This window comes from Oreochromis aureus, linkage group 23, assembly GCF_013358895.1.
Source record: "Oreochromis aureus strain Israel breed Guangdong linkage group 23, ZZ_aureus, whole genome shotgun sequence".
NCBI classification, from domain to species: Eukaryota; Metazoa; Chordata; class Actinopteri; order Cichliformes; family Cichlidae; genus Oreochromis; species Oreochromis aureus.
This window is the reverse complement of record NC_052963.1, coordinates 34669720-34809269: the sequence shown is the minus strand read 5'-3', so window position 1 is coordinate 34809269 and position 139550 is coordinate 34669720. Positions and strand designations below refer to the sequence as shown.

The 139550-nt window shown below is 42.0% G+C and overlaps 5 protein-coding genes across 8 annotated transcripts; 2 read left to right on the top strand and 3 right to left on the bottom strand.

The window, feature by feature from the left end:
• The first annotated feature begins 13106 nt into the window (after nucleotides 1–13106).
• On the top strand, nucleotides 13107–45677 carry lingo3a (leucine rich repeat and Ig domain containing 3a). 2 transcript variants are annotated; one of them, XM_031726780.2, is made up of 2 exons: nucleotides 13107–13668; nucleotides 41512–45677. In XM_031726780.2, the coding sequence occupies exon 2, from the start codon at nucleotides 41567–41569 to the stop codon at nucleotides 43403–43405; it is 1839 nt and encodes a 612-aa protein (XP_031582640.1). In that variant the 5' UTR covers nucleotides 13107–13668; nucleotides 41512–41566; the 3' UTR covers nucleotides 43406–45677. The 2 variants fall into 2 exon arrangements, with proteins under 2 accessions (XP_031582640.1, XP_039462357.1); XM_039606423.1 differs by lacking the exon at nucleotides 13107–13668 and adding an exon at nucleotides 37533–37609.
• A 7031-nt stretch (nucleotides 45678–52708) lies between these two features.
• On the bottom strand, nucleotides 52709–60040 carry nfil3-4 (nuclear factor, interleukin 3 regulated, member 4). Its single transcript, XM_031726791.2, has 2 exons — nucleotides 59775–60040; nucleotides 52709–54827 (listed from the first exon to the last, which is right to left on the bottom strand). The coding sequence occupies exon 2, from the start codon at nucleotides 54795–54797 to the stop codon at nucleotides 54039–54041; it is 759 nt and encodes a 252-aa protein (XP_031582651.1). The 5' UTR covers nucleotides 54798–54827; nucleotides 59775–60040; the 3' UTR covers nucleotides 52709–54038.
• Nucleotides 54628–106151, top strand: atp8b3 (ATPase phospholipid transporting 8B3). Of its 2 annotated transcripts, XM_031726802.2 has the most exons (31): nucleotides 54628–54691; nucleotides 75191–75220; nucleotides 75465–75551; nucleotides 78356–78455; nucleotides 79396–79462; nucleotides 79825–79916; nucleotides 80043–80156; nucleotides 80423–80521; nucleotides 81089–81150; nucleotides 81693–81765; nucleotides 82004–82074; nucleotides 82511–82602; nucleotides 82695–82853; nucleotides 83683–83771; nucleotides 83858–84051; nucleotides 84162–84370; nucleotides 85426–85457; nucleotides 85580–85736; nucleotides 85959–86147; nucleotides 86293–86405; nucleotides 86808–86975; nucleotides 88256–88367; nucleotides 88496–88571; nucleotides 88666–88789; nucleotides 90240–90426; nucleotides 90540–90763; nucleotides 90854–90937; nucleotides 91010–91234; nucleotides 104290–104428; nucleotides 104637–104767; nucleotides 105779–106151. In XM_031726802.2, the coding sequence occupies exons 5-31, from the start codon at nucleotides 79438–79440 to the stop codon at nucleotides 105917–105919; spliced, it is 3381 nt and encodes a 1126-aa protein (XP_031582662.1). In that variant the 5' UTR covers nucleotides 54628–54691; nucleotides 75191–75220; nucleotides 75465–75551; nucleotides 78356–78455; nucleotides 79396–79437; the 3' UTR covers nucleotides 105920–106151. The 2 variants fall into 2 exon arrangements, with proteins under 2 accessions (XP_031582662.1, XP_031582663.1); XM_031726803.2 differs by lacking the exon at nucleotides 54628–54691 and having other exon boundaries at nucleotides 75090–75220; nucleotides 79399–79462.
• si:dkey-172o19.2 lies at nucleotides 63305–65652 on the bottom strand. 2 transcript variants are annotated; one of them, XM_031726795.2, is made up of 3 exons: nucleotides 65451–65652; nucleotides 65265–65329; nucleotides 63305–64788 (listed from the first exon to the last, which is right to left on the bottom strand). In XM_031726795.2, exons 1-3 carry the CDS (start codon nucleotides 65451–65453, stop codon nucleotides 63699–63701), a joined length of 1158 nt encoding a protein of 385 aa, XP_031582655.1. In that variant the 5' UTR covers nucleotides 65454–65652; the 3' UTR covers nucleotides 63305–63698. The 2 variants fall into 2 exon arrangements, with proteins under 2 accessions (XP_031582655.1, XP_039463025.1); XM_039607091.1 differs by lacking the exons at nucleotides 65265–65329; nucleotides 65451–65652 and adding an exon at nucleotides 65136–65208.
• A 6961-nt stretch (nucleotides 106152–113112) lies between the features above and the next one.
• Nucleotides 113113–127887, bottom strand: onecut3a (one cut homeobox 3a). Its single transcript, XM_031726733.1, has 2 exons — nucleotides 126849–127887; nucleotides 113113–113405 (listed from the first exon to the last, which is right to left on the bottom strand). The coding sequence occupies exons 1-2, from the start codon at nucleotides 127885–127887 to the stop codon at nucleotides 113113–113115; spliced, it is 1332 nt and encodes a 443-aa protein (XP_031582593.1).
• Between the last annotated feature and the right edge of the window lie 11663 nt (nucleotides 127888–139550).

Below are 139550 nucleotides of genomic sequence, written 5' to 3'. Positions count from 1 at the left end.
GTGTACTGTTTAATTTCATTTATGTTACTGTCGCCTGCAACTCCGAGGCCTTTCATCGCTGTTTTTCTAATCAGGATGAGAAAATATTTTATTCTCTGTGACTCCCTCCTTCCTAACACTGCAGTGTTGTACTTCTCTTGTTGTCTTACACACACACACACACACACACACACACACACACACACACACACACACACACACACACACACACACACACACACACACACACACACACACACACACACACACACACACACACACACACACACACACACACACACACACACACACACACACACACACACACACACACACACACACACACACACACACACCTCCCCACTTAAAATTACACTATAAATAATTACTGTGATTTAATTAGCTAACCTAGCAGGGGAATTTGCACTCATCTACAGGGTTTGGTTTAGCCCTGATTTAATTAATGAATTCATTCACAGGCTGAGTTGGAGTCATATAGTATGAGCAACATTCACGCGCACATACACAGACCTGCTACTTTCTTTTTTTTTTTTTTTTTGCCAGGGAACAATCAATTATTTAACACTTCATTGAAGCTGCTTGCATGGCTCTGGATCTGTCAAGCTCAGCTCCCTGTCTCACAGCCAGCTACACAGACTCATGCACTTATGCAGAAAAGCATAAATACAATATTTGCATGTCTGCATTTAATGAGAAATCTGCCACTAACACGCTCTTCTCTCCCTGCTGTTGCTGTGGGTGTTTCCATGCCCTGTTTGTCCCCGACGCTGGCGGGAAGCTGCCGGATTTTCTTTTTTTTCCCCATGTGAAGCAGTGATGTGTGCACAGTTTGGGGAGCTGTTCCACAGCCCTTTTTGGAGGCGCTGACCCTCAACACTAAAAGGCTAGGGTCTCTTTAGTTCAGAGGTAACTTCTCACTGCGATTGACACTGACCCAGAAACACGCAGCCTGCACTCAGTTCCATCTCACTATTTTTATCTGTTTATTGTAGTAATAAAACAAAACGTGAGGAGGTCAGACTTCATCCTTGAAGGTTTGTGACTAACTCGGTTAGGCAGATGTCTCATAAAGACGGATTTCTTGTAAATGCTGCATTTGTCCTTGAATCTGACTACAATATAAATACACTGCTTAAAAAACTTACAGGAGCACTTGTCAGTGTGAGTGGTCACTGATCTGATCAGTTAAGTAACAGAGAGCGTTGTTAATCAGTTTCACCTGCTTTGGTGTTTATTACATTAACAACAGCTGCACTAGAGGGGCATCAATGAGATAACCATAACAAAACTGGACAAATAAAGACGAGGAGGCCACTGACATTTACTTCTCCTCATCTTTTCAGACTGTTTTTCACTAGTTTTGGATTTAGCTATAGGGTCAGTGTCACTAGTGGTAGCATTAGGCCATACCTGGATCCTACAGAGATTGCACTGGTAGTTCAACTCCTCCAGGATGGCATGTCAATGCCATTGCCAGAAGGTTTGCTGTGTCTCCCAGCACAGTCTCAGGAGCATGGAGGATATTCCAGGGGACAGGCATTTATTCCAGGAGAGCTGGACAGGGCCGTAGAAGACTCTTAACGCATTAGCAGGACCGGTATCTGCTCCTCTTTGCAAGGAGGAACAGCATGAGCATTACCAGAGCTACAAAAGGACTTCCAGCAGATCATTGGTGTGTACATCTCTGACCAAACAGTCAGAAACAGACTTCACGAGGGTGGCCTGAGGGCCTGACGTGCTCTAGTGGGCTCTGTGCTCACTGCTCAGCACAGCAGAGCCGACTGGCCGTTGTCACAGAATATCAAATTGGCAGATCCACCACTCCAGGTCCTTTTACTGATGTGAAAGGATCTGGAGAAACTGTGACAGTGTTATGCTGCCTGTATCAGCCTGACTGATTTGGTGGTGGGTCTGTGATGGTTTGGGACACTTATCCATGGAGGGACACAGAGACCCCTGCACCCTGACTGCTAGGTATCAGGATGAAATCCTTGGACCCATTTTTAGACCCTACACTGCTGCAGTGGGTCCTCGGTTCCTCCTCATGTGCAGCAAGGCACAGCCTTATATGGTGAGAGTATGCAGGCAGTTCCTGGAGGACGAAAGAATTGATACTATTGACTGGCCCCCATGCTTTTCTGACCTAAATCCAATAGAAGACCTCTGGGACATTATGTTTCAGGCTATCCAATGCTGCCATGTTGCACCTCAGACTGTCCCATAGCTTATTGATCTGATCCAGATATGGACAGGACACCATCCGTCGTCTCATTAGGAGCACACTGAATTGTGGTCAGACAATTGTACAAGCACATGGTGGCCATACAAACTACTGAGTACCATTTTTTTTTTTTTTGAGTTGCTGCAGTAAAATTTCAGCAACATAGACTAGCTTGCCGCAACCTCTTTTCTTCCTTAAAAGTAAAATTTCTCTCTAGGGAATAAAAATTCTTCCTTCACCTTACTTTGCCTTGTTTTGCACTCTTTATAATGTCTCCGTGAAACCTGCAGTAGTGAAACGTTCCTTCGTTTGGTCGGGATCAATTTCAGCCTTGAATATAAATTTAAGATTATAAGCAGTTCTAAAGTTTTTTTTCCCATCAGCAGAAGCTGAAGTTTTATGTCTCACTGATCAGATTTCAAGCGCACAGACATAATAAGAGGTTTTTAATTAAAATGAAAAGAAATATGTGCCGCAAGAGAGGACTGTGATCAGCATCTCAGGCCCGGCCCTCATTAAAGATCTTGACTTATCTCCCTCAAACCTTTTAAATAGAACAGAATTAAACAAGAATCATTGTCTAGCTCAGGCATGAAAGTCGCCTTTGTTCTCACCCAGCACAATACAAACATCTTCAGACGAGATAAAAGCGCCAAGATTAAACAACAGTTTGTGTATTCACACCATATTAATGACATGTAGGATAAAAGAACCTTTGCAGAGCTTTTACTTTAAAAGGGTTGTTCTTTAGCATCACCCTAAAGGGCGAAACTCAAGCTCATGGTGGAGGGGATGTTTCGTGTGATTAATAATTAACAGGGCTTTCCTGTCTCGACCCAGAGCCGCACTGTAAAGGTCATTTGGTGGCCGACTATCTTCCCTGCTGTCAGCTTTTTTTCTTTTCACCAAAGTCAAGTACCCACACTGAGATATTAAAACCAAGGACGCTCTCCATCCATTTTCCCTCCAATACCTTCAGTTTCTGAATTCAGTGCAGTCCCTGGCTTGCTTTCCAACACTGTACATCCATATTGTTTCTAAAAACTCATTTTGTCATCGGTGTGTGCTGGTTTATAATCTCATTTAAGCACTGAGGTGAATAAGACCATTTTTTCAACTTAGAATTCTGATTAAAATAATCAGAGCCATCATTATTTTCATGGAAAAGCCCCACTAATGTCATGTAATCGTGATATTTGATTAAATATCTGGAAATTACTGGTGTGAAATGAAAAATATGGGGGGAATAAAAGCCCTGCAGGGGTTTCTGTATTTAAAGTAACCCAATCAGAGAGCACTTCTTTAATGTGGACTCTTTTGTGGGAGGTTAGTTTTAAGGAAAGTCCTTGACCCATTGTCCAAGACCTCCAGTTACGCCTACATCCAGAAGCTGCTGCAGGAGTGCATGAATTTGCATCTGATTAAAAGTCAGTTTTATGAGTATTAGCTGCAGTCGCTTTAGTATGAATGAGGTGAGATGGTTAAAAATCCAAATACTTTAGTCTGTTTTGAAATCTTAGAAAATGATGCCATCTAGGTATGAAAGCTATGAGATTTTCATGTAGTTTTACTTTTGTCAGTTGTAACACACAGATTCTGGTTCTGATCAACAGTTCCAGCTGTGCACAAACAAGCATTTTAAAATATAATTTATTAGACTAAAGCATTAAATGGATAAGTGTAAAAATACTCCAAAGTCAGGGGAAGCTGTGCTGCAGGTCTGCAGGTCAAACTGCTCATCTAAAGTCAAACGCTTGCAGTCATAGTGCTGCAGATGTTCCACAACGATCTGTCATAAGTTTGCAGCGAATTTCTTTCCTGTCTTAAGTAAAACCTTACGAAACTTTTTAATAAAGAAAAGTTCTTCAGTAAACTGCAGCAGGGACTGACTGACCTCAAACTTAACAACAGAACCAGTAAGCATAAAGTAACTCTCCAGAAGTCCGGCCACATAGGATTTTAGAGCCCACATAATATTAAATATACTCAAACGCCGCCCCCACCTTCCCCCCTCAAAAGTGGATGATGTATCTCATGGGGTTTGTCCTAGTATACACAAAAGACACTTTCTGAAGTAAACGAGGTTGGACTGATGATATTCTACCAGGTTTTCTAATTGCTGTAACCAGTGAAAGTGCTGTATTTTGTACTGATTATACAATTTTACACCACAGTAGAGGTAAAAATGTACGTAGCACAAAAAACTACTTCAGGTTTTGCAGTGATGTTGAATGTCTTTACAAAATCTTGCACATAACGAACCGCAGCTGCTGATATTTCCTTCCACCGGAGACTGACCCATCAAAACTCTGCTTTAAAAGCACCTCCAGAGGTCAAAAACTCCACAGGGTTCCTTTTAAGATGATCTTTTACTGCACCGAAAGTGAAGGAAGACGAAATCTCTCCTTAATCGCCGGTTATTCTCAGTGGAGGCAGTTAAGCTGCATACCTTTCTACTTCTGGCTGCAATAATTTGCAAAGCAATGTGACATAATGCAAGAAGTCAGAAGCTGCTTGAGGCCCACAGTCACTGCAGTTCTGCTCAGATAAACACTGCTGTGCAATCACACACACACGGGCACGCTCACACACTCTCTCACTTGTCTCTGTATTTACTCTAGTAAATATGGTCTCCTGCCCACATCCAAAGGGAAGGCTGTGTGTGTGTTGGTAGTCTCCAGAGTTCCTCCAAGCTGTCTCCTCTTCCTCCTTGTTGTTTCCCTCAGAGTCCCCATGGGTGCTGTTTATTTTCTCGTAGTCTGTCTCTACTTTATTTACTCCTCCGTCCTTCACTCACTCCCCAAAGGTCAGCCTTTAGGGAGAAGCAAATACCTCTGATGCGCCTCCTCCTCTCTTTGCTCACACATTTTTTCCCTTCGGGTTTCCAGGCTCCCTCTAGACCTTCATCCCTCCATCCTTTCCCATTCTCCTCTTCTCTCTCATGAGAGCCGCCGCTAATCCAGAGCTCTACCTTCTCTCCATTACTTTATTTTTCTTACTGCTTCAGCTGAGCTCTGCTGAGTCACCAACCTTTGTCTGAGCCTGCGGTTGTGGGACTGTCCAGCCTACGCACACGCAAACACTGAAGCACCAACATATTACTCATCCTGCCTCTGCCTGGCTACAGCACGGATATCCTTACTTCTATTCATCGCATCAGATTATAAAGAAGAGCTAATAAACTTGCTTGCATAGACCAGCTGCAGAAAGCCATGTTGGAAATAAGATGGATCAGGCTACAGGTCAAAGATGATGACATAACTTAATGTTAGCACTTAATAAATGTATTCTCACTGTTTTTCCATGCCATTATGCTTCAAGCTTCTACACAAAAAAATCTGCGTCTGCCTCTGACTTGTATTCTGTAGAACAATCTGTTGCACACGCAGCATTTCCCATCATTTTTTGTCCTCTGCGTCTATTCAGGCTGCAGGTGAAACAGATTAGAAAGCTGAAGTACCCCATAATGGACTGTTGACCTGTGCAGGGTGTACCTTCCCTCTTGCCCTATAACAGCTGGGATGGGCTCCAGGCCCCAGCAGTTAGGAAAATGGATGGATGGAACCTACAGCTCACATCACCCAGCCGGAGGCTTTTTCTGTCATTTTGTCCGTGTGTTTTTGTGGCTTCACGCTGATGGTGTGATGAATGTGCTGGCTGCCTGAATGTGTCTGCATTGTTAGTGAAGTACACGTGCCACCTCTGAGCTCACCTCACAAGGAGGAAGCCCATAGCAGAGAGACAAGCTGAGCAGCAACGATTACTCACGCAGCCTTTTTCACATCTAACACTGTGCCTTCATGGTTACTCATACTCACCTTCACACATGGAGTTACTGTATGCGGCGTGGTTTCTCTTCTCGTCAGTTTCACGCAGGAAGCGGGTACGATGGTCTCAGCTCGGAAAGCCTGCAGGACAAACTTCCAACACTCGCATGGAAAGCACTTAATGACACACATTAATTAACAAAGATCCACTTCTCGTCTCATGTAGCGTATTGCAGCACAAATGCAGTTTTCTGCCTGATCTTCTTACCCACTCAGAGATTACAGGACTCTGTAGAAAGACACAAAATCCTGCTCTCAGCTTTTGGGCTTTTTGCTAATGTGTTTACCAGCCTCTTTAAAGTGTTTCTCAGGTTATCATGAAAATTGTATTGACATTCATGGTTCCCAGAGGAAGAAGCCTTCCGACTGTTCTAATCTGACATTCATGAGGATGAATGGTAAAATCCTTTTGCTGATTGTTTAATCTGTCTATTTATAGAGAATAAATGGGCTGATCTTCAAAGACCCAACAACTCCCAGTTGGAAGGAAACAACAGAACAAGGACAGACCCACCCAGAGCTGAGACTAAGCAGCACAACAAAGAGGCATCACGTGACACTTTTTTGCCAATCGGCTGGTGGATCTCAGAGGAGAGCTCCCAATCATTTAGCACAAAGTCAGTCATCAAAAACAAGTCTAAAGCACGACGAGCACCAGGACCCGACATTATGTACCCCTACTGGCCAAAGAAGACATCAGTGGTTAACAACAGACCCTCACCCAAACTGTCAACTCTCATGCCTGCGCTTTGGCTCTCAGGCATTACTGTACGCATTCTTTACTACAGTTTCTATCAAACTATCATCATCCTGGCGGAGTTTAAAAGTTCCGGGACCTTACTAGCCAAAACTCTGCACACTGAAAACATATCACACGTCTGTATTTTGGAAAAACTTTGAGGAATTTTGTACATCTCAGCTGTGTTATTGAAGCTCACTGAAAACTAGAAAGACGCCAAGCATTAAATTAAATTTCACCATCATCAACCTGCCTGCACGCACACGGCGACAGAGAAGAGCTGTGTAGCTCATAACTCACAACTCTGTCTGTGTGACGATATATGTCGCTGAATGAAAATCACTTGCCGCTGTCGCAGGCTTTCCTCTCTTAGTAATTCTTTTTCTGAATAGGCCTTTTGCTCCTTTCATGTTTTATTTGGGGCATAAATGCATACATTCAACATTTTGGGGGTTGGGGCTGCCTCTCATGATCCCCTGTATCCACCTTAATATGAATAGATATTCATACCTATATATATTTATATGTATAAATACACAACTACTTACGTAGTTATGTGTTGTTTCTTACAGCCATATCAATGTTGATTTTACTATGATGGGAGGTAAATGAGGATTAGATACCTTCATCTTTATAAGCAGCAGTTGTTAAAGTGTGTATGTGTTGTTGTGGATCTTTTAAAAAATATTACAAATTGTCATTTTATGGATTGTTTGCCTCTACAAGATGAACTGATACGCGATAGCCTCGGCAAGAAAAGGCAAAGGGTGATGAGGAGGAAGAGGAAATATTGTGGAAGACTGGGGCTCTCCATGGTATTTATTACTGGAAAATAGATGTAGTAACTTATAAGAAGGCATCCTAGTGGCTAGAAAAACATAGGCTCTGATCATGGCAGCATTAGAGCCACAGAGACAGAAGCCTACCGCAGCAGACCGGGCCTGATGAGCAAAGATGCCCCTGAGACAGTCCAGCACATGGCAGCAGGGTGAGTCAGTATACTGTGAGAAACATAGTGAAATGACTGGGAAATGTGCAGAAGTTCCCACTGATGGGACTCACCATTCAAAAAAACATGAGAACAGCAAAGCTAGGATGATTTGGGGCTTCAGGGTTTAGACAGACAACTGACCAGATGTATACGGGGTTAACGAGGAGCAGGAGAGGGCAGCTGGGATAGAGTGACGGCTGAATATTGCAAAGTATCAGAGGCCGGTATGTACACCATTAGCTTGTTGTTTCCCTGTGCTAGTTTTAATTAGATCTAACAAAAGTGGATAGTGAGTCAGCTAATGGCCTTGACCCAAGGTGAGCTGTACTGCAGAGAGAAATAAAGCCTTAGTAAATACAGACTGTTTCTTTTTAGTTTGAATAGACAACAAGGTTGAAATAGCATGAAAGTAATTTTAAGGCTGATGTTATTAGCTACATATTCTGTCTTTGTCTCTTTCAGTTATGGTCAATAACTGTCTGAAGTTATCTCTAAAGTCCTGTGGGAAGTTAAATACGCCCTTACTTCAGGAATTAAGAAGGAAACTAGCAGCCAACTGCTGCTGATTAAATACACTTGAAGTGTGAGCACCTCTGCAAAAGCAGAAGTTTTAACAGTCTGTAGGTCTGAACTATTCAGGTGTGTTAACACAACGAGCAAAGATATCAACAATGACGCCGAATGAGCTATTTTTGGCGCCCATCAATCTGAAAAGGGTTATAAGGCCATTAATCACAAATAAAAAACATTCAAGGCTGTTATCCTTCTTCCCAGGAGTGGACGTCCCAGCAAATCCACTCCAACGTCAGACCGTGCAATGTTCAGAGAAACTGCAAAAAACCCAAGAGCTCCATCTCAGCCTCTACAGGCCTCAGTTAGCATATTCAATGTTAAACTTCGTGACAGCAAAATTAGAAAAAGATGTTGGTCCATAATGCACAAAATCTAACACAGCATACAAGCACAAGCACCCCATCAACTGGAATCACTCACAATAGTCTGAGAAAAATGAATAAATAAACAATGTAAACAATGGGAACAATATAAATAAATAAAATGAGTGTGTCTGATACAGGAATAAGCTGTAAATGTGGTTTCTTACATCCATGTTTTTTCAGAAAAGCGTGAAGTAAAACTAATGAGACATTTCTATTACATCGTAGCTCTCCTTGGGGACGTTATTACCGTATATAAATGTAATAAATTTCTGTGACTGAGTGGCATATTTTGGATCTCGGGAACATGACTGTGACTGTATGACTTTATTTTGGTTGCAACTGAGCCCTTCACACACGCATAGAGAAAATGAGGGTAAGCAGTCCTTTCAGTTTGACAAATGAGTATAAAGTCCTAGAGCTGATGTACAGCCGCTTCAGCCTGCACAGAAGGCAGGTGCATTGCATTCATGTTTTATGTATAACATATTTATCAACACTCGCCCCCTCAATACTTTTGTACTGCAAAAACTGTTAAAAATATTCAGCCAGATAAGCCCTTGATACCCATAGAGCAGACTTAATTTTACCACTGCCCCGCGGTATGAAGCATGTGGGAGTCAGGTATGGTGATCGTTACTCTGCTGCGATTATGGTGAAGCTTTCAGAGATCTCAGCCAAGCGATGTGGAATCCTTTACCGAGCCTCCATGTTTTTTTTTGTACCAAAGCCTTCCCAAGATGGAAATGGCAAAATGACATTCTTGAAGGTCACCGTACTACGGGCTACTGCAGTTCAGAAGTTTGGATTTAAAAATGCAACAAGCAGTGAGTGTATTTGTGTGGAGAGCGTTAGCATGCATAGTCCACACGTGCAGAGAGAAACCAGCACAGGAAAGCCCCATCGTGTGCGTCTAAGACAGCAAAGCAGACTGCAGATGGGATGAAACGTAGCACAGCCGCCATTTTCACCTGGATATGACACTCCATGACTGCCTCAGGCTCCGATTTATTCCCTGCTAAAACGCAGCAGTGAAATGTAAAAGATGTGTGAGGATGCCTGAAGGAAGACTGCAAGACTTCCAGCTCTTGTTGGCGGTGGAGCCCATTTGTAGAATAGGAATTCTAGCATTTGAGTTAGGGATGAGTATAATGGGATAGCTGCAGTTCAGCCTGAAAACTGTAGATGTACAGCCTCTCTTAGTTCAGATCCACAACATATGGTAATGTTATATTGTTAAGACTTCCCGTGATGCATTTTGTTTTGCACATCAGGAGACTGCACGGAGATCACGGTCCACTTAACATCGACGGATTCTCTGTGGAGGTCGTCAAGAGCACCACTTGGTGTTCACCTGGCGGAGAGCCTCTCCTGGTCCCTCAATACCAGTTTCATAACTAAGAAGGCCCAACAGTGTCTCTACTTCCTGCAGAAGCTGAGAAAAACCCAACACCCATTCTCAACACCTTCTACAGAGGGACTATCAAGAGCTTCCTGAGCAGCTGCATCGCTGTCTGGTATGGTAACTGCACCACATCGGATCGCAATATCCTACAACGGATAGTGAGAACAGCTCAGAAGGTCATTGGAGCCTCTCTTCCCTCCATCACGGACACTTATTGCTTAAAAAAAAGAACAAAAATAATATTGAATTAATATCAGTAGAATAAAGTAGAATAAAAGACAAAAACAACTATCTGGAGTGCTGGCCATCTTCATCTTACACTGGGGTGTCTTCTGGTCCAAGTAAAAAAAAAAAAAAAAAAAAAAAAGCAGATTTTCTTTGTCATTTCTTTTCAAAGATGAAAAACATCATCTTTTGGCTTCGTACCTCTAAGATTTAAAGAGCACGAGCTTCATTCTGCACTCAGCATGGACTGAAAAATCAATCTTTGTTGTAGTTTCAGCCACCTGGCACACCATCCCTCTCCCCTCAGTCTCACTGTAGAACAACAGTGTAGCAGCTGTTGCTCAGTTAGGCTGGGCTGGTGGTTGGCTAGAGTTTATGATTTAATGTGCTGCTCATTTGTTTTCTCCTGGAACAAGATACTAAACCCCAAATTGCTTCCTTTTGTTCCTACATGGAGACCTCTGCTCACTGATGGTTGTCATTTTGGGAATACAGGAAGCTGAACTGGAACAAGATAGTTGAGGACCAACATGGATTTAACACTTATTTACCAGGACTATTTATAAACTGTAAGAGAGAGTTAGTTCCCCATTTTCAGAAACTCAGGATCTAATTGGACAAACAAACATCATTTTAAATATAGGAATTATTTGTTAGTCTTGAATTCAGTTCGCGACTGAAGTCTAGATCCCATGGACACCAAATACTGTTTCCTCCCTTCATCTGCTCTGCCAGGCCTTTACAGCAGCTACCTTAGTTACTGCTTGATTGCTTGTCTTTCTGCTGTATTTTATATTTAACTGAAACGCTGCTCTCTCAGCTCCAAATTAGGTTGGGGATTGAAGAACATCACTTTTCTTTGCCTTGAGAACTCTTGGGTTGCATTTGCTTTATGCTTTGGGTTTTTATTTTTTGCACTGTGTCAGATAGTTTTGCAGCGTTTGGTTGAATCTTGCTACTATTATCACATCATCGCTCCATTAAATGGCTGCCTTCTGATGTATCTGTGGTTCTGTTAGATCGCAGAAAAACTGTTTTTATTACTAGACATCTTGGACATGGAATAATTTACAGAAAGACCGAAATTTAAACATGCCTCTATCCATCGGTGAATTTAGAAGTATAATGAGGAATGAAGTGAAAGACTTGTGGATGTTTCTTTTGACAAATCACTTAATGATGGAACATTTTATGTTATGGGTATATTTATATTGTGTTTTAAGCTGTGGTTTTATATTTTAGGTTGCATTTGTAGCATTTTTAGACGCTTTAGGTTGTATGGCTGCCACTTCAGTCAGGGCTATCTCGTAAAAGATATTGTAATCTCAGTGGGACTTCCTGGCAAAATAAAGGTAATAATAATAAACTGTAGTGGCTATACATCCTTATACTAGAATATTGGCTCCAGCAGATGATATGTTATTGCTTTTCATGTTTCTCTCCTTCTCCAGACTTTTCTATTTCCATCATTCAAGATTTTTATGTATTTTTTTTATTTTCAGAAACCTGCAGGCTCTTTTAGATGTCTCCTGGCAAAGTGTAATGGGACCTCCCTGGGTGTAGTTAGTGGTTTGCATTTCATTGTTCTCTGTATTTGAAAAAACACAACTTTTATAGAACTTTTGGTAAATTGTGGAGCTTGATAATGATACACTCGTCTCCTCAGCAGTGATCTTATCTTGGTCAGATAATTCTGTCAACTATGGAAATAATTCTGTCTTCATCCACTTTACCTCCTTTGGTTTTTGAGCCTTTTGGTGTTGCTCAGCTCGCCATTCCTTCTTTTTACAAATGGACTAAATTATTGATTTGGCCCTCCTAAAGCCTTTTCTATCTCTGACAGCTTCTTGCTCTCGTCAAATTCAGAAATTACAACGAAAAACTGTAAAATACAAACTCGAAACTTTAACTTCAGATTCGATTTCTGCTTCATTTGTCATGAAATAAAAAAGGGAATGGGCCTTATCTGGCCACGAAACTGCAATCAATGGTCCAATAAATAATGTGCCTCAAAAATGGGAGCCTGTGTATAAAAATTACTGTAATTTTCAAACATTTAATGCACAGTTGTTGTAAAAATTAAAGATGAAAGTCTGCACTTCAATCACATCGTGTCTATTTGATTTAAAATCGATTGCAGCGGTGTGCAGGGCCAAAACTACAAAACCCATGTCAAACAAATATAGAACTAGCTGTAGATGCAAGGACGGCCTCGTACAAAAACCACTTCTCTTTGCAGATCTCTACAACTCTGCAGTTCTTCTGTCCATCGGCTCATTGTTTTGGCTTTATGGACAGAAATATTTTCTGCTTTCATTCATTCTCACTGCTAGTTTCAAGTAGCAGCTCTAGCAACTGTTTGCAAGTAGGCTCTGGTAAATCCACTGCAAACCACCTGCTTACTATTTAATGAGAGACCCCTGGCGAGCTGGTGGAGGACAAAAACGGAGCTAAAAGTAGAATTTTTATAGATATTTCTATTAGCTGGGCGGAAATAGCCTACCTTAAATTGGATGTTGTTTACTACATCATAAGAAGTTTAGGGTATTTCCGAGGAAAGCGAGACTATAGTTTAAATACATGAAAATAAAATAAATAAATAAAAATGTTAACCAAACACAAACTGAATAAATCAAATAGTAAAATATTGTAGTAGAAACGAAAATTTTGAAATGTGCTGAAATGTATTTCATCATTCATACATTTAAATTCAGCTGAGGTGGGCTGAATTTTTAAGCAGGTGACTCTTTTCCGTTTTTATACACGGAACGTGAATGCAGCACAAAACTGCCCGAGTACGAGAGGGAGAGAGAGAGCAGATGAGCCCCAATGATCAGAAGCCGGGTCTTCTTTCAAACACACACACCTCGCTCTACATCCTCATACACAAATGCCAGCACACTCACACAAACGCGATCCAGTAACCACAGCTCCATCAGTCCGACCCGCTCGCCGCTGCTGGTGGCTGCCTTCGCCGACACGCAGAGCTGGATGCCCGCTGTGGCAGGAGCTCCTGCTGGCTCTGTAGCACAAAGCAGAGGTGAGGGGGAATCCGGGGACTCCATTTGGGAGGTGAGAGATAATTCCGCGGCATTGCTGGGAGGAGCAGAGAACGGTGAGGGAAGGTGAGTGAATGCACTTCGGTCCAGCTGCTGCTGCTGCTGCTGCGGGAAGAGGAGGAGGAAGAAGAAGCCCAGCGTCTGGAGAGGCTGGAGGACCAACACTGTAACATCAACCTGCACAGACTCGGAGGAGACGGCCAGCGGAGACCAGGGTACCTCCAGGCTCAGATGTGGAGGGAGAGCCGGTCAACTTGTATTCCTGGGTGAGTCAAGTGCCCATCTTTTCTTGCAATCAAACAAACACTTTTCCACACTCCTCTGTGATCCATTAATGTGCCACGAAACGAGACAGTGCACATGGCGTTTATCATTTGTGTCCCTCTTCTTTGCTGCATGTGTCTTTCACCCGTTCTCCCAGTTTGCTATATTCAACTCTGACCTTAACAGGCAACCTGATGAGCCCCAGGCTGCACCTGTAATCATCCACACAGCCCCTCCCCTCAGACACTTCTCACTCTCCTATGGTGCATTCCCGGCTGATTGATTTGCTCTCTAACTCAGTTGGACATCAGGTCTCATTATCTCGTGCTTTTCTATTGTCAACCTCGGGATGGTGTGCTAGTGCAACCATGCAAGCAGAGCCACTGTGTGTGTGTGTGTCATTGGTTACCATTTCTCAATTAGGTTTTGATGATCTAAACGAGGGAAGGGGGGAGACAGCCTTTGATCGATCCCTGCAGTTGTCTCAGTGTGAGAGGCTCAACGCCTGTCCTCCGCCTGGCATGTCTTATACCCTCTGTCGGTGTTTGCTCAGCCCTCTCCCAGCTCTGTTTTTACTGCGCCTCTGCTCCGTTCTTAGTGCAGTCTCTGGAAGCCGGATGATTATTTTAGGAAAACTGAATATAGTTTTGCTTTCATCTCTTTCCTCCTCAGGTCCAGCAGTGCTTGCATACATACTGTAACTGGCTGCTTTGTTGCTGAAACTGCACATTTGATGTGTTTGTGTTTTTAAGATAGTACAGGAGGGAATTGTAATTCCTGTGAGTTTGATGATCTGAGTATTTTGGGGGTCACTTCTTGACAAAGGAGGATAATGAGATGCAACAAAGGTCCCTGAAAGCCTGTCGGACTACCCTGTTTTTATACCGTGACATTCACATCTCTCAGCCACAGGCGCACATTTATTACATTGATTCAGTCAGTCTGAGACTGGCCCTTTCAACGATTTTTAACCGTGGTGTCACTGCGTGCTTGCCCCAGTTAATCGGTCACCGTTAAACCAATAAGAAGCGGGTAGAGAGCCGCAGAGTTGGTAATTTCACCAACATTCAAATGAAAATCATTTCAAACAACATGTTCCCACTTTTCGTGTGCTGTGACTGAAGAATTATGTTTGCTGTCCTGCAGTGGGGTGCATTAGCTTTTGTTCAGTCACTGGCTTATTCCGACCTGTTGAAGTGTCCTTGGACACTGGGTTCATGTTCGTCACTGGGTTCATACAGTAAGGGTCACATTGCAAATGCTTAATCTGCTTAAGGTACTGTAGGTGCAGTTCCTTTAACATCTTACATTCTTATAAATCCCAGGATTATTACTGGATTTATGCTGTGCATTTCGTGCCTCCATGTGTCATCTTATAGATCTCTGCTGAGAGCAGTTACTTTAAAAAAATCAAGAAAAAACAGCAACTAAAGTGAAGGCAATTATGAAACAGCTCTTAATGGTACCCGAGGTGCCACTTAGCCCCCTTATTTGACAGATTTATGTGTCAGTAATGAAATGTCTGCAAAGTTCCTCAGAGTGCGTTATTAAAGCAGGCCTGTTAGCGTTGTCCATTACTACGCCTACACTTACCTTCTCATTTTGAACCTTTCTGTTGCACATAAAGCTGTCATCCAAGCTCAACAGTCACACTGGCTCAGCTTAACAGTGTCTCATTGTTTTCAACTCCATGGTATTTATGAGGGCAATAAAACAGAGATGCATCCACTGTCAGCAAGATGAGGGCATCGCTGCTCTTACAGGGAGGAGAGTGCAGAGGGAGGAAAAGGGAGGAGGAGGCATGCGATGCGGGACTGAAAGGAGAGAGTGCTCCTGCGAGTGGCTGTCCGATACCTGCAGGCAGGCTGGCGTGTCATCTGTCTGCGTTAAGATGTCCAGCTGGAATGATCGTCAGCCTGCGTTCGCTGGCCGTCCTCCCACAGACTACTGTAATGCCATTACAGACATTCAGACGGGGCTGTAACCTTAATGCAGAGCTTAGAGAGCACGTGGGCGTTACAAGTCTTTTTAAAAATGCGATTTCTTCATTTCGCATTTGTTGTGACATTAGTGCCTGGTTGACCTGGTTACCTTAGAGCAGTAGTCCTTATTTTGCCAGATGGACCACAACAGCCCTGTCAGATCAGTCCAATTGCATCCTGGAACTGAGTGCAGTTGGGATAAAATTTGACCAAAAAGATGGACTATTGCTTTGCATTTTTGCAGCTTACTGGTTGAAGGGAATTTTATCAATTTATCTGTTACTATTAGCTAATTCTGTACTCTGTCAGATGGCTAATCCTTTATTTAACATGTTAAACCAAATATTCCAGCTGCCTATCACCACTTTTAGCTATTTAACTAATATTTATGGTAGGGATCTAATGATGTAGCTTGGAGATTAGACCTGCTAGTGCTCGCAGAGTACTGGCCAGAATTTAATGAAACTTACACGCAATGATCAAGGTCAAGGTCATTGTGCTTGTCACAAAAATCACTCCTCCTCTTAGGCTACGTCCACACTAGCCCGGATAGATTTGAAAATGGCATTTCCGTCTGAAAACACTTTGCGTCCACACTAGCATTTTCAGTCGTTTTCACAGAGTTGTGCGTCCACATTGAAACGGATGAAAACGCTTACGCTCCAGTCCTGCGCATGCGCAAAAGCGAGTGAGAATTAAAGAATTTGAAGAAAAGCTATTTGGAGCATGTACAGACAGATATTAATCTTTTTTAGGGCTGTCAAAATTGAGAGCAATCAAAACAACTGCTGTGTAATGCCCTCCGCTATCTTTGTTTAATTGGTCACATGACTGCATCACATGACTAAAATGCGTCATCGTTTTAGAAAGTTTGTGTTTTAGCGTGTCCACACTGCGACGGGACAGCTCCGTTTAGAAATGTATGCGTTTTCGAGAGCGTTTTCAAAACGCTTTGTTTTTCCTTGAGGAAAACGCCGTCTCAGTGTGGACGGGAGGCCAAAACGGAGAGAAAACAATGCGTTTTCAAGTGTGGACATAGCCTTAGAGTAATGCTGTAGCTCAGACGGTAGAGCAGGTCTTCTACTGATCGGAAGCATGGTGGTTCGATTCCTGGCTTCCTCTAGTCTGCATGCCAAATATCCTTGGGCACGATACTAACCCCAAATTGCTCTCCGATGCATCCATCGGAGTATGTGTGTGTGTGAATGTTAGTTAGAAAGCACTTAGGAAATGTGCTTGGGTGAATGCACAAGTTGTGAAAAGTGCTTTGAGTGTTCAGAAGAGTAGAAAAGCGCTATATAAGAACCAGTCCATTTACCATTTGCTTGTAGTTTCCTGTATGTGACTGTTTGCAATCCTCTTTGACTGTTTAGAGGATTTAAATTTTCATTAGTTCATAAAATACAGCCAACCAATGACTGCAAAGCCTACAACTTTCTTTCTGTACCTCACACATTATAATGACCTGTGAATTGTGATGGATCATGAGTCGGACGAGCTACTACATCAGTGACGTTCTGGTTTAATCATTTATTCATTACTTATAGAGGGTAAGATTTCCTTTATTCATCCCTGTAGGGAAGCTAGTTCTCCTCTTGTAACCCATCCTTATATTAGGAGTAGTTGCCAGCCGCCGAGCCTTGTTCGAGAGCACATGACAGAAGAAAAAGTCCAGCATGTTTTTTTGATGCTGGGGGAAACTGGAGCTCCTGGAGCTATGCATTATACTATTTCACTGTTTATATATTATATTCAGCTAACTATTTTAAGATTGCTCGAGCAGCTTGACAGTCTTTACGTAACCTTGGTTGCTGCAGAAACACCTGTGTCCCCTGGATGGCAATTACTGATCTCAATATATCACCTTATGAATGTGAACTGATCTTCAAATGGCATCTAGAATAATTTAGTGAAATTAGACTCTTGCGTGTGTGTGAGTGTGTGTGTGTGTACCTTTTTCCAGGGCTTAATCAAGGCCAAATGTGAGCGTTTTTATTCAAAATTATGCTCCCTGACCTGCGGAAAATAGGCTGAAGCTTTAGACGAATTAGTACAGCAGTGCAGTCATGAAGTGCCACACGCTGCAGTTTGTCATTGCAGGGCTGTTTATTTATGTGACTCTAATGGAGCCGCTAGTAACTACAGAGGCTTTCGTTCGATTCTTTTGAAAGCCACAGAATCAAAGCCAAAGAAATAAATCAACCCAGAACAATACAGATGCAATTTCTGTCACAGCCCACTCAGAAAATATATCTACCTTCAGTTTAAAACTACATTAGCTAATGTATTTTCTTTTTATTGCACAGCCTATTTATAATAGCTCAACTTCTTGTATTATCTGTGTACTTTTGAAATTTTGCTCATTTAAGCTGATGATGATTTTTCTAGAGTGACTTTGGAGGACACAGGCGAGATCCAGAGAGGAAGCGATGGCATGAGAGAAGTGGTTTTTGCTCTTTGGATGCTGCATATTTTATGTTTTCCGCGGCCTCTGGATGAAAGAATGTATGATGAGATGGTCTTAGTATTTACGTAAAAAATACGAGGAGTCAAATGAGTCTCATGAGTGTCTGAGTTTACACACTTAAGAGGAGTTCAGAGATCACGCTTTGTCTCTTGCTTCTTGCATGAAGTCAGTTTGTTTGCCCAGCGCTCCTTAGGATGAGAACGTTTGTGGCGATGAATGTTTGACACCAGGCCAGCTGGATCTAAAAATGAAATCATCTATAAAACAACACAGAACAGAGAGATCAACTATTTAAACCTCTAATGTGTCTGAGCTGATACTTGAACGTGTGTGTCAGAGAGCAAAGAGTCTCCATCACTGAGCTGTGCTAGGGCTTGAAGAGGGTTTCTGGGGAGCTTATATACTTGTCAGACTCTTCGCCTCATTTCATTTTATGTATTTCTGCTGCTGCTGGCAGCTTAAAGTACGGCCATAAAACAAAATTTCTCAATATGGATCGACAATCATGGCTGAGATTGCTGGAGAAAATGGAGTTTGGGGCTCCTGCTCGGTATCTCGTCAGAGATGTTATCCTTAATAGCGTAAGAAATTATTTAAACAGGACTCTGAGGACTACATATGGCAGTTTCTCGAAAATAATCTCCTTAAATCAAGAATAATCCATCTGTCCAATCAAAAATAATACATGATCTATCACTAGCAAGTCTTGAATAATAAAACTAATAAGTGACACAGATAACTATTTATTCAAGTTTTCAATTAGGTTTTAAATTGTATGCCAACTTCGATCTGCTATTAAAAACTTAAAACATGGGCTCACTGCTGTGCCAGCTTTGGGCAGTCTGGTATGAAAACTGTCCTTTTACATCTGAGATATAGATTCTGCATTTGACATCACTTGTTATGAATTATCAGATGAAATGCATGCAAAAGGAAACAACTAACCAGAGTAAATGGTATTTATACTGTAATATTGGTTACTTGTCCTCTCTCACTAATCAACCACCACCACAACACTTTATTCTCAGTCATAACATTGTAGTTACATTTAATGTGCAATGCTGTGAGCAAGTATTTACCTCCTTACAGTGCTGAACCTTCACAGGAGTGACCAGCCTACCAAAATTCACCCAGGAGGTCACAGAAGAACCAGAACAATATCTGATGACCTGCAGGCCTCGTCTGGCTCTGTTAAGGTCAGAGGTCATGACTCAACCATAATAAAGGGACTGGGCAAAAATGGCCTCCACGGGAGAGTCCAAGGAGAACACCGCATCTGCCAACAAACATCTGGATGACCTCAGAGACTCCTGGGAAAATCTTCTGACTGATGAGACAAAAGCTGAACTTTCTGGAAGGTTTGAGTCCTGTTACATCTGCATCAGACTAACAGCGTTTCATAAAGAGAACATCCCAGCAGCAGGTGGACACAGTGGTGGTAGTGTGATGATCTGGGCTGCTCTGCTGCACCAGGACGACTCGCTGTAACTGAGGGAGCCATGAATTCTGCTCCATACCAAAAAACCCCTGAAGGAGGATGTCCGCCCATTACTTCATGTCCTGAAGCTGAAGGGCACTCAACAGTGACAAGTCCACCTCTGATTGGCTCAAACAACGAATGAATGTTTTGGAGAATCCGAGTCAAAGTCTGGACTTAAATCAGACTGAGCTGCTTCCGCGTGACCTTAAAGACGTTCACGCTGGAAAACCCTCCAACGTGTCTGAATTAAAGCATTTCTGAAGGTATCACAAACATTGCAGTTCTTGCCGCCAAGGGTGGAATAGCCAGTTATCAGGTTCAGGGGGTAACTACTTTGTACACAGTGCAACGGTAGGCTTGGATAGATTATTCCATAATAAATACATCTTTTTGAAACTTCATTATGTATTTACCTGTGTTACCGTTATGTAATATTAAAATTTGATGATAACCTGAACAATGCCAGGGTGACAAGTAGGCAAAAAAAGTAAGAAATCAAGAAGGGGGAAAATACTTTTTGCGGCACTGTAATTCAGTAGCATGGAAACACTCATCTGTGAAGGGCACCCGGTTGTTTTCATCTCACTGCAGAATCCTAAAGCACTATTTGTCTCCTTTGTTCAGGACGTGTTGAGAAACGTTTTGATTCTTCAAATGGAAAAGTACCCAGACTATAAGAGATGTTAACTCTCTGAATACAGCTTGTTTTAAAAGCTGCCTTTTATCTATTTTACCCGTAACTCTCACATCATAAATTCACATTTAGCCCAAAGTAGAGTTCATGTTTTCAAAAGTATTTCAGAGTGTTTTTCTAAACACATCAATGGAAAATAACTTGCAGATAAAAATGTAAATTTACCTTTTCTACTTTGTATAAAGCGACTGATAGATTCCAGAAATATTATTACTTCATGCTTCGAGGGGCATCAGTCTTTCCAGCTCTGTTATTAAACTGCATTTGCAGCAGCTGAGCCAGGCGGTCGCGGCTTACTGTATCTGGGACCACTGCGTCAAGCCAGCTGTGTCCTATGGGCTGACTCAAGTTACACACATCTTTCATACCACAGACCCCGCGCATGAGATCGCTTCATAATCAGCTCTCTTAAATTATGTAACTACGAGCAAGATTAGATTAACGCGTGAGTGTTTGCAGTCGCGACGTTTTCCCATTTTTCTTGCCCTCACATGCTTTAAAACATATCACGATTAAACTGCAATACCTAATGAAACGTCCGCAGCTTTATCTTCAAGCACACCTGCACGCCCTCATCCAGTCAACATCATCCACTAATTAATATTTAAGTGCTTAATCAAATATACCTTTTTTCCCCCCTTTATAGTGTTCCCTCAGTCCAGATACGTTTGATGACTTTGGCTCTAATGAGACCTTCATGTGTAGTGGTCAGAGTAGAGTATCAAGAAGGGATTAATTAATCAGTCTTCAAATGGGTCCTGATGTTCACTATAGTTAAGAGTGTGTTCGATCCAGCTGATCTCTGAAAACACAACACAAGAAGTGGCAATGCACATTAATTAACACGAGTGCTTTGGTACATCACGAAAGATTTGGCTACAAATGCTTATTTTCATCTACAATCCCTGGCAGGTTGATGGGACATAAACATCCATGCATCCATGTTCAGTTCAGTTGTATGTATATAGCACCAAATCACAACAACAGTCATCTCGAGGTGCTTTATATTGTAAGGTAAAGACCCTGCAATAATAATGTTAATGTTAATAATAACGTTCATACCTGTTTATTCAACTCAGGGCTGCTAATTGGATATATTAATATATCCCAGCCGACTGCGAGGGAGCTATAAAGAAAGTACCAAAGAGCTAAATCGAGAAATATAAAAACAAATAAGATATAAAAGCTGAGAGGATCAGGAATGGTAAAACTGTGGTATAACCATGTGGCAGTTAACAATACATTGAATGAAGGACATAAGCACAATTACTAAAGCAAAGACAAATTATCATCGAGTCACATGGATGTTGGTTTTTGGATAGTATTTCAAGACTGAGTGTCCTTTCTGTAAGCAGTATTTACAATTCTCTGTAGAAAATGATAAACGGTTCTTTTCTTCTCGAGCACTCAAAGCTCTTTATACAACATGGCTCATTCACAGAAGCACTTTCTTTCTGCGTCCAAGTGATTCCTGTCTAACAGTCACACTCCGATAAGCAACTCTGGATTCCGCATCTTCCCCAAGGATACTTTGGCATGCAGACTGGAGCGTCCAGGGATCGAACCACCAACCTCATAATTAGTAGATGACCTACACTACCGCCTCTCCTGAGCCACAGCCACCTACTTAAATACTTAGATGTGTTTTATCTGCACGTTTGGCAGCATTTTTCCCCGTTTAATGTATTATATTTTGTTGAAATTTTAAAGTGATGATGATCGTTCTTATGTAACGAGCCTTTTTGCAGATTTTGATGGGGTCCGACGTTGTTGTTTCCAGCTGGTGAGCCCACAGTGCATATCGTAGCGTAAAATTGTTCCAGATGTGTATAAAGTTTTCCAAGCTGAACTGGATTCAGTTGACATCTTGTGTTTTTCACAGAAGCTATGAATCTGTTATCATGTCTAAGTGATTGCATCACTGCAATAGATGGTTTTCTCTCTGCTACTTCAACATCTTGGCCCGGATCAGCTAATTTTGCATTTATATCAAGATCAGTCGTGCAGAATATGAATACTCCGGCGCATCGCTTCCATGTCTACTTTTGTCTGTGGAGCTCTTTTAGGTATTGTCTGTTTCTCTTACTCATCCTCATTAAATAATTGTTCTTTGAACCTACTAAAGCTATTTTAAATATCCGACTGAACCGTCTGTATGTATGAAGATTAAACACTCACGTCTCTTTGCATCTTCAGCTCACTCCACGACCTCCAACTCTCCTCTCTGTCTGCGCCGCGGATCACGCTGACAGAACTAAAGCTGACTTTTATCTCCTTTTCAGCTGTTGAACATAAATCAGATAATCAGTTGATCAAATCATTTTCCTGAAGTGGAGATCAGTGGAACAGGGAGATGAGATTGAACTGCGCCGTCAGGCTGCTCTTTCCTTTTATCCTCGCTTCACTTGCCTTATGTGTTGCGTCTTTTGTAGTATATGTTTGAAACAAGAAATGGGAGCATTTGAACTGTAATTTAAACCTTGTTTATGCATGATTTCAAATCAGTGAACTTCACTTTCGGAATTGAATAACTGTTCATTCATGTGCTCATGGGATGATCCCGTTTCCCGAGCTGATGAATCCTTCCTTCCAATGTGGAAACATTTTATTGTCCAGTTTTTGTTTAAACAGTGACTCGGAAATATGTTTAATGTTTCATTTCAGGTTTTAGTTTTCAATTTTAACACCTCCCGAGGACCACATACGTTTTTCTATTATGGCTTTATACGTAAAACCTTAGAACTGAGAGAGGGTGTGCTTTCTTTTTACTTGATTCTACTTCTGGTCTGGGAACAATGAGTCTCCAGCAGTTTGCAGGCTTTGTGACAGCAAATTGGACACAGCAAAGCTGGCGGCCTCCCCCTGTTTTCAGTTAATGTAACCCGATGCTGCCTCCAGCTCAAACAAAATTTATTATTATTCTCAAAAGAACCTAAAAGAAGCTTTCAAGCATTTTTTTAAAATTGAAATTTGGATCATAATTAGGAAGTGTCTCTTCAAATAAAGGAATGGATTCGTGGATACGGCTCTAACTACTGGCTAACTTCTGCTCCCTAAATATATTCAAGAGACTCCTCATTTTTCAGATTTTGATCACCAGAGGTAAAAGAAAATTATTCCTCTTTAATAAATCAAAGGAGGTGACACTGAAGTCAAGTAAGACATATCAGACGTTACTGTGTTCATTAGAGCTTTTGAGCTTGTAGCTCGAAGGTGTTAAGGCCGTGTGTCAGTGTAATACATAATTATGGACATGTTTCTTTGAGCTGGTTTCCTTTCTCAAATAGTTTAACAAGAAATAGAAATACCTCCACTTTATGAAAATGCTGAAGCTTTTTATAATGCTGAGAATTAAAGGTGATTTTTATTTATGCATGCCTTGTTAATATTAGTCCACTTAAAACAGCAGCTATAGCAGAGTCCATAAAAGATGACACGCTAATAAAAGTAATCTAGACCCTGCTTGCCGTGCACTGAGAAGCGAGTGTGTTATTTTCATGCAGTGGCAGAGAGAGGGGCAGTATATTTATAGGAGGACGCTTTTTTCCAGGCTGTCATCTGAAAGGAAGAAAATCTCTCCCTGTTTTCTTCCTGCCTGATTTGAACTAATAAATGTGCAGCTGTAAATGTCCGTGTGTAACCGTGACAGATGGGTGTGATGAGATTGGGCTTAACAGACTGTGTTTCCTCTCATCTTCCCCCCCTTCCTTTGTGGGAGTGTACGGATTCGGTTTGCCTGTCAGACGTGTTTGATCAGAAGTAGTCTGCTGAGATTCTTTGCTTTGAACTAAATCACAGCTGTGGCAAGTTTCTTTTCTCTTGTTTAGGTCAATACCTTATGGAGGCTATACTCTACTCACAGAATAGCTGGAACATGGTGGGTACATTTTATATGTGGGGGTGGATTTCATGCTGCTTCTTAGAATTATGGGGTTATGTTTGTCAGTATAGATCACAATCTGTAGATCTGCGTAGCTATAAATATCCGTCCATGCGACTGTGCTGCTGCCGATGTACACAAGCGCGTCGTTGCTCATGCTCTGTCACATTTTCGAGCTCTGACAGGTGTACTCTCTGATGTGTGCTGTTTGCCACACTTTCAGGCGAAAAGGACAAGCCGGTTCTGGACATCAGGGGAATGTTATGAATTTATTATGCGAGCCAGACGAGTGCTGCTGCTTTACTCGTCTTCATGAGCCTGTCGCTAGTCTGTTTTGAATTATTCATCTTTTTTTAAATTTTATTTTCTTGGAAAACATTGATCACAGAATCAGGGATCAGCTCGCCTGCCTGACAGCACACTGTCACAACCTCTTTCACCTTTTTCAAAGACAGCCCTGCCTGCTTCCTTTTGCCTCCGTCAGCCTATTGTATGCATCCATACTGTAGGTTTCCTTCAAAGAACTTCTCTGCATCTCGCTTTTGTTCCACAATCAAATCCTTCACAACCAATCCCTCATCAGAACCACTTTCAGTTTATCTCTCGACTCTCTCAGTGTGAGGAAGGCAGCATCTGCATCCCAGAGTAAACAGTTTCAAAAGAGCCTGTGAATAATTTGTATGTCTGACTGTAGCTGTGGTTCAGTCTGTTTGCACGGATGAGGTTTTTATCTTTTTTTCTTCCTCTCCTCCTTCTTTTTTTGGTGTGGCACAGTGTGTGCCTCTTACTCCATCCAGCATGCTGTTTCATCCCGGTACATCCGATGCTGAGTTCCTGTGTGATGCCAGAACAGATCTATGTTTAATGCGCAGGCAGGACCCAATTACTGGGTGCCCAAAGCTATACCTAGAGACTTTAAAGAGGTCCCTTTGCATGGCAGATAAAAGGCCGCGATGCTGTAATCTGCCTCGGACTCGGTGAGATGGCGAGGCATGGTGATCTCCTTTAAGGACACTCATTGCTCATCCCTCGCGCTTGTACCGTGGACAGTTGTTTGTTCGCTTTGGGGGTAACCCCCCCCCCCAAAAGAGTTATTTGAGGTCTCTCTTTTTTGGTAATGCGTATTTTTCACAGACTTAAAATCGGAGATGACTGTCTCCAGCCTGAACACCCCTTCACTTTGGTGCCTTCATCCCTCTTTTCCTTGAGGCCTTTAGGGAGAGCAGCTGAGTCACTCTCTCCTCCCTCTCTTCATCCTCAATCTGCTCTTGCTCCTCCTTCCTTCTGTTTTCTCTCACTAAGCCTTCATCACAGGAGCTGACAACCTGTGTCATTGTCGACGCCATAGAAAGCCTCATCTGAGAGCCTGTACATGTTTTTTTCTTGCATTTTTTTTTGTAGCAGAACTTATGTGTACCTTACAATTTCATTGTCAGTATGTAAGTGTTCAATTAGGTGCTCAGAGCTGTTCTATGGGCAACGGCAGCAGCAACACAGTCAGTGACAGATTCTCTTTTGAGTTCAGATTTACAACAGAGAGATAAGAGAGTGTGGCTGTCAACCACACACACACACACACACACACACACACACACACACACACACACACACACACACACACACACACACACACACACACACACACACACACACACACACACACACACACACGTTTGCGGTCCACGTTCCTCTGAAGTGCCTCACTTTTGACAAATCCATTTCTAAGGCTCTCTTTCTTCTGTGGCTCTGTCAGGATGTATAATCCCTCATCACCTTCCCTAAACCATTTCACATCTCTGCTTTCTGTTTTTATCTGTCACCCTGTAAAAAAGAAAAAAAAAGAAAAAAGAAAACTAAAAAGAAGAAGCTCTTTTATTTCTATTTATAATTTCATCTTGCACACTCTGCTCCTTTCTTGTGCTCAATAACTGCTTTCCTTTCCTCTCGTTTCTCCTCGTTTTCTTGACGCCTTTGTTTCGTTTTCCTCATGGTCAGCGCCTTCTTCTCTTTCCTGCCACTTGACTTCTTGAGTCCTTTTATCAGGCAGCTTACTGCCACATTAGTTAATCTCTCAGAAGACGTGGCACAGATACAGAACATTCTGCTTCTTCTGCTTCGGCTCAAAGCTACAAACAAGAGTTTCTTTCCAGACTAAACATCCCCTCCTAGTGCGCACAAATCAAATAAAGGGATGAGCGAATAAATTTGGGATTTAACTTATGAATGATTATCTCCACAAGTTTTGTGCAGGGATTTGTGTGTTAGTAAAGCTTGAAGATTAATCAACAGTTAGCTGCTGTGAGACTCTGCGCCATGCAGATTCAGTGCCAGCGTCGATGCTCAAGATCCTCATAATTGCTTCCGAATTCTTACTGCAATTAACGCTCTCGGATAATTACACCAAAATCCCAGACCACGCTATTCTCAAATTATTAGGCTCGGCGCAGCAGGAAAGAAGACACTCGCTCACAGCTCCAAACGGCACACAGTCGTTTTATTCGCTGCTCTTTTCATTCATGCGAAGACTGTAAATTGTGGGCAAAATAACGAGATTTAGTTAAAGTATTTTTTGTTTATCAGAATCAAAAACACACTTTAACCGAGGCTGCTTTTGACTGTCAGCCATCCCCAGTTTGGCGCTCGCCATTGCCGTCTTAGCCGAAGTGAGATTAAAGCTGAGTGGAGGAGAGATGGGAAGGGGACCGGGCGGCGTGGCAGTTCCCATCGGCACGGGATTAGAGGGTGGGACTGCGAAGTAGGCCATACAAACAGGCTCAGCTGAAATATGGACAACAGGCCATAACATAGACAGAGCTGGATGGCCCAGTACATTTCATCAGCATGTCATTACGCTGTAATCCCGTTCAGGCCAGCGGCTATTCTTGCTGCATGTGTGTCAGACAGGGATAATTACTGGCCAGGAACACTTGTGGATATTTCTGCGTCATTTTCACCTTAATGTAGACTCACACTGATGTCAGATGTGCCCTATTTTATCAGGAAATGCGTTCTGGAGCAAAGTCGCTTTGCTCGTGTCAAATATCTGAAAGAAAAATGATCAATTCTAGCGTTTGTTTGCAGTTAAGGGAACAAAGCACTGACGGATAACAGCTGTGGAGATGCCACTGGTCTTGGTGTATTTCTCTTTTTTAAAACAAGGCTAGCTGTCAACGCTCTGTTTCTGCAGCACAGGTTTGTGTTGTATTCATTACTGAACGTAAGACGAGAGTGAGAGCTGGGTCTGCTCGCTGCTGTGGAATGAGCTGCGTAGAAATTCTTTACAGAAAAAGATATTAATATAGATGAGTGAACTCGTGGTTACTTCTGATAATCTCTCACATTTAATGGTCGACTCTGAGGAACGAGACGAGAAAGATATTCAGCTGTATTTTTGTTATTTAAATAGGCATATTTAGATGATCTTCCTCAATGTAGTGTGAAACGATAGCAACACTGAAAATATCCAAATTGGCAGAAACAGAAACTGAGATTGTGGATCCTTAATTTAAAGCAGATGTTAGTTATGAGCTGTTGATTTGGATGCAGATGACCTTTTATGACCTACCCTGCTGGAGCAGCAGCCTAATGAGACGCGTTACATGGAACAGCAACATCTTACAAAATATCAGTGACAACGATGAGCTGGTGCAGTTTAGAAACAGGGAGGTCAGGAATGCCAGACAGCGCTATCGTGGAGACACAGAAAAAACCTCCTGGTTGCAAATTATTGTTCACGTATGGTTTTAATGCCTTATTTCACATAAGCCATGTCAGCCTTATGACTAGTCCGTAAAAATGCAATTAGGATATCTGCAAAGAGCTGACAAAGCACACGGTGCAGTGAGCTTTACTCTGGAGGTAGCCTAATATATCACATCTTTAAGTTATATTTACTCTGGGTCTGTCTTTGCGTTTTCCAATATCTTGTTACACTCGGTAGTCCCAAATAAAATGTAAATATATAATAAAATATTTTATTCGATCGTGACACTTAAGATGATGAAAGTACAGTTATTGTCACTGATGACACACTACCTAATTTGAAGTGTGAATTTGGTGCCAGCAATAGCACAATAATAGTGAGACAGCTCATATTAAGGGAAGGGACAGCTCAGTAGGTAGAGTGGTCGCCCCCATGATCGGAAGGTCGAGGGTTCGAATCCACTGAATGGCTACCCTGAGGTACCCCTGAACAAGGTACCATCCCTGTACACTGCTCCCCAGTCGCTGGATTGGTGGCTGCCCACTGAGTGAGTGGGTTAAGAGTAATTTCCCCATGGGGATCAATAAAGTTTACATTACTATTATTATTACAACATAAGTCAAATGTAAAAATATCCTTGGTGCTTACATTTTTACTGTAGCAATAACTAAATTAACCACCTTGTTACTCTTTGGGGCCTGCTCATTACTGTCTTAACATTCACTTTTACTACCATGTTACAGCATCTGTAATTTGCATCCACCGTTTGCTCTTCCTGTCGTATGGAGTGCAACCAGTGAGCACTCAAGCAGTGCTTGACTGAGTCATTAGTTTAGTTTTGGGTTGCACATCACCAGCTGCCCTCCCTTCATAGCCTTGCTGTACTCCACAGTGTGTTTTTGTTGTTTGCACCTTTACACACATACATTTTGTTTGTATACTTTTTTTAAAACATATTTTTCATGGTACTTTATTGATTAGAGGTTGTTGAAGTAGTCCTGGGATGCTGACGCTGCTCTTGCTCTCAGACATGTCCGGGCTTGTTTTGTTGTTGCGTGCTCTATGGAACCTAAGCACAATGACATTCCAATACGACACTTTTTTAGCACACAAAAGTTTACGACAGTATTATCGTGACACAGGCACTATATGATAACTAGTAGTTCACCACATCGCATCTTTTAAAAGTCCTTACTTCTCTTTCTCACTTCCACCATGCCCTCCTCAGCATCAGGACCGTGTGATGCCAGAACTTTAGGGGGGCAGCCAACATCTCTGACAGCCAAAGTCACCTCCACAGTGTGCAGTAGGCTCAGTGTTGTCACTATGCAAACTGCGCATCTTTGAAGATGAGGACATGTCACTGAACTTCTGTATTCAAGGTGAAGCCTCAACACTCTCTGAGTGTACCTGTTTTCAGGGTTTCGGCTTTCTCTATTAGGTAAAGCAGTGCTGAGTGTCTGGGGTCCACAAGCTGTCTGAGTGTCTGTCATGTGTCTGTCATCATCATCAATCATGCTGACTTGCTGTTGCTGTCTTCCAAAAATGTCAGCATCAAGCTGCTATCAGGATTTATGCATCTGTCCCATGAGTGAATTAAATCCTCAGCTCCAGTTATGCTCATGCGTTAGATACCTAATTTGAAAAGTGATGAATGATTCAATTTATTTCAAAGAGTTTATCACAGAAGCAGCCCAGGGAAAAGTGACTTTTTTTTATATCATTGAAATAAACTCATTTTACCCTGCCGAGTTTACAAGGATAAAAGTGATGAAGCAGCTGTGACTTATGTTTTTACAATAACAAGGGATTAAATCATCTTTTTTTTTTTAATCAGAAAATACAAACCCGCAGAGAATTACAGTGTGATTTGGCAGTTCCTCTGAGTCCGATGTATCCTCATCGTGTGTTTTGGATGACTGCATAAAACCTGCAACCCGGAAAAAACTTGTGATTAAACATAATTTATCTAAATGATTTTACAGCAAAGGTTTTAGATATTTTTCATGAATGTTGGAGGAAACTTAAAGAGTCAAAGAAAAGTGAATATTGAACTTACCAACCACAAGTGTCTGCTTAAAATGTTTAAGCTTGTTCTGAAAATGTGCTACCAATTATTCCTTTCTCTCGCCCTCGGGGTTTAGTGTAGCAGTTTGACTCCTTTCTGGTCAGGAAAAGCTTGAACGCTCCAACTGGAGGGAAACTGGTGCCTCTGTGAGTGATGCTTGGGTGCTGCCTAATTAGGCTTTTGACAGTTCATATTAGACTGGCAGAAGCTCAGTCAGCTGCTCTCCTCTTGAAAGTTGCGGATGGATGGCTGTAGGAGCTAACGCGGTATGACTTGCAGCTATCGTCTCCGTCTGTCTCTCTGCTTGTAACAAGCGCGTCCCTCACCTGGGACGTTCAGCAACACAATGGCTGATCTGCGTGATTCTGTCAGTGCCTTTCAGAGACGTCTCTTCTTGCTTTATTACACATATAGAACAATCTTCACCCCACTGCTGTTGAGTGATGAATTATGAATAGACGTGAATCCAGCTGCACTGCTGCCCAGGTCTGAGGATTACTTTCAATACACACCGCTCCCCTCGCCGCCTCGCACTGGTAGTCAGACTTCGTTTTCAAGGGACCTCCAGGGTATTAGATTGCCATCTGAAACTCTAACCCAATCACATAAAAACTTTAAGAAATTAATCTCCATTACAGATGCAACTAATTCACTAGTGGGTGAAAAAAATCTGGCTAGTCTTGAAGTAAGAAAACACAACATTGATCTCTGTCTAAGTGTGCGGCACTTGATGCTTCTCATAACACTGCAGATGGAAAATGGCAAATTAGTCTGTTGAAGTGTATAAATATAGAAACCACCTCTGCTTTGCTGAGTAATGTCCAGGTGTGCTACTCAGCAGTTAATATCTTGCTCCAGGCAAGTCGTTACAAGCCAGTTTCAACTGACACAGTTCACAGATTTTTCATTTCCTAACTCAGACTCTCTTCACCAGTCCTGCAGCCCGGGCTAGTAGCAGCTGTCTGCTTAGCATCTACATTTATAAAATATGAACATTAGGCTGCCAACTAGCACAGGACATTACTGTTTAGACAGCTAGCTGACTAGCCGTGCACATGTTCTGTGTATGCTGTATATAGCTACACAATATGCTCCTTATTTTCTACACAAGTGGCATCACTGCTTACACGACATCATTTCAGCCTTTCCGTCTAGAAGTAAGAGGGAGCTGCAGTGCTTATGTGACCCCTTTCAGATAGTTCTTGACTCCTGATCGTGCTTGTAATTGGCCCACTTGATGAACAGGCAGCAGGCAGTGAAAGGGAAGTTGAGAGGACAGGGATCCTTTTAATGAATCCAATGAGAAGGACATGGAGAGCCTGCAGGCTTCAAGAAGGATTAAAGCAGGCGCCAGCAGTTTTTTCCCTTATGATGCTTCCACGAGTCTCTCAAACCAGAGGGGGAAGAAAAGTGTTGAAGTATGTACAATTTACATCTTTTATAGACACCCCACCTTTGCCACAACTTGATTTTTAGCTGCTTTCTATTCAGCGTTTATGTTGTAAACAGAGTTGTTGTAAAGGTCAGAGTCCCTTACACACTAGGATTTTAAGATACACCTCACACACACTCCCCTGCAGATTGAGGACAGTGGGAGCGTGAGTGAATATGCATGCATGTCTGTTTTCGTATCTCTGTGCATTCGACCATTTTCGTGCGTAAATTGGAACACGCAAATCTCTGCGTGTGTGTATGTGAAGTGCAAAGAACTGCAAGCGTGTGATGTGTGATGCCAGCCTAAAATGCCCCATCTCTGCCTCTCGTCTCTGAATGTGGCAGGCAGTGTGAGAGCGACCGAGAGCCGAGCCAACTGGCATGGAAAGAGCCTAGATTGAAGTGATGGCTGGTGACACTGCAGACAGGCCAGCCAGTCAGGAAATAGATGCCAGCAGAGACACAGATCACACTCACCTCCACCTTCGAAGAACTTCTGGCTCTTGTCTCTTTGTCCTCTGTAAAAAAAAAAACCAACCCCCCCCCCCCAAAAAAAAAAACAGGCAATATAGATTAAACAGCTTTAGTTTTGCATTTATGGGAGAAATGACCTCAAATTAAGAGTCACAGTTAACGTCTGCTGCCAACAGAGTAGCTAGTAATAATTTGAGCTTGTGAATATTACTCTTATTAACCTTTGACCTCAAGTTTTATTCATGCACAGAAGGAAAAAAAACCCTCTTTCCTGAGGGACTGGAGTCTGCATCATGATTTATTACTGCTTACTTACGTTTTTTATGGGATGACGGTCCTGAAATTACCCAGGATTTGTTTATTTCGCTGTGAGAAAAGAGACCAGATGATGAATTGTCACTGTTTGTACAAGGCGGGATCTGCTTTATGTGATTTAATTGGTAAAGAGGGGGGAAAAAAACCCCAGCAGTAGTGCTCGGCGTTATATTGGCCCAGGTTCTCTATTTCACAGCATAATGGAAACAGAAGAGAGCGTTATACAGTAATGGGTTGCATGTGTCATGCATACTAAACAATCAAACTGGAGCAAATGACAACCAGCTATTTGCTCTGAAGCTACAGAGAGACAGTGGATGTTTCCAAGTCATTACGTCTAGCATTTGATCAGGGAGCTTTCAAGGACATGAATCTCATAGTTAAATGGCCCGTGACGCCTTCAAACTGGATTGTCTTATTGTATCAACTTACTAGTAATTGCCAGACACAATCAGGGCGGCGACCAAATTCTACTCATGTATTTTTTTTAAAGGTAAAAACAGTCGTGAAAGATCTGGACAAGGACAAATTAACGTTTTTGTTCTCCTCGCTGAGCACAAACTGTTAGTCCTCCCAGTTCCCCCAATTATGTCTTCTCTTTCCTGGTGGTCTGTCACTTCTCATCCCTGCTGAAGTTGTGTAACTAGCCCGAGAGGCTGCTCCAGGAGGGGTACTGCTGGTTGACTGACACAGTCTGATCACAAGGGCTTAAAGAGAGGTTGGCCATTTAATAGGCTAGCTGCCAGTGGCAGCCTGCCTATGCGGAAAGCAGGCCGAAAAGACAGACGGGTGACCGACTAGTGTCGCTCCACTGTGAAACCCATGTCTGTTGGTGGAGAACAGCAGAGCCAGAGGGGTTCCAGATGTCTCCATCATTTTTTTTTCAGTTGTGTTCATAATTACATGTTTGTCGATTAATAACACGATCACAGTTAGAAGAAGATTCAGACAATGGGAGGTTCATTTGTAGATTTTTAAGTAGACAGTTTAACTTGAGACATGATAACAAAGCCTGAATTTAATTAAATTTGAGTTACTAAGCAGAGTTTTATTTATATTTCAAATGATTATTATTTTTGTTTTTGTTTCCAGTTCATTAGTTTTCAGTATTAGTTTTAGTTTTTATTATGAGGAGCACATTTTTCAGAATTTGTACAGTAATTGAGTATTTGTGCACTTTTTGAAGGTATTCAGTGTTTTGTTGCTATAACAATGTTGATTGTTCAATAAACCTCAGCCAGCTTCATACAGTGTGTGTATGTGACCGCTGCAAAGCATGTCCCTCTGCATTACAGTGATGGCCTGTGGCCTCTCAGAGATTGGCATCGAATTTAATGTTCTTTGGAGCCACAGATCCCTTTGTGTTAAATCAAAGTGACTGCGCTCGGAGGGCTCAGATTGTGTGGGAGTGTTTGTGTAGGGACCCCAATATTTGTTTTAACCTTCAGCTGTGAACATGCCTCAGTACAAACTGATAAAATAGAAAACCGGGTCAGAGCCTGTCACGATAGTGTGTTTGTAAGGCATCGTAGCCCCCACCTGTTCTCTCATCTAAACTGAAAAACATCACAGAATGAAATACCTTCAGTGCAGTTTGACGTATAATAAAATTAGAAAAAGATGCAAGTCCAATCAACTGTGAAGAAGCATTATCCTCTGTAACGAATCTGAGCGAGGACCGGACAGTAACTCTGTGTTCTTCCAAGGACACAAAATAAAATATTGGGGATCCTTTTTTTGCCACCAAAATCCTCGTAACTGTCTACTTCATGGTCTAAACACCTTTAGCTCTCACTGAATGATATGAAATGCATGTTCCATATCTGAATGTCGACAGATGCATCTTTGTCATGCATACTTTTGAACATTCAGACACGATGTTTGACTAGTTATCATTATTAATTTCCTCATTAATCATGCTAATAATAACAGATTTGCAGCGCTGTCCATTTTGTTCTATGCTACACTTTGTCCTTTTTTATGTAAATAAAAAGCCAAAACTTTATTATTATGTGTCAGTAGACAGAGGAAACACAAAATGCTGTCATCTGTTTACTTAATACATGGACCGAGAGGCAGGTTGCTATAAGGTATTTCTTTGAAGCTAAGATGCATCATTAAAGTTTAAAACTCTTTTTTATATCAGCTCAAGTATAAAACCAGTAACTGACCAATAATAATATTTTTGTTTCTCTATGTCTTTGGTTATGTAGCTATTTTAGCTCCAGGTAAGGTCAAAGTTTCCATGTCAGTGGGTCATGACCACGCAGCATAACGTCATCAATTATTTACCTCCTGGTTGTAGAAGCCTTTACGTCCATAAGCCCTGAAACAGGTCTCTCTTATTAAAGATTCATGGCACACATTCTTAATCACCCCTTTGTGTCCTTCGGTTTCAACGTTCATGCTTTGCATAGAACAGAAATGAAATTTAAGAATCTCCCTGTAACCCATTATAATAATGAGAGTCTTATTTGGCACCTTTAAACTAGTGTTTCATATCAATCTGCATCCGATGCTGAGGTGTAATGGAAATATTCGACATGACCGATCAGTTTGTAATGCGGTGCCCGGCGATGAAATCGCTTTAAATAGCTGTTTGTTTACCATTTCTCTCATCCATTCCTCTTTTAGCCTCAGTGTCCACAGAAAGCCCGTGTGCTCGACCACGAAGAGGCGTTTACTCGCGCAAATAAACAGCAATTCTTCTTCCCAAGTTTGTAACTGCTTTTATATGAATGCCACAAATTCTCCACTCCAGCTTTTTTTCTTCGTCCTTGGCTGTGTCGGGTAGCGCGACCCTCCCGGTAACAATGATCCATCACTGTACTGCAAGGTGGAAGTTACAGGGACATTAGAGGGAACAAACAAGTCAGTCACATTTATCCCTGAGCTTTTTCTTGCTTTCCGAGTGTGTGTGTGAGTGCGTGTTTATTTGTGTGTTCCTTGGAACTTGCACTGCCGTGGTCTTCAGGGTTTCCCTGCACAGACTGATGGACACTGACGAAGGCTTCCCTCGGTGTAAATGACTAATGTGTTTTCTCTGGAGAACACTTTCAGCACATACCACACACACAGAGAGAGAGAGAGAGTTCTGCTTATATAAACCGTAATGAGTGGGCACGGTGAAAATCGGCGAGCGCAGCCATTTGAGGAGCTTTTGTGGATGTTATGCCTTGGCCTGTGTGTCTTTCTGGAGGGTGCCTGCTTACACCTACACACTCCAACACGCTTCCTGCTCATTTGTCAGCTGTGTCCTACACCTGCAGATAAGTCTGGCAGTCTCATCCTCTGCTCTGCTTCAGCTGGTTCTGATTCAGGGCCTTGCTGTAGGCAACACAAACACACACAGACTCTTCTTCTGCTGCAGCAAGAAGGACAGTGTTTACATTATGCCAATCAGCTTAAGTTGCTAGTTTTCAAGCTCTGATTGCTTTTGTATATAGAGAGACCAGGTAGGAGATGAGTCGGCAGTAAAGACAGTCAGTGAAATAAATCATGTTGTGGTTTCTGCAAGAAGAGGTGGTGGTGGGGTTGAGAAGTGGCAGAGCATCTCACCAAGCGTCCCCGCTGCTGTGGCCTCTGCCCACTCTAGTGTCTAATTATGGTGCTGTTGCTATCTAACCTGCATTTGGTTTTTTTCGAGCTAAAAGCCACACATCTCCTGCTACACCCCCGCTCTCTGGGTATGTGCGATGTCTCCGGTGGTAACTGGGCTGGAGTCAAAGACCACATGAATTCCGGGTCGCCTGCTCCGCCATCTGCACTTTAGAGACTCAGAGCTCAGGCCCATGCTTCTCTTCATCTCTAGACGGGGGACATCGGGCAAACGGGGGGGTTATTTACCACAGCTATGCGTACTAGAAGAAATCTGCATCACATTCTGAATTTTTAAAGTACAAAAATCATAAATCAAATCAACAAAATCTATCAACAAAAGCAAAACAGACATGATTAATAAGAGCTAATGGATTCGTGGACATAGACTAAAACAGTGTTTTCAGTGCTAACAACACGCTTATTATCATCCTAATATTTGGTAATTAGCACTAAACACATATTAGAGGTGAGCCTGCTGAGGGTCTTACATCCTGTGATCCACATATCTGGATCAAAATCAACAAGTTCTTAAACTCCATCCTGTGGTGATGTGTTAGTCAGTTTTAAATCATTAATATTTGTTCAAAATGTTGTAAAACATGCACCCGAAAAGACGACATACACCATCAGGATGTCAGACAGCTGGATACTGCACAATCAAATCTGAAACGTTTAATTATTTTAATACTGATTAAATTTGAGTTCAGTATAAAAATTCATTAAGTGTGGGAATGAGTCACCCTGAGAACTTAGGGGTCTTAGGAAGGTAGAAATGGAGACTCCAAAGCCAGTTAGCACATTTGTTTACATTAGCAGCAATAGCAGCAATAGCAGGGTCACTACCAAAGTCTCTTTAATGAAATTTTAATAACACCACATTCATTTTTGTCAGCTCCTGACTAAAGTCTGCTTAAAGCTGATTCCATGCCATTAAACAGACACGTCCTGAATATTGTAACGTGGCTCTTACTAGGCTGTGGTTAATTCATGTGTGTATTAGGGTGCTCCGGGTTCCCCCCTGAAAGTTTAATATTACATGTACCTTTGGTGCTCTTAAACATCAGAAATGATAGCTAGTTTCTAGAACTACCTTTTATTCAGAGCTTGGAGCCCTTCATTATTATTTCGATAGTTCGGGCTAAATTAAGTTGTTTTTTTTTTTCTTTTTGCATTTTCAAACAACACAGTGCAGAGCAGCACAGGATTAAGACATCGTCTGATTTTTACTTGCCTTCTGTATATTCAGCTTTCATGGCAGCACAGTTTGACTGTGTACTCATGCTTTTCATCTCCACAGGGACACTAACACGTGGTCTTGCATAAGCAAACTGCTGGCATTTTTCAGGTAATTTTTAATGACAAATAACAGATCATTCCTACAGTTTCCCACATTCCTTTAAAAATATTCAAGTATTAGTTAAATTCAGATCCAGCTGGAAGAACACTGTGTTTGCCTCTTAAATATCCATAGTTTGACATGTCAAAGTAGAAAAGGCATGCATGAATACAAAAGATTATGTCATCATGTGCAAAATCTAATACAAATTGCACGCTTTTGTAAGCTTAGATGTCCAGAAATATAAAGCTGGTGCAGCTAACAGTGCAGCGTTCTCAGGAAAAAAAATAAAATGAGTCCATCCCCCATGCATTTAAACACTGAGGCAACTCTGGAGTAGAACATGACTTCAGGCAGTGAAGTTTTTTTTTTTTTTCTAATAGCATGTGCTAAATGTTGCCTGGCAACAAAAATAGTAAAACAAAAGACAACTGACCACTTGTCAGTGCTATGAATGTGTGCACATGTTGCACGAACAATGTGTGAATGTGACAGGCAGCTGTGATGGTGGTAAGTAACAGGAAATGGGACCTAAATGCACCTACACCAAGCAGGAAAGGGAAGGGGGGTGGCAGAAAATTCTACAGGTATGAAGCAGAAAGGATGCCGTACACATCAGCAACAACGCAGATTAACTGAGCTTAAAATACGTGATAATCATTAGCAATATTTACCAAAGAGCTAATGAGCAGCGTCTCTGTAAACAGCAACAGCCATTAGGGGCGGGAAACTTACTGAAGCTATCTGGTGGACAGGTGCATTTGAGCTTGATATGAAAAACAGGAGACTGGGAAGGACAGCGTTTCAAGGATGGGTGGAGGGAGATGGTGCAGCCGTTGCCACGACAACATTAAACACCTACAGTATTGTCCTTTGGAAGCTTTGCGGTTCATATCAGAGCTGCATATTGATTCTGTCTGCGAGGCGTAGCTGATGTATCTCAGCTTGTTGAACATCCTCTGACTTCACAGATGAGTGTTTACATAACTGAACTTTACTGAGCATCTCACTGACAGCCCACGTATCCCATGGACCGGGTATTTTAAACCCTTCGGTTACTTTACTGACTCTAAAATAGTTCAAACTGGGACACGATCACATTAGCACCGCTGTTCACAAGTTTTTTTCTCTTCCTTTGGGGTCCGCTTTTGGAAGTCCTCCGTCCTCTTTAAAGTTTCTGTTTTACTAGTGTCGCTATTAATGACTCACGCCAGTACAATAGTGATCAGTTTTACAACTTGGCTTGGTGAGAAACCACAAAAATGTTACTCTTTTTAAAAATTCAGGGTGAAGTGAGTTATGAGTTACGAGGAAGAGTTGCTGTCAGTCACAGCTTTGTCAAGAGAAGCCACTCTTTAGCCTGAGCAGCAGCTTCACTGTAGCTCGTGTCATTGAAATAGCCGAAGGTCAGCGGGGAACATAATAGTGCATAATCAGAGAGATGTGACACTGACTGTGCTCGGTGACTTTATATTTAAAACTCGTGGCATTACACAATTACTGCTATTAAAATAGAATCTCTTACATTATAATATTACCTATAGGAAAAAAATAGCCTGTGAGAGTAAGTTTGTGTTAATAAAAGCAAACACTTGTGTGTTTCCTGCTGTTCATTTACATGTGAGTGTAGTAGCTTTACCTTATTGGTTAATAATTATCTCCACCACTGAACAACCATGACAAAATTTCACTTTAGCCACAAAGCTAACCATTGCACCATCCTCATTATACGGAAGGTTCTTAAAAATAGAAAGCAGAGCTCCTTAGCAGCTGACAGCCATTTTTTTTTATCACCCAGCAGAAAACCATGCTAATACAGCCACAGTGTAAAGGCCATGCTGTCTGCCCCTAAGCTAGCTGACCTGACTGACACTCCTATAGGTCTGGGTACCAGTGCTGTGCAATACTGCAAATTTTGATATCGATCCCATACTAAGTAAATACAGAGCCATTATTGCAAATATCAATACCGATACTTTTAACTTATGAAGGCAGCTTGTGTAAGAGCAGTGTGTTGTGACTTATGCAAATTTTAAAAACATTTTAATGAAATAAACATGGGTTCTTTGGAGACCTGGAATGTAAATGTGCATGTCTCTATAGGGGTTAGTGTAGATTCTGTTGTTTAAATGGGTTTTAGGCCATAACTAACATAGATGTCAATGTCAACACCTATATCTGGGTTCTTTGAAGACAGTAGAGTGCACACTTCTCTATCCACCTGCTGTTGACTTATGGTGCATTCTCTGGCCAGGGGCCTCTGGGCTTATTAGTGAATGACTGCTACCAGATATGGGTAAAGCGTGGCTATGTGACTGACAGAGAAATTGGAGACATTTTAAAAGTGGAGGACTGAGGACAGTAGGACTCTAGGGAGGAAGTTTGTGGCTAATACTCTGGTGGTGAATACTGAAAGAAATATTTTTTTACTTTTGCAGACGAGGTGAGTTTTTACTGTTTTGCCTGCATGACCCTGGGTCACACAGCCAAAACATGTCAGACCAACTAAAGACATGCTTGGGATGACATAAAGTCCTTGAAATCATGCAGACAAGTGAAGCAATTCAATTAAGAGGTCTATATGATGTATAATTTTTTTTTCAAAAAAAGCAGTTCCATTCTGGTCAGCATGGAAGTAGGAAATAGGAAATAGGAAATAGAAGCAGCCTTCAGTGAGTGCTTGCCAACTTAAAAAGTCATATTCTCCTAAGTTTTGTAAAGATCAGAGTCGAATGTTGGACCATCAAATGAAGTAAGATGATTCGCATTACGTTAGCGGTGCTCTATTTTAAAACGGCATTGTTTATGTCTGTGCCTTGGGAACATCTGCTTTGCCAGGCGATTAAATCTCTTAATTCTTTGCCATTTTCTTGCTACCAAACCATCTGCTGCGATTTGTTTTCCATGCACAAAGTCTGAGCCACAATCTAAACACTACCCATGGGTGCAGCGAGAGTTCTTGCTCTAGTGTCTACTGAGCCTTGTTAGATCGCAGTGAATGACACAAAATTTCTGGGTCGACTGCAAAAGGCTATGTGTCAGGCTGTTGCGTGTGGGTGAGAGTGTGTGGGATGTTTGGTATATCGCTTTCTGTCACAGCGTCTTTGATGGTGGCTCTCGAAAAATCAGTGTCATTAAGTGAATTTTAAAAACAATGTGCTCATTTAGACCCGTCTCTTATCAGACCTTTCTATACACGTTTTCAGACGTGTAACTGTATATACTGGCAGGTGGAGTATTGGGAATAATCATCTGTCAGCTAAGATGCATTGTAAATTTTCCAAGAGGAAATAGGTATAAATAATAGGTATTGTTAAATATGCAATTGATGGCTTGTAAGAGATGGTACTGTTTATGCGTGGCAAACTAAAGGTAGCTTTTGATCATCTCTTAACACACAGTTAGCGTCACAATTCAGGTACTAAAACAAGGTGAAATATGGAGTTGCTTTCCATCCTACTTGTTAGTCTTTCACAATGGGTTTATAAAGGATTACCAATCTGCTGTCAAAGCATCAGCAGATAGAAACGTTGGGTGGGAGAGAGGGATTGTGCACGTGCATGTGTGTGTGTCATATGAAACCACTAGCAGATCAGGCTAGACAAGCTCCTCTCATGATAAGCCTCATGCCTCAGAGACTCATGCAGATGATGTGATGGGAGTTATACTGAAGCACCCAGTCGTGGCCTACAGTGCGAGACAGTGTCGGGCTTTTACTCAAAGACTCTGGGGTGGATATACTGTGCTTTATGTCTATTGATTATTCAGTGTCGCTTTGATGTTTTAGTCACTCTGTTCACTTGCTTGTGTTTTCTACTACAGAGCGTTAGGTAGCTGTTAGTGTTCTGCTTCATAATATACACTTTATGTGTGCCATTTCAGGTATTTGCTGTTAAAGACTTTTGAGAGCCCACAATCACTTTAGCTTTTCATGCATTTTAAGATTTCTCACACGGGGTGCTTTTAATACAACAGGTTCTCCATTTCCCCGTTTTCATTTACAATGCATGAGTTTCATACAGACAGGCTGGGGAGCAATATACCCTAACCATCATATATCAAATTGAGTCATGGCTATTAGGGTTTTTGTGCCACGGCAAGTGATTATTAAACCAGTAAGCTTACAATGCACAGTCGGCCATTGTAAGCCAAACTGCTTCAACTCAATGCAGAATCAGTCCTTTGAGGATTATCTTGGCGCTCTGGCTTTAATTTCACTGCTGTGTCGGGTCAATTAGAGTTTGTAATTGTAATTCCGCTCATTTAGAGTGTTTGATCGCTGCTGTTTAAAGAGAGCTGACGCTAATGAATTTCTCTCACTATCTGTCTTTTTGTCTCCCCTCTCTTTCTGTTCTTGCCTTATTGGGTTTTTTTCCATCTAACTCTTTCTATCCCTCCTTCTCGTTTTGCAGGTGTCTGGCTCAGTGATTCGACCCCAGACAGGAGACGAAGGGAAAGGACGAAAGGATGGCCACGAGGGCCAGCCTGGGTCAGGATGTAGGCTGGCTGCTGCCTTTCCTTTTCTTCTTACTAATGATCACAGTGTCACCTGCCCAAAGCCAAGGATGTCCCCAGCGCTGTGAGTGCATTGCTAAGCTCAAGACTGTGTCTTGTTATGGTAAACGCTTGTCTGCACTGCCAGATGGAATCCCACTGGACACCAAGATCCTGGACTTGAGTGGGAATAAACTGCGTTGGGTAGAACACGGAGACCTGCTTCCGTATTCACGTCTCGAAAAGCTAGACCTGAGTGAGAACATGATCAGTGTCCTGGAACCAAATGCTTTTTCTAGCCTTCAGAACCTTAAGTCGCTTTCACTGAGGGGTAACCAACTGAAGCTGGTCCCAATGGGAGCTTTCTCCCGTCTCTCCAACCTAACTTCATTGGACCTTAGTGGGAATAAGATTGTAATTCTGTTGGACTTTACTTTCCAAGACTTGAGAAGTTTAAAGAACTTGGAGGTCGGTGACAATGATTTAGTTTATATCTCTAACAAGGCCTTTCTGGGTTTGGTGGGACTGAAGGAATTGACAATTGAGAGGTGTAACCTGACTTCGGTGTCCAGCCAGTCTTTGTCTTACCTGCATAACCTGGTGACTCTGCGGCTCCGCTACCTCAGTATCTCTGCCTTAGAGGACCAAAACTTCCGGAAGCTGGGAAACCTGAGGGGCCTGGAGATTGATCACTGGCCCTTTTTGGAGTACATCTCTCCCCACAGCCTGCAGGGTCTCAACTTGTCCTGGCTGTCTATCACGCACACCAACATCACCTCTGTGCCCACCTCTGCCCTGCGTAGTTTGGCTCACCTCACCAGCCTCAACCTATCTTACAACCCCATCACTGTGTTGGAGTCCTGGGCATTGCGGGATCTCGTAAGGCTGAAGGAGCTGCATCTAGTCAAAACCAACCTGGCAGTAGTGCAGCCCTATGCGCTCGGTGGTCTAAGGCAAATCCGCCTTCTTAACCTTTCCTCTAACAGCCTGGTGACCCTGGAGGAGGGAGCCTTTCAGTCTGTCAACACTCTGGAGACGCTGCGTTTGGATGGAAACCCTCTGGCCTGCGACTGCCGCTTGCTCTGGATCCTTCAGCGGAGGAAGACCCTGAACTTTGATGGTGCCTCCCCGGTGTGTATGACACCTGTTGAAGTGCAAGGACGTGCTCTCAATGCTTTCTCTGATTCCGCTCTCTTTGACCACTTTACTTGTCAGAAGCCCAAAATCCGCAACAGGAAACTGCAGCAGATATCTGCCCGCGAGGGACAGGTAGTGTCATTTATTTGCAGAGCAGAAGGTGAGCCCACACCAGTGATATTCTGGATTTCTCCTCAGCGCCGCCGCATCACCACAAAGAGCAGTGGCCGCCTTACCGTGTTACCAGAAGGCACGCTAGAAATCCGCTACGCCCAGGTCACAGATAGTGGGACGTACATTTGCATAGCCAGCAATGCCGGTGGAAATGACACATATTTTGCCACACTTACAGTGAGTGGGCTGCCGCTGGATGCAGCCCTCATGGCCAACCGCACCTACTATGCTGGGGATCTTAATGACACAAATCTGAATGATACCAGAGTCTTCTTGAAGTTCACTCTGGACCTCAAGACGATCCTCATATCTACAGCCATGGGCTGTATCATGTTTCTGGGGGTAGTCCTTTTCTGTTTCATTCTGCTGTTTGTGTGGAGTCGAGGGCGAGGACAGCACAAAAACAACTTCTCGGTAGAATATTCTTTTAGAAAAGTGGACGGGCCTGCAGCCAGTGGAGGACAAGGTGGAGCGCGGAAGTTCAACATGAAAATGATTTGATTTGTTTTAGTGTTCTCTCCTCAGCGCTGATTAAAAGCACACATTAAAGTTGACTGCTGTGCTTGAAGAGCATCAACGTCAAATCTATAGGACATTTTATTCTTTGCGAGACCTTGATATATTTCTATAGCTCTTTCTTGTGTATTCACATTATTGTGCAGAGAAAAGCTATATTATCATCGAATATGTTTTAAACTCTTGAACAGACTGTTAAAAGACCAATCGGCAAAGTCCCATCTACACTATCTTCATGCTCCGACCAGCTCAGTCCTGCTTCCCTACGAGGAATTCTCCCCCGTTCATCTCAGAAGGAATATACCCTTCTCCTCCGTCTGCTCTGTCTACAAACCGGTGAATACATAATATTAGGGTGGTGCTCAATAAATGCCAAGGACATGCCAATATGTATTTTAGTAGTTCCAGCTATATACTGCATATTTAGACTAATTCACAGTCATAAGTTGAGCGCAACAATATATTCGCTCTGCTTGAAGACATTTTGCTGATGGTGGGTTTGTACAGAATATATTACACTTAGAGTACTCTCTGCAACACTGCCAATTCGACCGGAAAGCACCAAGTAATGTCACTATCAGTCCAAAGGCACGGCAAAAAGAAGTTTCACATCAATAGTTACGGCTTGAAGTTGTTTAAAATGACATTCTACAGATTTTTAGCTACAGTGGGACCCGGTCCACAGTGATGTGGTGACAAATCAGCACATGCCAATACACGTTTGCTAGTCAGATTTCCCATTGTTGTTCAGTAAAGAACTCCAGCTTCCTCCTAATCTGCAAACATGTGTATAAAATTAAATGCATGTACAGAGTTGGCTTCTTACTTTGAATAACTTGTATCATTTGTAAAGGAAACACTCATAGGGGTGCATAAGATGTATTATATATTTTGTAATTACGGACCTTGAAGTTCTTGTGGTCGTTTATAGTACTGTTGAGTGATTAATAAGGTTTTAATGTTATGCTGTTATTAAAGTGTTGAAGTCCCATTCGGAATGACTCATAACAGTTCAGTTAGAAGCGTTTTAATTTTTATTTAGTTTCGACTGAAACATACAACCCACTCCCCGAGCTTACTCACTCAGCAAATCATGAAGGGCATTTGCATCAAGTTTCACTTCTTTTACCTATTTGTAGCTGTACAAACAACACGAAGGCTTGTCTGGCCTGTGGCTGAAGAAAGTCTAATTGCATTTGAATCATTCAGTGTAAATGCTTAAAAAAAATCTTTGCAAAACTCTAAATGACACCAGCCAAAGTCATTTGAGGAATGCTGAATGATACAATCAACATCAAATAGCTGCATGATAACTGTGACTAACATTGATGCCTAGATGCTGATAAAAGAGGTCACCCGCATGCCGTTCTGCCCTCAAGGTCTATCTCATGATCTGTGGGTTTAGGGCTGGGACCCAATGTCATCATCACAAACCATTTATTTCTGTTTAGCTTTGACTGCTGATTTCTAACAGTGTTGTTCTGCTGCCCTCTGTTGACTAAAACGAGTATTGTACTTTTCACTATTTCTATAGTGCGAGCAGGGTTTTACTTACTACTAAGTAATTTTTTTTCAGTTTCTCAAAAGGCAAATGTGGAATTCAGCAATGTTCGACCTAAATCAGCGTTGGAATTAAAAATGAATTTATTGTTGCTCAACAGTATACCCTGCCTCTTCAAACAAACTGAGTCCCGTGTGTCAACAACATAGACACTGCACAACTAATTTTACAAACAAACTTATTAATACTGAACTTTGAATACATTCGTGGACCGATCTCACATCAGTTAGCCTTCCTGTTTGTATTTTTCAATATGTAAACACTTTGGTTTCAGTTGTAATTTTCTTTTCCTCCCCCCGATCCGTCCTGTAAATATGGAAACCACTGTGTATGAAAATTGTGCTATACTGTTTTGTACTTTACTGTTTTATAAATAATGAAGTACACTGTTTATAAAGCATGTGATATTATCTGCTACAATCATGTCTTGTCCCCTGTTCCATTTTAATAGCAGCTGGCCAGCGAATCAGTCTGTACGGTGGCGATCTCAGGAGTGTATCGATAGACCTGTGACCCACCCCCTAACCCCCTTTGAAATTTGTTTAGAAAATTCTGTGCTTTTATTTGCTTCTCTTTCCCCAGGAAGTGCTCATATTTTAATTTAAAAAGAAAGTTGCATCAGAACGATTGATGTGCTATCAGCACCACAAGTAAAGATATAGAGCTCAGCAGAAAGCATTCTTGTCCAGACTTGATCGATGAGTAAGCGTGATATAGTGTCTGGGGAGGGTTATTACTGTTCATTTTCTATGCATTCATCAAAAGTTACAAAAAATGAATTCATTTTTGTGAGCAGATAAAGTCAACTCTGCATTCACACTTTCAGATGTGTCTGTTGTGGGCTTTCAAGATTGTAACTGCTTAATCGTGTGGGTAAGATGACTTAATCCATGGCAGTGAGTGTAATATAAAACAAAATCAAGCCCCGTTAGTGTTCACTGGGTAAATGAATTCATTTTGTACTGATATGACCAGGTATCTGACTGATAACTGGTCATATAAATGACACATAAAGTTCTCAGTGTTTTAACAGTCAGTATACAGCTTCATACTCAGTAGGAGCCCCATCCATTTTCTTCTCCTTATCCAGTTCAGGGGGGCTGAGAGGCATGGTACACCCTGAATAGGAAGCTAATCGGTTGGAGGGTTGAGAAAGAGACAGTCTCATATTCACATCTGCAGCCAATTTAGAATCACAGGTTAGCCTAGCCTGTGCATGTTTTTGGACTGTGGGAGGAAGCCGCAGTGTTTGGAGAGTACCCACGTAGGCACGGGTGAGAACACTGAAACTCCACACAGGACCTTGTGAGGCAACAGTGTGAACCACTGCCCCATTAAAATCCCCGTGCATTAAAAGTTTGTTTGAGTTATTTAGTTAAATTGCTTCCTCATCCAGGAATATTTTAACATTAAATTTCAATGTTACTTTATTTATTTCTATAGTACCAAATCAGAAGAACAGCTGTCTCAAGTTGCTTTATATTGTAAGGCGAAGACCCTACAGTAACACAGAGAAAACCCCAAAAACAGACAACCCCTATATATAAGCACTTGGTGACAGTGGGAATGAAAAACTCCTTTTTAACAGGAAAAAACTCCGGGCATAACCAGGCTCAGGGAGGGTCGGCCGTCTGCTGAGACCGGTTTGGGAGGGAAGGGAGGAAGACATGGGAGCCAGAGATTAATATTAAATAAAGATTAAATGCAGAGAGGTGTATAAACACATGGTGAGTGAAAAAGAAACACTCGGTGCATCATGGGAATTCCCCGGCAACCTCGACCTACGGCAGCATAACTAAGGTTCACCTGATCCAGCCCTAACTATATGCTTTACCAAAAGGAAAATTTTAAGCCTAATCTTGAAAGCAGAGATAGTGTCTGTCTCCTGAATCCAAACTGGAAGCTGGTTCCACAGAAGAGGGGCGTGAAAACTGAAGGCTCTGCTTCCCGTTCTACTTTTAAATACTGTAGGAACAACAAGTAAATTTATAAATTTGATTTTAACACGTTTATGTTCAAGATCTGTGACATCATTGCTAGTCTGGAAGCCATGAGGGTTTCAGTATTTAAATTATACTGATGTCACGTGGAAAGCTGAAGCCTGCAGTCCACATATACTGAAACTTTCAGTGATGCAAGAGGCATTTCGCTTTTACTCACAGGTCTGTATTATTTTCTATCGAATTTTCCTCCTTTTTAAAAAAATAGGGTCTCAAAATATATCTGGAGTTCATCTGTAAAAAAAAAAAAAAAAAATTATAGATTTTATTTTGTATTAAGGTGAACAAATAGATCATAAGATCCCACATTTGCAAATGTGTTGACAAAAACATGCCACAAGTTAACTGCCCCTTAGCCCAGATGACATCAAGGTGAGCATTATCTTTCAAAAGCTTTTCCCATAAACACGAGTCCAAAATCACCCACAAGTATTTATCATAATCGCACCATGTTTGTTAAACAGCTCGTGCCCCCAACTGTTGAAACCACTCAAACCACCACAAAATGTTTGAAAACGTGCAGAGAAGAGAAGCGTTCCTCAGAACTAGACGTATAAGCAATTTACCCCCAATGGATATCAGACATATCCGTCCCGTAGATGGGGGGTGGGGGGAGGGAGGTGGGGGTGGGGGGGTCATTCACACTTTAAGAATTTTTCTGTGTTTACCAGTCTAACACTTGGCTACTTATCAAGAATACAGACTACAATGACTCATCTCGCCTTATAAGGTTTTTTTCATACCTCTGAAAGCACATGTGAAAGTGAATGGTTTTTGCACCTACAATGACTCTACAATGAGTCACCTCTGATCGTTACGTTCTTGTTAAATTGTTGATTATCAGATCTCATCCGTTTTTATACAAGGAATGAGAATACCTTTACCGCTCATTTGTGTCACACGTGTGGAAGCCTGTGCATTTGTTATGACTGTCCCCTCTTTCTCTCAGGTCTTTCTAGTGATGTCTCACCTATATACACCTCTTAGCCTCACACAGGGGAAGATATCTGAAAAAAGTGACCATGAACATAAAATAAAATTTGCTTTTCTTGTTTAGAAATTGAGTAGCTGATTATATAGGTACTGTATGTATAAGAAAGGGCATATTGATAATTTGCTTTTTATTCTTCAAGACATCTGCAATTGAATTAATAGCGTCCCGCGAATAGATAAAAACAGGTTTCCATGTTAAATATTATTCTGCTATTTACAGTCAAGACAGGATTTGAGCAAAACCTTGTTGAAACTGAATTTTAAATTGTTAAATTTCCTTTTAAAATGAATTATTGTGACAGTTTTTTTTTTTCATTTGTAACTTCAAAGTAATATACCTGAAACTCCTTCCGCCTTTGCTGAGCGCTGACTGTGGCTACCTATGCAGATTTCGGGGGTCTCTGAAGAGACATAACGAACATGTCAGATGTGTCATCACCTGGTTTAGATGCCAGAATTAGTGTGAAATGACATCATTACTCAGTTGGGTCTGCCTTGCATTTATACCATTTATTAATTTATTTGGAGTAGACAAAAGTGGCAAAATACAGAGCGTGTTAAAACCCTGCCCTGAACTACCTTCTTCATTTGGCTGCCAGAGGAAATGATGTCAGAATGCACTTTAACACAGAGATACCAGCTTCTGCTTCAGCAAGGTTATTTCCATCTGTACCATGGGAACAAGTATAAAGTGGCTGAAATGATGTAACACAGTGGGTGTGTGCATGTGTGTGTGTGTGTGTGGGGGGTCGTAATCACACGTTTTTTTGCTACCATGTTGTTGAGGTGTGGTGGTCTAAATGGGAATGCAGTGGTTAGCAGTTGTTAAAAAAAACAATTCACCTGCTGCGACATGTGCGCCGCTTTTCATTTGCTTGCAGCACTTCTGATAAGCTCTTCAAAAAGCACACCTGCACTATGCACCTGTCAATTTGTGCTTAATAAATATGTATTTGCATTCATTATCTAAATCCCGTGCCCCCAGAAAGGCTTTAAAGGTTGCATTTCACACAAGTTTAAGGCAAGATCTTACATCTGAATCAGTTTGAACAAAGACTGCCGATGCACAGTGTCTCCTGCCACAGCTGCTCGTTGGTGACGGTGAGGGTGAAAAAGAGGAAGGTAACAATTTGCAAGCGCAGGTACTAGTTTAAGTAGAGAACAAATGCCAGGCAGCTAAACTGAGCCTAGTTTCTTGCTTCAAAACCCCCAAACCTTCACACATGTTCTGATAAAGAGTTTCTCAAAAGTTTAATGGATTACTGTTGATTACTGAGCTAGCATATGACTGAGAGTTGAACAAGAAAAGTGTGCAAATCAGTACTAGTTAGTGTTTGCAATGTGTCATCTCAGAGTGGTGATTTGTCTTGGTAATTGTCATTTTTGTACTGGTTTAGCCAGTAGTGAGATGACATTTATTGACACCTGTGTTTGTCAGTGTTATGATGATTTAGTTTGCTACTGTGACTGGAATTAAAAAGTCTATGATCAAGTTCAAACAGTTCAAATTGTTTTCAGTTATATCACAACATAAAGTGGTTAAAATAGATGTAGATTAGCACGCTCTTTCACACCAGCAGGTTGCACAAAGAATTACCAACAACCACCGATGGCTGCATGTCGAAAACTGTGGTTCTAATATGAATAATACAGAAATAAATCAATAAAGGAAACGCGGAAATACACCCTGAGATGTAAATAAAAGAACACACTTCATTCATATTGTAGTCATACTACAAAAACAACATACAGCTGAAACATTTCCAATATGTTTTGAAAAATATGTGTTCATTTCCAGAAATTTAGAACTGTGACGCCAAAAGACCGAGGGAAAGTTGTGTAATACTTCAAAAAAATCCACTGGAATATCTCACTACTAACTGAAGTTAACTGTCAGTGTCAGAGAGATGGAGTTTCTGAGAACTAAAAGGATTTCCCCATGCTGCAAAACACTGTGTGGGCATGAGTTCAGCAATGTATGACAAGGCCTTCTCAACATAAAATTGGTGAATTTATCATCTATGATGCTTAAACGACTCAAAGATTCTAGAAAAGCCTCTGAACACAACGGACAAGGTCACAAACCAATAAAGGAAAAGACGACTAACTGATTCTGTACCACACGGGCTCAGGAACGTGAATCATCTGACCACAGAACAGCTTTCCACTGAAGCCCAGCCTTAGTTCTGGTCCAGAGAAGACAGCAGCGTTTCTGGAAGTGTTCACGAGCCTGTGCACTCATTCAGAATGACGGAATCGTCCTTGTTTTTATGTAGTGCTGCACGAGGGCCCAAATATGACAGTCATCCAGTGCAGACTTTCAGGCGTGTGCCTCTTGCACAGAGATTTCTCTAGATTCTCAGAATCGTTTGAAGATGTTATGTACTATAGATAATCAGATATTCATTATCATAGCTATAAAATTTCACCTAGAATTTGTACATAGAGGAACATCCCTCTAAAATGATTCTGTGTTTTTTCCAGATTGCTAAACTTTTGCCAATCTTTATACTCAATCATGTTGTTGACCTGCTGCCACTTAAAATAAATAGCTGCAAAATGTTCATCCAGTATTCTTATCCACTTACTTTTCTATTTTTTGTAATATATATATTTTTAGTTAGATATGAAGTTGAAATGATGGTTGCTTATCCAGCACTGTGTTATTTTTGGGCTACAGTCTAATATGTTACTTTTAAAAAATAATAAAAATATTCAAATATGAAGACCAAAAGCCATTTTCTCTAAAGAAAATGGCTTTCAGGCTATAAATATGGTATCACTGACTGCGGGATCAGCACCTAAATGTGAGACTCAAAATTTAGGCTAAAGAACAAATAAAGATAAATAAGTTTGAATGCAGAGAATATAAAAATCCAAAATGGATTAACTAAGCAGGAACACACAATGGCACGTTGACAGACACCTGGTAGAAGGAAAAAGGAAAACTGAGGCTGCGCATACACACAGAGTCAAGGAAAGTACAAACAACAGGGTAACAACGGACAGTTGAAACAAATTAAGACAATAACAAGGAAAGACAAACCAACGGTGAGGCACAAGAGGCTAATAACTAACAAAAGAAAACAGGAAGTCACTAGAAGGGGAATCACATAAGATACGCGAGGGCACTAAACACAAGGAGTCGAGCATTAATAAAACTCCAGTCCAACGAAATTACTAAGCAAGACACAAAATGTCAAACAGAAGCTAAACCAAAGAGCATAAACTAAAACTCGATGTGAGAAAAATCTACAGACAAATGGAAACTAATCGGCAGCAAATATCAGCCAGCTACATAGTATGCTTATAAAATATAGCCTACAGCATTTCAGTATGTCTCTGCTAATTTTATATGCAGTGGTTCTGTACATGATAATTATAGAAGTTACTAAATAGAAAACAAACAGTGTCTGCTCTTTATGTTTGAGAGGCATGAAGTCTCACAGAAGCCTGTCTGACACTGAATTAAAAACAAACAAACAATAAGATCCAGATAGTATTTTGCACTGTTTTTCATGTAGTAGTATTTCAGTATGTCTGACTGTGATGACAGTGTGCAAATGGAAAATTCTGGGCCTTTGAAGAGTTATTGTGTTGGACCAGTCTAGTGATAATATACTGATTACTATTGATATGTAACCAAAGAGGAGAAATAATTATGATTCATTCATTGCTCATTATTCTTTTCAAAAGATCAAACTGTCATACAGCAACCAGATCTCTGTTTAGAGCACTTGCTAAGGCTTGGCTGACCCAGCGAGGCTGTGATTGAGGTCACAGCTCGGACTTTGTCTGCAGTTGTGGTGACGCGTATGATGCTATATGTTGCTTTACTGTAACTAGCTTGCTTTCATTTGATGTGACTGAAGTCACCAATATATCTCAATCAGGGTTTCACCAAATATAAACTTAGGCTACCCCCTCCTCCCTCCAGCCCTTGAAATTTAACTTGCTGTTCTGGTCCCTTGACCACTATAGCGATGCAGCTTTGCCTCAATAGTTTTGTAATCATACAAAACTATTTACAAAGCTAATTTTTATTTAGTTTTTTTCCTGATCACGTCAATGTCACCACTACAAAAAAGAAAACAATATATCATAAACAGTCTTAATAACAGAGATGCATAAATCATCATAGATCACAGCTACTGGTGGTCAGCTAAAACATAATCCTGGCTGTGTGTAACCCAGAGGTAAAAAGTTATTTAGGAAAAAAATCCCTCCAGTGCTTTATTTTTTATTTTTTAATCTAATGTCCACAAATGCTTACAGAGCATCACGAGTACTTCGGCAGCTTTAAAAAAGTGTAAGTGCATCTCACTCTGAAATTACCACATTTTCTCTGTTGTAACTACGTGGAAGTTTTGTTTAGCCACCAGGTTCGTAGCTTCCTGCGCTGCTTTAGCTCACTGGGATGAGTCGGCGACCACAATGCCGTATGGCTGAGAGCGCGTTCAAGTCATTTGCCGCATGCCTTCCCCTCCCTCTTTCTCTCCACTGTTCCTATCTGAAAAACGCCAAAAAAATAAATAAAAAATAGCTTATAGCTTGCTAGCTGTCCGTCAGACCCCTGTAGGCTGTGCTCTTGATGAAAAATAAAACCCAGCTAATAAGTTCAGAGGAATAACAGCTGCCTGTTGTTTCAGTTGGATGTCTGCTGATAACAAAGTTAGGCGTTAACCGTGAGAGACAATTATGACAAATAAGAAGCAACCAAACAGGTGGGATTTCTATTTGCTCACTCTTTATTGAATGCAAATTGTTTCTGAACATAGACCAAGTTCCAATTTACTTTTGCTTATCTGATGTTGCTTCGTATTGATGTTAAATAGCTGGTTAAGTTATTGTAAAGTAGTGTGATATTATGAAAAGAGTTCATCTGCAGTCAGCTGCTGTCTTTCTGTTGACACCGAATGTTTCTTTGAGTTTGTCTCTGAGCCACTGGGACTGGCTGCCTGCCTGGCCAGCAGCACTGTCAGGCAATGAGCCAGCAACCTGCTGCAGCCTGGGCGGCTGGCTGCTGACTCAAAAACACACTGAAACACAAGCCAAATCCAAGAAAGGGGTCACAGCCACTGTTTTTGTAAAGCTATGCAATAGTTCTGTTTTTATCTCTGTGAGGTTAGACTGTCACACTTTATTAGCAAAGCCCCCAAAACCTTAAGCATGGACACAGAGGCCCAGGGGTGTTTTTCATCTTTGTGAGCACTGTGTCAAAGAATAAAGCAAAGACTTTGTTCAAAATGCTGTTATTCATCTGTTTTAATCAATTTTACGTGTAAAAATATTAAAAACAATGTCAGGGTTCTGAAGGTTAATGGAACAATAAAAACAAATTGTGGCCACAGTATGGAAGAAAATGACTACATCTGCTCACACGGCAAAACAGATCAGCTTCATACTTCACTCTTTCCGTTTGGAGGCAGACTGTGGCCTACAGTTTGTAAAGGCAGTGTGTGATATGATGACAGAGAAGTTAAACTGTAAGTTCTGCATTAACATCGTCAGTCGCATTAACACCAGTGAGACATCGTGACACCGGACACACATCTGTAGCTCAGTCACAGTTTTGCATAAAATTAACAGATTTCTAAAGTGAGAGTGGTGGGCAAAGGTGAGCGAGTGTTGTTATCGTCACTGACCCACATGTGGCTACCCGCCCTGTTCTGCGTGCATTTTATTCTTTGTATACTTTCTCAGGAAAGTACAAACAGCGAACAGCACAAACACCACAGCATCGTGTTCTGTGAAGTTAAACAGCATGAATGGACTGTACGGAAAAAATTGTACTCCCTACTTTATAATGTTCTTTGTGTGGCTGCAATGGGAATGGTCAGCAACTTAAAGCTGTATGAACAAAAGGTGGAGAGGGGGGAGGTTTGCATGCTGCACACACTTGAAAAGTTCTCATTTTGAAAGGGCTGTGCATCTTGAGCCGTTAGTTCCCAGCAATAACGTTACATCGTCAGCAGGCATGTATGACAGTACTGAAAAAGAAATAACACATTTGTTTCTTGGTTGATGAAGCTGTACGCTAGATTCATCCTTCTGTGTTTCACAGTCAGTCAGACATGTATTGTCTTTGTGGAGAATGGGCTCTGCCTCCTCTGGCGATGATTTTATGAGGCGGAGGTGGGCAAGACATGGACAGCAGCCCTGGAACCTGCTGCTCCTCCTCTTCATCTGAGGGGCTTCTTGTTGCCATGGGCTTCAGTAGAGGACCTACGGGATGAGGGGAATGGGTTGGCAGGAGGTTTCGAGGAAGGACAAGGGGCGTGAGGATGCCAGAGCCGCTAGTAGCTGGTCTGTTGAAATATGAATAGCCTCTCATCGTATGAAGGGCGTATGCAGGGATCAGAAAGGGGTTAGAAGGCTGGTGACTGGGCAGGACAGAAGAGTCTCTACCACCCCAGTAGTAGTTTCTCTGCAGGGATTGTTGGTGGGTGCTGGTGGTGCTTACAGGCTGGCTGCTGCTGCTGAAGTGGCATTGCAGTTGGTTACTTTGTTGGCCTGTGTACGCTGCAGGGTGAACCAAGCCAAAGTGAAGCTTGATGGCCATTAACTCAGCACTGAGCCTGGCGTTTTCTTCTTTCAGAGCCATGAGATGAGTCTCCAGCACATAGTCATTCATCCTTCTCTTCTCCCGTGACCGCTTGGCAGCTTCGTTGTTCTTGCGACGTTTCTCCCAGTAGAGCGCATCCTTCTTTTCTTCAGGTATGAACTCCCTCTTGCGACGGGGTCCTTTACGTACCAGTTCGTTTTCCACGTGTAAAACATGGTTTTCTTGGCCCCCGTGAAAAGCTAGCGATAGGGACTCCATGCTAAATGAAGAGTGAGTCACAACAGAGACCTGAAATCGAGTAGAGGAGAGCAGTTAGTGGGGCTGAAGCGAGCAGCTGAGTAAGCAATGAGTTCTTTATCAGGAAACTAATCGGCAGTTTTTTAATGACTAATGAGACAAATTTAATGAATTGTCAATGTGACCCCGCTCTACACTCCTACAAAGGTTGGTCAGAATTCAATAAAAACATTTTGAGATATCACGTTTACAGAATGCCGCACATGCAAACGCTACCAAAAACGTCCTTGGTGGAGGTAATTATAGATATAGCTTTACATTAAACGAACAGGAACCACAAAATATTTATGCTTTGGGGTTCTTTTCAAATAACATGACGATTTCCAGTATCCTTACAGCTGTACTGTGTGCTGTCAACATATAGAAAATACCGTGTAAAGATTTAAAATATGTCACATTTGACCTCTGACCTCTCCTTCAAGGTCAACAGATAAGTCGACGTGATAATAATGCTGTGTAGAGCTATTTCTAATTACCATTGTTTATATTGACAGCATAAGGGAATATAAGAAATGATATAGGGGCATTCTAAATATTACTTTGGACTTCTGACCTCTTCTTCAAGGTCAAGCTTCAATAAAATGTCTTATATTTATAACTATGTTTAAATTCTGCTGCCTCTGTTTGTACTGACAACATTTAGGAGATGATTGTGGTATTTGAGGATTCTGAGTATCGCGTTATAGTTTGCATCCGAATATCACATCACATTTGATCTCTGATCTAATTTTTATATTCATATCTGCCTTTCGTTCAAGATGATCCTCAAATGTGTTAAATATTTAAAGAAATTATCGTCAAGACAGAGAATGAGCTAATCAGAGATATACTGCAGAATATAGTTAGTCATTTACAAATCAGTATCCATTACGTATTTTAAATGCATTTTAAAGGAACAAAGAAAACAAGGTGAACATACACCAAATGCATATTCCCTTAAAAGGAAGTCGTGCACACAGAGCGAGCTGCCTCGGTGAAGGTTTGAACGCTCTGAGTGATTCTTGTCATTAAACACATTTATAATCTGAATATGTCTTACATTTGGATTCTTACACTTACGGATGCCGTTTCAGGGTCTGGTTAAAGAAAACAGCGAGCACTTCTCCATATTTTTATCATATTGTTAGGGCGAGCTGTTTAATCGCACTACTGAGAAAACAGATTAGCCGATGATGACGACGGGATGCTGTTGCAGTGCTAGTCCCTAATCTTGTGTAATGTATTGAGTAATAGAAGCGCATATCCTTTGTGTATTTTCAACTTTATGTTTGTTCTTCCCGCTTTAAGCATATAAATGGCTAATGTTCAGATATAAAGGGCTTTTTTAAAAATAGGATATAATTGTATAAAATACTGCACGTGACTGTAGACCCGGTCCATCTATGGCGGACCATTTTAATGCCATTATGTTTTTTTTCCTCTCCAAAAATATTTAGAGGCTATTACAGTTCAGTACTTTATTACACTCTGTCTAGCACCTCGAGACCCACAACCCCCCTTCCTGAACTAGCCTCACCACCTACCTGTCTCAATATGAAACATATGAAAATAATAAGGCTGGAAACAATACATAGAATGGCAAGATTGTGGCTTCATGTGTTAGCTCCATATTCCATACTGAGTCATCAGCGTGCTTTGTCTGCATCATGGCTGATGAGGAGCCAAATTAGAAGAGTTTGCATTTGTGATTTTACAGATCTGTGTTGTCAAAACCAAATAAAAATACTCGTCAAGCCTTTCTCTTTTTACTTTTATATCTGTGAAACCAAATAAAACACTTCTTAACGGAAACTTTTCACGCGAGGTTTTATGCGACCGAAAAGATGCTGTAGCACCAGGCGGCTTTTAGTTCAGCTGAGGTGGCCTAAGCTCGGCGTATGCAAATTATGCATAGGTATCTTTAGTTAACGTGAAGTCAAACAATGCTTCATGTTTCTCACTTTGTCTCCCCCTCATCTTCCTCTTTGATCGCCTTGTCCTTCTAGTCACTGCTTCCCCTCTCCAGCACTTTCATCTTTGTGCATCACTTTGTTGTGTGAACAAACGTGCAGCCAGTAAGAGTTTGTCCATTTTGCTGTACGTGGTACTCGAATCCTTCATTAAATGAACAGAATAGGAGGAATACTAACTGCTGTTAATGAATTCTCTTTTATTCACGTGGGTTTGTGGGTGGTTTTTATGGGAAGCTGTGCAAGATGGGTGAACAATGTGTTAAAAACCACAGCCAGCCTCCTGTACGTGCAATCAGAAACACACATAGACTCATACATGCTAGGCTTACACTTATCTCTTTTAACTCATTGATGTTTCATTCACACCTTATTCTTGCTCACAATATAATACCTGATAAGTGTTTTTTTTAATCAGACACTGCACGGTACTTTATGATAGTAGTCAATTGTGACACCTCATAGAAGAGCTGCAAAAAAAGCTGTCACTCAGGATGTCACACATATAGCATGCTCTTAAATGCAAACAATAACTTTGCAGCTTATTACTTACCGTGCAATGCCCTGCAAGGCTGTAGAATGGCCTTTTTTATTTCATTGTACAAAATGAAAGTGCTTTCTTAGCATGTCGAGTGACCGTACAGTCAGACTTTGCCAGAGGCAACAAAACTGTAGTTTCAAAGAGGCCATGTACCTTGTGTGTAGTGGTGAGAGTACACATTGGTTAAAAATATTCAAACCTTTGCCCAGAGAAACCCCGTGTGTTTCTGTGTGAGAACGTGCACACCTGCAAACTGGTGTCTGACACAAAAACTAAGAGTTGTATTATAAAAAAAAAAAAAAAGCAACAGCAGGAAGAGAGAAAACAATAATCACAAAGGAAGACACAGACAAAGAGAAAATAAAAAAAGAGAGGGTTCCTGAGTGAAATCTCTCTTGAGGCCAACCCCGCTCACTACTCTGCTGCACATTTGCACCTGTTTCTTATCGACTAATTATAGCCCGCCTGCTTTTTAGTAAGGAACTCTCAGACTTCTTCTTTTGGTGTCTATCCGTTTTCTCACACTCTAACATCTGTTGTTGTGTTGCTCTGTACCCTGCCAAGCTTTGTTAAAATAAGTACTCATAGGAAAAGTTGGTCAGTCCATATTCTGTGGCTTTCCACCTCAATGTACTCTATTCACATCACCTTGAAACTGCCATTAGTGTGAAAGAATTCCCTGTTGGGTGAATAAAGAATTCGCCTCCGTTCTTGCTTTTAACCGTCTTGTAATGCAATGCATTTCTTGAAGAGCAGATAAAATACAAACTACCATCCTCACAATGCCTTGCATGCAGTAAATATGTTCCGAAACATCAGGCGTTCTGCCTTTTTTGTCATTTTCCTGACTTTACGTGAAAAATATTATTTCCCCATTGTTTTGTCAGCCATACCGACAAAAACATTTTTTATTCAAGTGTCACAAATTATGATTTGTATCACAAAATAGACATTTAGCTTCATAACTGGCTATAAAATTTGCATAAATGTGCTAGACTTGTGATCGCACTACTTTTTGAAACCTTTTGGATTTATACTTGAAGTCTTCCGGTCGCTCATAGCGAGCGTTATTAGCAACGCTGCTACCAAAGTCCTTGACCTTTATTTACTTGCGGGTGGACAGTGAACCTTCACTTACTTGTAAAATCATTTTATGCTTTCATAAAACACACTTTCACTTTCTGCAAACTTGTGATGTTTGCAGCTCCAATCAATCTCAGGCTTCATACAGGTGAAATGTCCCAACTACATCATGCGTAATATATTACTAAGTGACCAAGACGCGGGTATCGTCATTGCAGTAAATATAGCTTTATTAAAAATGTTCCGCTTTGGGTGAGACCACTTCTTAGTCTGAAAAGTCTGCATGATTGTGGATTGGTAACTTATGAATTAATAAATGTTTAAAAACTCCCACTTTCTCACATCTACAACACAGCGCAGCATCTAAGAGCAGGCCGAGACATTTTCCTCCACATCATGGTCGAATTGGTTGGATCAGAAGCGATTCATTTGTGACATTGTTTTTGAGAACATCATGATTAGTTGTCCCATTTTTTAAGACTTCGGTTTGATATGGATTTGCTAAAATTGCGCGAAGTATCCAGTTTCGCATTCCCTCGCAATGGTAAAGAATCCCTCCAAAAGTGGGGATCTGCATGCGGGGCTAGCTCAGCTTCAAAAGTCAACGATCTCTGAGTCGGGCCGAGTCCCACGTCTGGTCATTTTCATGCAAATCTATCCTGGACTTTTTGAATAATTCAACTAGCAAATAGAGAAACATACAGATACAAACCGAATCACTCACATAAACACCGCTGCGGAGATGACATACAACAATTCACATGAGCTATAGATCATCTGACATCATATCTTACTGTTGTTCTGTGCTCTACCCTACCTTTGTATATCTTTTCACCTTTGTTCAATTTTCCTGAGATAGCTAAATAACGTTCAGAGTGTTCGTATTGCAAAACATCAAAAAGTTTGTTTATTCCTAACCTTGGTAGTTTATTTAAAGAATACAGCTAACAGAAATATGTCGTTTACTGTAGAGAAGCTCCATGTACACAACTGTGCTCCTCTTGCACATAGTTACACAGTGCAAACACTTCCTCTTCCTCAAACAACTGTCACCATATAATAGAATATAGAATAAATACCTGATGTAATTTTGAATAAAGAAAATGACACTTTACAAGTCTGGCTGCTTAATTCTGCTTTTGGTCGCGAGTGAAATAAAGCGATTCAAAGGTTTGCTGAACTGACAATTTCACAGAATACACAGTTATGTTTTGCTGTGATCACAGCAAGACCAGTTGTGCACGCGTTGATAAATGTCCGTCCTTCGGTCACTAACACCTCAACCATTTCCTTCATTCTGTCTTTTTGCTTTTAACATACATGGTCAGAGCTAGTATATGTGAGAAAATGCGCTTCAGGCCTTACCTTCAGCGAGCGTATCCACAAGATCTGTTGCCGCCGAGCTGCCAGTGAACTGTTTCAGAGAGGTCTCGCTCTCGCCCTAATGTGCAACTTAGAGTGCCGAACTCTTCTGTTAGACACTGTCAAGCAATTAATGCACATATGAGCCGAGTGGGGATCATAATACTTTGTTGCTTTCAGTCCTACCCACTCACCTCTCTCTTTTTTTGCTTTGCTCTCAGCCTTTTTTAACGCGCTGTTTTCCTGTCTTTAACTCTGGCTGTCCACCTCTCTCGTCGCATGAAAAGTGTCTGACTGCTTTCCTTGATGTCGATCATATTGTGGTGGTAGTGGCTTGCCCACACAGGGGTCTCCCCTGTATGATGCTGCTTTCAATTTTAGGCATATTTGGTCTATAGCATGCCAAAACTAAATGAAAACATGCATCTAATGCCCTAGAGTTTAGTAAAGCTATATGATTTTTTTAATCTCTAGAGTAAATGCAGTGCTAGTGTCTTTACAGCATTTTGTTCGTACTGCAGCTGCACTATGATACTTTGTTCGGTGAAATGTTTTAACCACATGTTAAAATTCAGTCACATACCTGATGTCTCGTTCCAGAAAAGCTTGGGCGCAGCAGTAGTTGTGGCAGTCTTAGTAATATGAGACGTTTTAGAGATAAAAGCCACAACAGCCATGTAATGATATGACCATCAGTTCTGTGTTGTTCAGATATTTAGAGTAAAGCATAAGTGAGAGGAGTGAGAAGACGTGACTAAAACTTTATGTGTGACTTTTAAATAAATCTTTGGCACCTCAGATTCGCAGAAAATGCAGAAGTGTTTGTGACTTATGAGAGTGTATTTCAAGCCTCTGCTCAGTTAATCTTCTTCTTATCCAAATTTAGAATCTCTTGTTATAATAAGGGGTCAAAATGACTTTGACACAGGAATTAAATGCATGCTTTTGTCGTGACTGGAAATTTTACTTCAACGCCCATTTCTATGTATAGCCAGTGTCACATGTAGACAGATTTTTGGCTTCCTGTTGTGATGCGTGTAAGTCCTTAATGTTAGAGAAATAAGCACGAGAGGTCCACGTGGAGGCAAAAATGCTTTCTTTTTCAAAGGTCTGAAAGAGGGTTCCTTTTATGCCGAAATGTTGTTTTCTAAACTCGCATGTAAACTTATTTTCAGTCCGTCTCTCTGTGTCGGATGGACGAACACTGAGACGCACTGTTTGTCAAAGCTGGAACGTGTCTTACACAAAGACATGAATTTGACATCACGAGCCCTGACGGACATGTTCCAGTAAGTTAAACGTGACATTCAGTCATCGATTTTTCTGTTTTTAACCTTAACACCTGGGAAACCTTCATTTAGGCCGTCCCTTTTCATGAAAGGAGGTCAAGCATTTATTCAGAGGAGAGTAAAGTTCAAATCCATGATTGAATTGGGGTGACCACATCCAAACAAATTAAATCTGGGTCAAAGGATTTGATTTTGTCTGACAATATAGGTCATGTCACCAGTTTGTCATATATGACATATCCCATAAAAAGAATTTAACCCATAACACACAAACTATACAGGTCACAGTTTGGGCACTGGTCACAGGAAGGTTAAAAGTTTGTTTTATGGATGAGCTTGTCTTCTTACACTCACTGATTCCATTTAAAAAAAATGTGGCTAACAATAAAAAACCTTATTGCTATTTCAGCTGCTGCTGTGCCTGATAATAATCTTTGGGTTTTAGTATGGATGTATCAGCACGTCTCTTTTTTAACCACAAACTTCTTCAAAGACTTACGTGTACTGACTTTTGTTAAATAAAACCACTCAAAATGTGGAACAGTGTCTGAGTGTGTTGAGTTTCAGGAGAAGGCATACAAATGCTCTATGCTCTCACATAAAATAGAACATCTGGTCGCCTTAATTTAAAATAATATTTTTTCTTTGAAGTCTGAATAAAAAATATGCGATGTGAATATATTGGTAGCATTAATAGTAGTTTACTTTATTTAGTTATTACTCTATAACCGGTGTATGTTTGAAAAATGCATACATACTACTGGAAAGGCAGAAATTATTCCACAAAACGAAATCCATCTGCCACACCGTTTGTGTTGTAGCGCCCTCTGCTGGAGGCTTTGTGATCGTGCATGGGTATTTAAGACTCGATTGTGATAGCACTGCGGAGCAGGTCAGAGATGACATGATGCTCCATTCGCCTAACAAGTGAAAGATCCTCTTGCGACCCCGAGAGGAGACACGGATCTCCTTTTTTTTTTTGGGGGGGGGGGGGGGTTGCATCAAGAAGGGCATAAAAAGGGATTCAAAAAAATACAATTAAAAAAATGAAGCATGCAGAGCTCCCCTGCTGTGGTGACGCTTTATAAGAAAGGGAGCACCCGAAACTACTTCTGATAGCAAATCTGCTGTCACATAATCATATTTAAAACATTTGTAATAGCCAGTCATAACTCAAAGACTGGATTTGAGCTTAAATACTGAACAGAAACTTACGAGGCTTTCTAAGCGCTAATTGTTAGCATATTTAATAACAAAGTTATGAGGCTGGAAGGATTATAGGTGGATTTTCCAGTGAACTGTTTAGACCTAACATATAGACATAAACCAGAATGTTCCTGATTGTTTATTTGCCTTTACACGTTAACGGCCTGCCTTTATTTCCATATTTTAAAAATGAAATCTCCGATGTAATTTACTGACGCTTATGAATAAATCATTTTTCCCCAGAGTGCGTACTAAAGATAGATATTCGGTAGACAACTAAGTTTAAAAGTATTACTTTTATACTTTTATAAGGATAAAGTAATACTCTAACTATAAAATATACTTAGAGTATATTCTTAGAGTTTTATACTTACTTTTGTACTTAGTGTGTATATATATATATATATATATTTACACATATATACACACACCAAGTATTTTATACTTAAAGTATTACTCTTATACTTGGTGTATGTGTATGTATGTGTATGTATATACAAGTATTACTTTTATACTTAGACAAGTATAAAAGTAATACTTTTTATACTTAGAGTATATTCTTAGAGTTTTATACTTACTTTTAGACTTAAAGCATTACTTTTATACTTGGTTGTAAAATGACTAACAGGACTATTCGAATGCATGGATATACATTCATGTATTAAAGACCCTATTCTAACAAAAGCATAGCATTTAAAGATTTAAACATTACTCAGATGTGGTGTCTCACTGAAATGTGGTGGATTGTGTCTCACTGAGCTGCTGACCCACAAATAAACGGTTCAACGTTCAGTTTTCCATCGAGTCGAATTGTGCTGGGAAATCACGCAGTGGGGATACAGGGGAATACCGAGTCAGCACGCACAGTTTCACTGGTGCAATCGCTGTGTTTTTTTGTTTGTTTTTTTGTTTTTCATCACTGGCAAAGGGTAAAAATGTACAAGAAATACGCATACTGCAATGAAATTAAATAATTTGAATGAAAAAGAAAAGTCCGGCGTAACATTAAAAAACAAAAACGAATAAACAGCTTGTGTGTTTATTACATTATACATTAATATTTCATTGTATAAAACAAATGCAGACAAAGAGCGGGAGCGTAAAAGCTTCATTCAAACAGAATAAAACCACAGAAAATCGTGCCGTGTAGCTCGTGGTGAAATACATTGTTCATGGCCGATCTTTCGGGGAATATAGGCCACGTGAAGGTTGTTTATTTCGTTTTTTAATTGTTCATATTTTCATTATGACCCACTGCACACGTTTCATTCTTTTTGGACTGCATATTTACTGGCAAACAACAACAACAAAAAAACAGTAACTGCAAAAGCCTTCACCTCACATCATATTTGGACGCATATGGAATCACGTTAAGTTTGGGGATTTTTTTAAAACTTCTTGTAAGTTACACCTTAACGGTTAATCTGTCCAGTCAGCGTCCCCCAGAACTGAGATGCATCCCGAGCTGAGACAAACCAGGCGTTGCACTACTGAACCGACTCTTCAGCCCCCTCTGAATGTGCGCCTCCACCCCGACACCCTGGCTTTGCCTTTCATGTAAGTGGAGAGGCAGGCCGGAGTAGACGGCCGACGGAGCCAGGTAGGAGGACCGCCAGGGCAGAAGAAGATTATTACACACCGCCGGGTGGTTCAGCTGGGGCACCAGCCAGTTTTGGGGTGGGTACGAGAGCGCAGAGGCATGGTGGAGAGCGTCAGGAGAGGACATGATTGCTGAGAAGGAAGAGACGGGTGGGGAAGATACACTGGGGGAGATGGGGATGACATCGGCGGAGGAGACCTGGCGCTGGGCATCCACTCCCACCTCCCCTGATCTTCCGCTCCCTAAACTATCTCGAAGCGAAAGGACACCGGAGCCGGTGAGAGGAAGGATGCCTGGCTGTGTCCCACAATTGCGATGGCCTAGTGGATTAAAAATACCTCTAGTTGAGCCAAAACAAGGGAGCTTGGACTCATACTGGTTCAGTGCAGTTTCCTGTTGTCGCACAGCCCTGATTCCTGCCTGGAAGAGAGAAGGGGTGTGGGGAGGTATGGGCGACAAAGGCAGAGTGGGCGCTAGGACAGGCGCTGTTGATGTCGCAGAGGGAGAGGGTGCTTTGGTTTTTTCTATGCTCAGGGTACTGATGTACTGCAGGTTAAGCACTTGAGCCCGCAGCTGGGCGTTCTCCTCACTCAGAGCCAGTAACTGGCCCTCTATCATCAGGTCATTCAGCCTCCTCTTCTCCCTGGACCGCTTGGCCGCCTCGTTGTTCTTGCGTCGCTTGTCCCAGTAGCTGGCATCTTTCTTATCGTCTGGGATCATCTCCCTCTTCCGGCGCGTAACGGGGGTGAAGTGGCTACTGTAGGCCTGTAAGCGCATGAGACGTCGAGCCAGGAGGGAGGACCGAGTCCCAGTCAGGAGCCGAGGCTCCGTGTCCGTGTACCCACTGCTCTCAACTGAGGAGGAGGGCTGGCAAGGAGCATCTGTCCCGGCACCGTCAGGGCTTTTCGGGGAGCTCATGACACTAGTGGAGGGAAACAAGTGTCAGTCAAGCAGCATGCATACATCCATGCATCAAGCACAAATCTGACCCCGTTAGCTGCACCTGAATCACCTAAAGCAATGATTGCTGCATAAGTTTCGATTCATAACTAATGCTGAGAAAACTCGTTTACGTGTATTTCGAGCATTTTTGAGTTGAATGTACTTCAGACATTTGACGAAACATGTAGTTCACTGACGTTGAAAAGCGAGTTAATAATATGTAAATTCAATGTGCATTAATCTAAACAGCCTTACTCCACCACAACGTTAAATGGTGTCGGCACATACGACAGTGGCGGTGCTTTTTCATTTCAAACCGTTTCTAACCTTCTTAAGATTCAGACATATACATTAAAGTCAGCCTCGAGGGAACTTTACGCGACCATACTGAATGTGAACGTTCACGTTTTAAAGCCTTAGAATTAGACAGCGTCGTAAAGTTGAACTGACACTGACCTGATTGGAAGGATGACACCTGTGGGACTGTTTAGAAGCCGGGACTTTGAGCGTCTCTTGCAGCTCTGCAAACACACACGCAAAGAGCGACATACAGTTTTACGCGCAGCACTTGGAAAAGTGACTTAATCTTTTTTAAGTTTGTGGGTGTTACATGGGGTGAAACAGAGAAAGGGCTGAACTTACCATTCACTCACAATCAGCGGTGATGTGGAGAGCAGAGCTGCTGGGCGGTACGCACATATAGGCCACACGGATAGCCAATCACGCTGTGCTGTCTGTTTCATTCTGTGGAAACCGATCTGGCAACTTTAACTTGGAGTGCGGAAGTCCAAGAGAGCTGTGTGTGGCCACGATCAAACCAACAGGTGTTACTGAAATGAGTCGATTTGGATCAACCGTCTTACTTATTACTTTTGTAAAATTACAGCACATCGGTCGACGTGTCTACAGAACAGTCGCACTGTGACACCACTGTTCAGTAAGCTTTACTCATTAGTAGAAAACATGGTTTGGGTTACGACATGATTATGTTTTACTTTGAGCTTCTTTTTTTTTACATTTATTTATTTATTTGTTTTGAATGACGTGATGAAATGAAATAAAACACTGAAACGAATCCCAGAAAGCACGAGCTACATATATGTGAGATTTAGAGATATTTTTTTCTTTTTTTTTAATTAAAATGTTCGCTCCATATCACGGTGTTGGACAGCATGTGGCGCATCTCTTCAAATGGACACTGCGGGAACTTTAACAAAAGCTATAACGTCTCATGGATTTACCTGTGCCTACTTTGCACCTGTAACTCCTCCTTAAATGAAGGTTATGGTGCATGTAACTGCTAATCACGTGCTCACAGTTAAATTTCAGGATGGACTTTGAATGGGTCCATTCATACACTAGTCCAGCCTCAGGAAGGATGCAGGGAATCACTAAAATCCAGATTTGTAATTTAGCGCTCCCTGTATCTTTTTTTTTTTTTTTTTTAATTAGACAAATTACATTGAAGGAGAAATTGCTGGTCAGTTCAAGTTCCTTTTTGCTATATTAAAAGGAAAATTTCAAGAGGCAGTTCCTGTTGTGGGATTGTGGGAATTTCTTTTCCCGTTGCTGGATTTGCTCGGTCCAGCCATCTGATAAAGCAGCACTTTAGAATTTGTAAGCACCATCTGTGCCTTGCAGTGCTAATGTTTTAATCTAAAATGTCAGGACGTTGTGGTCATGTTAACATGACCACAATACACACACAACTCTTGTTCACTTCCACACGTCTACAAAAATAGGTAGCTGTACAGTGAGTATTTTACACATACAAATTTACTTTAATAAATGTGATTCGTTAAACCCTTTTTTGTGCCTTTGGCGAGTCTCTCCCCAGTATTCATCTATCCATATTTAATTCAGTCACATGGTGTGGAATTCCATTTAGTTCTGCACCTGGTTTTGGTCTAGCTTTTTCAATGTCACTGATCTTCACTGGTGCAGACGTGATTCCCCACATCTCTCATTCTTCTCCAGTTGTTTATCTGTGTTGTATTTTTCCATTTAAGAGTGGCGAATCCGCCTGTCCATCTATTGGTCTATTGGTGAAAAAAACAAAATGTTTCATAACACAACCAAGAAGGCTGTTGTTTGAATCCTCCCTCACCCGAGCTGCCAGAGATGAATCACTATCTGCACGGGACAGGGGCAAAGTGCACCAGGGTACATTAGGTTGTCTGCAGAGAGCACTGAAATCTCCAGCCTTGCAACTGCCCAAGCATCAACAAGTTCGGGTCAGTTTGAGAAGCACAGGTGAAACGATCCTAATGATCCACCTCCCCTGTTCTGTCCACAGTCTAATTCTAGTCCGGGTATTCTTTTGAAAGGCTGCAAAAAAGCAGCTTCTCGCGAGAAGACACAGAAGCTGAACAGCAACCAGAATGGAAAACCACATTGTACAACATCACTCTTCTGCAGTTTGTGCTGAAGACTTCTTTGTAGCATGCAGAGTGAGGGGGCTGTCCATATCACAGGGGGGTGTCCTATCAGATGTGTGTTTGTTAAAAACTCCAGTAGAATTTTCTGTCTGACTCATCATAACCACATCAGCCACAGTCACTCATGTTCCACCAGTCTTCTTTTAGTAAGAACATTGTCTCCAGATTTTTAAAGACACATTACCTGTCAGGTTGTATTGGTTCCCGCGTATTAGTTCGATGGCTTTGAAAAGAGACAAACTATCATAAATGTACACAAAACACAGAAACAAACGTGCACACACGCATGTACATATATGCAGGTGAAGACTACAGTGTAGCATCAACTTGTAGCAGTAACAGGAAGCAGGTGTTATAAATATGATAGCATCCAAATTATTAATAAATGCAGGGCTGATTTATTTTTAGACAGACAGTGATCCGATTTACTCGACTGTGTCGCTCAGCACTGTGTGAATCTGGACCTTTTCGAGGATAGTTTATTGGCACTTTAAAAAAAAATAATACATGCTTAGAAAACATTGTGATATGAAGGGCCTGCATAATTTGTTGCACTCCCACGTTCGTGTGTGGCAACACCCACATCCTGACTGCATGTTGCAGATGATTCTTTTATGTGGATTACTTAGCTTGAGCAGTATAAGTCCTGTTGGCTTTATAATGCTTCAGTGTCCAATTTAGAGAACACTTTTGAACATTTGACCATTATCTGTATTTCTTTTGTACCAGTGATTGCTCGACTAACATCCTGCTGCTGGCAGCTTTGATTTTTACCCAAAATATGGATGCGGAGGGCCTTCAAACATTTGTTAAAGGCTGTATTCCTTTTGCCAGTAAATCCAATGAAAAAGCTAATGATTTAGTCATTTACAGGTTTTAATTACCCAGCCTGTCTGATAAACTCCACCACAAGTACATTTATCCCCACAGACAGGATTTCTAGTTAATTTCGTAAAGGATTCATAAATTGTTTAGACAGCTGGCTGCAGGCTAAGGAAGAAGGCTACTCAAACAGATGTTGATCACATCTGCTGATTGTGACAAAGAACACCAGTTGTCCTCTATTCCTTATTCTTCTTCTTTCAGCTGCTCCCTTCAGGGTTTACCAAAGCGGATCATCTGCCTCCCTCTCCTCCTATCCCAGCATCCTCCTCAGTCACACAACCCTCTGCGTGTCCTCCTTCACTACATCCATGAATCTTCTCTGAGGTCTTTCTTTTTTCCTCCTGCCTAGCAGCTCAATCTTTATCATCCTTTGTCCAGTATATCCATTATCCCTCTTCTGCACATGTCCAAAACATCTCAGCCTTGCTCAGCTTGTCTTATTTTGTCTCCAAACTGCTCATCCTGATCGCTTCCAACAAAAATCTTCAGCTCTGCCACCTCCAGCTCGGCCTCCTGTCTTTGTGTCACCGTCACCATCTCCAAACCATGCATCACTGCAGGTCTCACTACTATCTTGTAAACCTTCCCTTTCCTATTCAACCCTGCCGGCACTCCCTTCTTCACCTCTCTCATACTCTATCGGTTGCTTTGGATGGTTGACCTCCACCAACATTCCCAAAACAAGCATCTGTAGGGCTCCTTCTTTCCTATAACATGGTGTGACGCATCAGCTTTATCCATCTGTCCAGCTCTGCACGTCACCTTTGTTCTTGAAAATCAGTGCTCACTTTCGAAGATGGTGTTAAGCAGTCTGGTTAAAATGTCTGAAACACCTCCAGAGGTATGTCATCTGCACCAACTACCTTTCCACTCTTCCATCTCCTCATAGCTGTCCTCACTTCCTCACTACTAATCCTCCACGCTTCTTGATTCACTAAGTGTCATCTATTCATCCATCCTCCTTTATCATTTTCTCCATCTATCAGCTCCTCAAAGTGCTCCTTATACATACATACATACATATATGTGCACACATATGTTTAGTTTTCATCATGGCACAAATCTGAACACATGCGCTAATGTTAACATGCATGCACAAGAATATGACAGCCCAGTCTGCGTTCAACTTTGTGAGTTGTTCAGGTCACTAGAGAATTCCAGTCTTACCAAATCTGTTTTTAATGCCTTGTAGACTAAAACATTTGTCTGTGGTGCAGTTTCTCTCTTCCCAATGAAGAAAAGAGTTCTGCTGCAACCTGTGATTGAATTTTGGGGTGCCACTCACTACAAAGCCCTGTAAATCACAAATGCACTTCAGACACATAGAGATTCTGATCTTAGTGACTAAGAAAGAAAGAGAAGTAAATGTTCTAAAAGTGTGTTTACACTTCGCTAGTGTTCACCAGGTGCCAAATGCATCTTTCCACAAGTGCAACAAGTGTTTTGCACATACGTGCGAACTGTAGGTCTCCCCATCACTCTTCCCGTCATATGTCTAAATGAGGTTGTGAGAAACACAAAGACAAGTGACCTACTGTCTAAATAAAAGAATAGTCTGAAAAAGGTCGTTCAAGCCTCCTCATACGCACGTCCTTGACTTTCTAGGCTTTATCACAGAGCCGAAGTGAATTTGAGCTTTACTGCACTGGCCATGCGCACTGCAAAAAAGGAAGTGTGATGACTGATGTATCTTTTGTTGTTTTTGGCACATTAGGCCGCAAAGAGAAAGTTATTCTGCTTGTTTTTGTCTTTGAATTTTTTTACCTTGTGCATTAAAAGTGTATATATGTATATATTCTTTCTTTCTCATACCCGCTTTAAGTGTTACCATGACCTTTCTAAATGCCTCAGACAGTTGGACATAGACATTAGTTCTGTTGGGAGAGCTTGAGTTGTGTTTTCATCTTCATGGTAAATGAACTGACTCTTATATATAGCACTTTTCTACTTGACTTAAGCATTTAGAGAGCTTTATGCAACTTGTGTCATTCACACAAGCATTTTTTTTCTCTTTATATTTTCATATATTTTCAAACATACTCTGATGGATATGTCAGAGACTTGGATGCAAGTTGCAGTTAGTGGTTAGGTGACATTTGGCATGCAGGCTGGAGCAGCCAGGGATGAACCACTAACCTTTCGATTGTTAGACGACCTGCTCTCCCTCCTGAGCTACAGCCGCCTGCAACTTCAGTGTGAAACCAGACCGGCATGAAGGATTAGATCTGACTCAGAATCCTCACTCCTACAGAACCAGCTTCTTAATCACAGTGTTGCCTCATCCTAAAGCATACTCTGCCTCATTGTCCTGAACAGTATGCTGTAGTCACCAAATCTGTAAGCTGGTTCATTGAGATCATAAACCCATCAGGAAAAAGATTTACTGAGTCCGGCACTGTTTTTCCGTAGACTTACACAGTCTACCGGCTAGAAAGAATGCCAGTTTAAAGCACTTCTGTATTGTTTTCTATAATAGAGATTAGGGGTTGCATTACCCTACTCCTATATCTATATAAATGCAGTGGCTCAGGAGTAGAGAAGGTCAACCACTAATCAAAAGGTTGGCTGGGTTGGGCAAGAGCCCCATGTTACATAGAAACACTTAAAGGTTGAAAAAAGTTATTATATGGATGAATGTGACCGGGCGTGTGAGGGTTGTAAGAATCAGTCCGTTCCCCATATGTGCATTAGTTAATATTTTTAAGCATTATTCAAGCGATACCTGTAGGAGGTGAGGAATCAGAGACGGAGTGGCTATCCTTCCTGTGTAGAAAAGAAAACTTTACCAGAACTGCTCACAAGTTTGTTGTAGACTGTAGTCTTCACCAGTGTGTGTGTGTGTGTGTGTTTGTGTTTGTGTGCATTAATATTAGGAGCTCAGTTACCTCATGGGTAAATTAGCATGAAAGATAAGGAGAGTTTAGTCAAGCTATTTTTAATGTATGTAATTACTTAAAGCATACTGCTTCTGATATTTAATTAATTATAGAAATGTGTACAGTGTATATAAATAAATATTTATTGAAGTCATGCTTGTTTAAAAGTATTATTTCAGCATCGTGTCTCTTTGTTTGAACTCAAAGCGTCTTCCAGTGAAACTGACATCATTACTTTTCAGACCACCACTCTGAGTCTGTTGGGTGCTTTTGGACATGTGTGATATACGTGTGATAACGTATGATAAGGTATCAAATACATGTGTCCAGGATGACATGAGGAGTGTTTTTAACTTTAACTCGTGGAAGGCTAGTTTTGTGTGGCCAGCGAGTAAAATCTGGTGTTGGAAATGAGCATATCCATGTGTTTATTGGTGGTTTGCAATAGACAGGCAGAAGCTAGAAAAAAGGAAAGTGACCTGTGATGTCATGCTGGGTTTTTTCATCTGCTTGTGAGGATGTTTATCAGCTAGGTTAAAGTAAGCTAAGTGGGGGGTTTTCTCTTGTTGTTGTTGTTATTGTACAAGAATAGTAATATGGAGATTGATATGTGTATAATAATTCCACTTTAACGCAATCACAACTCATAGTCCTTCATTGGTGTCTGTTAGCACGGCTATCTGAGTATGCAGGCAGAGGGATTATGGGACTTTAGCCAATGCAGAGGCGAAGGAGATCCCTTTATGTGCGCTACTAAGAAAAATCAAGTTATATCTGTTATTCCATGGCAGGGGCTAAGCTAATCGAGGATGTCTTGTGATTAATGCTGAAACACCCAGGATTCGGTGATGTCATACTGGTGGAAATTTCAATAAATGGTCATCTTTATCGTCAAAGTCGCTCAAACGTCACTCAGAGCTAGTGTTGAACTGGACTGATCTGATGCCAAAACTCTGCCCAGATAGATAAGATGTAGAAAAAACACATGGCTAGTGGAACTGTTTACCACTTTACTGATTCATTTAGACAATACTACTGTTATCATAATGATGAATGAACTTGAGCAAGGTGCCATTTTCATGAGTAAACGGTTGGACACGTGGGTCTTTCTCTTAGAAGTACTGCGAGAGAGAATGGAAAGATTTTCTTTTTACAGTGCTTTTACTTTGTGGTAGTCACAGTACAGACTTTGGTTATATTATTTGGTTGTTTTTCAAATCTACTCTCGCCCAGGTACCCCTACTTGTAGCAGTACCCTCCAAACCACAGTTTTACCATTACTAACGTGTTTCAGTGCACCCACACAGTTCACTTCACTGTGATACCACCAGGTGAGTCATCACTGGGGCGGTTAGTTTAATCAGTTTGTTCCTGTAAACTTTGATGTTGTTGTTGTTGTTATGTCAGCCCTACTCCCCGCACACCCCCATTCCCCTCACACACACTCACACACACGCAGACACACACAGATGTTTTGCTTTTAACAAGCTCCCGTCCCCTCTGCTTTGCTCTGGTTCTAGCCTGACCTATTTAAGGTGAGTTTGTATGTCATATCAGACCCCATGTCTTCTGCAAACCCCTCCAAGGAGGTAATTTGTGTGATTGTTGAGGTTGATGTTTGCTGGCCTGATTCCTACTCCTTAATTCACAGCTCAGCTGTTAACCACTTTTTACAGGAAGTTGAGCCTCAGCGAGTATGAAGAGGATATCGCCTCCTCATACTCGACTGCAGTGTGACTTTTGTACAGCGTCACATGACAACTTTACAGTAGTAATGTAGGCCCCTGAGAAATAAGGGCATTGTGTAGCTTCCCACAGCATGGGGCTTTCTCACACTTACTGTGCTGTTGATACATGAGTGGTCTGAGGATCGTGTACTGCTGAGATCCTGTGAGATACACTAGAAGATGAGAACACACATAAGCTCATTAGGCATGTAATAAAAGCTCTGGGCGTTTTTTTTCCGATGATTTGATATATAGCGCAGTGATAATGAATGTGTCTGTTTTGCCACCTGTGGTTTTTACTGTCAGTGTAAGATTTGTATAAAGTTGTAACTGTGATGTGTTTAAAATAAAAGTCAGCCTAAAACGACCCTTCACTTTGCACCCTTGCTTTGTCAAGTAGCAGTAGAGTAGCTAACTTATTTAAAAGCATTTCAGTCATAATCAGCCATTTTTAGAGTTCAGCACGTCAACCATTATAATCTCCTGAAACAAGTTGCTGTGTGTGTTGATTGCTGTGGTCGTTATTGCAGTGTTTAGCCCCCTTCGGGTTTAGCAGTTTGCATGTTTCCATTTTGTATTGAGCAAGATATGAGGAAGTTAAACTTGTCATCTGTTTTTCTCACTAACTACCGCAGTAAGACTGTGAATCTAACAAGATGCAATCTAAATAAGTTTTTTTTTTAATATTAAGTGATGTCTTTATCTATTGGTCACTTCTGGGAATTTAAAAGGTGTTAAAACAAATAAAAGGGTCACTAATGTTTGCAGAGGATGGTTCTTGTTGGCAGCTAGCATGAATACATACATGAGCAATACCCCATAATGTGCTTTTTGTTTATTTTTTTACCTTTCACTTGCCTTTTTTTTTAGCAGTCTGGCTCTATCGGTGACCACTAAGTGGCCTCCAGTATGGTATCAAGGCCTCATTTTTGCATAACTGACAGTGTTTTTAGCAATGTGAAGTTTAAGAGAGTACATTTCTGCTTAAAAAGTCCACATTTCATTATTTACTTTGATGATTTTTGTAACATAAGCTTTTGTGTTGCATGACTTTGAAACGCTGGCTGTAATTTCTAATATTCACGTATTTTGACATATTGCCTTGAACCTTGACCAAACCCGCAGGCTCGAAAAGACAAATCCACTTTTCGTTAATGGCTCTGAGGTTTGCAGCCGTGTTGGCCAACGGTTAAACTGTTGGTGGGAACAGTCTGGCCTATCGATTGTCATTTGTTTGAGGAGGCCTTAAAGCACCCATTCCACACCACTGGCACATCACCTTAACCACTCTGCGTCGCAGCCCAGCTGTAAAAATAGATAGGAAAGATTGCCCTAGATATGCACACGCACTCACATAGAGACACATATAAGAAATAAGTTACACACACACCTTCAGGTGTAGATGTGTGGCGTTTGTGGGGGGGACCTCACTTAGGAAAGAGCAATGGAGACAAAGAGATATGAAACCACAAAAAGTGCATTTAACTGACATTGAGTGAGCATCAATTCAGCAAACTGCCTTTTGTTCGGGGTTGCCACTGTTTATAAATTCACCCTTTTTGACCTTCAATTGATGCTTGATCTGCAGTGGGTGCTCACCTCCACCAGGTGGCATTAGATTCATGAGGAAGTTCAAACACTTGTTAGAAAGGCCCTAAATAAAAGAATGAGACAGGGGAAGACTGGCGTTTGTCAGATCATTAAAACGTTCCTTTACTTACATACATTAGGTTTTCTAAACTCTTAAAGAAAAGTGGATGAGCTCATACTTGAGCTGGATTGCTTGAGATCCAAATACATACATATGACAATACCAGCAAAGGCAAAAAAGCTTCTTTTTTTTTATTTGAATGCTTTGATTCACCAAAAAATCTTTAATTCAGCCACTGTTTAAACTCAGCACTCGGAGACTGACACCTGTTTAATTTGTGTGCACATTTAACAGTATTTTGCAGATAGAAAGAAAGATTGTGCGTTGGCCGCGCATGCCTTATCTGAAAGTTTCACAGTGTTCACATTCCTGTAAACTGATACTCCCATTGCTGGCACAATGGTAGTACTATCATATCCTCATGAGGACGTTCTGGCTCATTCAAGTTATTTGGGTTAGATTCTTTTAAAATCACTAATTATGCTTTACTCAAAGCTGAGATTCAGCATAGCAGTGATCTGTTATGCTTGTGAGGGGTTTGATGCCCCTCCTACGTTACCTTTTTTTCCTCAGGTACAGTGCTTGGGGAGTACAGTGTGTTACTGGTGTCTTCACATGGGAGAATGAGAAAGGTGGAGTCATGTTGCACAGGGATAAAGGAGGGAGGCAGGTAGCGCAGTTTTGAGCTATGTAAAGCAGCTGAAGAATGGTTGTGAAAACACTCGTGTTAATGTCTGGTTGTGGTCTGTGGAGCATCAGCATTAATGACTAAGCTAAACACCTGTTTGTAATGTTTTGTACACAGGCTCGTGGACTGTGGCAGCAGACAACGGAGGTAAATTTGTGACTTAAAAAACAGTATGTTTATATGTTATTACTTAAGAATGACAGAGTTACAGTTCACAGCAGTAAAAACAGGATTAATGATTAGTCAAAAGAGTTTAATATTCTCCCAGACTTTCTGTCATTCTTATTTTTTAAATGGCCCTGATGGTTGTTACTTAGCAACAGGTCAAATTTAACATACAAATCTTCTGTTGATGAATTTGTTTTGTCTTTGTTTTGGTAAAACTTTGCAGAGTTAATGCAGCTGGTTGGATCCGAACATTCTCGCGCCTCTTTCACCAGGACTGCTCGTTAGCTTCCAGATTCAGCAGGAAGATCAGGTACTCGTCTCAGTATTTTATCATACATGTGTCAGCCTGCTGTTGCCCTCAGGTTGCCTTAGTAACCTTTTGTTTATGTCACAGTGTACTTAATCAAATATGAATACGCTTTGCAGAGAACAGGGTAGTCTTTTAAAATCAGCAGCAGGGATTTATAAGTAACATAACACAGTGTAAGTACGTGACTGATAAACCAAGAAGGTACTACCAAAGGGTGTGAACGTCCAGCACATCTCCGTATCCAATCCAGCCCACTTGTGTCTTTGTAAACACTAAAAATTGCAGAGATTTCATTAATAATTCAAATGATTTTACATAAAATAAACCGCTATTCCTGCTGTGGCCATTCCAGCACCATTGCACAAGAATGGAAATGTATGCAAAGGCTGAAGTAATCATAGATCTCAACAAGTTGCTTGAATACTGTAGTAAAATGCTCACGTGTGAATGTTCACTGGGTTCTGTAACATGTAATTTATGTGTAATAAGTGCAGTTTGAGCTAATCTGAAAAACTTAGGTGTAGAGTTGAAATTTTTCTTGAGACGGCCTGGGATATTTACCATCTGCTTCGTAACAGGATGGTTTATTAAACAGGTTTTTTTACACAGTGTAATGAAATGGTGTCAGGTGTTGTGTATATATTATGCTGTTTTCTCACAGATTTGGATTCTATTTGTGGGATTGGCAGTGTTGTGACAAATAACATTTCCAGTGAGTCTCCTGCCCTGCAGATGAACTCCAGCTGTTATTGGTAGCTCTTGTTGTGCTTTCCAGCCTGAGATAGTGGCACATAAACCAATTCTTGCTGCTAGTTCTGTTAGAGTGACCCTCCAAAGCATAACAAAGACTACAATCCAATCTGCAATCCAGCCCAAGATGAGTCTGTCTTCTAGCAGGATGAGAGACTAAACACCTGAATAACAGGTGATGGTTGAAGCTTGCTACATAAATGACCTAGCAAGCTGGTAAGGAACACATGAGCTGGTTAGCGGCCACCAAATGTACAAAATAGGAGACAAAACTATCTGCTCGTAGTTTGTTTCCAGGATGTCAGAGTTCAGGAAAGATGAAAAAGACGAGTTGTCTCCTCCAAATTAAGTCAATGCTGCGAAAGAGTCATGGTCATGAGATGGCAAATTCTACTAAATTGGGTTATTAATGTTTTTGTTATGTGTTTTTTCCCTGGAAATAACAATGTTTCTTAAAAAAAACATCATTTAGTCTTCTACTTTTTATCCAAGTCAGTCAAACCTGCTCCATAAATACTGGCTCAGCTACATCCAGCTCGGCTGTATCCGATCTGTGTGTATCCACATGAATAGCAGCGCTGCTCTTACTTGGACAACACTGAACATTTCAGGCTGCTGAGCTGATGCTACTGGCTGGTGTTCAGCTTCTTGTATGTTTACATTCACGACCATTCGCAAGCTTTCAGAGTGGATGGTTAACTGCCAGCACAAGAGTGCCTGGTATTTCCCGTCTTTTCCATTTCTCATCAATTTCCCATCCATTCAAGGACTCCTTCAGGGCGAACATTGTTAGTGAGGCGCTTAGTTTTAGTCATCGCCGATAATCAGCAGCATCTTCACATCTCCTGTTTCATTTTCACTTAAAATAACAGTATCAGTCTGGTATTTTCCCAATATTCAGTAAACTCCATTTCATTGATAAATGATGGCATGCCACCAACTCGTGTCAGTGACCCAGAATGCATTGCACAGTTGAAGTAGTGGCAGGTTGGGAAACTGAATTATATTAGAGATTGAGATTTGTTTTTTTAAGCAATAAAAGTGCTTTAATGCATTTTTAACAGACTGCTTTAATATGAGACACTAGTGAGGCCCACAAGTGGAAATAGTTGGTGTTCCTTTTAAATAAGCAAGTATGTAATTTGCACTGTTCATAATTTCAAAGATCACTAGCTGGGCCCACGTCCTCATTTTAGGTTTGACAGCGCTCTGGTAGGTAAAGGTGAATGCTTGGACATAAGTTGAGCTGCGGTTTGGGGAAGGCCTCGAAGGGGACTGGCGACGGCTCCCGGGCCTGGCAGATCCCCATGTACTAAATAGAAGTTAAAGAATTGAAAAGAGGAGGGAGGGTGGGGCACGTAAATGAAAATGCACAGCTTGGTGAACTGGGGGAACATATATAGATGAGAACCGGAAGGAGCGTGTTTGGAGGCGTGGTCCCGCTCCTGAAATTCAGTTATTTATCTCCAATAATATTTTACAATTAAAAGCATATTTTAGGGCCAAATCTATATGAGAATCTCACTTTCAGGGTTAAATTTTGAGTATAAAGTGCTGGACTGCAATTTAAATGCTTTTTAAATGTTAAAAATGACATTTTTAGAATATTTCACAATAATTGTAAATAAAAATACAGTACTGTAAATGAATACACAACAAAAGCGCTTTTAGCACAAATACAGAAAAAAATACTATAAACTGCAGTAATAATGCTGTAGATTAGTTCACAGTTAAAGTACTGTAATCAATATGACAGTACTAATGTCAGTGGAAAATACAATAAAAGTGCAGTAAAAAACATTACAGTAAAAATACTGTAAATGAGATTACATTAGAAGTACTGTGAAAGATATTAAAGCAATACTAAAAATGGAACGTACAGTAAAGTACTCATTAATTTTATTTGTTCACATGTTACCTGTAACTCTTAATATCCTCCCAAACTTTATGGCTTTCCAATTTTTTTTAAATGGCCCTGATGGTTGTTACTTAGCAACAGGTCAAATTTAACATACAAATCTTCTGTTGATGAATTTGTTTTGTCTTTGTTTTAGTAAAACTTTGCAGGTTTTATGCAGCTGGTTGGATCCGAACATCCTCGCACCTCTTTCACCAGGACTGCTCGTTAGCTTCCAGATTCAGCAGGAAGATCAGGTACTCGTCTCAGTATTTTATCATACATGTGTCAGCCTCAGGTTGCCCTCAGGTTGCCTTAGTAACCTTTTGTTTATGTCACAGTGTACTTAATCAAGTATGAGTACACTTTGCAGCGAACAAAGCGTACTCATACTTTGCAAATCAGCACATCAGCAGTAACATAACACAGTGTGAGTACGCGACTGATAAACAGAGAAGGTACTACCGAAGGGTGTGAACGTCCCACAGCACTTCTCCCATATCCATTGGATACTGCTACACAGTAACAATTAAAATGATTAAATAAAACAAACCATTATTCCTTCTGTGGCCATTCCATTTTATTTATCTCTTCTCTAATTTGATGTTTTTTCAAGTGTACATGTATGGTAAATGGCCTGTATTTGTATAGCACTTCACTTAGTCCCTATGGACCCCAAAGCGCTTTACACTACATTCAGTCATCCACCCATTCACACACAGGTGATGGCAAGCTACATTGTAGCCACAGCTGCCCTGGGGCGCACTGACAGAGGCGAGGCTGCCGGACACTGGTGCCACCGGGCCCTCTGACCACCACCAGTAGGCAACAGGTGAAGTGTCTTGCCCAAGGACACAACGACCGAGAGTGTCGGAGCCGGGGCTCGAACCGGCAACCTTCCGATTACAAAACAAACTGCCAACTCTCGAGCCAAGATCGCCCTCTAGCCACAATCGCCCTCTAGCCACGATCGCCCCCTAGCCACAATCGCCCGCTGTATATTTCTGTTTTAGTTTTCTTTTGCTAAAACACGGTGAAATGAGGTGAAATCTACTTTTCCAATAGGTTATTTGGATGAGCCCAGCCCTGCTCAGATCAAATTGCTGCCTGCGTGGTCAGTGAACTGCAATGAGTTTGCATGTCTGCTGATAAAACATATTTCAGTTGCCATGTCATTGTGATTTCTACTTTGTGTAGCAGCAAGCAGGAGTCTACAAGGGTCCAAGTCTCCACAACATCATGATCAATGAAAGTGCTGAATCTGGTATGTCTCTTTTGATGTTTGTACTTTATTTCAGACATCGTATTCTTATCTGTTTTCATGCGATCCGTCAAGAAAGGAATGCAGTTGGATGTCAGTTTTGATCTGCAACCTTCACATCCACGTTGATTTTTTTCTTATAGTAGATAAAGTTTCTTTAGCAGATGTTGTTTGAGTATTTTTTTTAACTTTCTTAAGACTAAGGGGGGATATGAGGAGGGGATTGACAGAGGTACTACACAGCATCCACCTGCATGACAACGCACCATGCAGGAACTTCTTTGCATCTGTAATCACTGTTAAAAATGACTCATAAAAATCACTTTATGTAAATGGTGTCTGAGATCACAGAGTTTTTCTGACAGGCTTCACATGGGAGGTGAGAGCAAACAGCCGCCACTACCACAAACCAAAACAGAAGAAATCCTTTCTGTGCTTCCGCTGGGGGAGATCCGCTGTGAGTCAGCCATCCCACACGAAAACCTTACACCTGCTCATACGTTCAGAGACAGGCTGATGCGCTGATGTTTGCATGTGTGTCTTCTTCCTGCCCCTCTCCATGGCTCTCCACATCGGTTGCCAGGACAATGTGGTGCGCAGCTACAAATACACCCCCCTGACGTTCCTGCCCCTGACGCTATTTGAACAGTTCCAGCGAGCAGCCAATGTCTATTATCTCCTCATCATGGTGTTGCAGGTCAGATGAAGGCTCGGTTTTAACAAAAACATAATTTGATATGCTGACGTTTTTACATTTTACACCTGATATAGCCTGCTGCTAATTTTCTATAATTCACTTTGTGAGTGATCACAAACCAGCTTGTATTTGGTTAATGTAGCATGCCAAAATGAACTTAACTCAGCAGTCATTTGCAAGGTTTTTGCATAGTTTATAATAATGGTGGAGGCACTTTAGCTGGATGATGTGGCTGATGCGTGCTTGTGCTTGCGTGTGGTTTCAAGTGTGTCCCTGCCATCTCATCATTACCATGGTACATCACCATCATCCCGCTGATCTCCATCCTCTCACTGAGAGGGCTGAAAGACCTCAGCAACGACATGGTGAGGCTGCCCATCCCTCTCTGAGCTGCATGTTTCTGCTCACACAGATGCAGGAGTTTGAATATAAGTATGTGACCGGGCTCACGCATGCTTTTATGCCCATGCCACTTACTCGTTTCTCTCCTTCATTGTCCTCATTGACTCCTTGTCCTCTCCTCATTGACGGAACCAGTCATCCCAGTAGCATTAATTTTCTCTCCCATCATTAAAGCCTTTCCTTTTAAATGCGGGAGTGATGTTTTGCATGGAGAATTCTCTGGTTAAGTGCATCGCTGAGTTACGGTCGTTAACAGCTCTGGGTGAAATGCTTGCTTGACCCCTCTCTATTGACTAATCATTTAGTGGAGGGTGTAAATCTCCCAGCTGGTGTCACTGTAGAGCCCCGTAATGGCATTTCTCCTTTCTCCTTTTTTCTTCTCAACCTTTCATGGCCACCCTCATTCCCTCTCGCTTGCTCCTTGTCCATCACTCTTACCCTCCATCCTTGTCATGCTTCCCAGCCATTTCTCATTCTCTTTTACTCTCCTTCCATCTGTCTCCGTCCTTCTCTCCCTACATCCGATACAGGCAAGAAGACGCAGTGACTCTGAGATTAACTCCAGACCCTGTGACATTCTCATTTCCCAAAGGTGAGGACAAAGACGGGGTTATTCTCTCAGGAGCCAACACATCTCCACTTTGAAACAGACCTCTAATGAATCTCTAATGAAGTGTGAATGAGTGAATCCCTGGATAGTCCCGTTTACGCATTAGAGCAGGGCAAATACACTGAGCAGTTTCCCCACTTATTGAAAGATAAGAACTATGACCAGCCTCTTAATGATGCGTGTATTTTTAACTTCCGCTGTTTCTGAGACTATTATGTTACAGATATTACACATATTACAAAAGAATTGTACTATTTCATGTAAGCATCGCTGTCCTACAAAGAGCTAACAAGCTAAATGCACAAAAAACACGACCAGTGTAAAGTTTAGTCATTGTTTTTGCAATTAAACAGTATTAATCTGTAAATTCCTGCCCTGAACAGTGCTTGAATTTGAATGTTGGTGACTAATGATGTTTTTATGTGTTGCTTTTGAAAACATTTTGCTTGAGTTTGTCTAGAAAGTCATTCAAAAAGGGTTTTTTCCTTCTCAGTCGTTCAGTTCTCGTCTGTTCTCTGTCTCAGTTTTCAATTGAAGAAGTGGAAAGACGTGTGTGTGGGGGATGTGCTGCGGATCCACAAAGATCAAGTCTTCCCAGTGAGCTTCTTGATTCATAAAACGTAGAAATGTGCAGCAATTTTTGTTTGTCCTTGTTTCCAGAATATAATAACAATAATATTGTTAGAAAATACAGTACATGGTAAAAAGCAGTATATTTTTAGGATAGCTGGATCCAACTGGATTTAGTGCGTGCTTTGTGTCAGTTTGTGTTTCCACACCTTCGCCCTCATCACCCTCTCTGCTTTGTTTTAACATTTTCTGTTTTCCCACCCAGGCCGATCTTCTTCTTTTGTGTAGCTCAGAGCCTCACAGTCTGTGTTACGTGGAGACAGCTGATATAGATGGGTAAAGAGACATAAACAGTCCGGTCCCTGAATAATTCTCTTAAAATGTATAGGCACCACAGACACTGATGTAAATGCAGAAACCTTTATGATGCTTAAAGTAGACAGTAACAGTAATGATACATTTTTTAAGCGTTTGAACAGGACAATAAAAATGCTTCAAATATAGACGTCAGAAAATGTTTGTGAAGGAGAAAATTCTAAAACATGACATAAATAAAACATCTTTATTAGTAGAGGAGGCAGAGGTGTGACTATATGTGTCAGTACATACAAATCGTCTTTTATTGAACTCATAAACTACAGAATTAAGACCGTAAGACTGCCCTCATCCATATAACCAAAACATTAACTATCAGTGTTTTCAGTGTTTTCAGTGTATTGATGCTCTTTTGTTTGACTTTTTAATGAACACTTCCGTTTTTTTCTCCATTTAGAGAAACCAACCTCAAGTACCGACAGGCGCTCAGCGCTACACACGATGAGCTGACCTCTAATCCCTCAGAGGAGGCCCTTAGTGCCTTTGATGGTGAATAAACCTATTTTTTATTAAAAATACAGATGTGCATTTATAAAAACCGAATAGTAAGAGTGAGATCTAATGTGATGTTTTTTTTCCAGGTGTTGTGCGCTGTGAGGAACCCAACAACCGCTTGTACAGCTTCAGAGGTCAGCTGCAGTGGCTGGGAGAGGGTCTCCTCCTGGACAGTGAGCACATCCTGCTGAGGGGAACGGTCCTACGCAACACCGCCTTTGCGTACGGCTTGGCCATCTACACCGGTACTGTTTAGATGGGAAAGAGGAGTGGAACGATGTCATCTGTGTTCAGAAAACTGTTACTTTAGCGCAGAGCGATATCACTTTTACACAGTGTTCCCAGATCTGCTATTTTCACCTTGCACTTTTGCCTCCACTCACTTCAATGACAAATTTTATTATGAGGAATACAATCTACTGCTAATTATGGTCCTGAGTACCTCACTCTTATAGCTGTGGGCGTCTGGCAGATTATAGGCTCTCCTTGTCTTTTAAGTCATCATTGATTTGATATTATTGGACGAGGCAGAAGTGTCCCTGATCCCATAGCTTTGACCCTTCCTGCTCTGGTTAAGCAGATCAATACATCAAATTTATCCAGAGATGAGTTTAATACTATTAATCTGAAGCTGTCCACTGGTGTAACCCCAGTTAAGCCTGACAATAACTCTAAGTAAACTCACACTCGACATAACCTGCTTCCATCAAAGCTTGCATGTTGTTGCTGTTGTAGGGCTGAGTTGGAATCAGTTTTCTGCCCTAGAATGGTTTTGTCATTTCTGCACACAAAGTTCAGCGACTTTCCACAGTCTGTGAGATTGAGACAGCATCGTCGGAAAACATAATGTGATACTTTATTGATCCCTGCAAAGAAAAACTCTCTCTTCCCCTGACCTCCCTGCACCGGGGTCAGAAACCCCCGGATCTGCTAGGAATTCAGCATCTTGCTCAAGGGCACATCAGCAGAAGCTTGTTGACACGAGGGCTTGAACTCTCACCCTCTGGCTGCTTGACGGTCTACTCACTCGGCCCGGTCAGCAATAGCATCTAATAGTGGTGTTTTTAACGGCAGGCGCAGACACGAAGATCCTGAGGAACAGCGGGAAAGTGAAACTGAAGAGGACTCAGATGGAAAAAGTTTTTAACAAAGTGGTGATGGGGGTGAGTGGATGGAGGGCATGAGAATGACAAGCATGAGACATTTTTCTGCAGTTTCTATAAACCCTGTGTGTCTGTGCTCTGTCTAGATAGTCCTGTGTGTGCTGCTGGCAGCTCTGTTCCTTGCCATTGGAGGCGGCGTGTTTTCTGCTCAGCTCATGAGACAGAATAGCGTTCTGTCTGCTCTGGTGTTTAACGACAATGCTGTCTACACCGGATTCCTCGTCTACTGGAGCTACATCATCCTTCTCAGCCCAGCCATGCCTATAGCCCTTTACATCTCGTTAGTTCCATCTACAATAATGCAATCATTTGTGGGTGGGGAGAAAGGTGGGAATGCACATCTGTGTGCGTGCGTCGGGTTACTATGCATGCATGTGTGTGTGCCCGCAGGTTTGAGCTGGTCCACACGGTCCACAGCCTGTTTATTGGCTGGGATTTGGAGATGTATTGGCAGCAGGCAGACAAACCGGCTCAGGCCAGGAATACCTCACTGAACGAGGAGCTCGGCCAAGTGGGATACCTGCTGAGTGACAAAACTGGAACACTAACCCAGAATCGCCTGCTCGTCAGACAATGCTGCATAGCTGGGGAGATCTATGGTAACAATAGCTCGTTCTTTTACAGATTACTGAACTGAAAGTGTGTCGTGACTAAACAAAACACTAAATTTAATATGATATTTTAATTTTTCAGCTTAAAGCAGCCACACCAATACATGTTCTGGTCATGCTACATGGGCAGGTGGATGTTTGGACAAGCCACATACTCTGCTTTACAAAAGCAAAACTCAGAGAATACATCAGATGATTTTGCACAGATGTTTAGAATCTGTGTTTTTAAATGTAATTGCAAAGTGCCCAGTTATGCAGTTTTTATTTGGATGAAGCCACCATGTCTGGATTGGTTGAGAGATTGAAGTTGTCAGTTTAGATTAGCAATTTTGGTTACAGTCATAAAGTATGGCAATTGTTATGTTATTTTATTTTATTTTTGCTGTTTGCACTTCCTCAAGGCTTTGTAAACCCACAAAGGTTTTTATGTTTTTATCTTCTGTGTTAAGCGCAATGAGTTTAGGTATAGTGAAATGTGCTATATTAATAAAATTGGCATTTAAACATGGGATCGACTCACTTTTGATGTCAGCTTAAAGTCGCACAGAAGGAACTGCAGTTTTTTTTTGGCATTTTTGTGTTTGTTCCTCAGCCGCTGATACAAAGTCACACACGAAAGCTTTAAATCAGTTTTATCATCAGCGTGACACAACTTTAGCAGCAATGACACAGTTTGTTCCCCTAAGAATACTTTGTTAGCAACCTCACACAGTAATGTGTGAGGTTACATGCTGAGTTATTATTTGCAGCAATTTCCTTCATTAAAAACTCGTACAAGGTAAAGTTCAAGTTCACATTAGACAGCAAAGATTTACAGTTGAACAAAGACGGCTCTGGGGAAAGATGCTTATATCATAAACCTCATCCCTCGAGAAAGACCAGCGGAGACTCCTAACATGCTCAGTGCAACAGTAACCCTAACATTCACCACCACAGGAGAATATTAATACCACCTTTCACCACAGATGACAAACTTTCTTTTTTCTTTCTTTAAAACATATATATTAATAAATAAATAAATGTCTTCTTTTATACATTTACAGGTGATGCCTCAGTCAGGGCAGAGGATGTAGAGGTAAACAATTACACTTTTTTATATGTACTTAACCTTATTCTAAGGTATTCCCTAAACATCCTTCAGTATATGTTTGAAATGATATCATCTTATATTCTGCCTGTTTCCCCGCCTTTGGACAGCCCATGGATTTAAGCTGGAATCCTTTCTCCCGCGGTGGCCTGTTTATGTCAGCCCCAGCCCTCGTGGACAGACTTAGAGGGAACCAGTGTCCGCTCAGCAGACAGTTCCTTACAGCGCTGGCTTTATGCCATACTGTCATGGCAGAGTGGAAGGAAAGTAAGGCTTTGCACGTGTCGTGAGTCCCTAATGTTTTTTACCTAAGTTGTGAATTTTGTCAACTTAACTAAAGTTAAATAAAGATTAAAGATTTTTTTTTCTCTGCTATTATCTAAGAAAAACTGTAAATCACTAATCTGAATGTGCATGGCAGAATAACTGTGGTCCTTTTCTGGAAGACAACATGTTTTCCTCCTTTGTGCACTAACCGCGTTCCCACAGAGACTCCAGTTTACCAGGCTGCGTCCCCAGATGAGGAAGCACTTGTTGATGCTGCCAGAGAGCTGGGCTGGGTCTTTCTTTCTAGGGCGAGAGATTTTATTGTTGTCTCAGAGCTGGGCGTCACTCGCAGGTATCAGCTCCTGGCACTGCTGGACTTCACCAGTCAGAGGAGACGCATGTCTGTATTGGGTGAGAGCAGCTCTTGTTAAACACACTTATATAATAGCTTTTTTTCATTTGGCTCACACAGGTTTGCTTCTACGTGAAACAGCCTTTTGTTATTTCATAGACATCCTTTTGTTTAGTCCATACTAAGAGGGGTTTTTGCCTTTAGTGCGGGAGCCAGAAGGTGGAATAAAGTTGTACTGTAAAGGGGCAGATATAGTGATCCTGGAGAGACTGCAGAAGGACTCTCCACATCAGGAAAGGACTGAAAGAGCTTTAGAGGTAAAGCATTTCCGTCTTGCTATTAATCCTGTTTTTAATCATTATGCTAAGCTAAATTAACTTAATGTTTTTTCCGTCCTGTTAACAGTTATCACATACTCTGCATTTGCTCTCAAATCTCTGTGACTGCGATGTGTGCAAGTCTGCATGGACTAAAACTACATTATCTTCCACTACAGTTATCATTTGTCACATCATCAAACCATCTACACACTATACTGAAGGCTCTTAATCAATGATTAGTAGGTTTTCAAGAACGGATCCAACCAGTCGTTACTAGCTAATGAGATAGCTGAGGCATCCCTGATTATCGCTTGTTTTTTTTCTTCCATTTGTGCCTGAAAGATTACTCAGTAAATAACGTCAGCCTATCAAAAACCAATCTAACTTATCTTCTGTCAGCTGTTTGCCGAGGCCAGTCTCCGGACACTGTGCGTTGCGGTTCGATCTGTTCCTGAAGCATCATGGGAGCGGTGGAACAAAACTCTGGCTCAGTCTGCCAGCATGGTCACCTGCGACCGTGACGCGCTGCTGGAAAAATTATATGACGAGATGGAAATGGACCTTCAGGTGGGCTCGTGCTCAGTGTGGTTTTATATATTGTCAGTTCTTCATTTAAAGGGTTCTAATAATGTTAATGCTTAAAGATTTCAGCCATTTATTCTCCTCAAAATTTATTTTTGCATTTGTGGAGCTGAGCTCAGACTGCATCAAAGATTTTTTCTTTTTTAAAATCTGTTTAACCTGTTTTATAAGGTTAAACTTGACTCAGTTTCTCACATTATATTTGACTCTGTGCTGTAGTGATACAAGTTTAGACTACAATCACAAAGTTCTCTGATCTTGCCCATAAAAATAAATAAAAAGCCTGATTTCAGTCAGTTCCACTGTGATGTCAAAAATTTAAATTTTTTACTTTTTACGTTTTGTAATATTTAAAATATTCTAGAATAACATGCAAAAGTGTTTTTTTTAATCTATCTTTCTTTATTTTCTATGAATTTTTAACTGGAAGATGTCAAACTGTTCCCACTCTTTGGTTTACTAACAGCAAATAGATTACTCACTTCAAGGACGTTTGTAAGTGATTAAACGTCTGACAAAACTGCACTAGGTTTGCAAGAAACTGTTGATTGACCACAGTCCACTCAGCATTATCACCACAGGCTAAAAACAGAAAATTTGCCTACATCAATAAAGGGGGCAAAAGTCGCAGGTCGGACCCGAAAGCTTTTTGTGTCTGCGCTGAGTGGAGTATTTTTCCTCATACCTGAGAGGTTAGCTGGGTAAGGATTTGAGGCAAAACTGTGCAGTGTTTTTGCAGTTTATGCATCAGAAACTGTTCACTAAACTGCATTTTTAAACATACCTTTGAGAGATACTTGCAGACAGTTAATTAAGATAACAAACACTGGGGATCTTTGAAAGTCCGGTTGTTCTTGACGGCATCGTTTATTCTCAGTCTGCTCCCTGCTGCATCACTATTTTGTGGAAACTGCATGAACTGCAGTGCATGCAACAAGCACACAACATATTGATAACATTATTGCCTGCAGCAAGACAGGCTTTCTCACTGTGACTTTGGTTGCTTCTCCAAAATGATAATCAATTTGAAGGGTGTCTGTTCCGACACATTGCAGGAGATCTACGGCACGCACAAATGCACAGGTAGGAACTCTTCCCCAGAAAACAGCTGTGTTGGACACAAACTTGAAGTCTTTAGTCTAATGTAAAGGGCTGGTTTCATACTTTTATGGGCACAGTCATAGAACTTTGTGGTATGAAATATGTATGTAATATTTAAAAATGTGAATATGCTATATGGATGCTGAAATTAAGTCTTGCTTTAGCTGCTGGGAGTGACAGCAATTGAGGACCGACTTCAGGATGGAGTGCCTGAAACCATTGCTCTACTTCAAGAGGCCGGGATTAAAGTATGGGTACTGACTGGAGACAAAAAAGGTATTATGATAGGCTGTGACACGACAAGGAGCATGGCATAAATTCTGAACGTGTCATAAAAATAGAGTTTTACCGTGGTTTATGTGTTATTCTAATTCCATCTGCGACTTCTTTCCTTGTGTTTGTAGAGACTGCAGTGAATATCGGATATTCTTGCAAACTACTGGATCCTGATAGCAGAATAGTAGAATGGGACGAGCTGAGGTTAGCAGTGTTAGAAATACACAGACACATACAACCACATGCACATACACACTCTCACACCATCCCATTGATCTTTGTTTGTTTGCCCCTGCAGACAGATACTCCAGTCCCCAGATCCACGGGTCAGTTTCTTTAAGCCCAGACAGACAGAGCTGTGGGCTGTAGACAAGGAGATGGCTGTAGCAAAGACTTCCGTGGTCCTCACTGGACCTGAGCTGGTAAACACACCGACCTGTGCTATACATAGACAATGTAAAGTTTTGTAAAGGATAAATTCTATCTTATGATTTGTGGACTATTTGGTTTCATGAGAAGTTGTATTCTGCAGAGACATGGAGAGGCGATATTAAAAGGTGTTGAGCAGTAGATTCTTCTGTTTCTTCTTCTTTTAGGACTAATTTCTTGCGCCCAGTGGAATGATCAAAGAAGAAATCATTATTTTTACATTAATTGGAGAGAAATTATCTGAATTTCAGGAGCGGGACCACACCTCCAAACATGCTGCTTCCGGTTCTCATCTATATTTGTTCCCCCACTTCTACAAAGTGTTCGTTCTCGTTTTCGTGCCTCACCCTCTCTCCCCTTTTCAATTCTTTAACTCATTCGCTTCTATTTAGTACATGGGGATCTGCAAGGGCCGGGAGCCGCTGCCAGTCCCCTTCAAGGCTTTCCCCAAACCGCAGCTCAATTCATGTCCAAGCCATTCACCTTTACCTACTAAATCACTGTCAAACCTAAAATGAAGACGTGGGCCCAGCGAGTGAACGATTAGTATAAGTTTATTCATAAATAAGTTTATTTGTAACAGATAATACTCACAACAAAAAAGTCATACAGGGAGGGGAGGAAAAACATAAAATTACACTGAAAACCAAGAATGTAATCTCTGAGGATGAATTACATTAAAAAAAGAAAACACTGGACATATGCACGCTTGTAATGATTCACTTAAGCAGGGAACACGACCTATTCTCGCTTTGCTTTAAGTTTTAGGTCAGCTTGTCTTCGTGTCTGGGTTTTGTTGTAGGGTTTGGATAGTGAGGTGATTAAAGTAATTTTTTAAACTCTAGAAAGTCTTCTCTTTGTTACTATCAGGCCCAGGGTTCTTTATTTCAGTTCTTGTTTATTATTAAGCCTGGATTTGTTTTTTTTTTAGAATTCTGATTGGTTCCTTCATACTTTCTCGGTTCTTAGTTTTGTTGGTCATTTAGCTTTGATCTTCATTTATTCACTAGTACATGTGCTTTCAGTTTGTGTTAGTTACTGCTTGTATTTAAAGAGTTTCTTAGTTCCTCTGTGTTTTCTTCCTGCATTATCGCTTCTGTAAAGTTCAAATTTCTGTTTCCTTGTTTGTTATTGTTAATCGCGTTTTGCTTTACTTTGTGACTTCTCTCCTGTTTCATACCTTTAGTTTTATTCCCCCCTCTGTCTCTGTCTACATTAAGCTCAGTTTTGTCTCATTACCCTCCTGTTCCCGCTTCCTTGATTACCCTCTTGTGTATAAATAGTCCAGTCCTTCCCCTCACTCTTTGTCTGAGCATCTCTTAACCTCCTCTTTGAGTCTGTTGCCTTTTGGATTTTGTATCTTGGACTTTGCATCAGCCATAATAAATGACTTTGTTATTTAAGTCTCCCTCGCATCTGTGCATTTGGTTCTGTTTTCCCCAGACAGAGTTTGACCAGAGGCCAGAATGGGGGGCCGCATTCATGAGCCTGGCAGAACATTGTCAGTCTGTGCTGTGCTGCCGTGTAACACCTGCACAGAAGGCCGAAATCGTCACGTTGGTGAGGAAACATACCAGCTCAGTGACCATGAGCATTGGTGATGGTGCCAATGACGTCAATATGATCAAGAGTAAGGGTTTATTTGTAGTTCTACAATATAAAAAAGTAAAAATAAATCAGTGTGCTCTGATCATTTGTGTTAATGTTTTAACATTTGCCTCATTCCTCTCTCCTCAACACCAGCGGCTCATGTTGGTGTGGGTCTGGCAGGAGTGGAGGGAGGTCAGGCGGTGCAGAACGCAGACTTTGCATTGGCCCAGTTCAGGTTTCTGCAGCGGTTGCTTCTCGTCCATGGTCGCTGGTCCTATCGCCGCATTTCCCTCTTCTTGCGCTATTTCATGTTTAAGACCTGCAGTTTTGCCCTTGTGCATCTATGGTTTGGTTTCTTCAATGGCTTTAGTGCTCAGGTTAGACAAAAACAGATATTAAATTATGCCAATTAAAGCCTTATAGTCACGTCATGAAGTGAGGTTCAAAAAATTATGTTTCTTTCACAGTCTCTGTATGAAACATGGTTCATCGCTTTATACACGGTTTTCTACAGTGCATACCCAATTCTTTGCCTGGCCTTTTTTGAACAGGTGAGTTGGAGAGTTTATGGGTAGGATAAGTGTGAATGTCTAAAAAATAAAAATCGCCTCTTTCTTTTTTAGGATGTCAGCGCAGAAAAAAGCTTAAAATTTCCCGAATTGTACAAGTGTGGACAGACACATGAGCTCCTGAGCCCTCTCAAGGTGTCCTTGTCACTACTGCATGCTGTGTATGCATCGCTCATTTTCGTCTTCATCCCGCTCGGCGTTTTCTACAACACGGCCTTTGACTACCAGACGATGGCGATCACGGTTTCCATGGCAGTTACGTTCACTGCCACAATTGAGGTCAGGATGTCTTATGATTTTGTGTGTACATGGGCAATGACAATAAAGGGCTATTCTATTCCTTTTTCATAGATGCAGTTGTCACAGTGAAACAGATGGTGTAACATTTTTAACTGATTTTTGTAAAAATCATAGTGACTTGGGCAATCAAGTGATTAAATGTTTTGTAGATAGTTAATTAAGTTTTTTGTGAATGTTATGTTATGAAAACTTGATAATGTTTACAAAATGTTTAATAATTAATTACCTATTCATCTATAACCACTGTTGGAATACATATTTAATCATTTGAAAGTGGTCATTTAAAAACAATTTTTTAACCATCTTTTAAAAATTTAGTGGTTGGGGTTTGTGGTGCTTATAACAGGACTGTGAGCTTTGAAAGCACAGTCGGTCTCCCATTTAAAATGTGGCCATTCACACATACAACCCTGGAGCTTGAAAAATGACTAAGGGTTTTCACAAATGGGAAGAGTTTGGAGTGAAATTCAATTCAATTCAATTCAATTCAATTTTATTTATATAGCGCCAAATCACAACAAAAGTCGCCTCAAGGCGCTTTATATTGTACAGTAGATAGCACAATAATAAATACATAGAAAAACCCAACAATCATGTGACCCCCTATGAGCAAGCACTTTGGCGACAGTGGGAAGGAAAAACTCCCTTTTAACAGGAAGAAACCTCCAGCAGAACCAGGCTCAGGGAGGGGCCGGGCCATCTGCTGCGACCAGTTGGGGTGAGAGAAGGAAGACAGGATAAAGACATGCTGTGAAAGAGAGACAGAGATTAATAACAGATATGATTCAATGCAGAGAGGTCTATTAACACATACAGAGTGAGAAAGGTGACTGGAAAGGAAAAACTCAATGCATCATGGGAATCCCCCGGCAGCCTATGTCTATTGCAGCATAACTAAGGGAGGATTCAGGGTCACCTGGTCCAGCCCTAACTATATGCTTTAGTGTAACACTTTTACCACCGGCTCGTGTAATAAAACCCACCTTATGCCTTCGGGTGAAGTCTTAACCCTGGTTAAACATTCTGTGATAAAAGATACATCTCGAAAAGTAAATATCAGTCTAGGGTATCGTATGATTCTCACATCTAAATAATCAATTGGAGGCTACGGGAAATACACTTGGCCTGTAAACGCTTATGTATCTGAATACTTAAATGATAAAACACCATGCAATAAAACCAACACAAGATCTCAGGTTTAGAAAATGTATTAAACATTTGCAGGAAATTCACATTCAAACCCTTTTTTTTATGAAGAAGAACGAATATAGAAAATAAAATAGAACCCCGGGGGATAGGTTTTAGTCTTTCTTTTCTCAAACTGTCTAATTTTATTTTGAGTGCACTCTTAGTCTATTTTTGTTGGCGCTTTAGTTGGAGCTCTTTTAATAACGATACCTCCGTGTATCCATGAAGTCTTGGCCGCATCCCGACGAATCACTCGCTCGCTGCGGTAGCAACCGTCTCCGCCGCAGCAGCGAGCAACGAATCTCGGTTCCCTCGGTAGTAGCAAATCGTCCTCCGTCAACGACTCTCTCCCGAGACGACTCTCAAAATTCCTTCTGTCCCTTCAGCAAGGACCGTGGCGTTAGCCTAGCTCCGCCAGCTAACGTAACCAAGCTTGCCTCGTGTTCACCAAGCACAAAAGGATACGGAAAGTCCAGCTCAAACGCTCCGAATAGTTACCGGAAAGACCAAAGTCTGTTGGTTTGTTGTTGCTGAACAACCTCAACATTGGCGACATACGCAGTCCCGGAGTCTTTGCTCTGACTACGCCATTTGCACATTACTCCTTTTTTTCCTCCTCTCGTGTTCTCGAGTCTTCTCCCGGAAGTGAAAAAAACTCAAGGTCATGAACTCACATAACGTAGCGTAAGAAAATAATTTTTAAACCTCTTCTCTTTTTAAAGACATTCACATTCCATGAAATTATGTTTTAAAGTAACTGATTTCCAACACAACTATTTATGCATTTTAATACATTTATTTATATCAAATATTTATGCAAATTTTAGCTTCACCATGAACTGTAATTTTATCTTTAACTTATTCCCATGAAAAACAAATACAAAATAAATACCACTGATATTTATCAGAGTATTACACTCTCCCCCCACCAAATAAAAGCATGCCCTCATGACTTTGCACCTTGAAAACATAAACCATTATGGCACAACTGGTGAGTAAAACACACAACTAAGCAAAGATGGGTGTACCTATCCACTTGTAAATACAAGAGACATATTTGACTGTAGGGGCTGCTACAACACTGGGATGACCTGGTTCATCATAAGTTAACCTTAAAGGAGCCCTCCTTAACCTCTGAGGTCTGGTCTTAATGTCAAAGTCAGGGTTAGTCACAGAGTTAAGTTCAGTGTCTTCTTCTTGCAAGAGAATGTCTTCAGTCAGTGTTTTGTCTTTGTCCGTCTCTTCGTGATTCTCGCAAGTCTCTGGTAGTTCAGTTTCGGTTGTCTCAGTAGACTCAAATTCATTTACACTGTCCATTTCAGGTTCCTCCACACATTCCTGTGTTGCTCCCAGCTCAACTGTTTTGGTTGTTCAGTCAAGTCGCTTAAGGAAATATCCAAATCCAGACTGAATGGTTCCAGAGTATCATCATCCATGTTGTTTCTGAGAGGTTCAACAGTTAAATCATACCAAAGTCCATAGTCCTCATCCTCTGAGTCAATGTACTCTTTTTCAACTTGATCACTGGGTGTAACTCCTTCTCTTTCAGAGTCTTTATCTGCCGTTTCCTGTGATAGTGTCTTTTCCTTTTCAGGCTTGTCTGTGCGTTCTTTCTGTTTTCTCCGTCGCAGAACTCTCCTTGTAGGTGTAAGATCCGTATGGGATTCAGGATCTAGACATATCCTCTTCCCAAGAGGCAGTAGGTGATTTCGATGGAGGATCTTGATTAGTCCATCACCATCTTCAGGTTTCAACCGGAACACTGGTAGGTTCGGCATCTTGCTTTCCACAACATATGGTTTTGACGCCCAGCGATCGGCCAGTTTATGCTTCCCTTGTAAGCCGAGGTTTCGTAGCAAGACTCTGTCTCCAGGTAACAACTGTGTGAATCTGATTCTTTTGTCATACCTCTGCTTATTGTTATCATTTTGCTTGGCAGCAACGGACTCTGCTAGTTCATAGGCAGCCTTTAACTCCTTCCTCATGTCAGAAACGTACTTGAGGTAAGTTTTCTGTTGTGTGCCATCACTGGAAGTCTCAAAGCATAGATCCACAGGTAATCTGGCTTCACGCCCAAACATAAGAAAATAGGGAGAGAATCCTGTAGCTTCATTAGGAGTGCAATTATAAGCATGAACCAAATGAACAATGTGCTGACTCCATTTTTCTTTTTGTTCGGTTCCAGAGTCCCTAACATGTCCAACAATGTCCTATTAAACCTCTCGGGTTGGGGGTCTCCTTGAGGATGATAGGGCGTCGTTCTTGATTTTTCAACTCCAAGTGAACTCAAAACTTCATGGACAAGACGACTTTCAAAATCTCTGCCCTGATCACTGTGCACCCTCTGTGGCAATCCATAATGAACAAAATACTTCTCCAGCAACACTTTTGCAACTGTAGAGGCTTTCTGGTCTTTTGTTGGAAAAGCTTGAGCATAGCGAGTGTAGTGATCAGTAATGACCAGAACATTTTCTGTGTTGCTCGAATCAGGCTCAATGGACAGAAAGTCCATACAAACGAGATCAAATGGTCCATCACTTTGCAAATGAGACAAAGGTGCAACTCTCTTGGGTAGAGTCTTTCTTTTTATGCACCTCTCACAAGACTTGCAATACTCTTCAATCTCTGACTTCATCCGAGGCCAGTAGAACCGATCTTTAATCAGGCCGTATGTCTTGTCGAGGCCCAAATGACCTGAGTCATCGTGCAGTGATTTCAGTACGGTGGTTCTGTACTTTTCTGGTAGTACCAGCTGAGAACAGCGTGATTTACCTGGAGGAGTTACAATGCGATACATCACTCCTTTCTGCATCTTTAACCTGTCCCACTCTCTCAACAGCAAAGAGCAAGTTGGATGCTTGGTCTTGTCAACTTGGTTGCTATTGCCATTACTCAGAGCTGACCACACTTGTCCTATGCCAGGATCTTCCCGCTGAGCGGTTGACAACTCAGTAAGACTCACAAAGGGCATATTTTAACACTCAAAGAAGCCAGATTGCAATAAGCTTGTGGGATAGCTTGTGGAGAAGTGCCCAAAGGGTCAATGGCTCTTCCAGAGTGTGGATTTCTGTGCTTTATCACCACAGACATTTGACACATGGCTCTCACGCCTGCTGCAGGAATGTCGTTCCACTCTGACTTGTGTATTGAACTCGGATGTGGGCGGCGAGAGAGAGCGTCGGCATCAATGTTTTGGACTCCTGATCTGTACTTGAGACTGAAGTCATATGTAGATAGGGCAGCAAGCCAACGGTGACCCGTCGCGTCTAGCTTGGCAGACGTTAGCACATATGTCAGAGGGTTGTTGTCTGTCCTCACCTCAAACTTGGTCCCATACAGATAATCATGCAGTTTGTCCACTACCGCCCACTTCAGCGCCAAAAATTCCAATTTATGGGCTGGGTAATTCTTCTCTGAAGGAGTCAAACTCCGACTGACGAAAGCCACAGGTCTCAATCCTTCACCTTGATCCTGGTACAACACTCCTCCTAGCCCTTCCCGGCTAGCGTCTACATGTAGCACATAAGGTAGCTGAGGATTCGCAAAAGCCAACACAGGAGATTGGGTAAGTCGTCGCTTCAGCTCCTCAAAGGCTGCTTCACATTCTCCACTCCATCGACTACCAAAAGGCTCTGAGGGGTTAAGGTAAGTGCTATCCTGCTTTTCCTTTGCTTTCTTCTTTGCAGCTGGGGGGTAACCGGACAACAGTTGGTTCAATGGGTGAGCTACCTTGGAATAATCCTTCACGAAGCGCCTGTAGTACCCACAGAATCCAAGAAATGACCGTAATGCAGTCACAGTGTTGGGTCTCGGCCATGTGGTTACAGCTTCAGTCTTCTTTGGATCGGTAGATACCCCATCTTGAGATATAATGTGTCCAACATAAGTTACCGATGGCTGACAAAACTGGCATTTATCCAGTGACAACTTCAGTCCTTCGTCCCTTAAACGGTCAAGCACCTTTAGCAACCTGGTCTCATGCTCCTCGGCGTTGCTCCAAACACAATGAGATCATCGAGATAAACCAATACCTCAAGCAAGTTCATGTCTCCAACAGTCTGTTCCATTACCCGCTGAAACGTAGCAGGAGCGCCTGTCACTCCCTGTGGCATTCTTTCAAATTGGAAGAATCCAGCCGGGCAAATGAATGCTGTCTTGTCTTTGTCGGAGTCTGCCATAGGCACTTGATAATATCCACTCCAAGATCAAGCACACTAAACCACTTGCTTCCACTGAGACAGGCCAAAGCATCTTCAATTCTTGGCACCGTGTATTGGTCTGGGACAGTGCGGCGGTTTAGAGTCCGGAAATCCACACACATCCTTATTTTCCCATTCTTCTTCCTCACGACCACAATGGGTGAGGCATAAGGACTGCGTGACTCTGTAACAACACCAGCGTTTTTTAGCTGCGATAGATGCTGTCTCAATGCCTCCACGTCTGCAGGCGGCAGCCGACGAGACCTCTCACGAAATGGTTTGTCCTCTGTGGTTTTGATAGTGTGCTGGGTGCTCTTACCGCATCCTACATCAAACTCATGCAGAGAGAAAACCTCACTCCGTTCCATCATTTTTGTCACCAATCTCTCTTTCCACTCCTTAGGAACTGGTGAGTCTCCAAAGTTGAAAGAAGAGGAACTCAACTTCCCAGGTGACTCAACTTCAGACTCTTCCTTTCCAGGTGGAGATGACACAACGTCGACTGGAAACAGATGAGCTATTGGCGTCCCTCTGGTCAAGGTAATTTCCCGTGCTGACATGTTTCTGACTAGAACAGTGATTCTTTTAGCCGTCACACCAGTGAAAGTCTGCAACTCTGGTCTCACCAGGAGTCCATCGGGAAACCGTGACTCATTCGCAGGGTCATCAGGTGAGTCTACAAGGATTGTCTGAGTGCTCAGCACTCCCTGAAACTTTGGTGCCCCAATCACTTTGGCGACTCCCCCAGGCCGTATGGTGACAGGTTTGGTTTGAGTGAACCACACAGTTCCTCCCTGGTTATTGTCAGTATCAGGTGGTAGAACTGAGATCTCACTGAAAACTTTTCTGAAGACTGGGTGAATGTGCATGGATCTCACAAAGTTTTCTCCTCCCTTTTCCCTGCAGTGGCTAAGCAATCGCCTCACAGTGGGTGTGTTTGTGCCAACAAGCAGGGAAGCTTCACCTCTCACAACTGGGTCGGGACATACCAACACAAGTGCATCAATGGTCTCACTCACGCCACGCCTGCTTCCAAAACTCCAGCCTAAGTGACAAATAGCCATCATAAGGGTACTCGGCAGAACTAAGACCCCATATCGCCAAAGTGTCGATAGACGTCAATGGCAGGTGTGTCAAATATCTGTCGAGAAGGATCTGTACAGCAGCGTTACTTGAGAACCAGAATCGAGTATGGCTTTAGAGTAGATGCCTTCAATCTGTACTGACACTACAGAGCTAGGGCCCACTAAGCCTGCAGGTACAGTGTCGTTCACTTTTCCATCTAAGTTGCTGCACTTGGTGGAACGTTTTACAACCACCGGGATGCCAGGCCGTTCCTCTACTGGATCCCGCGGTAGTTTCCCGATTTCTTTGTCAGTTTAATGAGGCGCTTATTGACTTTGAGTAGGTTTTCTTCACCCTCACATTCTCTCTTAAAATGTCCATCCTCCCCACATCTATAGCAAAATATTCCAGGTTTATCCTCTTGATAGCCAGACCTTTGTGGGGTAGCATTTTTTGTAAGGTGTCTTGGCAGGGATTTCTAGTTGCGGAATCTGGGTGTCTGGATGTGATGCGACTGCAGCAGCTTTAAGACTAAGCATCTCAGCTTTCATGACACTTATCTCTTTTTCAGCTTTGCTACTTCAGGATCGACTTCTTGTTCAGGTGCCGACTTGGAAACAGGAGTTACAGACTGTGACATTACTGGTTTCTTAAGATCGTTTCTGCTTTGGAGCACATCCTCTTCCTCCCTTACTTCTTTTAGCAACTCACTGAAAGAAGGAGGTTCTCGCAGCTTGTGAGTCATACGAAGACTAAGCGCAATCATGTCTTGTTGCAGTGCTCCTCTCACAACCTGCTCCATCCGTAATCGATTCATGTCAGACAGTGCCACGCCTCCTTTTCTGAAAATACAGTGCAGCAGTTTATCCAGCCTCAACAGGTAAGTAGACAGTTTTTTCGCCAACATTTTGGTATGTATGTCTAAATTTCACCAGAAGATCAGATGCACTCTCAGTTGTTCCAAAAGCTGTCTCCAAAACTTGCATGTAGTCATATGAAGTTGCAGTGGGCGTCTGCACTCTTAGGAATCTTACAATGTCAGCAGCTGAACCTTTCAGACTTTCCACTATCCTCTGTTTCTTTATATTGTCACTGCACTGCCACTCTTCCAGCAGATGTGTTGTCTGCTCTGCCCAGGCATCATACTCTTCCTCCCCATTGGGCGTAGGTTTCACACCAGAGAACATGCGCAGCTTACGATAGCTCTGAGAATCAACAGATGTGGTGTTACATTTATCCACTAAGGAACTGATGGCATGTATCAGGGCAGTGTTCACGTCAAGGGGTGAAGGCTGAAGTAAGCCACTAACATCAGTAAGAGTTTTACCTTCAGTCCCCAGGAATAACATTAGCTTAGATTGAAACCCGTCATTATCTGTAGGAGCAGTGAGCACATGAGCTGGCCATGGACCGGCCTCCCCAGGAAGTCCAACAACACCAGGTAAGGTTTGATTAGTCAAGTCAGTTGAAGTCTTGATCAGTACAAACTGTGTCTTAGAAGCTACATCAAGACAACGGTCAACTATCTCGGATTTTCCAAATACTTTGACCTGACTCAAAGCCGATAGCAGAACTGCATCTGTGACATCTGGGTCCACATCACTCAAGACAACTGCATGTCCATAAGCTAACTGCTTCTTTTTGCACCAGGCTTCAATTTCAACGGCTTCCATTTCTCTTTTTTTCCAAACAGTACAAGATCTCACAATAAATGTAACCACACCTGACAATTCCCTGTTATTAGCAATAAAAATAATTAAATAATTTCCTTAGCAATCTCAAAAAAAATTAATTCCCTCTCTTTGTTGAATAAAGGAAAACCAGGTCAGTCATAACAAAAATACATCAATCCCGGACGAGCCCCCAAAAATGTAACACTTTTACCACCGGCTCGTGTAATAAAACCCACCTTATGCCTTCGGGTGAAGTCTTAACCCTGGTTAAACATTCTGTGATAAAAGATACATCTCGAAAAGTAAATATCAGTCTAGGGTATCGTATGATTCTCACATCTAAATAATCAATTGGAGGCTACGGGAAATACACTTGGCCTGTAAACGCTTATGTATCTGAATACTTAAATGATAAAACACCATGCAATAAAACCAACACAAGATCTCAGGTTTAGAAAATGTATTAAACATTTGCAGGAAATTCACATTCAAACCCTTTTTTTTATGAAGAAGAACGAATATAGAAAATAAAATAGAACCCCGGGGGATAGGTTTTAGTCTTTCTTTTCTCAAACTGTCTAATTTTATTTTGAGTGCACTCTTAGTCTATTTTTGTTGGCGCGCTTTAGTTGGAGCTCTTTTTAATAACGATACCTCCGTGTATCCATGAAGTCTTGGCCGCATCCGACGAATCACTCGCTCGTTGCGGTAGCAACCGTCTCCGCTCGCAGCAGCGAGCAACGAATCTCCGGTTCCCTCGGTAGTAGCAAATCGTCCTCCGTCAACGACTCTCTCCCGAGACGACTCTCAAAATTCCTTCTGTCCCTTCAGCAAGGACCGTGGCGTTAGCCTAGCTCCGGCTAGCTAACGTAACCAAGCTTGCCTCGTGTTCACCAAGCACAAAAGGATACGGAAAGTCCAGCTCAAACGCTCCGAATAGTTACCGGAAAGACCAAAGTCTGTTGGTTTGTTGTTGCTGAACAACCTCAACATTGGCGACATACGCAGTCCCGGAGTCTTTGCTCTGACTACGCCATTTGCACATTACTCCTTTTTTTCCTCCTCTCGTGTTCTCGAGTCTTCTCCCGGAAGTGAAAAAAACTCAAGGTCATGAACTCACATAACGTAGCGTAAGAAAATAATTTTTAAACCTCTTCTCTTTTTAAAGACATTCACATTCCATGAAATTATGTTTTAAAGTAACTGATTTCCAACACAACTATTTATGCATTTTAATACATTTATTTATATCAAATATTTATGCGAATTTTAGCTTCACCATGAACTGTAATTTTATCTTTAACTTATTCCCATGAAAAACAAATACAAAATAAATACCACTGATATTTATCAGAGTATTACATTAGCAAAAAGGAAAGTTTTAACCCTAATCTTAAAAGTAGTAATAGTGTCTGTCTCCCGAATCCAAACTGAAGCTGGTTCCACAGAAGAGGGGCCTGAAAACTGAAGGCTCTCCCTCCCATTCTACTTTTAAACACTCTAGGGACAACAAGTAGGCCTGCAGTGCAAGAGCGAAGTGCTCTAATAGGGTGATATGGTACTACAAGGTCATTAACAAGTTGGCAGAGACCTAGCTCATGAGATGGGACACCCCTGGGCTGAATATTGCGCAAATGGAAGAAAGCAGTCTTACATATTTGTTTAATATGTGCGTTGAAGGATATATCCTGGTCAAAAATGACTCCAAGGTTCCTCACAGCATTACTGGAGGCCAAGGTAATGCCATCCAGAGTAAGAATCTGGTTAGATACCATATTTCTAAGATTTTCAGGGCCGAGTACAATAACCTCAGTTTTATCTGAATTAAGAAGCAGAAAGTTAGCGGCCATCCAGGTCTTTATCTCTTTAAGACATTCCTGCAGTTTAACTAATTGGTGTGTGTTACCTGGCTTCATGGATAGATAGAGCTGGGTGTCATCTGCATAGCAGTGAAAATTTATGCTATGTCTTCTAATGATGCTGCCTAAGGGAAGCATGTATAATGTAAACAGAATTGGTCCTAGCACTGAACCCTGTGGAACACCATAATTGACCTTAGTGTGTGAAGAGGACTCTCCATTTACATGTACAAATTGGAGTCTATTAGATAGATATGATACAAACCACTGCAGTACAGTATCTGTAATACCTACAGCATGTTCTAATCGCTCTAATAGGATATTATGGTCAATAGTATCGAACACTGCACTGAGGTCTAGCAGGACAAGCACAGAGATGAGTCCACTGTCAGAGGCCATAAGAAGATCATTTGTAACCTTCACTAAAGCTGTTTCTGTGCTGTGATGAGCTCTGAAACCTGACTGAAACTCTTCAAATAAGCCATTCCTCTGCAGATGATCTGTTAGCTGTTTGACAACTACTCTTTCAAGGATTTTTGATATGAAAGGAAGGTTGGAGTAAAGGTTTAACTACAGCCACCTTGAAGGCCTGTGGTACATAGCCGATTATTAGAGATAGGTTGATCATATTTAAGATTGAAGCATTAATTAATGGCAGGACTTCTTTGAGCAGTTTTGTAGGAATGGGGTCTAAAAGACACGTTGATGGTTTGGAGGAATTAATTATTGAAGTTAACTCAGAGAGATCAATTGGAGAAAAAGAGTCTAACTGAATATCAGTGGTACTAAGAGTAGCTGTAGACGATATTACATCTGTGGGATGATTATTGGTAATTTTTTCTCTAATGATAAAAATTTTATTTGTGAAGAAGTTCATGAAGTCATTACTAGTTAACGTTAAAGGGATTGTTGGCTCAGTAGAGCTCTGACTGTTTGTCAGCCTGGCTACAGTGCTGAAGAGAAACCTGGGGTTGTTCTTATTTTCTTCAATCAGTGACGAATAGTAAGATGTTCTGGCTTTTATGGAGGGCTTTCTTATAAAGCAGCAAACTATTTCTCCAGGCTAAATGATGATCCTCTAAATTTGTGACACGCCATTTCCTCTCCAGCTTACGAGTTATCTGCTTTAGGCTACGTGTTTGAGAATTATACCACGGAGTCAGGTACTTCTGATTTGAGACCTTAGTTTTCACCGGAGCTACAGTATCCAGAGTCGTACGTAGCGAGGAGGTAAAATTATTAACAAGATAATCGACCTCTGTTGGAGTAGCGTTCAGATAGCTGCTCTGCTCTATGTTGGTACAGGGCATTGAAGAAGATAACAGTGGGTGGATTATATTCTTAAACTTAGTTACAGCACTTTCAGAAAGACATCTACTTTGATAAAGTCTACTCTCCAGTGCTGTGTAATCAATTATTGTAAATGTAAATGTTATCAGGAAATGATCAGACAGGAGAGGGTTTTCAGGAAACACTGTTGAATGTTCAGTTTCTATGCCATATGTTAAAACAAGATCTAGAGTGTGATTAAAGTGGTGGGTGGGTTCTTTTACAGTTTGAGAGAAGCCAATTGAGTCTAATAACAGATTAAATGCGATGTTGAGGCTGTCATTTTTAGCATCTACATGGATGTTAAAATCACCCACAATAATTATTTTATCTGAGCTGAGCACTAAATCAGATAAAAAGTCTGAGAAATCAGAGAGAAACTCTGTGTAAGGCCCAGGTGGACGATAGATGATAACAAGTAAGACTGGTTTCTGAGTTTTACAGCTGGGGTGGACAAGGCTAAGCATCAGGCTTTCAAATGAATTAAAAGTCTGTCTTGGTCTTTCGTTAATTAATAGGCTGGTGTGAAAAATTGCTGCCACACCGCCCCCTCGGCCTGTGCTTCGAGGTTTCTGGTAGTTAGAATGACCCGGGGGTGTTGATTCATTTAAACTAACATAATCCTCCGGCTGCAACCAGGTTTCTGTAAGGCAGAGTAAATCGATTTGTGGATAGTTTTGTGTTGTGTGTCAGAACAATCAGGCGACTGCAGTCTCCAGGTAGAGAACAGGATGAGTGATACACCTCCTGCTGTCAGACTGCAGGTATCAGGCTGTGATGTTCTCCTTTATAGTGGACAGAAATTATTTTTTTTGGAGTGGACCAAGTAATTTGTGTGGCATCTTATTGAATGCAGAACAGCTGATTGTTATGTAAATAGTTTGAAGTGGTTATAAAAAAGGGTAAAAGGAAAATGGCTGCAAATAACTTTGTTGTTTGCAAAACTCTTGCATATGATTTTAAAATTGACAATTACATTTAAACTTTAAACTGCATTTAAAGTTATAAAATATGATTCAATAAACATGTTTGTGGTTATTACAGTAAAAATATAACTTTTTCTACTTGGATTTTATGTTTTTTTCTCTGATTTTAGATCAGTTGTGTTAATACAGTATATCAAAATGAAAACATAACTGTAAATTCAGACACGTGAGGTTGTGCTGAAAAGAATGATACCAAACAAGGGAAAGTAAATCGTTTTTAAAGGTGAAATGTAGAGGTAAAATCAAAAGTGTATAAAATGGCCAATTATACCCTGGACCCCAGAGAGTGAAACTTTTTTTTAAAGTAACGCAATAGTTACTTTTCAAGTAATTATTAACTTTTAGAATCTTGTAACTCAGTTACTAACTCAGTTACTTTTTTGAAGCAGTAACTAGTAACTATAATTAATTACTTTTTCAAAGTAACTTGTCCAACACTGGTGATCAGAACATAATTATTTTTTTTAATCTCATACCAGCTCTGATATAATACATAATATATTGCTCTAATTACTTTTTTCTAACACTGATCTAAATAGGAATGATCTAACCTTAGAAAACTTAATTGTAATTTCATTTTTATTTACAGTAATTGAACTTTCTGCTGGTCCGTTATTTCGTAAAGACTTACTATATGATTATATAAATGTTTACTATTCAGTCTCCTTTCTGACATAAACACTGTACTGTATATCCAGTTGGACTTTCATCCTTTAATGTGTTTCCACGTCTCAGATTATTCTGCTGACCAGACACTGGACCAAGTTCAACATAGCAGCTGTGATTGTCTCCGTGGCGCTGTTCTTCATCTGTACCAGGATCACCCACAACCGCTTCCTTTTTGAGAAATCACCCAAGGACTATATATTTCTTGGTATTCAGCACAGGCCTATTATTATTTCTTTGTCACTCTTGTGAGATTTTGCGTAAAGCTGTGACATAAGATCCCATCGTTGGACTAAAAATCAAAAAAGAAAACACGCAATAACAAGGAGCTGATTTCAATTTGTCTTTAGAAAATTGTGGCTCTCTATCCATTTGTGTCTAAAGGTATAATTGCTCTATGTTTGTCCTTTTATCAGGTGCATCTGATTACGCCTTCACTGATCCAGTTGTGTGGCTCACAGCTCTGCTTGTTGCCTGGACAGCTGTTTTGCCCTCAGTGACTGCTCACGCCCTCAGTGTCATCCTCAACGTTCACGACAAACACAAGGTGATCTTTTTGTGCATGGGAGAGTATGAACGAAAGATCTACTGGTGTATCTGTTTGAAAAGGAATACTTCTCAAAAGGAAAAGCTATTTTGCATGTCCATTTAGGTTTCGAGTCACTGAATGTTATGCTCCATATTTCACAGTTTGCTCAGTTTATGCCATCTCTCTGTCAAAAGAGAGAAGGTTTAAAAAGGGCCATCAAAACTGAGAAAAACTGTAGACTCATAAACTGCAGCTCTTGACAGGAAACACACAGAAGCTTTGTCCTCACAGTCAACAATCACAGCACATACCACACCAAACAACCTGCAGCAGCTCGTAAAAACTCCACCAATCTCAAGTTCTTTCTCTATTATTATCTGATCGTTTTCTAGTCATGTGCTGCAGTTTATTGTGAGCTCATTTTCAAAGAACTGGCAGACCCAGATGCAGTACACTAGACCAGAGAGCGAAGTTCAAAGAATTACTGAATAATGCAGCAGTTGCAGCGATGATCAGAAAATCATCACAGACGGGATTCAACAAAGGCTGCATGGAGCACGAGGGGATCCTCAGACCACAGAGGTTGACAGAGAGTCTGTTGAGAAGTGGGTTGGCAAAGGGGTTGTGAGTACAGCATGCTGATTAGCCGATGCACCCAAGGTGTGCCGCCTGAGGAAAAAGACAGGAACCAGACAGGCCACACGATCACTGAAAACACAGAGAGACAGATACACCTTACCTACAGGTGGTGTGCTGGTGCCCAAGTCCAAAGCAGAGGTGAGTGAGAGACAGATGAGGGAAAAGAGGACCAGAGAAAAGGCGCTTTGATAAGAAGACACTAGAGACGGAAAGGAGATCATGCTTGCAGTTGTAGCTGCTGCTGACATGCCCGGCCATCATCTCCGGTTCAGTTTACTGAGTTTTGCCACTGTTTCTTGTTACTCTTGGGTTAAAAGAAACTAAAAACACCCCAAAAACCTTATATAAAGTAAACGGTCGCTGATATGTTTCTCCCCTTCTGTGACCCAGGTCCACAGTGTATCCCATCAGTCAGTGGAACTGAGGTCTCGTTTCAGAAGAGGGACGCGTCTCCGCCGTTCCTCTTATGCTGTCTCTCAGGGCGCTGGGTCCGGACGCCACATCACCTCAGCGACACACATGAGAAAGTGACTGCAAGTGATAACCCCGCTGTCTCGAAGGCGAAGAACGACTGACTGTGTGAAACATACGTAATGAGTGCTGCATTAAAAGATTTTGTAACAGATAACACGTATCGTCTGCTCCTGCAGCAAACTTTTCTGTGTCTTTCAGTGTTTTGCGTATGGTTCTGTGGGCAGTTCTGTTGCACTATTGTACAGATACTATTTTGAAATAAAGTTAATGATATAATGTACAAAATATATTATGCATCATAAATCGTGTTTATTATCTTCGCATTGGCACTTTACCTCTGTTTGAACAGATCCAGTCTTTTTATATGAGTAAAAATCAAATCGCCATCTGCTGAGGTTACAGCGGATTTCCTTTGAGGATCGAACCAAACACAATAAACTGACAGCATAGCCTTGTTTTACAATTGTTTTATTTGTTAATTTATTTCAAAACACGCAATTTACCCATATTATCCTTTTAAGTTTTTATTTTTCTGTAACAGTTATTACTCAGATTATTCTCCTTCTCAAAAGTCTCAACTAGAATGAAACTAAAAGTCCTCCACAGGCTCTCCGGCTTCTGCAGTGGGAGGAGGGGAAAAGAGGCTTTCTGAATAGACGTGAGTGGGTTTTTCCCTCGTTTATGTGGGTGTGGAGATGTGTGTGATGGGTTCACGCCGGGGTATGTGCACGTACGTGTGTGTGTGTTTAAGTGCAATACGTGGAATGTCCACACGGCCGGGAAATCACAGGACCCGTAGAGCTGAACATTGTCTTCTAGGTTTGGCAGCCAGATTGTCATACCTCTGATTTCATCTTTGGTTTCAGCAAACACTCTCAAAAGGCAGACTCACCCTCTCCAGCATGTGCCTGTGTCTGTTTGTGTGTCTGTCTGTCTGTCCGAGTGCAATATAAGCCACCATCTCCAGACGACTTTGTAAACTTAAGTAGGTACAATGTAAGTGTCTTTGCATTGATTGTGGCCCTTCCTTGGCGCTGGGGACAAAGACAGTCGAACATTGTAGAACGATGGAGCCATGAGTGTGGAGGATCGGCTTGCAAACATCAGCATGGACTCCATTTTGATGTCAGTGGCAGTTTGGGGCGTTCGTGTAAAGTTAAGTGATGTCAGTGTGGTGAAACATGGGATGCTGTAGTGCTCTTGTGTCCCCAGCCACTCTCACCATAACCTGAGTGACTGGGGTTACTCCGCCCACACTGGGCTCATGGGATGGGTTAATTGGCCGAGTAAATGGCCGTGGAGGTCGAAATGAGTGGGAGCGTTTAAGTGTTGCGGATGGAAGGGGAGAGGGGGTTGAGGGTTACACTCTGACCCAGCAGCAACAATTGGGATTGGGGGGGTCAGGTGTTTGCATAGTTCTCTGTGCAAAAGCCACCAACCGGAGCCATTTTTTTATTCCTCGCGGCTGGTTACATCGTCATTACATTAGCAGGACATTGTGGTGGGTGATGGGAAACATGGTCTTTGCACCACAGCTCTTTTTTGCACTGCTGCGTCGGACTACAATGGTGGCGGGGAACTGGTCGTGCGACCGTCTGTTTGAGGGGTTTGAGCTGTGAGATCTGGTCGAGATGGGACGAAGGATGAACGAGTGAGTGGGGCTGGTGGGGCAGTCGTTTGGCAGTCGGGCACTACAGCATGTCACGATTCAGAGAGCCTCTTTTCCGTGTGATTTTGTTCTTCTGTCCTTCCCTTCCTCTGGCCTGCCCTCTCTCTACCTTTTTTCTTGTTTTGAAACTGATTGTCTTCTACCATCACAAAGACACTTGGTTCTGATTGATTAACAGGTAACAGAAGAGGGAGAGCACAGTGTGACTGGGGGTGTCTACATCAGTCCCACCGGCAACCTATTCAATCCCACAGAGAAATGACACGAATATGCTGTTTGACAGTAGATGCGGACGACACTTCAGGCGGGATGATCGGTTGCCACGTGGTACTGCGGTTGGTCGGTCGGTCAGTCAGTAAGAAATGGTTTCAGATTTTTGCATGACAAATATTGCAACCCATAGCAAAGGAACAGAAAATAGAAATAGTCTTCCACATAGGTACAAATGAACACATATACATTGTACACAGGCCGAAGGAAAGCATGTAGACAGACGTACAGGTATCGGAAGGCCGCTCAGGTCTGAGTGTGTCCCTGTGATTAACTCCAAGTAAACAGCCCGTCTTTGGAAAAGCAAGACACACGTTTCAGGACCCGAGTGAGGACCGCAAGCTGAGGAATGAAGATTGAATGCGATTGATTGGGAGGAGAGGAGTTTGACCTCCCCCAGCACACACTGCCCCCTACTGTTTGGATTTATATACATCAAAGAAACATTGGGGAAAGGGAAAGGGTTGCAACAACACATGCACACAACCAGTGAATCCAACAGTGACAGAAATTCTAAAACAAAGACCCCTCCAACGCCTAAAACCCAAATCCTCCCACCCTGTTTTGTTTATTTTTGATAACCAAACTATTACCCCCACCCTTCTCCCCCCACACCCAAGTCTTTCCATCCTCCTCCTCTCCCCACAAAATCACAGGTCATTCCTGTTGGTTTCTATACAGTTATACAATATCCATGCACAAAAGAAAAAAAAAAGTGCACCTTCTTTTCAATAGGAGGTGCTGGTCTTTAATATTCTAAGAACATCAGGAGCACTTGAACACACCCAGGAACCTTCAGAAGTAACTGTGAAACTGTTTTTTTTTTTTTTCTTTTTGTTTTTTCAGAGAAAAGACAACTGAAAGGCAGAAGAAAGCTAACAATGAATATAAGGTTATTCCTCCTTTGGTTTAACATCAAATTTTTGGTTTATAATTCAACCCAAATCACATTTTTGTCATTTCTTTCTCTCTTTCTTTTTTGTTGTTTCTTTGAATGTAGCCGCCTGTGAGAGAGCTTTGAACTAAACATCTGAAGCGAGCAGCTCTCGCTCGTCTCCCTCTATTCTCGCCTTCTGTCTCTTCTTTTCTCGCGTGACCCTCCACAGAAACATTCACAATGTCTTTTCCTTTATGAAAACAGTAAGTACATGCCGTAGCAAAAAACAAACGAGAGAACGTACGAGAAAAATAAGCAAACGAATAAAAGGAATTTAACAGTATAAAGCTTCAAGTCACAAGTTCCAAAACTAACTATCATAGTATCATACTTTCATAATCATTGTTATCATTAGCAGTATTATTTTCAGTTTAAATTACATAAAGTTTACATGAAAGGTTTTTGAGGTATTTCAGAATTAATTGTCAACACACGCCTACCAAGTCCTAGCACTAGCCAGGGGGAAAAGTTGACTGGACAGACAAGGTGGAGGGAGGGAGGGAGGGAGGGAGGGAGGAGAGAGTGTGTGTCTATAAACTGTCAGCGAGTCTTCCACACTTTTCCAGTGCAGCCTCTGTGCTTGCACGCAGTGGGGAGAAAGAAAGCCATTTGGCATTTAAGATTTTATAACAACAGCCCTCTGGGTGCTTACAGCCGCCGCCTCTTTACCCTTCTCTTTCTCTGTTACACAAAAATATCTCTGATGTGAGGAAGGTAAAGCGGCCGAGAGCGTAAGCAGGCCGGGCGGAAAGCAAAAGAGAAACACGAAGGCTGAGAGCTAGCAGAAGATCGACGATACAGCAACGAAGACTCCGACAGATTAAGGAGTAACATATAATTTTGTTTCAAATAAATAGCGTATAGAAAATGTTTTATAGACTTTCTACATGATAAAGTGCTTGTATTCTAGTGTATCAAGATGGAAAGTCAATATGGGAGAAAATGCTGACACAGCCCCCACTCTGTGTCCCTCTCTTTGGCCCCCCTTTCTGTCCATCCAATTATGGGTGCATTGTCTGTGTGAGCACACGCTTGTAAATGGGTATGCCGCTATATGCATGCATCTGTGTGTGTGTGTGTGTGGGTGTGTGGATGTGTGTCCAGTGCAGTCCCACCCGTGGTTGAAGGGAAAAGGCACTCAACTCTGTCTGCAAGGCAGCCACCTCCTCCTATGTGGCACAATGCAGTCTGACTGCGCTGTTAGTATGAACGTGTGCGTGCGTGCGTGCGTGCGTGCGTGTGCGTAATATCGTCAGTGTGTCTGTAACAGTTTGGGGCAAAGAGGGGGGGCTCTCCTTTTTTTGGTTTGTGTCCCCCTAGGCAGTTTGTGACTGGTAGGCTGCAGTATCTTTGGTATTAGTGGCGGTTTCACAAACCACTCAGCTTAGTGAGGTAGCCACATTGGTTCTCACTACTACAAACGTCATTTTGTCAGCGTCATTCCTAAAGCTGAATCTAGCTATTTATCTATGCTCACTGAACTGTATACCACAAGTCAATTTAAGCTCATCTTCCTTTGGCGACGTTAACTCACTGCTTACAGCAACGTGAAGTTAGTCAGTACCTCCTGATCAGCTCCTCTTCAATGACCACCTCTTATCTAATCTGCACTGCTAATCTGACTACATTGTTGGAAATGCTACAGTTGCATCTTAAGACCACACAGATAACTACGGAGTCCCAAGCGTAAACGCCCCGCGCCGCCACCCCACCCTCCAATAAAACATAGCGAGTCAGCCAGGACATTTGGAGGTCATGTTTTGTCCCTCTTAATTTTACCCCATCCTCAGGGCTCAGCTTTAAAGGGGCGGGGGGGCTGAGAGTACCACAGTTCCGACACGAAATGCCAAAAGAGAGAAAGTGTCTGTCATTTATTCTTCTCTTCAGCAGCTCCCTGTTTCTCTTGTCTTTTCTCTTTCTTGCGGTAAATGTCCTGCAGGTCTATATTCACACAGAATGCAAAGAGAAAAAGAAAAAAAAACCCACGTCCTTCGTTGGCCTCAGTCCTTGCATCCTTCTTTTTTTCCTTTTAAAAAGTCCTTCCTTTTTTTGTTTTTGATTTATCAACAAGGTGCCTTACTTATGCACAACAGAGCACAATAGTAACAAGAAATAGAAACTTTGTGTCTATGGTACTAATTAAATACCCGCATCAATATAGAGAGGAAGGGGGCGAGGGGTTGGAGGGGGAAATGGGGTTAGAGGGACAGAGGAGGTAGAGAACCAAAGATAGAATGAGAGATTTTCTTCTGCTTCAAAATGTGTCCAGTTATGCGTTGGAAACATTTTGTGTTGCACTGTATGTTTGGTGTCTTTCTCATTTGAGGTTTGGTTATTGTTTGCCTTTAAAATCAGATTCTTGTTTTTTTCTTTTCTTTTACTAAAAAAGTATAATTTCATTCAGTTAAAAGCTGATTGTTGGGCGCTATGGCACACACCGCCCATCATCTGCAGGGCGCACTGTAACTGTGTGTTAACCATAGCACCGTTTTCTCTGACTCGCATTAAGGCAGTAAGCATTGGCACTAATTGTTGTAGCATTTTAACAGCTGAGTGTGGTGTTTAGCTTTGGGCTAGCTACTGATAACCCTTGTGTGGGAATAACCAGGTTTGACTGAAATCACATCTGTTGAGCTTTTTTTTTTTTCTGCAAGCAGATGAAATGAATGAATGGAAAATCAATGATTTCATAAAACCTCTGAAAAATAATCTAAATGAAACCTCCACTGCACCACAGATGTGTCTTACTTAGGATGCCTTTCTGTTACATTTTACTCTGTTGTACTTTCCCCCTCCTCTCTTTGTGTAATTTTCTTGTATTCTGTTTGGATTGCCCAAATAAATCCCTGCCTTTGCAAAATCCCTGCATTTTCAGCATTCAGGCTAACCATCCCCCTCCTCCGGCTTCACCAGTGCTGGTTGGATGAGGAACAACAATAGGATAATGGTTAGCTATTGATCTGCCTTCAAAGAGCTGCGAGGCCTGAATGTGTTGTGCCATGACTTCTCCTCAGCATCTAGTGGCTCTTCCCTCCCTCTCCTCCACTCTGAACCCCCCTTGCTCTGCTGGATGCAGGTCTCTGCTTTCAACAGCAGGGGGCACTGTTGCTCTGCCAGCACAGGCAAGGCTGGCGAGGTGTGCTTGCTGCTGATGCTGCTGATGCTGCTGGGGCTGCTGCTGCTGTAGTGAGGCCTTTGTGTCCCCATCTCCACTGGGTCTCATGTGCTCCTCTTACATTCTGCTTTTCCTATGCAGCTGTAATGTAGTTGGCTGGATGCCCGAGCGTGTTGTTGTCATCGTTCGGTTCTCAGTTATTGATTAGAGGAAAAGCTCCCAGCAGAACAAAGAGCATGTCCAGACATCTCACCCGCCTCTCCTGTTGGTCAGAGAAACGCAGACTCTGGGCTCAGGCTAAGAGTAACAACGACACGTCTCCCTGCAGGCCTCCCAACATCTGTGCAAAAAATATACGAGACCTGGGCCTGGAAGACCTGAGTATCTACTGCCGAGTGTCTTGAGTTTCACCTTCAGGAGGGGGTCAAGGCCTCGTTCCCTCTCTGTCTGCATCGATTCATTTTTCAATTCATTAGTTTGCCGTATGATCAGGCCGAGCTGCTCTCTGAAATGGCTGGCCATCAGGGAATACCTTTGGCCGAGGAATGAAGGAGACTGCGGGAGGAGGAGGGGGGAGGTAGAGGCGGAGAACTGGAAAGCCTTGTTGTTTTTTTCATAGGCTGCGTTGTTTTCTTCATGACGGCCTTGTGTGTGTGCAGGATGGGGCTCTGATAATAAGGCTATGTGCTGTTCTGTTTTCAGATTTATTGCCGTTCTTTTGCCCTTGTTGCTTCCGTGTGCCGGTGTGTGTATCTGTGTGTGTGTGTGTATGTGTGTGTGTGTGTGGGAAACAGCGAGGAGGCAGACACAAAGGAGGTGAGTTGAGAGGAAAAAGCAGAATCAGTGGCTACTTGGGTGGTGAAGGAGGAGGCCGGCATCATGTAGATGCCGCCCAACAGAAACGTCAAATCTTTGGTGTCGCTTTGCTTTGTCAGATGCCATAAAAATTATTTTCTCTCAAAAAAGAAGGAAAAAAAAAGACAAAATCAATGATTGTCCTTGTGTGTGAGAAATGCAGAGTGGACCTGACTTCACACTTCACCTTTTTAGATTATGCTTGTTTCAGGTGAGAGCTTGAAATTTTAACTGACGTAAAAGATGATTGCATGGCACAAAGGATTTTTATATCGTGTAGAGGACACCTTCAGGCGCTCCGGGCCAGGCAGGGCTGTTACAGACAGGCTTCGCAGGGAATTTCCAGCGTCGCCTGTTGTTCCGGCCTGGTTCCTCGGCCCGCCGAAGGCCCTCTCCTGCTTCTCTCAGGCCTTGGAGAAGGTGGTGGCAGAGGTGCCTGGCTGCCCGGGGCTGGTACCGTGGTCATCGTGCCAGCGGTCCACACAGCGGCGGCGAGCATTCATGAAGAAGTTGCTGACGGTGCTGAGCTCCAAGCCGAGCTGCTGGGAGATGGTGATCTGCATTTCCTTGGATGGACGCTTGTTCTCCTTGAAGATGGCGATGAGTGTGCGGCGCTGCAGGTCAGTGAAGACTAGACGCTGTTTCTTGGGCGCCGTGTTGCGGTCCTTGTGTTGCTCCTGTTCTTTGCGCTTGCAGGCTTGGTGTGGATGGTAGAGGTGGGAGGGATGGGAATGAGAGTGGGAGGCAAAGAGGAGAAAGAAAACACAACGCAAGGTAAATATACAAAAGTGATCATTTTCATGAACTGAGAGTTGGAGGTGGAGGGAAGTAAAGTGCGTAAACTATAATTACCCAGTACTTAAACACATAAAACTAGTTCATACACCAGCGGAGATGCTATGGCTCCATCTCCATTGCCATATTAAAGTTGATTTAAAGCTAATCCATGCCTCCTGCCCAGTGGGAATATTCCTTCCATCCTGCAGAGTGCAGACAGGGACCCAGCCTGCGGTGAGAGAGAGAGAGATTGGGGGGGTGGGGGGCGCACTGGCTGTTGCCTGCTAGCTGGAGACACTGCTGTTTGATTCAATATTAATGCAGTTTGAGTCGCAATGGGGGACTGAGTGACTGTTGCACAAAAGTAAGCATTTTGTGTTTGAGTGTGCGTGTGTGGAAATGAAAGATAGAGGAGGGGCCGATGCAGGGAAAGAATAGGTTGGAGAGAGAAGAACAGAAAAGAAGCAGGAGTAAGACAAAGTGTGTGTGTGTGTGTGTGTGTGTGTGTGTGCGTGTGTGTGTGCAAGAACTAAAGAGAGGAGCTGAGATGAAGAGGGAGGGGCTGCGAGTGAAGGAGAAAGCGAGATATTGACCGACTTTGCTGTAGGAATTGGGGGGTTCTCTGTAGGGACTGAGGTCAGAATCCCCCCCCCCAGCAGGTCTACAGTCTGCTACTTCAAACAGAGCCCACTGGAGCCCACTCTATTGAGCTCTGAGAGGGTATTTATAACCCCCCCACACACACCCCCACCCCTCCCAAACACAAACACTGGAGAGGTGCTTGCACTGGCTGCTATGAGCCCCTTCCCATACACAGAGCAATTTTCAAAAGAAAACACACTGAGTGTACTCTTCTACGTTTGGGAGGGTGTCCGAGGGGGTGATGGGGTTGCGTGCAGCAAACGCAGAAATTAATAGTTAATGGAATGTGGGTAAGTGTGTTGTAACTCAAAGTATTTGTAGGAGACGAGTGGAAAGCAGCAGACAGGTGGAAGGTAAAAGGGAGAAATGGCGCCCAGAGATGGTGTAGGAGGAGTGTGTGTATGTGTGTGTGTGAGTGTGAGGTTAAGGCACCACCTCTGCAGCCACATGTTCCCCTGCTGACTGAGGATCGAATCCTGCCAGAACGTACTGTGTGTCCCTCTCAGCTTCCCTACTGTCTCAATAAAACGGGAGCAAATTGGAGAGAGAAAGCGAGCGGGAAAGATGCCATCCCTATGGGGTCTCCACCTGCTGCCGCTGGTATTGTCTGATACTTTCATACTCGCCTTCAGTAATGTCTCACTCTCACGCTGTGTGTGTGTGTGTCTTGATGCATTTAAGGACAGATTTCTTTTTTTATATTCTCCTTGGGTATGTGTGTGTGTGTGTATGTGTGTGTGTGAGAGAGGAGGTTGTGATTATGCTGAAGTGGCTGGAGCCAAGCAGTGGCGCTGTGTGTCTAATTACAGTGGAGCAGAGCCCATTGATCAGCCATTGCAGTCCAATCTGTTTACTACAGATGTCTAACCTGCACACTTGCGCATCCATCATATTCATATTTCACATCAACACTGCTGCTATATATATCACACAAACATGCTAATATGCCACATACAAATTTGTCCATGCTTGTACGAACAGCGAGCGTATCATCATGTATAATACTTTGATTTATTAAAGGTTTAAGAGTAGTAATGATGGTGGGAAAAGGGAGGAGGATGATGCCATTTCTTTAGTGTCTGAAATTATTCACAGTAAGAAAAAAGTAGGACACTAAAGAATCAGAAATCAGACTACAACAAGAAGGCATATTCTTATAAAGATTACATCATCATGTATTTATTGTATTTATCTTTCTTGAAGACACTCTATAAATGCCAAAGTAAATCCCACCTGGTAGTTCCAGGGATAAACAATGACAGGATAGCTTATATCCCGGATTTCTTTGTCTCCAAAACCGATAAAAGTTAATATTTAAGATGTTTTCTTTTTCCCAATAAATGGAGCTGCTTACTTCATTCTAATGTATATGAGCAGTTCATCATTTGTGTCTTCCTTTATAAAGAAACTCTGCTGAGAATTACTCTTTCAGTCACGTCAGAGTTTGAACATCAAGGTTCCAGTGATAAAGCTTAAGTGCTCAAACATTTCCAGGTGTGATGAAATCTCTATTTATTCTATACTCGACAACTTGTACTGGATCATCACGGCCATCGGGGAGAAGCGTACAGCCCATCAGAGACATGCCAGACAGTATGGATTAAACGTGTGTGCAAGAGGATTCGTTTCCCAGCAGGACAATGAGCCTAACATGTATCTAAGCTCCACCAGGCTTGTTTGAAGTCCGAGGAGGAGCAGCAGAGCAATGCTGACATGTGTGACATGTCTGCTCCTATTCGAAACACAGAACCTCTGGGATGCTCGTGAAGAGTGCTGAGTTAATCTTTTTTTTTTCTATAAAAGGTAAAAATACTAAATAACATTCAGCTTCATTTAAAATAGTTTTTTCAAGCTGCATTTTTAAATACGCTTCCCAAGATACCTGTGTTTATTAATGTAGCTCCTCATTACACATGAGCATGCACTGCATCTCATACAAGAGTATTTTTATTATGGATCTTGCTGCTTTTAAAACAGCTTCTTCTATTTTTATCAATATAGATTGATTACTGTCTTTAGGATAATAATAATAATAATGATGATATTTAATATATATTACAACACTCAGTTCTCCATTTATCTTATGCAGCTTCCAGCTGGTCTGAGCAGCTTTACTTCCTCCTAGTGTCTAACTTTATTCTTCTGTGGTTTGTCCAGATGTGTTACCATGCACAGATATGCATGGATAAACACGGAAACACACACAACCTCTCGTGATATATCTTAAATGCAAAATTATTGTGTGCAGTTACCAAGTTTTATTAGTAGCTTTCTTTTTTTAATTTTCACCCGAAGCCTCCACACTTCACACTGTGTCACAAAAATAGGACCCTGTAAAAATCCCATCCAGCCAAATACAACAGCTTTAATGTTTTAAACGCTTTAAAAAATGTTTTCCCATTTATTTGTATTACGATTAGTCAAACCGCATCATATCTCAAAGAGTTCCTAATGCTTAAATGTTCTCTCCAATGCCTAAAAGGTAAGAAACACACATCCAAACGTTTTCGCCGCGAGTGCACCTGTGCGTGGGGAAGATGCAGAGTCAGCAGGACGAGTGTTTCTCTCTTAATGTGCCTCCACAGCAAGCTGACACAGTCCCGGCCTCTCTCCACATCTTCTCCACCGGATAGTCACGTTCTGCCACCTCATCGACCGCTTGCTTTGTTCCGTTTCGGTCGGTAGGTGTCGCTCTCGTCGTGGCCCGGCTGCACGGGGCGCCATAGTGCGCTGCCTTTGCTACAGGCGCTGGATTTAGTAATCGATATCGATCGATCGGTGAGGAAGGGGGCCCTGATTACTGAACCAAGCTCGGCGTAGAAAAGAAAAAAAATCGATCATTGCAGCTTTTAGAGCTACAGTAGGCACCGAGCAGAGAGACGGACATAAACTCATGCACAAAGAGCAGCCGGACAGGAGCAGAAATCCTGATTTGGCGCTGGGTGTTTTCCGAGGTGCGCGTGATGCTGATAAAAAGAGAAATGAGATTTCTATTTCTCGCTTCGGAGCTGAGAGCAGGAGCTGACCTACTTTGGAAGAATCCCTCAAGCTCCTCGCTAACATAGAAAGATTGATTCTCACAGCCACGTTTGTCCCGCGTGCCGCTATTTTACACACATACATCATATACAGGCTACACAGGTGTAATATCATTGTCCATGAATATGTACACGCAGTGGAAGTCCAGTTAATCCTCATGAATGTCAACGAATGTCCCCGCAGACTGGCCCGTGCCTCCAGACATCTGGAATTCTTTAATAATGCCTTTATGCGCGGATGAAAACGGTATAAGTTAGACCCATTTCTTTTCCACTGATGACATTAATATTCTTTGCTTCACGACAAACCAAGCGAGGTTAAGAGAAAGGCCCTGGGTGTTCAATATCGATCGATAGATTCGTGAATAATTCGTGTGTGAAATTCACTTCGTCCAATTAATTATGCCTCGGAGGGGGGAGTGGGCCTGGAGAGGAGATTCATGAAGGGGGCTGGAGACGGGAGAGCGCACCGGGCAGGAAGCGGAGTGATGATCCAGCTTTCTGTGCTGCTGAAACCCGAGCAGGAAAAGGAGTAAATTATCATCACCCGCTTCAGCTGCGATTTCTGCGCCAGGCTGAATATTCACAGCTGTCTTCACGAGGCCTCCTCGATCCCTGCAGATGTGAGCTCATCTGGAGCATTAATCATTTATCGATCATCGCTGCCCTTCCTGCTCATAATGAGAAAGTCAAACCGCCTAATATTGTGCCTGTATGAAACCACGATTACACATCTGCATAAAGAAACAGTCCTGCTTGTTTTCTAAACTTCTCCGGTTGGCCCTGTTTGTGATCCCTGGAAAGGAGACGAGGTCAACAGCGTATACTGATTTAATTAATTTACCAATAACCATGTTTACGGGTTACGGTTGGGTGCCTTTATATGTACACACACACACACACACACACACACACACAGTGCCTCTCCTTTATTGTTGGAATGCAGTGCTGTCCTCACTAATAATCTATGCAGGCTGCTTGTAGCTGCCCTCTTCTTTACATGGAACATGCGTGATTGGGCAGTTTGGCGTTAAAGCTTCGGCCTGTTTATTAAGTGACGTCTCTGCTGTTTTGCATGGGCTGTTGCTCTAAAGATTGATAGCAGTGTGCATATATATCCACACGGCCCTCTCTGCAGACTGTGACATTCGGTTGCAGGGAAGTGCCAAGCTCTCACTCTCTCTCTCTCTTTCTCTCTCGCCAGGCCAAAACACTTCCTGCTCAATACTCCTTAATGTAATGAGTGAGAATTGGTGTTAATATACTGATAAAGCGGCACAATTTGTTTGTTTGCCTTCTCCTGCGACTCAGCTGCGAGGCATTTCTGTTCCAGCCCTTCAATAACACTCAACCTGAACTCAGTTACACCTTCGCCCACATCCCACCTTCAAGTCCGCGAGACTCTCTGCTGCCTGAAACGTTTGGAGCTAGCTGCTGTATTAGCTCTCACAACACTCTCATGCATGCAGTGGAATTTGGATTTTCATGTTAATTAGAGATTTTTTTTTAAAGACATTTTTTTAAGATCCGTGTCAGCCTGCGATGCTCGAAAAGCATCCCAGCTCGTTATTAGTGAACCCAAGAAACTGCGCAGCGCTAAGAACATTCAATAATGAGCCGAGGCTGATGGCTGTGATCATCACGCTCCTTATGAGGTTTTGGATAATTAAAAGCACTCAGCCATTTAAGCGCAGGACCGAGAGCACGGAGCTGAAATTTACCCCGCATTACTTTTTTTTTTTTGTTTAATAGCAGCCCTGGTCTCTACGCGCCATTTATTGTTATGAGTGGATCCATTGTTAGAGTGATAATCTTATCTGTGATTATCATTGATTTCAGTGATAATTGCTTGAGTTATGTGTGATAGCTGTAATCATGATTCTTTTTTTATTATTACTGTGAATGTACAGACAGGTGGCCATACGGATGCTTTCCCACAAACAACAGGTGGGAGTCTATTTTCTTTCTTTTAAAAAAAATTAATATTCTTGGAGGTTTTTCGGTTAAATTTTGCTTTTACTGAATTCTGTTAAATGAGCTTTCATATTTATGTGAAATCTTGTTAAATAGTCGAAATGATAAACTATTTAATTTCTTTCTTTTTTATATAATTTTACCCCAGCAGTAAATTATTCTCATAAAACGAAACAGCATTTAATTAATTAAATAACCATGTCGTTTAATATTAATCCATCACCATCATTTACTGTATAAATCAGATGTGGGGTGAAAATTATAAAAGAATAATTACCGACTTTGTTTTCTGTTCAAATCCCACACCATTGTTTTCAACTTTTAAATCTCGCGGGACTAGCAGGATCTGCGGACTTTAATTACCTTATTTTTATTTTATTTTTATATTTGCACTTCTGAGTGGATGTGTGCACATTTGTGCGCCATTTGAGGGTTTCATATACTTGATTTCTCAAAAAAAAAAATATCTTCAAATGTCAGCTGGCCGCCGAGCTGTCACTTCTCCGCTAATTTTTTATTTGTCGCAGGAGAATCATCACACTGATCTGCAGTCAGATGATACTGTTTACTCTCCACGGGGACGCAGACAGGTTTTCAATATGCAGGATTTTCCAGATTCAGTTCAATACCGTCCTCACTCAATCATGCGAAGAGAGAGTCAACACAAATATTTCCAGCCCTTATTTCCCAGCCCGTTATTGCACCCATGTAATTGCATTTATCTGATTTATTCTCTCCAATGCAAGACAAAGGATATTAAAATTGAGAAAATATATTATATAATAAAATAAGGCGATGTGTCTTTATTCTATTACAAAATGCACATGCACATTTTGAATGTAATGTTTAATTTTATATTATGTAGTCCTTTTAACACTGATCTATCACTTGAGTTTTATTTTGTGTGGAAAAGTGTGGAAATTATATTTAGGTTTTTATTTTTGTACAGTAAGATATAAAATATATTTTATTTAACTGGTTTTCTATTTTTGTGTGCAAAGTTTTTGATCAGCAAACAGCAGTGATACCGTTCAATAATAATACCAGTAGCAGTAATAAAAACTATAGTAATAATATTAATAAAAAATAATAATAATGATGATAATAATAATTTTGTTTTGATACATAAGGATATTCTATAATAATCTCTCACACACGCCTCACAGTCAGAAATCCCGAAGAACAGAAACGCAGCGTCAGCGCATTCACGTCCCTCACCAAAGCAACAAATTAACCAAATTATTAATTTTAGCTTAAACCCGAAGGCAGTTCGTTATATTTAATAACATGTAACACAAAGGCTGCAAAGGCTGACATCGATTCATTCATCAATTGATTTCACAGTCGTTTTGTTCCTTTGTTGATCTGTGTGGGGTTGCCCAACCGGAGTTTCGGGTTGCATCTGTGGGTACGATAAGCGGTGTTCCTGTGTGTGTGTGTGTGTGTGTGTGTGTGTGTGTGTGTGTGTGTGTGTGTGTGTGTGTGTGTGTGTGTGTGTGTGTGTGTGTGTGTGTGTGTGTGTGTGTTGCGGTTTGGTTGTGATCGACCCCAGGAAGACTTAAGGCTCCATACATACGAACCATCTGCAGGCTTCTTTCTTTCTTCCCAGATATGATTTTTACCTGTTTTTTAATTTTTATTTTATTTTTTTATTTTTACATCCAAAACATTGTTTACAAACTATTTTACAGTGTGAGCTAAATTTCAGTTAAATAATTTAATCTTCTTTTGTGTCTGTGAAATATTTTTTCCCCCTTGGCGAGTGAAACAATTTTACAAAAGACTAATTTTTGCGATTATTTCTTATTTGAGTTTTTCACTCAAATTCATAATTTTTCTTTCTACCTTATGGATCTCCTTTAATGCGATGCTACATTAATAATTTATTTTATTATTATTTAAAGTCTTACACTGATCAAATGGATATCCGCCTTTCTCGTCTTTAATTGCGCGGACAGTGTCCTTGCCTTCTGTTCTTATCCTGCGCATTAAACGAGCCATTATCGGGCCTTTAATAACCGATGGCCTGTCAGAGCGCCAGATAAGAGGGGAGTGTGCGGAATCGCTGCTGCTTCGACGCCGCTGGACACTGATTTATAACCAGCGGTGGTTTTGGTTGCTCAAATCCCCAATCCCCACCCAAAAAAGTAATCTGTTACTTATTTCCTGAAGTATCAGAGACATTTGGAAAATAGCACAGCCAATTACCGCATGGAATAAATCAGGGCTGATGACGAACTTGCACAGATCACGATAAAATTAACAGTTTGGAGCGACTGAAAAGACGCCTGGCAGGAATGTCGGCACTGTGCACGCGCACAGGAGCTAGCAGAGCTTGTGTTTTTTCGGGGGCACCCCGGCGTTACATAACTCCGGTCAACATTTTAATTGCTCACCAGCTGCTCTTTGGAGTCCTCACTTACTGATGCTCTTATGCAAACCACCACAGCCTGCAGACAAAGGCCCGCGGTGTCATTATAAAAGGTGTTGTTATAATAACACCTGTTATAACGACATTATAACGGCGATATTGTCCGTTTTCAGGCCTCAGCTCCACTGGCGATTAGCTCATTTCACATTTAAAATCCTTTTGTGCACCTATTGAACTCCAAAGCGCGTGCACGAACAGCGAGATTAAATTAGGATTATCTTTGCTTTGGACCTTTTGTGTTTTTACTTGGAAAGACGGGGACGCGCGCGGTGCCATTAACCCTTTGATGCGATCCGCGTGCATGCCGTTGACTCTGCCAGCAATTTGATTTAAAGGTCATTCTCTCCTATCGATCCGGTTTGGCGAGGGGGCGACTGAGCAGCGTAGGAATTGATCATCTAAAATAGAAGAGACGGTATTGGAGACTGTACGGAGCGCTGCTGCATTTATAATTGCTAACCACGCACCCCGTGTGAATTGGAACGTGCGCGCGCTGTGAGAGCAACGGATGAAGACGTGGGAGAGACGACGCGGGCTCCGCTTCAGTCAGGCTAATCTGATTTCTATTAAAATGACATTATTTTGAATAAAAAGGTCGACGTGGTCAGAGCCGGCTGTGCGGGACGGCCAGTGTGGGTGGGATGTGTAATGAGCAAAAAGAGGTTAAACGACTGTGAACTGTGAGTCGTCTCTCGCTGCTAATCCCACCATAGCACAGCCTTAGAGGGAAGCCAAACTCTCAGTCTTTCACTTGACAGCTCCGTAAGATTCGCCCTGTTATGTGTTATGAAAGGTGAGCTGTTAATGGGAGGAAAGGTGTTGTATGGCGGAGATGGAGGGGGTTGCATGGCCGTATGGCGCAGCTCCAGAGATGGAAAGGAGATGCCGGGGAATGGAAATCGATACAGATTCAGGGCTCACCAGATCGGCCTTAACAATTGGCGCAGACGCACTCTGCATCCCGATCACACACATACTGGAGAGAAGAAATGGAGGAGGCGATATTTGCGCGGTGCTGGTGGTAAAACACTATCCTGTGGGAATGAACGTATATGGTTTTACTTTGTGCTGTTTCGCAGTTCCAGCATGACTCCAGCGGTGCATTATTATAAGTCCTTATTTCACACTCGAACATTAGGATTTCTCTGTGTTTGTTTAGGAGTCCAGCCCGCCAGCCTCTCCACACGAGGCTACAGATAATGTCATTTCATTTGGAATGAGCTTCACTGAACTCGGGATTTAAACAAAATAGCCTCGAGGTATAACCTCAAGAAAATGACTGTTGCCCTCCCACCAGGGGATTGAAAAGGCGATGCTTGTACACGCGTGTCTCAGTACTTACAGCACATGATGCTGTGCTTAACGAACAACGAAGCTCTGAAACCACAGCTGCACTGTTTACTCCCCTATCTTCCCCTCATACATCAATTATTAACGTACCAATCGATTATTTCGCAGGCCAGCATCAAGCCATCTTTTCATGTAAAAAAAAATGCTGTTTGAGATTATCCCCCATCAATCACTTCTTAATGTTTCTACCAGTGAAACCCGTTATACTGGATTAAAAATAAAAAAAAGAGCACACCTTTTAGGCATTTTTGTTACGTCAGGATATTTCCGTGAAGATCCCAAAATAAATATGACCTCCACTTTGTATCTGCAGCTGCTAAAAGAAGCTGGAGATGTGATTTAAATGGAAACCCCGATGGGCTCCGTGCTGGACTGGAAAGTAGGATGCGTGGTGGTGTGATTGACGCGATTGTGGATTGTAATATTGATCGTTGGGTGGAAGCTGTTGGATGAAATAATGGTGTTTAGAGGCCACAAGAACGGTATCAAGTATGTATTTGGAAAACTCCAGATCACCACCTTCGACTGTCCTCAAACCTGCGGTGGATATTTCAGCACTCTGGACAGCGCCAGAAACTGACCAGCAGGAAAACGCTTTGTAGACATAAACAGAAAGCTTTAACCAACTATAACCTTCTGTGTGCGACACACAGACCAACACACATCGATTTAATTTAAAGAAAAGCAACAATTTAATTAAAATATACAAAACACCCAGAATTCATCAGTTTGGTATAAAAGCCTGAGTTTATCTCAAAATGATGAACCCCTAACCAAAATGAAGGCCGTGCGTTGTAAGGAATGGAAGTGGGCTGGGGATCTTAATAAAAACATATATTTACCCAGGAAAATGAATGGATTAGTGCAGAGAGGAAAGGGCGCAGAGTGACGCTGATGGGGGGGATGGTGGTGGATGAGCTGGAGTATAGCTCCAGGATTAGGCCTGTGTAAACTGCGTGTAGTCCATTGAAACATGAATAGAGGCCTCCCACCGTCATTCTCAACAATGTTTTTCCTCTGTGTCCTGTGGGTCTTGACCTCCACACCCTGGCACGTGCCCCGGCCATTCAGATGAAAATGAACCTACTGCGCTTTTCTTTTTTTTCTTCTTCTTTTTTTGAGAGAGAGAGAGAAAGGGGGGGACCCTGGCATGCCATGGCACATTATCACTGGTAAATGAAAGGAAGCGAAGCGGATATTCCTGGAATGTATTTTTTCTGATGATATTTTCCGTGTTGTCCAACATCTGTTGGAAAAAGGTGAACATTACCCGGATGCACGAACCCCCCAAAGAACAAACGAGGGATTATACACCACATAAACAAACGGAACATGATAACAGAAAAGAAAAATATGCGCAGGGGTGTTTTTTTTTTTTTTTAAACCAGCTGTCCCCTTTCCCAACCTTTTCCGGCTCCTGCCTTCCCCCCTCCCTTCTGCTCCAGGGGAGAAACCAATGGGAGAGAGTGCTGAGGCGGGATAATTGATAGATGCACTGGCTATCCTTATCGATCAGGGCTGTATTGACTCGACCAAATACATTGAGATGGAGTGTGGAATTCAACACAGATGCAAAGACGAATTGTTTTCATCGTTAATGCGATCTTTAAATGCCCCCCAAACCTCACTCTGCCCGCGTCTCTCTTAAAGCTGCCTGCTTACACAACAGCCGTCTGCATAATATATGTTCAGAGTGTGGAAATGCCTTTTGTTTACGTGGCCCGTGTGTTACAGGTCTGCATATGAAGAACACAGTAAGTGGAGAAAGCATTAGGAGATGTTAAGCGTGAAGGACAAACATCCCCCATCCAAACGTGCCCACCTCTGCTCTGTTTTTCCTGTCGGGAGTGAATTGTCATGTGTGTGCGCGCGGACACTGGTATTTTCGCATTAGCTAAGCAGGGCAGCTGCATTGATTCGTGTGACTGTGATGAATTTGGAATAGTAATTTGAATTTATTGATTGATGTGGCCGAGCGAGTATGGCCCAGCCTCACTTTCAGCATCAAAACCCCCACCCGCCTCCCCCAACTCCCACTCCCAACCCACATGAAAGCCGAGGATAATTGTGATTTTAAATGCAATGAGTAAAATGTTGCTCCCTGCATTTACATACGAGTCATTTGTCATTTTAACCCACCTAGAGTGTCCTTGTATCTACTGTGGCAGCAGGTTGATGCACAGTGAAGGCTTAAAAATCAGCTGTTTCCAAAAAGAAAGCTAAGCATTTATTAATGGTGTGCTGGGAATTTCGAATAAACTTCATTTATTCATATAATGTTGATAACATTTGCACTTTCTGGAAAACTAAAATGTGGTAAAACACTGCAGCTCTTATTTTCGTTCACCACTGAGCACCTCTAGTCTGTCCTGGACCTGAGCACATTCAAATATGCGGCAGCCGTGTGCTGCACAGGACTGTGCCACTCCAGCATGCTAGTTGAATTGAGGGTTTTATCCTGGTGCCGGGTGTGGAAGATATAAAACCCCACAGCCCAATTAGCTTTAACAGCAGTGGCACTTAAAGAGACAATTGTGGAGTGTTTAAATCTTTATTTACCAGAACCCCACTAAATACGCAAAGGAACAATTTACATGCCATTAAGTGCTTTTCAATAGGGCATTGACTGGAACTAAAATATGCCACTATATCTGCTTAATTGAACTGTTCACTGAAATACGACGCAGAAGCGCTGATTGACGTTTGGAAGAGCAGCCGTCTAAACAAGGCCTTTACAGAAACATCAATGATGGGGGACCTTTCACTCACATCTTTGTATTAACTCCACCGTGGCGCTTGTTTTCATTTATATCCTATTAATCAGGTTGCAAGTGTTAAAGACTTTAAAGTGGGCAGAGATTTGGGTTCAAATCACAGCCTTTAATGTGACAATCTTTGCGCGATAAAAATCGAAACGATGGATCAAAGTGGCGAACCATTCAGAAAACCGAAATGCTGAGGCAGAGAGGCTTTGTGCCACATTTAGTATTTGTCCTGTTAAGCTGAGATCTCATATAACTTCACAAACCGCAATAAACAATTTCTCAGCACAATGACTAAATAGGCCTTAAATCAAATTAGTAGACAGAGATCCCAGAGAGAAGAGGGGACAACACAGACCAGAGAAAGACGCATCTGTTTGTGTCTTACAGATCCAGATCGATCATTTATCACTGCGCTACTCTGAAAGGGGACGCCTGGACCTGGAATATTGATCCATAGGAGGTCATGCTCCCCGGACTCTTTGGCCAGGCCTCAGACGATCCTTGTTTGTGACCACGCGCATATTTGACAAGGAGAGCGCCAAAGAATTAGATGAGGTTTGTTAAATAAATAAAACTGGGTGTTCGGAGCACAATGATATCAAAGTGTAGCGTTTACCTTTCAAGTAAGATGTAATCAATTTCACTTCTAGCTCTGAGTTCCTTTGTTTAGCCTCTTTCTGCGTGCGTGCGTGCGTGCGTGCGTGCGTGTGTGTGTGTGTGTGTGTGTGTGTGTGTGTGTGTGTGTGTGTGTGTGTGTGTGTGTGTGAGAGAGAGAGAGAGAGAGAGGGAGAGAGAGGGAGAGAGGAAGAAAAGTGAGACAGAGGAAGACGGATGCACGCATGCATACTGTACTCGTGCGTAAACGTGCGTAAAGCCAAAAGTGTCTGAGCAGACTCGGTTTGCTTTGGAGTCTGTCTGTTTTTGACAGACAGCGCTTCTCTTTTGTTTATCACACAATGTCTGTTTATACTACTGCGCATTGTAGCATCAATCAAAATATAGATCTCCCTCAACATTTAACACCCCAACTGTCATGATGAACTTTTACTCGATACAATCGACTAATAACTTCTACTAATGTCTATTTGAGCTGCTATTGACAGTCTCGCCACATTGACTTCTAATTGATCCCTCCACATCACTCAGGCTGTCTCCTCACTCACCTGCAAGCCGCAGCGCTGACATCCGCTGGAACTCGGGCTCCTGGAGCCACTTCCACATCCTCCTGAACGTCTCTCGGCCCGACTTGAGTTTACTCCAAGGTTTAGGATTCCGCAGCAGGTCAGACAGAGTTCCCTGGGACCGACACAAGATCCTCTGAGCAAAGATGGCCTGGGGGATGCTGTAGCGCTTGAGCTCTGCTGTTATTCGCTGTGCCACCTCCTTGGTGTTTATCTCTTCCACCTGCCCTGACCCAGCACCTTGCCCGCCTCCCACCACCGTCTGCCTGTCTCGGTCTGAGAGCATGGATCCGTTTGCCTGAGAGTGCGGATGGCTGTGATGATGTATACCGTTCAAGGAGGTCATTAGCCCGCCCCCGTGACCCCCGAGACCGCGGGCCAAGTGCTCTTCACCCCTGGACAGCATGGCTGCGTGAGACTCGAAACCCCCCGAGGAGAGCATCTTGTCGTTGGAGAGGTGAGCTCCGGGACCGTAGGCGCTGAGAGTCTGCTGGGAGCTGTGCAAAGACCCGAGCCCGTTGGACAGGGGCGACAAGGGCTGCCCCATCCCGGACATGTCTTTGGGGTAGTGGCCATAGAGGTTACTCATAGAGGCGAGGCTTCGGTCGTCTCTCATCAGGGTGAAGCTGCCGCTGACATTCCCAGCTGCAAGTCTCTGGTGTGCTGGATGGTGGTGAGCATGCGGGTGTGGATGGTGAAATTTCTCCGAGACCGTGGATATGGGGGGCAGGTGCTGTAGCGGCGTCAGCGTGGTGTAGGTGCTGCTCAGGCTCATCCCGGAGTCGCACGACATGGTCATAGCCGGATGCAGGGGGCCAGACAAAGCGTGGTCTGGGCGATAGTCCCCCGCTCCCTCCAGTATAGAGGCCATGCTGGACACCATGGCTGACCGCCCGTGCGACACCAAGTTCCGATGCGACGCCGACGACTGGCGCGCGTGCGGGGAGTTCATTAAGTCGCTGGTTTGATGGGAGTGAGATACACCGTGCAGATTTCCGATGTTTTCCATTGTCAGCTCCATCGTTGAAAGGATCTTTATTTCCACCCCTCGCGCCACTCTCTCGCTCTCCCTCTCTCTCCCTCTCCCTCTGTCGCTCTATCTCGCGCTCCTTTCCAATAAATTTGAAACGATTTCAAAGCCAAGCCATTGATTGGAGTTGCCTCTCCGCAGTCAATCCAGCATGGTTTTAAAGGATCGGGTCCCGGCCGCCAAACAAACCGCTGCTCGGTGCGTGAAGGTGTCTGCGCCTGCCTGGTTTCTCTCCGCTGAGCACCTTCTACTATACCCAAAGCGCTGCTCTGCTCGCTGTGTGTATATTGACGTGCCCGCGCTCCTGTTAAAATGAGACCGAGCCTGTGCGCAAGTGCGCGCCCCCGTGGCCTATCCTCGCACTCGCGAACCCTGTCTGGGGCCAATCTGACGTCACTGGCCCCCGTGTCAGGGCTCGCTCGCGTTGTGAAGCGTGGACCCTCAAATCCTCGAAAAGATTGCGTTAGAGGCGTTAGATAAAAGACTGAGTGTAAATGCGCAACATTTACACTCAGATGGATAAGAAGGACTCGCTCCTTGTTTTGTCTGATAAAAGTGTTTGACAGGCGCCAGCAGCACATGTGATAGCTGTGTTGGAGGTTAAACATGACGCGTGTCACAACAGATCACGAGGGCAGGTAAAAAAGCACATCTCGAAGTGCAAGTCATGCCTAACAGTCTTGGTTTTTCCAACTGTAAATTAAGCATGGAATATTTTTTGCTACATATTCAAAGGATTGCGTTTATATAGACAATAAAATATTTAACAGTGTAATAAAACGTGTGAATTACAGCCTTAAGACCCGTGTCTGACCTTTGACACGTACTTTACAGCCACTTTCCTAAAGCACACATCTTCTGAAATCAGAAATGTAAACCATTAAATGTTTCTCAAATTTTTGCTTATACTCATAACTTTTTTTAAGAAAAGTTTTGGGGGGTTTTTTCCTCCAGCAAATGTTTCTGAATAAATCTGTCGAGCTTTATTTCATCATTGCCTCCAGGCTTTGACCCCTTTCGCTTCTTTGCTCCTCGAATTCAGGCCACGAAAATCAAACTTTCTCACACAAATTCCGACATGATATCCCTTGCCTTCAAAACTTCTGCGTAAAACTTGCTTGCTGCTCGCTGGTGTCAATCCAGTTCAGCAATCTATCAATATCAGCGTATGTATGGATCAGGGGATCCATCGATAGGTTGGTGCCTATTGCAGAGGCCCGCAGTATGGATACCATATAGCGGCTTGTTGAGATCGAGTGATTGGATTGTGTGAAATGGGCGAAAGAATAGGTCGTGGAGAGCATAAAACTTCACTGAGGTCGTTAAATACTTTTTCAGCTACTATAAGCACCGAGTACATTTATTACGTTGTATACTGCTGCTTGTCACTGGGTAAAATCTGTCGCATACATAACTAATAGTTCGATAATCAGTTAGTTAAAGCACGCACACCGTTTTTGACTTAATGACCTGTTACAGTGGTGATTTTCCGTTACGTCACTAAATGCCCCAAATTTACCGAATGAGTCTGTGGCAACGTGAAGTTCAGTAAAATAAATAAATACATTATATTTATTTATTTATTTTATATAAATACATAGATAAATAGGTGCATATAATAAACTGCCGTGTGCAGTCTATATATGCAGTTGTGTGAGCCTACGTAGAATGAAATTTGCTCATTAATCTCCTAAAATCACAACATAAACACCTCTGTGAAATCTATAAACTGTGTGTGTGTGTGTGTGTGTGTGTGTGTGTGTGTGTGTGTGTGTGTGTGTGTGTGTGTGTGTGTGTGTGTGTGTGTGACAGTAACCAGCAGTCCTGTGTAAGTCGTTAGTTGCTGCACTCTGTGAACACAGTTACCAAGTGAGGAGCCCTGGCATTTACACCGATGTTATGTAAAATGAGCCCATTAGGATTTCGACCCGAAGCTGGGGAAAAAATAGTCTAACACTCCAGAAAGTGGCATCACTAATCATTTGCAAATTGCATAAAATAATTTCCCTGAGCAGTGTTTACCAACTGTTAGGTCACGGCCATCCATAACTTCGCTGATGAATTGTGATATCACCGTGGCCTTGGCACACAGCTCCTCTCCTGCAAAGGATGACCCTAAAAACTGTGTCTTTGCTGATTGCCAACGGGGGATGGTGGCTTTTGGCTTGTGCCATCAGGAGAACAGCAGTGTCCGCTTGGGTTAATGTCCCTGTATTGATCCCAGCAACCACTGCTATCGAAAATGAATTACCGAAGCCCGCACAGCAGCGAATCCGTCATCTGTGCTCAGCCAGCCGGCCAGAGCAGCTTATTGGTCGCGGTGGTGATGGATGTTAACTTTCATTGCTGGCTCCCTGCTCCTAATTCACCAGGGTTTACAACCCAAAACAACGCGCTGAAAAGTTTTATGCTTTCACCAAGAACTTGTAAACTCAATAGCAAAAGCTCCCCCTTCGTCTGTCAGTCTTCTTTCAAATCTGAGTCTGTTATTAGGCCACATGTGCGGGTCACCTTTACTCAGGTGAGGCCTACGACTGCAGGGCCAGCAGGGCGTGGGGAAGTGAAGTGATCAGGACACGTTGCATATTCCAGACAGCGTTGATTTCTTTAGTCTTGAGCGACTTCATCAAACCTCGTTCACAGAAAGCCAAAATAAAATTTGAATTCAAAAAACAGCCACTCCTCCGACCCCCCCTCAAAAATCCATGCATCCGCCTAGAGCTTAGTTTTAATTTGTATTTTAATGTACTCTTTTCGAATACCTAAATAAGCATATCCTATGGCAAATACAATATGAAATATTAACTGTGTCAATACCTGCGGTGTGACTGGGGCGATGCTGCGCAGACCCGGTGATTTATTTCATATTAATAATAGCGGGCGAGGCGGTGGCCTCAGCACCACGTTGGCATCGACTTTACACACACACACACACACACACACACACACACTGCAACGATTGTGCAGCAATGTTTGGGTGTTTTGATTTCCTTGTTATTAACATCAAATCATATTTTTAAAAAGTTGAACATTTCTAAAAGTATGTGTGAGTTTGTAAAGTCACCGCCGGAGTCTGTAATGAGGCCCCAAAGCGTTTTGTTTTTATCTTTAAGCACTGCTGTCCTCTGCTGATCAACTAATCAATAGTGAACCCGCAACCCGGAGCTTCGATCAATGTATTTGTGAAAGATCGATAGTGGCCAAAAAAAAAATGTAACCTGTGAAAAAGGCTCAAGTTACGTCTGTCCAGTGATGTGTTTGACCTGTGTCAACAGGCATTTTCATTACAGGAAGCAGTTTAAGCCCTGCTACTCATGTGTCCGAGTGCTGGAAACTGCAGACTGCACACCACATTTTATTTTTCGCTCGCTTTCGAAAATTATTATTATTATTATTATTATTATTATTATTATTATTATTATTATTATTATTATTATTATTATTATTATTATTATTATTAATTTATTTTTAAAACAAAGCCACACATGAGAAAATGTCCAAGACAAAATTTCATTTCATGTAACTGTAACACAAAGACTTTTTGTTTTTTGAATCGGACCAGCGCTTCTGTAGGCTTGTCTATTTTCCCAGGAATCACTCGATAAAGACAGACTAATCTTTTCATGACTTCTTGAATGACTCCGTGGCTGATGCATCACGCTTAATGTATTCTAAAGTATATTTACTTGAAACTGGCTATTGGCAAAAGTTAAGTAGCAGTGTTTAGTAATGTCGCATTGATCAGGCCTCTGAGCAAGTCAGCGGGACGGGGCTCTGCTGCACTCATCCCACACACACACACACACACACACACACACACACACACACACACACACACACACACACACACACACACATGTCGGTGTGGCCTTCCTGGAGACTAAACTTACCACATGTATCTTGTTTGCCAGTGGCTTTACTTTAAGTAAGTGTATGTGTGTGTGTGTGTGTGTGTGTGTGTGTGTGTGTGTGTGTGTGTGTGTGTGTGTGTGTGAGAGAGAGAGAGAGAGAGAGAGAGAGAGAGAGGGAGAGAGAGAGAGAGAGAGCGACATAACTGTTTAACAGTCACAAATACGACATCATAATTTCACATGGTCGGCAAAACGCCAAATTTATTCCAATTATTCAGCGTTTGTCTCACTCAGCTGTGCACGCGGTGCTTTTTCAGTGCTGGATTTTCGTCCTAATTTTATAAACCTGATCTTTTTCTACAGACCTTTAACTTTTACAGCCTCGCCTTCAAACATTTTCTGTAAAGTTTCAATAAGCTACAGGCCAAATCAATGTCACCCTGCATTTTGAATGTTCCATGTTTGTCCTGTTAAATCTTTAAACGGCAGCCCACTGTTTAACAGTTTGTTTCACAGTCAGAGCTCTGCAGCCAAGTTTAAAAGACCTAAATGCTGAAAAAAAGACTCGCCTACACATTGAATAGCTGTGTTTGTAAAGCGTTTGCCTGCAGTTTGTTAAGGAATTAGTGTGTTGCCATAGATTATTATTTAGGTACATTTGCATTTGAAAGCGTCCAGCAATAGAGGACCATAGTGATCAATAGCCCTGGTGCCATATTGATCTATCCGCAGTCTGATCGATTGGCAGAAAGAATTGGACGCACGTTTCTTCTCTGCTCTCGGTTTCACTAGACATGAAAACAAACTTGTATAGAAACGGAGCTTACAGCAGGCCGCTTCGCTTCTAAAAATATTTAGGACAACAGATGCCAAAAACAGGCCTGATATGCCCCCCAAAGACTAATCAATAACCAGCACGGTAAGCTGCCTCTTTATATGGTTTTATCATGAATTATACTGAGAAATATAAAGCAGTCTCTGAGATGAAACGCTTAAAAATGCATTTGATTTTTTTAAGAAACAAAAGAAAAAGATTATTTGTGTTAGAGCTGTTTTTAGTTTAGCTTTTGATAGTCCACGCTTTCCTGAGATTTCCTTATGTGTCTCTTGTCATTCAGAAAGTTCGGTTACGTTACATGGCGCGCAACAAAACAGGAAAAGCGCGTTCAAAGGTTTCCGCCCGTCTCTGTCACGTGATTTAATTAAAACAAGCGCAATTTGAAATAACGGCACCGGAAAAATATTTCCAGATTTTAAACTAAAGTTTAAAAAAATCCTAAAGGTCATTAAACTCCTGCAGATATATTCTAATTCCAACCAGCCTGGCGAAATAACCACTCAGGTATGTTCACGTGATGTCACTGCAATCAATAGAGCTACTAATCACAAACACATTCAATACACTATCGATCTGATCGGGCTAAATGTTATACGGATTAACTCGCTTTTTCTCTCGGATCCATCCGACTTTTGCTGGCAACACCACGATGCTGCGTGTGATGACAGCATGACACGCAAACACAGGAAATAAGAGAGAATTCAACCTGTTAAACAGCTTCGTTTGTTTCATTTGCTGTACATATAATATTAGTCTGTGCACTTCCGGTCTTATCAAAAACATCGAAAAGGAGACAAGCTACTGAAGCTACTGAATTTTTTCATGTTCCACCATGAAATCATTTTGCAGCGTTTCTGAGAGGATGTCATTTATATAAAGTGGGAAAAATATTTTGCAGTATTAAATTAAACTTACTGCACAACTCAACTGTTTTTCAAAAAACTTTTATTTTTATATATGTAAAAAAATACATTAAGGAAAAGGCACAGTTACACTTCTACACTTCTTACTCACGTTAATCTGCAAACTGAGAGAACATTTGGGGGACTTCACAGCGCCTGGGGGGCTGCGTGGGTGTGCGCATCTGTAACTGACTGTTATGGGACTAAGATTGTAAGTGATACTACTATCTGTGTGTGTGTGTGTGTGTGTGTGTGTGTGTGTGTGTGTGTGTGTGTGTGTGTGTGTGTGTGTGTGTGTGTGTGTGTGTGTGTGTGTCCATAGCAGTGTCCTTAATTTAAATTTGCTGCCTTTACATTTGTGTTTATGAAGCAGTATAATTTTATAATGTATTTCTATGATAGATAGATAGATAGATAGATAGATAGATAGATAGATAGATAGATAGATAGATAGATAGATAGATAGATAGATAGATCATCAATTTTTAAACGGAACAACAATTAAAGTGACTCGGTTTGAACAAAACTCAAGTGCCTTTGGATTTATTTATTTTATTTAGTGTTTGCAGTCCTTTGCTGTGTGTATCTGACTGACGATATAAGTGGGGGAATAATTATTGTGAGCAATACACACGGCAGTGTTTGTCTGCAGAACTGTGTGTATAAATGTGCACATGTTAACTGTAGGCTACCTGTTTAATAGATGTAAGGTATATAGTACATAGTAAGGTGTGTTTATAATTTTTCTGTTTATATAGGTTTGGATTTTCCAAATCTACAGACATTTTTATTTTTGTGGTTTAGCTCCTGGATTAGAGGCATAACAGACAGCAATGCCGATGCGTATTATCCTGCATCACCTATAGGCCTTAGCTAATACGTCCATACATTTATTCAGCTTTTTAGATTGTAGATTAAAATGATTATAGATTGTAATGTGTACGTATTATCTCACAAGCTAGTTAAGAGCATTATACATTGTTCTTCTCCCACTGCCCTCGTGGTTTTAAACCACACAGCTTTTTCCCCTCTTAAGTACTGCTAACGCTGGATTTATTAGGCTTAAAGAATAGTCTACACATCTTCCTCAAAGGGGATCAGACATTAAGTGTAGATCAAAAGGATAAGGTCTTAAAAACAGAACAATGCTTCTCGCACAACACTTTTTCTAATTCCCATATGCACGTTAATTCGGGGATTGTACATAGACCAGTTAGCCTTTTGTTTCAATTTATACTCACACACACAATAATTCTCATGGACAGAGGGGTTTTACACTCCCCGTGTTTTTATAAAACTGTGCCCAAGATAATGGAACTGTTTTGATTTGCATGAAAATGTTGTCATAGGAATTCTGCTTATGATACAAAGTGAGGGAACTGGACACAGCACAACCGTGTGACCTAAAAAGTAATATAAATGCTGTATTTAGAGCCCGAATACTGCAAGTGTTTTGTTTTTAATCTTCCTTTCTCATTTTGTGGAGACACGGAAGAGGAGGCGTTGATAAATTTAAAGTGCAGGCTCAGTCCGCTGTGCTTTTGTATTTTCTCAGAGACGGCTCACTGTATGAAACAGTGACACAGCTTCAGGGAAAGTGATGGACTGCTCGGTCGGATTTGTAACATTCACAAACACAAAACAGAGCCAGTGACCTACTAGTCATTCTGGCTCCGAGATCAAACATTATTTGGTTTACTGCGAGTGCAGCTCATGTCTGCTTTTATGAGATGGTGTAAATGGTGAAATATTTCTCTGCCAGTATCATTTTGTTTTCTTGTAAAGTGTAAGTTGTAAAACCTCAGAAGCAAAGTGTGAAGGGGAAATGTGAACCACTGGCTTTTTGTTTAACCCCCCCCCCCCCAAACTACCCATATACACAACTATACGTGCCCCCCCCCCACACCTCTCTTCCACCTAACCACCCACCCCTCCCTCAGTGAAACTCCCACCCTACACACCCGATAGAGCAACCGTTGCTAAGCGACAGAGGGAGAGATGGATTGAGGAGACATAGTCAATCAATTCTACAGAGAGAGGGTGAGAGAGGAAGGGAGGCAAGGGGGAGAGAGAGAAGGGAGGGAGGGAGTGAGAAGGTAAAAGAAAGAGAGAGAAGAAGAAGAAAGCTAGAGGAGAGGAGGGGAGGACAGGATGCAGAGTGATTGCAGTCGTATTGAGGCTCCAGTTCGGGCTGAAGACACTCTTTTGAAACATCTATCTTTGTTAACTGTACCATGCCTCCGAAAATAAATCCATCTCTGCAGCTGTCCACCCTTCCATCTTTGTCCAAGTGCTTTACTTTAATACTTTTATCACTACAAATTACAGTCTGCACAAGCAGCCTGTGTTTAATATTCCCTCACTCAAAAGAGAGTTAATTGTATATTGCATGCACTCTTTCTCTCCGGGCTCCCTCTCTTTCTCCATTAGTCACTGCTGCACGCACACACACGGACACACAAACACGGAGACGCCCGGCAACACCACATGCCCCTCTGTGTGTCTGTGTGTGTGCAGAACTGGGTGTTGAGCGCATCGACTGAGTATCGATCCCACCACTCACCTCCCTGCAGTCAGCTCTTGTCCTACATAGCATGCCCTGTCTGATTTCTCCCTTAATGGCTTTTATCCAGCTCCAATCTTTATTTAAACTGAAAAGTAGGAATTAGCACCCACTTCTATCCTAGTCTCTCTTACCTTTTCTTTTCATTGTCATCTTGGAGTGAGTATCGGCAACTATCGGTCCATTGACCCTTCTCTCTTCCTCTTCTGGCTATGACTGCCTTCCCACTTAGAGGTGTGCAAAACAGTAGTTTGTTTCCTGGCTTCTTACTGTTCCTTACATGTGCTATATACAGATATGCCCCATGTAGTAGCGCAACTAATTTCTGTTATTGATTAAGCTGCCGAACCCTGTGTCGATTCATTGATCGAGAGTTTGGCCCACAAAATGTCAGAAAATCGTCAAACATGTCCATCACAAGCTGAGGCCAACAGCTTTAATTAAGGAATAGTTAATAATGCGATCATTACGAAAAATCAAGTAGAAAAGTTATTGATTGATCATTAAAACTGTATCTATTACATTTGTGCTAGCTGAACACTAAGTTAAGGGTAGGTCAGCTGCTTGCACATGTATGCACAGATGTCAAGATTGACCCTCATAAAGATGCTTCAGTATGAGCGAGCAGAGATAATGCACGGTCCTTCTGCTGTCAGTGAGGCTGATGAAACTACAGAGACTGCTTTTGGAGACAACCTTTTTTATCTGATAAATGTGGCTTATAAGAATGTGATCTTTAACTAACTAATAATTGCAGGACTAGCTGTATGCAACCTTTTACCGCTGTGTTATTTGAATTAAATGCCATTAATCGATCATAACTGGGGTCACGAGGCAAGTCAAGTTATTTAAAATGTTTTTATCCCCCCTTTGCATTGTCATAGCAACAGGGCAGACATCTCAGATGAGCAGCATTTATTCTGCACAGACTACTTTTCATATCGATGGCCCTTCCTTATTGTGATCAGCCAGCCACAGCCTAGGGAGGAACCCTCTCCGTGCCGTCATCCCTTTCGATTTGATTTGATTTGTTGCTCATAGAGGGAAGTGATGGGAGAGACTCTTATCTTGGCTGAGCAGAAACAAGCCATACCAAATAAGACACATCGGACTATCTGTGCTGGCACACACAATGGGGATTAATTGATCTCCTAATACCACAGATAAATCAATCCCCTCCTTCCCCCCTGAGCTCTTCGGCCAATTGGACAGCCCGCCATTTGATCAACAGAGCATCTCTAGCCAATGAGAGGAGAGCCGGAGCTTGACTGACAGTGAGCCCGGAAAAAGGTTAGGGAGAGGGGAGTCCATCAGAAAGCTACTGGCAGCAGGAGTGAAAGTGGGGGCTGTAGTGTAGTCTGTGTTGAGTATAAAGCAATCCACAGAGAGCACAAACATGCACAGAGGTGGAGCCAGGCTGCATAAGAAGATGTTCTAAGTAATAAATGTTATCTTTGCTTCTACATGTAATAAAGACTGAGAGGAACCATTTATTTTCAGAGGTGAGGAGCAGAGAAAGACAGAGAAAACAGCACATGACTATGAATGAAATGCGAGACAACAAAATAAAAGAATAAGAGCACAGATTGCTTAGATTTTACACATTAAAAATCCTCAAGAAAAACCTCGCCGTCACATCTTTTTGCAGCCGCGCGGCTGCCGACCACGCTGCTACATCGCCAGTCAAGACATCAGCCATTTTCTCACAGTTACCCCATCTTATCTCCACCTTCGTTTGATCCATCTCCATTAGACTCTCCCCCTATACGGCCCACCACCACCATCATTCTCACTCTTTCACTTCTTTTGTATCTCCCCCACCCAATCCTCCTCTTATCAGCACCTTGGCATTTCTGTCATTCCCACAAACACTATTTTCCTCATACAGCTCATATAATAACAGGCTAAAAATATGCCTTCTTTTTTTTCTTTCCAGTATTGATTTTGCCCGTAGCATTGTCTATGGAGAGAGAGAGAGCGAGAAAGGGAAAGAGAGAGAGGAGAAAGACGGAGGGCGGGGGAGAGAAATGAAGTAGAAACAACTGGGAAAAGAATTACTTTCTACGTATGTGGTAATGCTCTCACCTTTCCTATTTTACTTAAGTGGAAAACCATACTCTGCTTTACCACAGTGCAATACCTTTCAATTAAAAGGTAAACGCATTTACAGAGGTCCTTTCTCGGGCATTTTCACCACTCAACATCTCAGAGCACCAAAGCATTCATACGCTGTATGCATTTAATAATAAACCGCTGGAATTAGAGAAACCTTACCATTGCAAATGTGGCCCAGTTCAGCTTTTCAGGGAAAATGGTTGGCTCTTTTGGCACTGGTGTGTAATGGGAATGGAGAGAGTTGATCAATAGGCTATTGATCGTAGCTGGCCAGAGTCTGGGGAATTGAGAGTGAGAATAGAGGGGAGTTAGGGTGGGGGTTGGCTCCAGGTTGAATTTTTAAAATGCTCTATTTCAGAGATGACAAATAGTCTATTTGAAAAGGGAGAGACAAAGGCATAGAGAGAGAGATAGCGTCATAAAGAGCCGGAGAAAGAGTTTCTGCTTGTGTAGCTCTCTGTGCAGAGAACTGAGACCTCCCTGTTTCCCAGAAGTTACAGTATTTTGGACGGGAGATGCTGAACTACAAAGACAAAGGGAGCAGGGACTTCTCAGGCTACAGCAGCTTGTGTGTATTCTGGCGGCTAGAAGAAGAGGAGGAGGGGGCTTATTATAAAAAAATCCTTCAGATCTAGAGACGGTGCTTTAAAAAGAGCATGCAGACAAATATTTCACACCAGAATCCTGCATCTGAAATCACGCTTAATCTCATGTTTCATTTACATAACTATGTATTTTGATTGCAGGAATTTTATTTGCCAGTATCTCGTTTGTAGGTCATCGCATAAATTTAGCTTTTAAAGCAAGTCACTTACGTAAAGCTCAGAATGCAATTGTTCATGTTTGCCTCCGTAATGACACAGTATACTACACTTGGTTTGTGCTACATGATTTCAAAGCATCAGGTCACCCCCCCCCCCAAAAAAAAAGTTTAACATAGTCTAAAACTATACAGCGATTTATCCTGAACCCCTCAACAGTCAGCCAGCTGGATATATATATTTCCAAAACATTTTGAAAACATTTCACTTTCAGAAGCTCAATTAACTCGTAAATCTTAACTAAATGAGAAACTAAATCTACACTTTGATAATAAATCCAAAGAGTTATTATTCTGAAGAGGCTAGTTTCTTTTTTTAAGTATGCCTTTTGCTTGTTCGAGGCTTATTAATTTATATCTGGCACAAAAAAAAATCAAAGTGGAGATTTTATCCCTCTCTTACAAATTTTCTTCAGCCCGGGATCTCCATTGGAATCACGTATGCATGTTACAAATACACACACAGGCTTGTAAACACGGAGATACAAGCATTACTCATAAACGTTACCCAACTCAACTGCAGGCAATGGAGAGCAGTTAGAGCACTGGTCTGTAAACACCCTTG

Excerpts from the sequence above, each read along its gene's own strand:
- onecut3a (XM_031726733.1), bottom strand. The coding sequence starts at position 127,887 with ATGGAGCTGACAATGGAAAACATCGGAAATCTGCACGGTGTATCTCAC. Across the intron at positions 113,406-126,848 it reads GTCAGCGCTGCGGCTTGCAG|CCTGCAAGCGCAAAGAACAG; the intron begins GTGAGTGAGGAG and ends ATCCACACCAAG.
- atp8b3 (XM_031726802.2), top strand. The coding sequence starts at position 79,438 with ATGATCAATGAAAGTGCTGAATCTG. Across the intron at positions 86,148-86,292 it reads GAGACGCATGTCTGTATTGG|TGCGGGAGCCAGAAGGTGGA; the intron begins GTGAGAGCAGCT and ends TTTTGCCTTTAG. Across the intron at positions 104,768-105,778 it reads ACGTTCACGACAAACACAAG|GTCCACAGTGTATCCCATCA; the intron begins GTGATCTTTTTG and ends TCTGTGACCCAG.
- si:dkey-172o19.2 (XM_031726795.2), bottom strand. Across the intron at positions 64,789-65,264 it reads GGTGTCATCCTTCCAATCAG|TGTCATGAGCTCCCCGAAAA; the intron begins GTCAGTGTCAGT and ends TCCCTCCACTAG.
- lingo3a (XM_031726780.2), top strand. The coding sequence starts at position 41,567 with ATGGCCACGAGGGCCAGCCTGGGTCAGGATGTAGGCTGGCTGCTGCCT.
- nfil3-4 (XM_031726791.2), bottom strand. The coding sequence starts at position 54,797 with ATGGAGTCCCTATCGCTAGCTTTTCACGGGGGCCAAGAAAACCATGTT.